Consider the following 128,451-nt stretch of genomic DNA (forward strand, 5'->3'; position numbering starts at 1 on the left):
AGTGTAAGCTAAATTGAGCAAATTGGCTATTTCAGAAGTGTGTGTCAAACTGATAGCCCTTTGCCTTAATCAGTACCCAGGAAGTAGCTCTCGGTTTAAGAAAGGTTGGTGACCCCTGACATAATGTGGGTTGCACTACAGGGGAGCACTAAGGCCACAGTGTAAGATAATTATATCACAACAATCTTTTTCCAGCATTTATAAAAATAAGGTCAGATTTTTGGCCAGAAAAATGTTTCACAACAATCCAAACTTAACAAAAACAGAAGTCAATGATGAAAAAGTTTTTTTAGGGGAGAAAAGTCATAGCTAGATTTTAACAGGAAATGTAGTTTTGGCCTGTGAAAAAAGTGATCATCTTTTAATATGCTATCAGATGCCTGCTCTAGTGCGCTGACCGGGGTGACTGACAGCAAGCAATTCACGAGCCAGAATGTGCGTCATGGCAGTCACGTGACAGCTCGGTTGAACTCAATGGGGAAAAAGAAGGCGGGGAGGGCTTTACGCCGGCTGTCTTGACTTCAACCCCGGTCGGCCGGTATCTCACACACGTTGAGTCGCGTTCACAAACGTTCTCTCTGTACATTAATCAATTTTTCTGACCGAACTCTCTGCACTATGAAGATCTGGACATCGGAACACATATTCAAGTGAGTACCAATGCAATGATTCATCGATAAGTTGCATCAGAGTCATATTACGTACGGTTTACACAATTCAGAAAGTGGAACATCCGGGTACTTGATGGAGGGTAGCTAATGAGCTAGCATGCTAGGGACTGTTTGTCACCACGTTCGTCGGCTTTAGGTCACTCATGACATCATAGCTGGTATGTGAAAATGGTAGAATGCGTCAAGAAAGTGCTAAAAGGCGCGTGTATGTTAAATCGGCGGCGTCGTTGTTGCATAAGCGGCCCGTATCGTTGAGTAACCTTTCGCCCACTTTTCCCTCGCTCCCGCATTGTGACATCATTAGCCAATCGCTGTCGAGGCGCGTGCACGCGTTTCCATGGAAACCCGACACTTCGACCTTCGACTCTCTAGCTGTAAGAATGCATCGTGTTTTCTTTGAGAGGACCTTGACACTTTGTTCTACTTTAGTTCCCTTACGTCAGGGTTAAACCCTTGTGTGTGTGTGTGTGTGTGTGTGTGTGTGTGTGTGTGTGTGTGTGTGTGTGTGTGTGTGTGTGTGTGTGTGTGTGTGTGTGTGTGTGTGTGTGTGTGTGTGTGTGTGTGTGTGTGTGTGTGTGTGTGTGTGTGTGTGTGTGTGTGTGTGTGTGTGTGTGTGTGTGTGTGTGTGTGTAAGTGCTGTAATGTGTGTGTGTGTGTGTGTGTGTGTGTGTGTGTGTGTGTGTGTAAGTGCTGTAATGTGTGTGTGTGTGTGTGTGTGTGACTGTATTCATTCATTTAAAATCTTTGAAAGTGGTCTTGACTGTTTATTTTCCTCCAACAGTCACCCTTGGGAGACGGTGACCAAGGCAGCAATGCAAAAGTACCCTAACCCGATGAATCCCAGCGTGTTCGGGGTAGACGTTTTGGACCGGACCATCGACAAGCACGGCCGCCTCCACAGCAAGAGGCTTCTCAGCACTGAATGGGGTCTTCCCTCGATAGTCAAGTCTGTGAGTACCCAAAGCAATCTATTCCCACAAAGCTATTCCTGTCTTTGGACAGAAGCGTTGGATCGGGTCGCTGACAGGAGCGTAGTAATAGTGAGTGCCAATTTTGTCATGGCTCTGCTGCAACCCGTGACGGCATGTGATGTAACTTTCCGAGTTAAAATGAGAGCTCACGAGAACGCTAAAGTGCCCGTCTGTGTCGCGGCCCCCGTGACCTTTGCAAGGACAAATAATTCAAGTGAGCTATCGCGTGGCTCTTGTGTCCTCATGGGCAGCTGACATCTCTGAGGATGTTTTAGAATGTGCTCGCCGTCTATGATCATCCTGTCTATGAATACCCTTTTTAATTCCCGCCTCGGTTAATGATGCACACAGGATGCGTAATCAGATTGTCTGTCCTGAGCGTGACTAGACGTGCTAGTGTGGGCTGTCCCTTTTGATTCAGTGTGAATCTCAGTTAGGTTCAAGGAAGAATCTAAATTATCCACAGTTGTAAATGTATGTTGAATGGTTGGTTGTCTGTATGTCAGCCTCACAAAAAATGTATGTGAAGATAGTAGTCATTATATTTTTGCAAATTCAGAAGTTTGTCTTCACATTTGTCCTCAGATCATTGGCAACACACGGACGTGCACGTACATTCAAGAGCACTCGGTCGTGGATCCGCAAGAGAAAAGTTTGGAGCTTCAGTCCACAAATGTGAGTGTGTAATAGTTTAGGCCATCTTACCTAACAATGATAATGATGGGCAATTTTAAACAAATGTTTTTACAAAGCTATTAAAACAAATATCAGCAGATTTTGATGCACGTCAACGCTTTCTTTAATGGTTATAAAGAAATGTTCTAATGAGCTTTTCTGGAATGAAGACTTGCCCGTTGTACAATTGAGTATAATTGTGCTGTACTATTTTGAGACTCGTCTGACAACTCCTTTTTGAATATTCCCCACATTGCAGATTACGTTCACCAATTTGGTGTCTGTGGATGAGAAGTTAACGTATAAACCCCACCCTGAGGATTCCAGAAAGTAAGCTCATAGAAACATAATGGTCTGCAATACAAGAATTACAAGAAATATTTTTAAATATTCTTCTCCACAGAACAATCCTGACACAAGAAGCTATCATCTCTGTAAAAGGAGTAAGTCTAAGCAGCTACTTGGAGGGCATTCTAGCCAGCACCATCTCAACCAACGCAGGAAAGGTAGGAGATCCACGAGACGTCATACATACTACGGTTTAAATATGAGACAACTTTGTATTGATTACTCGTCCAGCTTTAACTCTAATATTACCTGGCAAGTTGGAATCTTGCTGGTCGTTTCAGACTATCTCTTATGTTCCACTTTGTCTTTCTCCAGGGCCGCGAAGCAGTCGAGTGGGTGATCCGGCGACTCAACACTGAAATCGAGGAGCTAGCGGCAACAGCACGCGGGACGATGCGAACCCCGTTGGCCGCCGCCGCCGTCACTGACAAATGACCTCCGCTTCCTAATTTTCCACCAAAGCCTCCCCTGTGCCTTGGCTGCCGGGGGTAGAAACTCAGGGAACTGTGGAAAAGGGAGGAAAACAAGTGCCAAACCCTCTTAGGCTGAATTTACAGTGCATGGTTCAAGTGACATGGCAGTGTAATAAGAAAAAGAAAAAAAGTTGTCACTTGAAAACAAACCTGGAAATAGACACCCCCAAAAATTTGACTTTGGTACTATATTTTGAATTGGGCACTTGAACCTGAAGTGGAAATCCAGCCTCGGAAAAGCACCATCGCCAGTGTTGTGTTTTGACACAAATATGACATGTGTCAAACAAACGTGCTAATTGTGGCATGAAAGAGTTGAGGGCACAGAAGAATCGCATTGTTAAAAGCATCCCTATAAGGAAACGGTTCTCTTCGTTAATTTTGTTTTATATGGTAGTGCTAGAATGGTTTTGCGCATTACAGGTCAGTCAATGGCACAAATGTTAGTATTTTTTTAATTTTATTTTTTGTGTTGGGAGTTGCATCTTCAACACTCTCCTCAGACCTCAGATATATAACATTCTGTACTTAGTATTAGTAAATGAGTTTGTAAATTATTAGCTGTTATTTAATAGTTATGTATTTAAGTTATGTGAAAGGCTCAAGTTAGCTTGGGGTGGTTGTGTTTTGATGAAGTCTAGAATGGTTGGCAAACTTACTGTGCTTCCATGCGTGAGAAGGCTGCTCCTTAAATGCAGTAGTCCCCATTTGCACATCTAACTAAGCTACACGTTTTGAAGGAGCAGATGGAGCTGAACATTCGTGGTAGTTTTCATACTGTTACAATGGACAGTGTGGTTGTTGTTGTATTTTTAGTATATTTCTTTGAATGTAACATATATTCTGAAGACAGACTTTTAAATGAAGCAAGTTGGAAATTGTAACGTGCCTCTGTGAAATCTTGCCAACTTCAAGATCGTGCTAATGTAATAAAAGCATTTTGATGACTTTGTAAATGTATTTTGTCGTTTCTCAAGTGTCATTCTGACATGGACTTTCAAGTTTAAAACAGAATTTGCCTTATTGATTAAAATATTACCTGAATTAGCCTTAAAAATTACATCCATCCATTTTCTGTACCGCTTTATTCCCACACTGATCCTTAAATCCAGTGTTCTATGTGGTTAAAATTTTGATGTTATTAACTTGATGTACTTTGATTAAGTGACTGCTTTGACAACGTTTTGTACATTACACTTCCACTTGGGTCGCAACAATATTACAGCAACATTTCTTTGTGTATAAATATATCCAGCTCAGATCGTTTGTCCTAGTGTAGTTGCCGTACATTAGCGACCTTCTGCGCATGCGCCGTAATACGCGTAGAGCCCACTAATAGTGCTATTGGGCTTGCCGACGACACACGCAGGTATACACACCACTTACGATTTCGCAATACATTTAAATGCATTAAGTAGTCACCTGGGTCCTTTTGTTCTAGCAGACACGGTCTCTATTATTGTCGCTTTGTTACTTGTTCAGAAAAGAAAGTAAAAAGGGCTTCCGGAATTGGACGTTGAATACATGTATGATTGTGAGGTATGTGAGGTATGTGAAGTATGTGGTTGTGTTTAGAGTTTGCCCATAACATTCAAAACTCTTGTTAAGTAAGCACATAGGTAGTACCATTTAACATGCCTCTCATTAACCCCAAATAAAGTTCAGATATTCTCGTGGGTTTTGCCTGAAATATTTGCTTTTTAGCAGAGGCCAAAAGGTTTTGTGCTAATATTAAATACAATTTTGAACCATATAAAATATAATTTGGTTTTGTTCATTTGAATTGATCTGATAAGTAACATTAATAGTGAAAAAAGTTTAAAAGTTTTATCTTCTTGCGTCTAGTCACGCGCAGTTTGCCTTCACGGCTGCTTTTGGCTGGGACCACACAGGGTGGAGATTCTACAAACATCTTCTTTTCCATAATTTTTTGTCTTTATGTGCACTCTGCAGTTGAAGGAATGAAGAGACGTGCGCTATCGCAGGGGAGCCAGTGGTGTCGGGTCATGTAGTGAGTCCAAGTCAATCATTACATACACACAAACACACACGATACACTCTTTTAACTAGTCAGTCTGACTTTTGAAACACTAGAATTACTCGCCTGCTAAACTGGAACACACTGACTAGACTTCCATTTGAACATTCTTACAGGTAGGTGGAAACACCGGGCTTCCACTTGTACGACAGCAATCATTGCAACTTATGAAAGCAGCCAATGGAGTTTATTGACTAAGAGTATATCCACGTTGTTGTTTTTTTGGGGTGTTTCAGTTCTTGTTTGTTTCTGGGGGTTTCGCCATTCACTCTCCTCTCCGTGGAGTTAAGGTGCAGTGATTTGTTGTTGTTGGCAGAACCAGTCAGTTTCGGGATCGAACCGGTAAAATGGAAAGTGGGCATTTGAGAACAACTGAAAAGCTATGCTTTATTTTTTTCCCCTCCAATCTTAGGTAATCACTTCCATGGCACGCGTTCTCTCCCTGATCCGGACTCAACCATTCCTTGCTCTCCTGGGGAGGAGGACAATGTCGCTCGACCGTGGGGCGCGGGAGGTGTTTGCTGCGGCGGTGGAAGGCGTACAGCCGGATATCGTCATCCGGCAGAGTTTGGAAAGTCAAGGCAACTCCATGGTGGTTGTTGGCAGCTGCGGTGGCAAGTTCCCGCTGAGAAACAATGTGCACGTGGTGGGCTTTGGAAAAGCGGTGCTGGGCATGGCCACTGAAGCTGAGAAGATCCTGGGAGAACATTTGGTGGGAGGAGTTATCAGCGTGCCGCATGGCATTCAGCAGACGTTACGGCAGCATGGCAAACAGTAAGCAACAAGATGGAAAGGTTACTTCAAATATTATGTATGGATTATAACAGGAATTAGTATAATATACATTACAGGTATTTTTGTCAAAGTTAAAAGAAAATTAATGATTTTTAAAAAAATTCAGAATTATATGTAACGTACAGTAATATTGTTAGAAAATAAGTTGGGGTTTTTTCTTTCAAAAGATGAGATTCCACTGAAAAAGCCAGAAGATTATTTTAACTTCTCTTTGACATATTGACACAACTGTGGAAGCATTCCGACTTATGACATTTGTCACTGCAGCCACCTGCTGTTGAAGGAAAGAAGCCATATCCAAGTCATGGAGGGCGCTCAACACAACCTGCCCGACGCCGACTCCCTGAAGGCAGCAGATTGTATTGCGAGGCTTGCAAATGCGTTGACGGAGGACGACCTGCTTCTCGTGCTGATTTCAGGTACAGTAACAAATTTTCCGATTCATATCAGTTTTCATTACACCCTTAGTATTTCTATATTACGGATTTAACTTTTTGTGAGGGTGGTCTGGATTGTAAACCCCCCGTGATTGGGTTGGGTGAACATTATTTACCATCTTTGTGTGATCAGCACTGTTGTTGAAAAACTAGGTGGGGGCTCCGCATTGCTCCCCGCACCCGTCTCGCCAATGACGCTCCAAGAGAAACTGGACATCACCCGTAAACTGGCAGCCGCCGGCGCCACCATTCAAGAGCTGAACACCGTACGACGCGCCTTCTCCGTGTTAAAGGGAGGAGGACTTGCACAGTGTGCACACCCTGCTCAGGTATTTTCTGCTTTTAATTTAATTTTTGTTTGATTTTGCCATAAAGGATTGTCATTGGTTTACTTAGCTTTTGTAAAAAACATACAGTAAAACCTTCGCTTTATTGCTGCTCCTTGCAGCAGCCTGCTTTCAGGCTATGTGCATTTGGGTACAAAAAATATTCTCTAGTGATCCAATGAAAAGCCAAGCCAAAGAAAAAAAAAAAAACGCTGACAATATTTTGGAGGTAATATAACAATGTTTTTGTGTGTGTCTTCAATGAGGTGGTGGCATTGATACTATCAGATGTGATCGGTGACCCACTGGACCTGATAGCGAGCGGCCCCACAGTGCGGGGTCCGATATATCGTGACGAGGTGCTGGCAGTCCTTGAGTGCTACGGCTTGCTGGACTCTGCCCCTACCTCTGTGAAGGACGTGCTAGCTGGACTTGGTTCGCGCCAGGGAGTTGAAATAGACGAGGCTGGGCGCGTTCTCAACGTAGTGATCGGCTCCAACAACATTGCCCTCCAGCACGCCGGCCGCCGGGCGCTTGAGCTGGGTTACCGCCCCATCGTGCTCTCCCCGGGAGTGTGCGGTGACGTGAGGTCAGTGTCCCGTCTTTACGGCCTCCTGGCCCACTTCGCCTGCTCGCGTGGGGAAAACACGTCCGAGCTCGCTGCCGAGGTGATGAAGCTGGGACCGGAAGTGGGAGTAGAGCGCGGGGACCTTCGGCGTGTTTTGCAGAGTTTGGAGCGTGATCGCGCGCAAGGACAAGGTATTACATGCGTGCTGGCGGGGGGTGAGCCCACCGTGGAACTCATAGGTAACGGCCGCGGGGGTCGCAACCAGGAGCTGGCTATGAGAGTGGGCCTGGAGTTGAGAGACTTGCAGCCCCTGGTAGACAGTCCGGTCTTCCTGAGCGGTGGAACCGACGGTCAGGACGGGCCCACCGAGGCGGCGGGAGCTGTCACGGATGCGGGCTTGTACAAGGATGCTCAAAAACAACAGTTGGATATGCTCAGCTTTCTTAAAAACAACGATTCTTTTACTTTTTTCACTCGTCTATCTGGTGGTCGCAACTTGGTTGTCCCGGGGTTAACCTGCACCAATGTCATGGATGTGCACGTTCTGCTCATTCCATGTAGTGCCAAATAGCACGGAGAGGATAACTACACGGCATTCTTGCTATTCCTAAAGTTTGTGGGAACCACAAGGGTTTTGGTGAAGGAAAAAAAAAAAGTTAATGTGAGAAATTATCTGTGGCAGGGGCTTTCAACAAGTTTTGTCCAAGGAACTCGGGGACCACTGATTTGGCGGAATATTTTATTTTAGCATAGGTCCCCTGAAAGTTCAACAGCTGTAGTACTCAATGCACTTTTGAAAAGAAACCTATTTCGGGGCATCTTTTGCCACTATAGATAACGCACAGCCATCTGTCTCCTCCACAGCTTATACAGTAAACTATATCTTATTATTCCAATAAGATTCCATTTTTTTCCATTTGTGCAATGCAAAATTTTTAATTCTTTAATTCAAAACCAATGATACGTTATTGCTTCAACTTCAGCCAACAAGTGATTTATCATTGGAGCTGTTTTGTGTTAAGAAATGCTACTGTTTAGTTCTGTATCAATCACACATTAAAATTATAAACAAACAATGGCGTTATCTTAAAATCAATATTTGTTTAGCTTTCTTGTGCGAGTTTCAAAAAGTGGCTCCACAACACCCCCTACAAATTCTTTCAGAGCAGTATGCTAATCCGGTATGTGCAAGTACCACAAACATGCAAATACCCAATGTGGCGCTTTGTAGTTGTGTGCTGCTCTTTTAATTAGTATAATTCTGTGTAAATAGCGGTTAGCTATTTCTGTTCTAGTATTGATGGTGCGTCATTAAACACGGTACAATAGACTTTTATGGGCCCATGTATAAATAAAAAATTTATCCAAACTATTTACTCAAACTGCCATATCGACCTTGAGGGTTTAAAATACACCATCATTACTGTTTTGTTGGTAGTGACGACTGTAGTTTATTATCATGTAAAAAAAAATCTGTTTAAATATCAGTGTCAAACAGGTTTGGGCTTAGGGTTGTTTCACATTAAGCGTATCAGTTTTTATTCAAAATGGGAGATGAGGATTTTCTTTTCAAAGCAGAGAGTACTCTTAAAACTTAAAAGCTGGAGCTGAGCTTCAAATGCAGAACATCTTGACTGTGACACCGGTCAACCATGTTGACATTTGGACAAACTCCTACTTGACCCCAATATCTTGTGAGCTACCAGAGTGGGTCAAGGTACTGTGTCTTGTCAAACAATCACAGACACAATATAGGTATTTAGAATCCATTTTGTATTTACAATCGTGTTTTCCAGGAGCATGTACAGCAAATAAAATAAAAAAAAAGTCAGAATTTGAAGGTGCATTCAGGATCCCTGGGAGTTTCAGAAGTCCAACTAATCCCTATGAGACTTGGATGGTTGTCCCGCTGTGTCCCCCCTGCAACAAAAACAAAATGACACTACACAATGACAATAAAAACAGTTACTGCAATAGTTAACGGATCCATACCATCTGCCCAGGCCGGACGTCGTGTCAGGTGTCCCACCGTTCTGCCCGCTCCCTGAACAAAATAAGCAAGTCAGCCAAAGCCCTACGTTCGCAAGGGGCTGTGTAAATAATAATAATAATACCCACCTTGCCGGTAATACATGTCATTCACCGTGTTCCCGTAAATCTTCCAAGCAAAATGAATAGCTAGCAGACTGAAAATCAACCAACTGAGAAGGATTTTAAATATGGAGACTCTCAAATCGTTGGCGAGCCAGTCCTCCACGAATTCGGACAGAAACGACAAGCAGCCGTCGGTGATACGGGACAGAAACTCGAAATCCCAAGGCTCCTCCATAATGCCCGCTTACTTTCAAGCGTTTGTTCAGTAAATCAAGTGAGTACTTTAGTCGAACATCGCTCGCTCAGTAGAACAACAAGCGTAGCCAGCTCGCTGAAGCGTAGCTAGCTACGCTCGCTACGGAAGTGTGTTCAGGGATACGAAGTGACGTAGTTCCGTAGAATTCATGCCTGTCATTAATGCATTTTGAAAATGGTGAGGAAAAAAAAAAAAAAAAACTCTTAAAAACAAAAAAAATTGCTTATTCCTCCCTCACTTTGAATAAAAACGTAGGTTTTCCCCATCAAGCGTAATCTTATATTTTGTTCTGCAGAGTACAGATGTCAAGTGCTTTCGGAAATGTAACACTAATGGGGAAAACATAAAATAATAATAAAAAAGAAGAGTCACTTTCAGATTCGGTTTTCCGAAAGGAACATTTAACAAACATCAATACATTATGAAATCGTGAAAGGTAAATGTAATATTTTCATTGTAATTGATTTTGTTTGCAATGAAAAATGTTAATGTGACAGATTTTTATGATATAAAATGATTGACTTTTCAAGGGTAACCTCCCGCTCTTGCATGCGACATTACGTTGCGTACTTAGGATGGATAGAATTTGACGTAGTTTACGTAGCACAATGACAAATGAAGCGAGCCTCTGTCTAATGCACAAACGAGCATTAATAATTGCCTTTTATTATTTTAAAGTTCTCCACCCAAGGTCTTGATGAAGAAAAAACAGCGTTGTTAACATTTCGCTCTTGCCGCCGATTAAAACGTACTTTGGAGGCGGGGCCGCCCGGAGCCAACAAGCGACCTAATTGGCTAACTGAGCGTGACGTCACCGAATCCGGACGCATCTCCTGCGGTAAGAGAAGCATTTGTTTTTCTTATCCCTGACGTCTTGTATTCAACCCTGACGACCACCGAGACTTCATGTAGTAGTTTAGGGATTCATCTTCCACACACACACAAAAAACGTAAGTTCTACCTTTTGGTGTGCTTATTATTGCACCTCACTTGTTATGACGACTGTTAAGCCGGGGCTTAAATTCAACTGAGTTTGTGCCGCTTGCTAGGTGGTTAGGCTAGCAGCTGGCGTCAACATTCACCGACGGGTCAAATATGTGCTAAGGAATGAAAAATGCCACTTCACCGTTGTATGTGAGATACCATCACCCTTAAAGGTTCAACTGAAGACTAATTATTAACAAACGGGTTGCCTCTGGGCGATCACTCAGTCACGTTTGCATACTCGGTTTTATGTTTGTGGTGGGGTATTATCTAGACGTGTATAGCGAATTCCACAGTGTACTTTATGTGACAATACTCTACCAGCAGCTTTTCTCTGTCGTCATGTGAGGCCACGCTAGTATAATTGCTGCCATTCATCCATGTGGCTGTTCAACAGTCTTGGAATGTCTGTTAAAATACAACTGCAAGTTATTTTCATTACTTGGGTCATGACGCGAGGTGTCAGAGAACCTCGTGAGTTCGGGTTAACTCCACATTTGTACTGTGATTTCTGGGTGTATGGTTTGTTGTAGTGCTGCAACAAAAAGGATACAGAGGTCGAGTGTGACGATAACCATAAAACAGGAAATGGAACTTGACACATCCATTCATCTGATATTGCGCTTGACCCCATTATGGCTGATGAGTTGGAAACTCCATATAGGATGACCTAAACCGGGATTCAATCTTAGGACCTCTTGACAACCAGACAGGCTAACCTCTATTTGTCCTTTCACCCTACCCCCAAAACCTAGTTACTGGGATGGTATCATGGACATGGACAATCAAGAGGGAGAGACACAGGGAGTCAAGATATGTCCACCCTTAGAAGTTAACACAGCAGGTACAGTAGTCCTCCGTATATTTGCAGGTTACGATTCACAAATTCACCTTTTATGATAATACTAATTGTCATTTCACCATTGTGGTTTCATCTCAGCAGCGGACACCCTGGCAACCTCACTTTCACTTTTGGGGAATCACATGTTTCCCGATCTGGTGGCCAAGAAAGCTGCCCTTGAAGAGACGCGGACACAAGATGGTGCAGAGGAATCCCCTCAGGAGACAGAAGGCTCTCTTCCTCCTCCGGCAACCGAGCCGGAAAGCGAGGAGCATCAGGACGACGTGGCGAACGGCACGCAAAGTGACTCTGGAGAGTTCGTCGTCACCGTGCTGGCCAAGGCCAAGTTGGAGGAGCAAGGCCTCGGCGTGAAGGGTCGCTTGTCGCCGCTGCTGGAGGCGGGAATGCAGGAATCTCCCACCGCCGCCCACGGCCCTTCCCACCGTGACGAGGACGTGACGGCGGAAAGCTGGCGGCGGCACAGGAAGCACGTTTTTGTGCTGAGCGAAGCCGGAAAGCCTATCTATTCACGCTACGGCAGCGAAGAAGCTCTGTCATCTACGATGGGCGTCATGATGGCGCTGGTGTCCTTTGTGCAAAGTGGAGATAATATTATACGCTCCGTCTACTCAGGTGAGCATCACGAAAATAAGTCATGTGTGTGATGTAATGACATTGTCCTAGTTATTTCATCACTTTGTTTTGCTTGTCCTTTTTAAAGAAAAAAAAAACCATAGAAAACGTATTTTTTGAGTGGGAGCTAAATATGTGTTTCCCTGCGCATCTGCCAGAGGAGCACACCGTGGTTTTCCTCCAGAAAGGCCCCCTGGTGCTGGTGTGCGTGTCCAACAGCCGGCAGTCGGAGCAGCAGCTGCGTGGCGAGCTCCTCTATGTCTACTACCAGATCATCAGCATGCTCACGCAGGCCAGCATCTCGCGCATCTTCGAGCACAAGAAGAACTACGACCTACGGCGTCTGCTGGCGGGCTCCGAGAAGATCTTGGACGGCCTCCTGGACCTATTGGACTCAGACCCCAGTTTCCTTCTGGCGGCTGTGCACTGCCTGCCGCTCGCCTCCTCCCTCAGGGACTCCCTCAGCCAGATCTTACAGAAGGCCATCACGCCCAACTTGGTCTTTTCCATCCTCATCGCCAAGAACCAGCTGCTGACCATCGTGCAGGAGAGAGCCGTCATCGAGGACGCCCGTCTGGAGCCCGCCGACGTCCACCTGTTGCTCAACCTCATCGGCGCCTCCTCCGCCTTCCAGGCCGGCGAGATCTGGACGCCCATCTGTCTGCCGCTCTTCAACCCCGACTGTTACTTCTACGCGTACATCTCCTACTTGGACCCGCCCGAGTGCACCGTCTGCCTCCTGCTGCTCTCCACCGACAAGGAGGCCTTCTACGCCGTGGCTGAGTGCAAGCGGCGCATCGAGGAGGCCATGGCGGCGCAGGGCTCGCTGGGCCTCATCGCCAAGGCGCAGTCGTACAGCGTCGGTCAGGTGGGCGTCGCCGACCTCAGGCACTTCATGTACAAGCCCTTCGACGTGCCCGACAACCACCGCCAGCTCACGCAGTTCACCAGGTCTGTTTCTTCTTCGCCGGTGATTCTTGTGTATGACTCTAACGTTGACTTTGTTGACCCCACAAGCCCCGAGATGGAAGCCCCGTACCACACCGAGGAGGAGAAAATGAGGCTGTTGGACCTTTACCGTTACATGCACAGCCGCATTCACAGCAGCTCTCGACCCCTGAAGCTCATCTACCACGTGGCGGAGAGGGAAACCCTGCTCGCGTGGGTACGTCGTTTGGCATTTCTTATTAACATTAGATTTGATGTCATTTTGACTTTTGGGTTTCTGCTTCAGTTTGAATTTGTTTTTAGGGTGGGTTCTTAGTTTACTCAATTTGAGTTTTGATCACTGTTCATGAATTCTTTCTTAAATGGAGTGTGTGGTGTAAGAAAAAAAACTTAGTTATTATTGTGTCACAAAATAAATTCCCAAATAGGTCTTCATTCTTCTTGTTTGGTGATTTTTACACAAGGTGACGAGCAAGTTTGAGCTGTACACATGCTTCAGTCCACTGGTGACCAAGGCGTGCGCCATCACCGTCATTACCAAGCTCCTCCGCTGGATCAAGAAGGAGGAAGAGCGCCTCTTCATCAGGTACCCACCTAAGTACTCCACCACGCCCAACCCCGCCAAGAGCTCGCGAGGAGCCAAGGCGGAACAGACAGACTCGGCCGACAACGGCTACCTGTCCTTGCTATGAGGACGCTACACTTTGACACTCAAAAGCTGAGGTAGGTAGGGACACCTTTTAATTATCAACAGACAGAACTATTTAAGTGGTTTTAGTTTAGTTTTAGCAAACTATGAATGTATTGCACACGGGAGACGACCAGCACGATGCAAGCGGAGTTGGACAAGCGGGAACATCCTTGCAATAAAACCTCAGAGCCCCCCAAAACATTGAACCCACATCTGCTCATAAAATGGAATGATGATGATAATAATGAACTGATTATTTGTTTTTCATCAATTCAATGCAGCCCTCAGAGGACTTGAGGGAGAATTGTGGTCACGTCGAAAATTATATTACGATCATAAAAATTTGGTCTAATAATTGCAGAGTTGCCCAAGTTATATTTGAATGTCTTTGGGAAAATAAATTTAACAGAAACAGTCTGGTTGCCTCAATTCAAGATTTGTGGATTATCATGACAACGGACGAATGACAATCTACACAGACCTCAAGAAAAAAAACAAAATGTTTGGCAAGCACACTGGTGTTTTTGTTGGTGTTGTGAAATGACTTAGGCAATTTTGCAAGTTGGCTAATGATACGTTTTCCAGTTCAAAAGTTTTATTTTTTCTGAAGTCACCCTCCCCCCAAATGGCTTTGTTAAATGTTTATTTCTTTTCTGAATGAAATGTTTCTTATCTGAAAATAAACTGGTAATCTAACAATAATGAACACAAAAAAAATAATTAAATGGCAGATATTTTTCAGGATTGTTTTTGGGACAAAGAGTCGCTCATTTACAAGAATAGTCATTTTAAGGTATGAAGTCAAAAACGTATATTTTTCAAGCTAAACATTTTTATTTTCTCAAGCAGTAGGTCTATTTTTTTCTTTAAAATAGCGTTGAGTGACATAACAGGAAAGCGTTTTTGAGTGTTTAGGGTTTGCCAAAAGCCATATAATAATTCCACAGTTTTTTTCCCCTTTGGATCTCTTTCCTCCCTTCCCTAAGAGCTTTTCAGCATCCTTACTTCCTACTTTTGCTCTAAAAATTTTTTTTTTTTGCTTCTTTCATCCTCCTTTCCACTACTAAGACCTCCTTTGTGGCTTCCTGCATTCCCTACTTATCTCCTTGCTTTCACCCTGGACCTGCTTTTTTTGTTCCTTCCTTCCTAACTATCCTTTTTTCTGCCTTCCATCATTCCTCCTTCCTTCCTTCCCTCTCTTCTACCTGCTTTTCTGCCTTCCTGCCTCACTTAACTCCTTTTCACCTCATATCTATGTATTTTTTTTCTTTTCTTCTGACCTTCCTTCCCTCAAATCCTCCTTTCTTTTTTTCTTCCATCCTTCTTCCAATCAATTTTTATTAATGAGTCCTTTCTTTGTTACTTTTCTACCTTCCTAACTTCATAACCCCCCTTTTGGCCTCCCCTCTATTATGTCAAAATAATCTATGTAGTTCTTTTTTGTCCTCTGTTAGTGAGTACTGCGTTATTTAAATAACCTTCAGTGTTATGCAATTGGCCCCCATGGACGGCTGAAAGTTCTGTGCAACCTTGGAAGACCAAGAACACAGTTTAGGCTGCTGACTGCAGTGTCAACAGTATGATATTTATAGAAATACATGTCTGGTTGCAGTTCATTAGATTTTTCTATGCTAACAGAAGGACACTGCAGTGGCTATTCTGATTCTTTTACACGAAATTATTATTTTATTATCATGTAAAATGATGACTTTATTCTCATAGGTATATCTGACCATAATTTCCTAGCTTTACTCATGGAACCTAACTTTTGGGCACTCAAAATTCTACGACAAAAATTGCATTAATAATTTGTGCATGGTCACAAGCCACAACAGAATACACGAGTTTATGCAAGTTTATTTCTGTACTTATCAGATTCCACAGAGACTCAAGGCGGTAAAACGCGTAATCTCAAAGTCCCAGGCTGCTCACAGTGGGAGGAAACCAAGTGACAAAAGCACACTATCAGCATCAATGCGGTCCATCATCCAAAGTCAAGTCAATTTAATATAGTTTCAAAAAACGTTTTGTTGATTACATTAAGAAGTATAAGCGCCATGCAAGAGTAAAGACAAGAGAGAAACAAATATATTACTGTGAAATAAAACTGTGAAAGAAATATGAATTGTACAAGATGCATTACAATAATAACATTTTTATTTTACAAGAAAAATGCTAATACTATTCATAGCAATACAACTTTTTTTTTCTCATTACACCCTGACTTTATATACAAACAAAAGTAAATTTATAGTCACAGTGTTACCACATCAGGATTTTTCCTTAACTTCTGCATAACATCTTAACAAACACTTTGAACATAACTAATCACAAATTAAATGAAATACAGATGAATTAAGACAGAGACAGTGAAGCCTTAATACAAAGTCAAGTATCCCTCCCATTGTCCGTCCGTCGGGTCAACAGCAGTGCACATAACTAGATAGACAAATGACCTTTGACACCAGTGGACAATTTAAAAACTTCAATGAAACTAACATGCATGTTTTTGCATGGGGAGAACAAACACCACACAAGAATCCCTAAACTGAGATTCCAGCCCCAAAAAATTTGAATTGTGAGGCAGATGTGCTAACCACAATTTGCTGCCCGTTTGCCAAACATATTTTATTCAAATAAACCTGCAATCCAACTTAAAAACGAGTATAGCCAACGTACATTTGTGTAAATATTTCATAGCACCAATTTCTCATTGATTTTGGATTGTCAACATTTCACGCTACGTCCTCATCCGCAGTTTCCCTCGTCGTTTCTGTCACCATTTCCGTCGTAACTTCCATCCGAGACTGAATCCTCGTGGCTGTAGCCATGACGGGCGGCTCTTGCTCGTATTCGTCCTCCGGTTCGGACTCGGCCGTGGCGTCTTGGTACTGCAGGTACTCTGAAACCAGGTCGTTGAGGTTGCCCTCAGCCTCTGTGAACTCCATCTCGTCCATGCCCTCGCCGGTGTACCAGTGGAGAAAGGCTTTGCGCCTGAACATCAAGGCGAACTGATCGCCCACTCTGCGGAATATTTCCTGAATGGCCGTGTTGTTGCCAATAAACGTGGAAGCTAGTTTGAGGCCTCGGGGCGGGATGTCGCACACGGCGACCTTGACGTTGTGTGGGATCCAGTCCACAAAGTAGTTGCTGTTCTTCTGCTGGACGGCCAGCATTTGTTCATCCACTTCCTTGGTAGACATCTTGCCGCGGAAGATGCCGGCGACCGTGAGGTAGCGTCCCCGTCTGGGGTCGCAGGCCGTCATCATGTTACGGGCGTCGAACATCTGCTGGGTGAGCTCGGGTACGGTGAGGGCGCGGTACTGCTGACTGCCGCGTGGCGTCAGCGGGGCGAAACCGGGCATGAAGAAGTGGAGACGGGGGAAAGGCACCATGTTGACCGCCAGCTTCCTCAGATCGGCATTGAGCTGACCCGGGAATCTCAGGGAGGTGGTGACCCCGCTCATGGTCATGGACACCAAGTGGTTGAGGTCTCCATACGTGGGAGTGGTGAGTTTGAGCGTGCGAAAGCAGATGTCATAGAGCGCCTCGTTGTCGATGCAGAAGGTCTCGTCCGTGCTCTCCAGGAGCTGGTGGACCGACAAGGTGGCATTGTAGGGCTCCACCACAGTATCGGAGACCTTTGGTGAGGGCATGACACTGAAGCTTGTCATGATCCGGTCGGGATACTCCTCTCGGATCTTGTTGATCATCAGGGTCCCCATGCCGGAACCCGTGCCGCCACCGAGGGAGTGAACCAGCTGGAAGCCCTGTAGGCAATCACAGCTCTCGCTCTCGTTCCTCACCCGGTCCATGACCTGCTCTATCAGCTCCGCCCCCTCGGTGTAGTGGCCCTTTGCCCAGTTATTGCCAGCACCTGAATTGCCTGGATTGACAAAAGGTGGGCAAAAGTTGGAGGCACAAACATAACAGAATAGATGATGAAGAATATAGAATATGCCGGTCTACATGTTTTGCTTCACCGTTTTTATTCAAATGCACTGCAAACCAGAAGCATTAGCATTGAGTTCACATTGCCAAAAATTGGCAGAAAGACAGTTTGTGTTTGAAAAAACTCACAAGTCGAGTCACTCGTATATCAAGACACTATTTGTATTCAGGATATTTTGGATATTCAGCTCACCATGAATAAAGTTGTCCGGCCTGAAGAGAGCACCGATGTGACTCCCTCTGATGCTGTCCATGGTGCCGGGCTCCAGGTCAACCAGCAGGGAACGAGGCACATATTTACCTCCTGGAGACACATTTGTCATTAGTAAGTCCATCATGGAGTCTCGTGATAATGCCTTACCATGTGCTTCATTAAAGTAGACATTGACTCTCTCCAATTGGACTGTGCTGTCGCCCTCATAGATGCCTGTCTTGCTGATTCCATGTTCTGCGCTGATCACTTCCCAGAACTGATAAGGAAAAGGCATATATTGTAATGACTCTGTTGGCTTGAACATATGGGTGTCTTACTTTTTGGGGGCCATTTTAATCATCCCATTGTAAAGTGTCTCTTTGATAGTATTCAAATTTATATTACGTTAAATTTAGATTATGCTATTAGGCAAGCACACTTGACTGACATCTGTATGTGTGGCTTATTATCTCGTTCTTCCTCTTTCTTGTTTTGCGTTGGCCACGATAAAAACAGAATGACCCACCCTCTACCAGTCTTCGCCCTTATCTCCTCCCAGAATGCCCGGCAGAAAACACCCACGTCACACACTGTTAGTGGAACAGTGATAGCACAATTTGAGTCAGAGTGAGTGCTACAGTATCACTGAATATCGGTGGAGAACCGGGATGGTCTCAACTCCCAATGTAATGGAATTTTCTTCCAAATATTGAGAATATACCAAATAAATAGTGTCTATTTTGTTTTGAAATCAATTTCAAAATGAATTGTTACCTTAAAAAAATCAAATGAAATCAAACATTTGCAACTAATTATATTAACATCACCATCATATTGCTATTGTTGGATGTAATAGCTTCATTTTATTCTCAATTTAACTGTCTGTAATAATGCAAATTCAAAAAAAATTTGTGAATACATAAAAGACGATATATATACGTATATATAGTATTTTTCTTTTTCTCAACTGTCTATTTTGTTTAGTGCATCTATTTACATGCATATATTGTTAAATAAAATCATTCATGAGGTACTTTTAAACTTAAAATACACGTTGTGTAATCATTCTGATTGTTAAATACTAGGACATAGTAGTAATTATAGGACAACAATAAATGAATTACCTTTGAGCCGATTTGGTTGCCACATTGACCAATTTGCAGATGTACAATTTCACGCATGATGACTCGGGAATCAACTGCAGTTGGTTAAGCGGGTGGGTGCCTCTGATATGCTGGAGGTCTCCAACTGGTTATATGTAACCACTCGTGACGTCTTCACTGATGTCAAGGAGGGAGGGAGCCTCAACGGGGGACACCCCAAAAGATGCTCCAATTTCAGATGTGCACATTATGAATTTGTGATACAGACTAATAGCTAACTAATGGATTTCTAAAATATGACTTAAAACACGGCCTATACAATTACAACTCAGACCATCTGGCCCTCAAATTAATTACATTTTAGAGCAACTTGGAAGTCAACAGAGCATGGTTTTGTGTGGTTCCACTGTACAATTAAATGTGTTTATGCAGAGGCTGTTGTCGGCGCACCAGGATCCCAGGTGCTCGACTCGACCCTGTAGTCCTCATTGTTGATGATAAGGCCCACCACCATTGAGTCGTCTACAAACTTGACTTTGGAGCCATGCACCAGTCGTGGTTGAAGTGGGAGTGGAGGAGTGGGCTCAGCACACAGCCCTGTGGGACGCCGGTGTTGAGAATGAGGGTGGAGGAAGTGAGACAGGGGTCTATTGGTCAGAAAGTCCATCATCCAGTTTCAGAGGGATGGATCGATAGTTGCACAATTTGGGGATGATGGTGTTGAATGCTGAGCTAAAGTCAATGAACAGTATTCTCAGGTGTTCTCAGTGTTGTTCAAGTGGGACAAAGTGGAGTGAAGCGCTGTCGAGATGACATCTTCTGTGCATCTAAACAATCCTCATATGTTCTGTATTACCGTATACTCGAGCCTTTAGAAAACAATTATCACCTCAGTGAGTTGCGTCACAACTTCTTCAACTGGTCATTCGCCAGCTGCACTACTCATCTGCACTGACCTTTATGTGTTTTGCCCCGAGCTCCTTCCTGTTACCTCCTGATGCATTTTTGAGTGTACGTGTGTCTGTTTACTGGTGTGTCTACCTTTGTGCGGAAAGCTCATGTGTGATGCAACCATTCTGTTTATGCTCAGGTGACAGCTAGATAACAAAATTTAGGCTACTTCTGGAAAATGGGGTGGGGGAAAGGGGTGAATTATAGAACAGGAAATTGAACTTAACTGTGATCACAGAAAAGGTTTTGCTGTGAAAATGGAAAATGCGATTCATTTGCAATATATTCTATAAATTCTAGCTGTACATACTAAACGCCCCTAGGTGACAGTATTGCTCTTCAAACACCTTCCTGTTCTGTCTTCATTAGTGACTAGTCAGGCTCAAATAAATTTCGCTTTTAGTTTTGTTCGCATTTGCACTGCAAAAAAAAAAAAATAAAAATAAATAAATAAAACGACGACAGACATGTTGCATGACTTTAAGGCTGTAATAAACAATTATTTTAATAATTGATTAATCTGACGTTTAGTTTCAATGAATCAGATAAAAATATGTTAATTTCCATTCGTTTATTAAAAATTTGACTTTTTTTCAAATTATGATTCAGTTAATCATTTGATCTGTCAAGTGATAGAAAATAGGCAAATATGTTGATCTTTGTTTTCCAAAATAAAAACAAATGTTTTCAGAATTTGAAAGTTGGTGATGTTACGCGGAGTGTTATGCGTGTGTGGGGGGGGGGGGGGGGGGGGGCAGAAGATAGAAAAGTAACGCGTGAATGAAGTGATGTTATTTTGAAAGGTACAGCCGGAAATTAGTCTGCACAATTCGGTCACCTTAACCGCCGCCCGTCGTTCCCAGGGTCCCGTGAGAGCCGTTTTGCCCCACCCCACCTCTTCAACGCTATCTATCTCAACGTGCAATTCTCCGAGAAAAAAAGTGGGCACAAATAACGCGGAGCGACGCCGCCGAGGAACAATTAGATGTCTAAATATGCCAGCGGTCCCCGGCAACAGGCATACAGGCAGATAAGCAGTCCCCCCACCTCGGCTGTAAAAAAAAACAACGACAACCACCTTCCCTCCAAAAAAGCCGTCTACGATCGGATGAGGGCTTGAAAACACGGCGGTAGGTTCCATGTCTGGTGCACATGTAACCACCGTCCAGCAACGGGGGACTACGAGCCGCCGAGGGAGCTTGACAAGCGGGGGATCGCCATCCGTAAAACACCTGGACGTCGAGCTGCATTCAAGGACACACAGCTGCCTAAAGAATTGAGAGGAGAGGAGAGAGAGGGGGGGATAAAAAACACCGATGTGAGGAGAAACGCACATTAACGTGACGGGGGAGAGGAGAGCGAGGAAAAAGGACGGCGGAGAAAGGGGCCTTTTTCAGAGGGGGTCTTCTTGTATATTGACGCCGAGAGGATCTAAAAAAAAAAAACAACAACGGGAATTTATCGACGACGACACGCTCCAGTGAAGCCCCAAGAGGAAATTTGAACTTAGTGCTCGGCTATCCTCTCCAAAACAAGATGATTTGTCCGGAAAATTAAGGCAAAATTGATAGGGAAGTGGCGGTGTGTCTCTACATCCATGTCAATTTCACATCCTCTCGTAGCAGTGTTGATGACTTCATTGCGGATTCACAGTGGAAACACGGCGCTGCTGTCCTGACTCTTGTTGCCAGTAAATAGCCACATCCATCCATCCTTCCCCATAGATGCCTCCCGTTGTGAGCCGGGTCTTCCACTCTTGGGCCCGTCTCTGAATTTAGGACTCATTTTCCTGACCCTACCTTTGTCCACCCTGTCTCCCCCTTGGGATTTTTTTTCAGGTTGTTTTTTTTTCTTGGGTGCGGGAGGGAAGATGGGCTGTCTCGGCAATAGCAAGACAGAAGACCAACGCAACGAGGAGAAGGCCCAGAGGGAAGCCAACAAGAAAATTGAGAAGCAGCTCCAGAAAGACAAACAGCTATACCGGGCCACACACCGACTTCTACTACTAGGTGAGCTTTTCTCATTAAATGTGCTCCTTTTGTGTGTTCTTGTGTAGGTGTTGATACAAATGCGGTCGCTGTGACCCGGCCGGCAGTGGACAACTTCCAGGCCTATATGCTGCTTTGACATCATGGATCACCAACCTTTATTTCTGGTCACTCGCCATCACCGAGGAACGCATTCTTCATCGTATATCATGATCTTCCACTCCGAGGATGCTGTCCCACTAATCCTCTCGGACTGCAGGCAAATTAGGGTTACTTTTGGGATTAGCCGAGTCCTGTTTGTCCTAATCTGAAATTGATCCAGGATTTGGGCGTTTGACATTAACTAATAGGTGGACTACCTAACAAAGAGTCCGTAAAGCCCCAATCCCACTGAACAATTGCAAGTTTTTTCGAAATGATGTGTTCTCGTCAGGGTTCGTTCTAGGTTGCAAATGTTTCCCAAATGTTCACCTGTACTTTTCTTGTCGCAAGGAAATTTGGAACATGGTCGGAAAGGCACCTGTGTGTAACCGGGATTATTTAGCGTCTCCAAGAGAAGTAGTTGGCCTTCCATTTCCCCCCCTCTGATGCATTCCAGAACTGTAAAGAAGTGGAGGATGTAGATATAGACAGACATACCTTATTTATCCTTTGAGGGAAATTAATCAAAAAGATACAAATCATAGAAGTGTGGCGCATGCTCAACACTGAGGTCAATGCAACCTGAGAAAGGACCGAATCATTTCATTGTTATTCATTATTTTTGTACAGAAACAAGACCATGACGATTTCGAGCCACTCCCGCAAATATTGTGACATCCTTAATTATAATTTATTTTTCCCCCTTCAATGTCATCTGGGGGCTAAAATATAATTGGTGGCAGGCCAATTTTGGCCTGTGGGCTTTAGGTTGCTGACTATTGGTCTCAATCTTAAAGTTAATTTCACATTCTCCCACTATTGACTTTTATGTTCCTCTTTCTGTTTCCAGGGGCCGGAGAATCCGGGAAGAGCACCATAGTCAAGCAGATGCGAATATTGCACGTCAATGGCTTCAATGCAGAGTAAGTTGCATTCACTAATACTTTAATTTTCATTTTATCCACAGGTACCTGCATGCATCTTGCGTGACTTTTTCTTCTTCCCAAAAAAATTGCACAGAAGGCAAACATGTGATTTAAACTCTTACTTGACATTATCAGCAAAGCACATGTCTATTTTCAGTGTATAGCAGGTGAAGGTTTTTACTCCGGAAAATTCAATGTACCTTTCAAATAGGACTGGCCAATTTAGGAAAAATATTGCCATTTCATATTTAATTACTTTATTAAGGACTTCTTCTCCAGTTTGTTTTTACAAACACAAGGAATAAATGAATCTGGACAGGTTTCCTGGCTAGTCCACTGATTTGGACTGCTAAAGTAGGTGAACAGGCATGGCCGTGATAACAACAGAGATGCTATTTTGCTTTTTGCAAGCACGGGGAACATCGGCATGATTTTGAAGTTGTTATTTTAAGGTTGAATCATAACAGCTGCCTCCAGACAGGAACTTAGATAGACAACCGATTTTGCGGGACAAAAAGTTATCGCAAGCATCCTCAGAAAACACATAAGTGTGGTGTTATCTTGTGTGATGACACAAACCTTATGTAACATTTGCCTAGTAAAAAATAAGTCATTCTTGCTTGTCTTCAAGACAGCATCATAGCTAAGTCAAAATGTTTTGGAAGAAAGGGGCGTCGTTAGCGTGACCTGAGAAGAAAGGACTAGTTGTTTGCGCTTTAACACAAACACCGCTCATCCTCATCTTGTGAACTCAAACTGGAAACCGCGTCGATTCAGCGGCACCAAAAGTCACATTTTTTTTCCTATTTTTAATCGGCGTTTTCCTGGAAAGCCTTGTCATGCGCCCGTCTTCACAACGCTCCACCACCCGGTTTTTCTGCTTTGCGGCTATTTTGTGTTGAAATTAACTGCTGCTGCCATTTTTAATTTGCTGCTAAAACTCGGAAACACAGAACTCACCTTTTGATCACAAGTATCGGTCACTAGTGCAGGAAGCTAACGAAGAAGTGTTAACACAGTGCTCCACAAACCGAAAAACAAAAATGGCTGACGCCAGTCGGTCAGAAATCGAGTCGGCGGGAATAGGAAGAAAATGATTTTGTTTGATTGGAGATGTTGATTCTCTTGTTTTGTTCACAGGGAGAAAAAGCAGAAAATACACGATATTAAAAACAACATTAAAGAAGCCATAGAGGTAAGATAGGCACTCTTAAACGATGAATTTGTTTAGTAATTTCTGTCTAAAGATCACCTCTGCTGCCCCCCCCCCCAACCAGACCATCGTGTCCGCCATGAGTACACTCACGCCACCCTGCCAGCTTGCCTGCCCTGCTAACCAGCCGCGTATCGACTACGTCCTCCACCAAATGAACCAGAAGGATTTCGAGTTTTCATCGGTAAGCACAACTAAAGCAAGGCTGCACCAAAACCTAAAATTAGGACCAATTGGAACATTTTCTCCACCTTCCGATAAATATGAAATGGAATGATAGCCAATTAGCAAGCGACCAGAAAGTAAAAAAATGACACTTTCTGAAATGTGAAAATGGTTCTCAATAGCGCTGTTGACGTGCAGATAGTTGGCCAGGTGTGTGCAGGTGTGCATTCCCCCGAGTGCCGCCCAAATTAGCAGGCGCCGGAGGAGGCTGTCTATTGAATGAGTTTCTCACCTGAGAGCGCCTAATATCGCTCGTTGTCTGTAATGACCCCAAATGGGACTCAGCGAGCGTCGCTCTGACACTCTGAGTGCCAACCAATACGTGCTGTCTTGTTTATGATTTGTGCGGCGTTACTTAAAAAGGATGTACCAGATTAGTTGCTCTGTAAACCCGTGTTGGCCTGTTAATCCTGCCTCCATTCTGATGTTAATCCCGCTTTACGCCACCCGGATTGCGGCGTGTAATCTGGATATGATGGGTGGGCTTCGTTAGAAGAAAACTGAAATTTGAGATGATTTCTTGCAAAAAGTTTGATGTGACTTTTACTATGTGGATTTCCTGGATTTGGTTTCTAAAATTGTACGTGACGATTGAGATGTATGTGGTAGTGATACAATTGATAATAGAGATTTAATAGAAAAACTTCCAAAACCACAAATAAAATCAGACAGAAGAAATATGTGCTGGTCACTGTACATGAAGCAAAGGAGAACCAATATTACCCAACCTGGTTTACCTCTAAATTTATTACATAGCAGTTTAAAAAAAACAAACTAAAAGCGATTCATCTTCACCAGCTTGACGTATCCATTCCAGGTAGGAGCCACTTTATCAAGCTCCATTTCCTGCTCTATGGTTATAATTACATTTGTCCTCTTTGCTGCCAATGGTCATTTTCTGTGGTTACGTCACACTCCAAAAAAAAGAAAGAAAAATACAGTTTATGATTTGCCAATTCATGCATCATGATGGTTTTGTTATACTTTTGAGGCATGTTTTTTTCCCCCTCATAAACAGTTGATTGGACCACAGGTGGTGCTGGTAAAGTTGTTTGAACAGAAGTGCATTTAAATGAGTCATACTTGTTCTAATGAGCATAGTTTCCGTTGATGTAGCCTACTGTAAGTTTGTGTGTAAGCAAAGGGGAAGACGGTGCTGTGTGGTTTTCTGATGATGGCTTTCAACCGGAACGCTAACGATAATGCTATATGACGCTTAAATTTGTGATCAGTCAAATTTATTGTGGAGAGAGGTTGGGGAAAAAAGCATTTTTCAAATTGACTTTTTAACATTCATCTAATTGGTCCTGCGTTTCTTGCTACCACACTCTGTCTCTCGACCCCTCACCCCTCTCGCAAGGCCCGAGGGCCGCCTGGAAACCAGTTGAACTGGTTGACTCTGCTTTTAAGCGGGGGAGGAACGTTGCGATAAAATCCACAGCAGCGTTTAGACTTTTTTTTTAATAAATGGTTCTTGATAAATGAATGGACGAAAATACATTCTTTTAAAAACAACAGGACATCCCGTGATGTTCGCTTTGGGCTCCACCACCAGAGCACGAACTCAGTTAGTGAAATTATTGAGGTTGAGATCAGCAAAGAAAATGACAGCAAAACATGCTAATAATAGCGTGCCAAATACGTTTTGCCAGAAATGCCATATACAATGTGTCATGAAGTAATCTTTAACTGGAAGTTGAAGTATATTTTGGGATGTAGATTTCTAGATGTCTTCCTTAGCTGCTTCAGGCGATCCTCTGCTGTTGTTGTGCTACATGTGGCAGAGGCGGAGTGCTTGCCTGACTTTTGAGATGTTTATCCGAGAAGCCTCATCTCGACAGTACACGGAGGCGAATTCTGCCAGACTTGCAAAAAAATGCCCTCGACCACTGAAAATGGCTTAATTGTGCTCCCCCCACATTGTACGTGAGCATCTAAAGATCATAGCGAGGAGATAGGCCCTTGCGCAGTGACAGCCGAGCTTTGTGTCAGCACAAAGCTCTTGGTTTCTTCATGAACCCAATGAACTGTTCTGTTTCCTGCCGCTGCCAGAGCCCCGCTCCTCTCCCGTTCGCTGGCGACTTAGATGGACGCGGCCTCTGTCTAATAAGTCTTAATGTGGGCGGGGCCATACAATGTCAACCCCTGCTTGCAGTCATTTTCACCTCATTGATCCAGATCCTCTTTTTTTTCTTTTTTTTTTTTCTTCAGGAGTTTTATGACCACTCAAAGATCCTCTGGCAGGACGATGGCGTGCGGGCCTGCTGGGAAAGGTCCAATGAATATCAACTCATCGACTGTGCGCAGTAGTAAGTTTCGCTTCGACACAAGTTCCACTCCACCTACGCACTGCCAAGTGTTTGGCTGCCTGCTTTGCGTAAGCGTGAAGTCAAGGTTCATTAGTGCGGCCGTGAGTGCCGTGCCACCTTGACTATGATAGACTATGTGTTTGGACTCGTTTGTATGAACGGAAAGGTGAAAAGTATTTATCAACATTGGACTCGTTTCCACTAAGGAGTACAAGTTCAGTTTGCCAAGTTCGGTTCAGGTAAACCCGTACCAGGCTTGCATTTTCACCAGGGTTGGTAAAATGTGAAATGATGGTTTTTGCCTTATCAGTGCAAAATTTAGAGGTGGGCATTAATTAATTTCAGCCACCGCCGGATCTAAAACAGCTTACATCATGAAAATGATTACCTAACAGCATTATATGGCACACTCTCACAAGGTAACATCTGATGGACTCTGAAAACTCTTCATTTGCTCTTGCAAAAATATACTTTGTAATTGTAAAATTGAACTATGTTGCTAACCAAAACAGCAGTCTCTCCAGAGGCATGTAAACGGTCTTTGCGATGAATTAAAGCGCAGAGGCTTAGCCCCGGCGCTGTGAGTTGAATGTGCAGCATCGAAGCTAATCTTGTGCTATGTCATGACAGCGTCTTTGATGGTGATTTGCGTTCCAGTCGACTTAACAGGCAAGGCACGCTGAAGCGGGTTAATAGTGCCTTTGGTCTGGGGCTATTTTCAGCGCAGGTTTTGAGGAAAAGTTATTTACAGCAGCAGCAGCAGCTTGTTTGCAGCTTGACTGAGAATCATCTCCACGGCTGGTGTTAATTTTAATGCAGCTACTTGTCATCAGGAGAGGTCAGCGAATGTGTCACAGTGTGGTGCACATCCCCATGGTTACACTCCGATGCATCCCGGGAACTCTCGTGCTTAGATATTAATTTTTGGGGTGTCCTCGTGTTCCTCATATGTTGCTGCCATCCGGTGCCATTAGCTTACAGTGTCAAACTGAAGCTAACCTAATTTTCAGGGTGTTGTTGTAGCTAGCTAGCCCGCTACACGTTGCTAATGAGGATAAACACTATAGAAAATCGATGATCTTATGTAACCGCTTTCTGGAATGGTCGTAACTTAGCCACAACACTTCACTCTCATTTTTATCACTCGATGAGTTGAAGACGTATTAGACAAGCGGAGTATCGCAGTCACGGTTGTGCTTGTTATTAGCCTTTTTTGACGAGCTGCTAATGAAATGTTTCCGCTGTGTGCTGCCCATGAGAGCATGCGCGGGTCACATGAAGCACATTGAGGGCGGAGGCTCACAGTGTACACGCGCAAGGTTGCCAATTTCCGTTCCTCTTGTGTGTTTTGCGCGTCCTTGTCTGCGTTGCACAGCCACACATGTTTATCCGAAATGACTGTGTCAATGAAAAAGATTTATGTCACTTCCGAGCATGCGATTACCTCCACCAAGGAGTTGTTTTGAACACTGCTGCTAAATTGAAGCTGGAATCAAATAAAACATAGGAGAGCGGAAACATGAAGCTGTAAATTAAAAAAAAAAAGCCTTGTGAATATTAAATTAAAGTACATACTGTATTGCGGCAGTGTGTTTGTAAAACAAAAATAATTTTGAAAATTTAACATTAGCTCATATCTCAAAAGTCGAGTCACTCGTATTTCAAGGCGCCAATGTACAAATGCACTCTGATTTCAACTTCCTGCTTCCTTTAACTCTTTTAGAACTCTTTTTTTAAATTTTATTTTTTTAATGAAGATGTAATTTGTGCTTTAATGGATAAGTGAAACAAAGTGCTCAGCAAAGGCCCAATTTGTTCACTCCCCTCTGTGCTCTTCCTCCCTCTTGTGTCTTCTACCTCCTCTTCGTCATATGGATTGGATGTTGAGCTGGGTGGCCAGAGCGGAAGTGTGCTCCCCCACCCCACCCCTCCTCTGTACTTATGTAAACGGAGAAGCAGAGAGAACGAGCGAGGGGAGAGTTATTTTCAGCTCAGGCGGGCTTCGCGAGGAGAAAGACGGCGCGAGCGTGTCGGGAGAGGGACAACCTATGGGGAGAGATTTGTGTCAAAATTATCGACACAAATACATTTGTGATTTTCACACGTTTTTTCAGATCCACAAATACATTCACAATTTTCACGTGTTTATCATTTGTAAATATTAAATTCTGCGCGTAAATTATCACATGCTTTTGTGGAGCAGCGGACATGCACATTTCGCAAATTAATTTAGGCTGGATTAAAATGAAATTAAATTAAAAAAAAATGTTTTTATTTTTTTGCTCAAGTTTAACCATTGAAATACATCAAGGCAATCGAAATAGAAAAAAAAACATGGTATAGAAGATCTTCAGATCAGAATCAAGCCCCCTCCAAATGTGGATATCTGCGCACAAACACCGATCGTCATTTTCCATGAATGCAAAGTTGACGTCATTGATCGGTGACATAAAGACACCTTTGTCCACACAAACGACACAAATAAACTGCTGTGATTCAAAACTAATGATGCAAATTTGAGATGTGACCATCATTAAAGACCCTGCAGCCCCATTACATAAGAACCGAGTGCCTCCGTTTCGCTTATCCGATGCAATTGCAAATTTCTTTGTTATGATTACTTGGCCCATTTCTACCGCTACAGTAAACTCACCAGCCATGCAAAGAACTCCAAAAGTTATCTTCCATTTGCATGCCACAATTTTTAGAACACCTCGGTGTGGTTTGATAGATTATTCAAACTATTGTGATATGTTGCAACACAAACACGGCCATATTGGATGTGTCATTTTAAGCGTACATGCGAAAAAGGAAAATCTGATTTTGGCCTTAAATAAGAATTTCAGGCCCTGGCTGTAATGTGGTATGTTGGCAAGGACAGAGGATGGACTTGGCCTCCATCACCTAAACCAGGCCTTGTACTGTATGTCCAGATATTCTGTTCTATTATCTTATCATCTGGCTTCTTCTCTGTGTATTCATTCAGCCAGCGTGAGTGGCTTTTGCCGCTTGCCCCCTTTCCATTCTCCTTTTCCTCCCCGCCGTTCCTCTTCTCGTCCCGTCTCTCCCTCTCGCTGGCCTCCCTCCAGTCGCACAAGATTTGGAGCCGATTGTCTATTTATAGCGTGTGGTTCTGTCGCCATGACAACCAAGCTGGAGGCCAGGGCGCCAGGGAGCTATTTTTGGAGCCGCGCTGTAATGTCAGACACAACCACCTCTCTATTTTCTTCTCTCGCTCGCTCGCTCTCTTTTGCTCTTCTGTCTCTCCCTCTCTTATTGACACGCACCGGTGCTGTGCATGCATGCGTCACTGATATAACTAAAACTAAAATCAAAAAAGATATGCTTAACGAAATCAAATAAAAACAAAACTGTTTTCAAAAAACTAACTGAAAGTATGTTTTATGTTTACAAAACAAACTAAAAGTAACGATAATAATTGCGAAAATGGCCTTCATTGTCGTGTTTGGCTATTAATTTAATACACAAGCCTTTGGGGTGGATTTTGAATGTGGTGTTTATTTTGATATGACTACGAACACTTTTCTGGGAGTTGTCCTCTTAAGTGCGCAGTCATTTTTCATACCTACTCTTGTCCATTTCAACTTGTTAAAATATAACAATGGGTGCAATATTTTGGATTTGGTGGTGGTAATAATGGTAATGGCCCACCTTTAACGTCATAATGAAATCCAAAATATTGTGTCCGTTGCTTTTATATTTTTCCATGTTGAAATGGTAGAGTTGTGCAAATGAATTTTGGTCATGATTAGTCACCGTTTTCAGACGCCAGGTGATAACAGAACGTGACAAAGCAAGCCATGAACCAATATTAGTGTTTCCCTCCTTCCTTCGATGACGTAGTCAGGCTGATGTGTGAAAAAAGCACTCCCCCCGCTGATGTGCTAAATTTGTCATGACAAACGCATTAAATTAATCGCGACTGAATTTTGCGGTGCTTAGACATTGTGGGAGCTTAGCTTCTAATGCTAATTTGTCCATACATAAACATCTCCCACTACCGAGCCAAGCGTGCATTCTTTATTTGAACGAAAGGTTTGCAATAGATCATTTGAGTCTTAGCACATTATTCTTTCTTGATTAGACTGTTAATTCGCTTATATACAGAAAAAATATTTGAGCAATTTTTAGCAATTGAAAGAGTTTACATAAAGCCCTTCAGGATGCTGTATCGTTTGTTTATGGCTGGTGGTCAAATACTTTTTTGGAGCACTGTCGATAAACCAACCTAAATTGTTTTAGTTGTCTTCATGTTCTGTCAAGTTTCTGTTTAGCCAGTACGCCAGCCCAAAAGATAAAAGCTTAAGTACAACACTGAAAGCTAAAAATAAAAGCTACTCTATCCTGCCATGTAAGTACGGTGGTTATTTTACGCTCTGTTACCGCAGCAGCCACAATTTTAATATTGCTATTAATAGGAAGGAGAGCTAAGAAAAGAAGAATATAGAGGTGTGTTTGTCCTATGTGTGCAGGCTGAGGATAAACAAGAATGCAGATGGAGCCTGGATCGTGGTTTTTTTTGCCATGTCTTCTTTCCAGCCGCTTTTATCGTGTTTGTTCTTTGGTGGCAGCACAGTGCGCTAGGAGTTAGCATGTTTGCTTCACAGTCTGAGGTTCTGGCTTTCAATGTGAGCTTTGAACTTTATGTGTTGTTTGCAACTTGTCTTTGGATGGTTCATCACAAGTCGATTGAGAAATATCCATCGATGTGAATGTGAGTGTGAATCCAAGGTGTACCCCACTTGTCTTGCGAAATGTTAGCTAGAATAGATTCAACCCAAACCCAACTCAAAAACCAAAATTAAATCCAACAAGTACAAGCACTATAGAAAACGGATGGATGTTCCTAGGTGCAATGTCACAGTGTGGCGCAAGTACCATCAGCGGTATGCGGGCTCCCTCTAGTGGTAAACAAAAGAATCACCCAATTAAAATCCAGTTGTTGAGTACGTCTCGGTTGTACGTAACTTGAAAGTACAATATATTTGTATTTACGCCTTTAGAACGGTTTGTTTTCAAACATTTTTTTTTTAGATACAATTTTTATTGAACATCTGAAAACCACTACTCTTGTGAGGGGGGGGGCAGCTAGCCTAGTCTAACCTAGCAACACCCCCTCACTCCCCTTCTGCTTGTGTGCTACCTGCAACCCTCTTGTCACATTTCACCGTTGCCTGCCACATTCCTGCTTACCCCAGCGGGGGTTGCATACCTGCCCCCAAAAACGGCGGTCATGACCCCTTTTCTTGGCTGGAAGAACAGAAGGTACCAGACCAGTAAGAGCCACTCTGCTCGTAATAAAACAAAAGTTAGTCTGGAGTTCCAGTATAGCCAAAGCTGGGAAGTGGGCACACACAAAAGGAGACCTGCACAATTGCGTATTTCCATCGACAGCTGTCTCTTGCCCACTGATGTATGTAATAATGCAGCATTCGAGGAAAGTGGGAAGTTGGACTTTTACGACTTCCAACTATGAAAAGTGCACTAGAACACCCCTTTGAACTGGGGGGTCCGAGTTGGGAAGTCGGGGGAATAAAGTATCCAGAGTTCACCGACGGACTTCGCAGAATGGCAAAACTTAACTTACAAGATTATAAACATATATTGAGTTTTATTTATTTATTATTACATTAATTTAGTTATGCAAAATAACACAGTTATCAGATGTTGACGTATCAATGCTGCTGCTAATAATATGATATATGCCGGTATTGGCATTTTGTCCAACCCCTACTTGTGAGCTACAGTACTCCAGTTTGTTCAGTCCACTTTTACTTAGCTCCTTTTTTTTTTGTCAGCAGTATCTCTCCTGGCTAGCCCGATTCATGCATTTGCCATTGTCATCTTCTTTGAACAGCTGCCGCCTTGTCAAAGGATTTAACACACATTTGGTGGTTTGTTCCTGGGTAGGCGCCATTCTAAACTCATTGTAGGCGTGCATACCTACCCCAGGCACATAAGACACACATATACACACATATACACACACACACACACACACACACTCTCACTACAGCGGCTCCATTGACTTTCCTCCTTGGTCTGACAGTAATGCTGCTGGTGACTCACAGCGGCTGCCTCTGATCTTCTCACTGTGAATTTCAGCACACGCCCCCTGTTGGCCATCATGACATCTTGCTGTTGTCAACATGCAGCGTCGATTTTCCGTGTTATGAAAAATCCGTTCTCTTTCTTGCAGCTTCCTAGACCGAGTGGATGTGGTCCAACAACACGACTACACGCCAACCGACCAGGTGAGATGGCCATTCATATTTGCAGTTGTTAATTCAGACATGTAGCGATGGTTTTGAGGTCGTATATGTGCACTAAAATAGTTGATTGCGGCCTTTAAACAATTACTATAAGTTGTATTGAAGAGTTATTTTTCAAATAATCTTTTAACCATTTGAATGTGTCGCTATGGTTCAGGACCTGCTGAGATGCAGAGTGCTGACATCCGGCATCTTCGAGACAAGATTTCAAATCGACAAAGTCAATTTTCAGTAAGTACACGTTCGGGGGGGAAAAGAAAATCAGGACGACTAGCACAAATTTGTTGCATATGGAACAGGAAATTATTAAACGATTAAATGTAATTAGATAAATCAAGTTCAACTTCTTCCCTCCTAGTATGTTCGACGTAGGTGGTCAGCGGGATGAGCGTCGAAAATGGATCCAGTGTTTTAACGGTAAGATTGTCGCTCCCTTTCACCATGACTCCACAACCCCCTTCTCAGGGTTTGTCATCGACTGGTTTCATTTTTGTGCTTTCAGATGTAACGGCTATCATATTCGTGGTGGCGAGCAGCAGCTACAACATGGTGATCAGAGAGGACAATCAGACCAACAGACTGCAGGAGGCCCTCAATCTTTTCAAGAACATTTGGAACAACAGGTCTGTACTCAATGAATGGTCTTTGATCAGCGGCAAAGAAAATTCACCTTGTTTGCCATTTCCCTTTCTCGGCAGGTGGCTACGGACCATCTCTGTCATCCTCTTCCTGAACAAACAGGACCTCCTCGCCGAGAAGGTCTTGGCAGGGAAGTCCAAGATTGAGGACTATTTTCCTGAATTTGCACGCTACACGACACCCGACGACGGTAAGAGGCGGCGTTAGAACGCCATGAACTGTAAAATTCATGTGCATTTCTTTAATTTTAATTCAAAAATGTTTTTCTTATACAACTCAAAGCCTACACCAAGTAGATAAACAACCACAGTCGCTATTTCTGGAAACATGAATTTGTATTCCAAGTAGACTTCAGTGTTGCAGAGTAACCGTTGTTCAATTCAGAATGTTTATTTTCCCTTGATAGAGTGAACTAACTCATAAGGCTGTTAAGTAAGACTGGTGTGAAGTTGTCACCGGTGTTTAGCCAACAAGAATGATTGTCGCTTTATCGTCCAACAGCAATACCAGAGCCGGGCGAAGATCCGCGCGTCACCAAGGCAAAGTACTTCATACGGGATGAGTTTCTGGTATGTTCATACTTCAGGTTTTACCTGTTGGATGTTGCCTTGTTCCCTTTCATTCTCTTTGCCTTGCCAGCGCTTTATTTGTTTGATTTAGCTGTTTTGGGTCATAAATAATCAGGCTTTTGACAGTTTTCAATGTGTTAGTTAGTCTTATTATGAAACATGCATTTGGCCGGTGACTCAACAGTACAGCAAAACGCTGCCATCTTCTGATTCGATTTATAACAGGAATGGAAAACATTGCTTTGCTGAATCTCGAAATGAGTTCGATTCCTGAACTGTTTACGCAATTAAATGAAAACCAAAAAAAACAACTGTTTCTTTGACCTCATTTTCCTGCCCGCAGAGGATCAGCACAGCCAGCGGGGACGGCCGCCATTACTGTTACCCCCACTTCACCTGCGCCGTGGACACGGAGAACATCCGGCGCGTCTTCAGCGACTGTCGCGACATCATCCAGAGGATGCACCTACGGCAGTACGAGCTCTTGTGATGATGGCGACTCCCGCAAGACCACTCGCTCACCATCTCCTAGTTCTGATCCTCTTCCTCCCTTCTTCCTTCCCACGTACCATTAGCCCTGTCGGCATCCATAATTCAGCAGAATCTGGATGCAGGAACAAGACATAGGAACACAAAGACAGACACATACACAAATCACTACAGTTTTAATATCGCATAAAGACCTGATCTAATAGTTCTGAGTTTGCTTCTTCACTGCGTGCTGACCAACAATCAGGAGCCGGAGAAGATGAGAGAAACAGATGATTTGGGAGGAAGGGGGGCGGGTGCATAGAGGTGGACTGATAGGACTCTACAATTCTCATGGAGGAAGGACAAGAGAAAAAAAAAAAAAGAAAATCCAAGATAAATATAAACAGTATATATAGATATTTATATATGAGTGTATATAAATATGTATATATACATATGCAGAAATATTCTGTTGACATAAAAAAAAAAAAAAGATGGCCCCACCCACACCTCCTGCCTTCATACACACACATTTCCCCCTACCTTACCACCGCTCGCCTCTGGCTTCATGTGTTTATATGTTTCTGCTGGACTATTATTCTTGTACAGACTGTAAAATGTATTATTTTGTACAACTATATTGAAGAAGACGACGATGAAGAAAAATGACTTGTAGAAGATCCCTGTGCCTTGATCACGACTGTACGTGTGTAAAAAAACAAAAAACAAAAAAGAGCTAAATATGTAAGTTATGTTTTCACTGCGCTGTACAGCTGGACGGCCGTGGCGGAGGCCTTTTTGTCTGTCGCTTTGTTTCTATTTTTGTTTTTCTCTCCCCTTACATTTGTTTGTTCGTTTTTTGTTTTACACCTTTGGTTTATATAATGCTATTTGGGGGAGGCAGTCACGCCACTTTAATGCTGTGTAGTTACAAATACTGAACCTTAACAAGTTAATATATATAAAATGTCAGATTTTATATTTTATATATGTATATGTACACATTATTCTTTTTGTGAGTGCTCACCGATTTTCCATTTTCTGAAGACATGGGTGCAGGTTCTTTTTTTTTAGCTTTAATTTTTTGCAGGGGAGGGAGCTATACGATTGCAAAACATTTGCTTGTTTCTACATAAACCAAATTCTGTTTTTGCTTAAACAATAACAAGCTGTTTCCAATGTTTGATTTATTTTGACCAGGACATTCACATTCACTGCAAACTCGAGCGGGAGTCTGTCACACAAGACGGGATGAACCTAAAACATGCTTGTGTCGACTCTATCCCAACAAATTTAGTTAGTAGGTTACATCAAGGATGAGTTACTATAGTCAGCTGCAGGTCACATGACAGTTTCTCATAATTACAGCCAATATTCTCATGTGGAACACTTTTAAGCTTTAAGTATGAAAAAAAGTTAGTACTGTGGTAACTGAGCATGCCCTCTTTTCCTGAAAATTGTCCTGGAAAAAACAAGAACGGCGCTCACTGATTTGTAAAATGCAGTTCACCAACACTTCTGGCTGCTAGATGGCAGTATTGCGCTCCTAAACCTAATAGTCCACCGTCAAAACAATAGTAGTAGAAGAAAAAAAGTCCCCACCTCCGGCTTTTCCATGCATTGGCGCGCTTAGCGTTTCGTGGCTGAGGTTCGCTGCTCCTCGGACAGCTGCTGGTGGACCGACTCGCTCCATTAGTGGTAGTATTACTTGTAGTAGTTGAAGTAGCGGCCATAGAGAGGAGAATCACAAAAACAAAACTACTCGTCGCCAGCATGAGTGCTGTTCGGTCGGGTTCGGTGGCCGGCCCGGTCCAGCAGGGGCTAAAAGAGGCTCTCATGGAGACCCTGACGGCCATCCTGTCTCCGGTTCAAGAAGTGCGCGCCGCCGCCGAGGAACAGATTAAAGTGTTGGAAGTGACGGAGGGTAAGTGGCGGCCGATCGGAAGAGATACTACCGGACGGGCCCCTGGTGTTGTCGTTGGGTTTACGGCGTTGGGAGTGGGGAGGAGGGGACAGTAGGGGGACAGACACCACGCGCCATGCGGACAAGCTGTCTGCCTATTCGGCTAACTCATTAGCCGAGACTAGTCCAGTCTCCGTTGGCTAACACGGTAGCTACAAGTTAACCACGCTAACTCTGCTTATAGCTCTGATGGAAGCAACATTCTCTATTAGTTCATTGGCTTATTTAGCAACAGATCCTGAGATGTCAAAGAAAAGTGTGAAGTGAATTGGAGAAACAAGATCTTAACCAGTTTAACAGAGCATTCCTTTTAACGGCACGGTTGCCATGGAAACCACTCACTCAGTCTGACAAGTTTTCCTGCAAAAGGTTCTCTCGATTGGGTGTGGACCCATGTCTCTTCCAATAGACCTTTTCAGCATGACGTCACGCACACACACACTTCCGGGTGGCAGATTCTCAAGCAATCTTATCTGTCACTACTAGTGAACAAACCCTTACGTCTCATTTGACCAAGGTAGAGGTGCTTCTCTACCGCTCTGGTTTGAATATGATGCGTCACTCAACAAAATGTTACATGAAGTAAAGGGAAAGTGAATGCCAGCTGTAATAGAGATTACAACAGGTGATTCAGTAATAGATGCAGTGAAAGCTCAGATGTAATTGATGTGATGACTGATGGAGTAGCTTATTAAATCAGATAAGGGTTATATTCACAAGATGTATCCTCCTCGCACACGGGTTCTGCTCAATTCATTTCGATTGGCTCACCTCTGCTATGACTGCTCTGTTACGGCCGAGCCAAAACAGCAGCCTCAACAAAACAATTGTCACTTGAAAAGAGCGGTTACAGTAACGGGGGCTCACAGCATTTTGCGTGTGTCCATTGTCTGCGATTTTCATGTTAGTTGGTACAGCATTTGAAGTGGACCCTCTCAGCGGGCCCCCCACTTGTCAGCAGGAACATTGTCCACCCCAGCCTCATGTCATTTTGGGATGAAAGCCGCTGTTATGATCTTGGACTCTCGCAATAATAACCATCAAGCTGTAATTTGCCACTTTAATAAAATATATGTATGTTGCAATTACTTTTTTTTATTATTTTTCAAGTTTTTACCAAACAGATGCTTTTGTGGATACGCTTATTACTAAACACTGCGAGTGTTAGGTGACAATATCATCTACAAACAAACACGTACCTGTTCCTGCATATTTTTTCTAAATGTTTTTGGGCATCTCGTTTTTTATAGATGCATGAATATTTGGGATATTTGTCAAATATTGTGTAGTTTTTATTCTTTTTATTTCCCTCATTTAGAGTTTGGCGTCCACCTGGCAGAACTCACAGTCGACCCTCAAGGAGCGCTCGCCATCCGCCAAGTGAGTTGGCGTGAAGATGGACGCGCTTCACATCCAAATGAATCTACAGTTTTTCAGCTGCATTTTAGCTCCTGACCACGCAACCTGTCTCACCTTGTTCTCAGTTAGCTTCCGTCATCCTGAAGCAGTATGTTGAAACTCACTGGTGCTCCCACTCGGAGAAGTTCCGCCCCCCCGAAACCACCGACCAGGTACCAACTAGATCCCGTATCTGTGCCAGTATAAGTCAATAGCCCACTCATAAATCTTTCTTCCCTTGCCTCTGTAGGCCAAAGCAGCCATCAGGAGTTTGCTGCCAAGTGGTTTGCGTGAATCCATCAGCAAGGTGCGCTCCAGCGTGGCGTACGCCGTGTCCGGCATCGCCCACTGGGACTGGCCTGAGGCCTGGCCGCAGCTCTTTACCCTACTCATGGAAATGTTGGTCAGCGGCGACGTCAGTGCCGTGCACGGGGCCATGAGGGTCCTAACAGGTACGCTCACAAGAATGATCACACAGCACTTACAGAGAGGTACTGTCTATAATGTAAGAAAAAAACACAACAATTTTGTCAGGTTACATTTATTTTTGTGTTGTTGTGCGTCTCCAGAATTCACTCGGGAAGTGACGGACACACAAATGCCGTTGGTGGCTCCCGTCATCTTACCTGAGATGTACAAGATCTTCACCATGGCTGAGGTAACCACGCATTTTGCCGTTACACCACCACAAATCTAACTGGCTCCATGTGTGAATGAATTTGTCTTGGTATTTCTTTCTGACAGGTGTACAGCATTCGTACCCGTTCCAGAGCCGTGGAGATCTTCACCACCTGTGCCAACCTCATTTGCGCTATTGAGGAGCTTGAAAAGGTGAGGGCATTTTCAGAATTGAAAATAATTTGCACTACTTGAAAATCAGCCAACTATCCCTCAATGTTTTGCCTGTGCGTTCTCAGGGTGCAGCCAAAGCCTTGATCTTTCCCGTCGTGCAGCAGTTCACAGAAGCATTTGTGCAAGCCCTGCAGATGCCAGACGGACCCTCATCAGACAGCGGCCTGAAGATGGAGGTCCTCAAGGTAAAATATAATCATACACGGGGTGGTTGCAAATAGAGCCATGAACGTGTTTACGTGTTGTCAGTGATGCAAACCACGAGCTCGACATCTTCTCACAGGCAATAACGGCATTAGTTCAGAACTTCCCAAAGCCCATGGTGTCTTCCATGCAGCAGATTTTGCCCATCGTTTGGAATACACTCACTGAAAGTGCAGCTTTATATCCTTTTTGAGCAGATTTGTGGGAGAATAGTTTGCTTGGTAGATGGAAAGGAACAAAAAAATGCTTACATTCAGTTCATTAATTATCAGACCAAAAAAAAAAAACATTTGTGTATGCTGGAGTTTACGTCGCTCTTTCGTCTCGCTCCCTCACTCTCCCTCTTCTGTGGGTGAAACGGCTCACTCCTACCCAGCCGAGAAGTGGGCCGGTGACAGAGTTTTATCTGTTATTGAAACCTTGACCGTTTTTTTTTTTAACCACGGTAAACTGTCAAACTGGCCCATGCCTAGTCATGCCTACAATAGCAAAATAAAGATCCTCTTGTAGCAACAGTTGAGAACCATTGATGGAAAAAGAAATCCTATCATTTTAATTGCAACGCTATAACAAACTAGATTTGAAGTTTCTTCATCTGCTAAAGATTCCTTAACTAACATGCCCACTTATGTCAGAACGGAAGTCAACTACACAGAGGAAGTGGACAATCCTATTGACTCAGACGGTGAGACTGACCACAAAGCGCAATATCCTCCAGAACATCTTCTCATGGGCTGTTGCTGACTATTGCAGGTGAAGTGTTAGGCTTTGAGAATCTGGTCTTCAGCATCTTTGATTTTGTGCACACGCTAATGGAGAAGAACAAGTTTAAGAGCACGGTGAAGAAGGCGCTGCCCGAGCTCATCTATTACATCATTCTCTACATGCAAATGACGGAGGACCAGGTGAGACGTGACGTGTGGGTGGAGCCACGTCCTTGTCACTCGGTACTGATTGCTTTGCCTTCACCCAGATCAAAGTGTGGTCCTCCAACCCTCACCAGTTTGTGGAGGATGAGGACGACGACACCCTGTCCTACACCGTTAGGATCTCTGCTCAGGACCTGCTGCTGGTGGGATGAAATGGCGCTCTTCATAAATAATGGGAACCCGTGTGTTTCCCGCTGGTTGAATTTAAACCTTGCCCGCAGGCTGTTGCTGCCGAGTTCCAGAATGAGAGCGCTGCGGCGTTGGCGGCGGCAGCCACCAGACACCTTCAGGAGGCGGAGCAAGCCAAAAACAGCGGCAATCAGCATTGGTAAGGCTCTTATGTGTGGGATGATGTTTTTAATAGGCGTGGATGTGAAGTTTTGTTTATGTAGGATCCTGATAGTGAAAAGTTGACTATTTTTATGATTTCTGGGTGTTCTTGTTTGCCTATACAGGTGGAAGATCCACGAGGCTTGCATGCTAGCACTCGGCTCGGTCAAAAGCATCATCACAGAAAACGTGAAAAACGGCCGCATCCAATTTGACATGCATGGCTTTTTGGCCGGTGTCGTCTTGGCTGACCTCAACTTGGCAGGTGAGTCTGACTCACTTTGACCATCTTTTTTTTTTGGCTTGACGAAAACATCATCCCGTTCTCTTTCCTGTTTTCCTCTCAACCAGCGGTGTCGCCGTTCCTCCTCGGTCGTGCTCTGTGGGCGGCCAGTCGCTTCACCGCTGCCATGTCTCCTGAGCTCATCCAGCAGTTCCTGCAGGCCACAGTGAGCGGTCTCCATGACAGCCAGCCCCCATCAGTGCGCGTATCTTCAGTCAGGGCCATCTGGGGGTGAGTGCCGTTCAGTGGTTTTTACACGCAATTACACTCTGATATTCAGAGCCACATCAAAATTGGGCCACTTAATGAATAAAATGTATTACCTCTCCTCCAGGTATTGCGACCAGCTGAAGCTATCCGAGAACACGCATATCCTGCAGCCTTACCTTCCCAGCATCCTGGAAGGGCTGGTCCAGCTAGCAACGCAGTTCAACTCCGAGGTACTGGCGCTGGTCATGGAGACGCTGTGCATTGTGTGCACCTTTGACCCGGCCTTCACCACCAGCGCAGAGAACAAAATCTGCCCCCTCACCATCGCCGTATTCCTCAAGTACAGCAATGGTGAGCCTCCTCACACATGGTACCTCACATGGTTAAAGACATTAAGTGGAAAACAGAATGACTGCTACACGTGTACACAGTATTTCATTTTGCTGTTCTCAGACCCGGTGGTGGCGTCGCTGGCTCAGGGCATCTTCAAGGAACTGTCTCAGATCGAAGGCTGTCAGGGACCCATGCAGATACGCCTCATCCCCACGTTGGTCAGCATCATGCAGGCCCCTGCCGACAAAATCCCGACTGGACTCTGTGCTGTAAGTTTGCAAGACGTGCAATGATACTAATATTTTAAAGTGTTCTTTTGATTGAAACTTTAGGCAAGTCAAATGTATTTATATGGCACATTTTTTACACAAGGTAACCAAATGTGCTCTTTCACACAATCAAAAGCACAACACCTAAAATCATTTACAAACAAAACAGCTGAAAACATTCGAATCCAAAGCAAAGTGAGCAAAAGTTGCTGCTCAAAATCTCACTCATGGAAAAATGTTTTTTTCTATATGTTTCAAACGCTTCTTTGACTTATATTGTGGTGTACGTTACAGACGGCTATTGACACCTTGACCACGGTCGTGCGCAACACAAAACCGCCTCTTTCCGAGATGCTGGTGTGTCAGGCATTCCCCGTAATGGCACAGTGCACTTTACGCACCGACGACAACACTGTCATGCAGGTAAACAAAGCAAGATTTCCAGCTGCCAATTTATTGGACCTGTGCGAGCAAAATGGCTTCTTTGTTTCTGCAGAACGGAGGCGAGTGTTTGCGGGCGTACGTCTCGGTCGCCTTGGAGCAAATAGCGCAGTGGCGTGACGACCAGGGCAACAGCGGCGTGTGGTACGTCATGCAGGTGGTCAACCTGCTGCTGGACCCCAGGACTTCGGAGTTTACGGCCATATTCGTCGGAAGGCTGGTCTCCACGCTCATCTCCCGGGCCGGCACACAGCTCGGCGAGCAGCTGGACCAGATTCTGCGAGCCATCCTCAGCAAGATGCAGCAAGCGGAGACTCTGAGTGTCATGCAGGTAAGCGAAGGAACATTTTTTTGAAGTGTAATGCAGAATTTTAAGCCCCCCCTCCAAAAAAAAGAATGGCCTTGATGAACGTTTTCTCCTCGGTCTTTCTGTGGCTCTCTCTGCAGTCTCTTATTATGGTGTTTGCCCACCTGGTTCACTCCCAACTGGAGCCCCTATTGGACTTCCTCTGCAGCTTGCCCGGCCCCACGGGAAAACCCGCTCTGGAGTTTGTCATGACCGAGTGGATGAGCAGGCAGCACCTCTTCTATGGACAGTACGAGGGGAAAGTCAGGTCAGGACTACTTTCACGCTACACTGTGCAACCTTCAGAGACAGTTGGCCCAAAACCTGGCAGCTCAACTTCCAGTTTTGGAAAGATAATGCCCAATAAATCAAACCAAAACTTCAACTTCAAAGCAGAAGGATCAGCAAATCTAACTTTCTCTTTTTCTTCCGGAACAAGGACTGTGCCCGCCGCCAGCGATATTTATGTTGGTTATGTTGTGTTTTCTGCAGCACGGTGGCTCTTTGTAAACTTCTGCAGTACAGCCTCAACTCAGACGACAAACGTCTCCAGGACATCATGGTGAAGGGCGAAGAGATCTACAACCCCGCAGAAGGCATCCGCACTCGCTCCAAGACGGCTAAAAGTAAGACACCATACAATGCAAAAAGCTTGGCTTTGAAGCGAGACTTGTTCTTGATGAATTGCTTTGAATGCTCCCTGGCAGACCCGGAGCGCTGGACCAACATTCCTTTGCTGGTGAAAATCTTTAAACTGATCATCAATGAGCTGTCGACCGTCGTGGAGGCTAACGCTAGCCGTGCCAACCCAGCTGACTGGACCCAAGGTAACCAGCGAGACTCTGGATTGTTGTCGCCGATGTTGGTTCAATCCAGCCTATGTCACCATTTTGTGTTTGGTCTTAGACTCCAACAGCATGTGTGAGGAGGAGGAGGATGGAGATGAGGAGGAGGAGGAGGAGGATGAAGAAGGGCTGGCAGGGCAGCTGATATCAGACCTCATTTCCTCCAACAAATATGGTATACACAACACATACATTGTCCTGGGTATTATTTCCTTGATGACTGTGTCTTGTACATGCACCATTCTCTCTTTCAGATGATGACTATTATGACGATGAGGACGACGACGATCCCGATGCCTTAAATGATCCCTTAGATCAGATTGACCTGCAGGTACATCCAAAAGCATTAAAGCTTGTGTTTGGTCCCACTTTTGATTGCTCATTAAAGACTGGAGTTTCTGCCTATCTCCAAAAGTCAGCTGGCCTGCAACGTTTATATGTTTAAAAAAAAAAAATGTTTGAGTCACAGTGACCTTTGTTTCAAAAATGAGGTTTTGACACAATCAAAATAAGAATGATGTTATAAACACCATGTTGGTTTACAGCTGTGATTATTGTACATTACGCTACTCAGACGGACAACAATCCACCAGTTAGTGTCCAGTATTTTGCAACCATGAACACTAGCATAGCAACTGTTACTATGACATACATAATGAAATTTTTGAATACTTAATACGCTTCCTGTTTTTCCGCCTAGGCATACCTGACCGACTTCCTGACCCAGTTTGCTCATCAGCCGTGCTACAGCATGTTCTCAGGCCACCTCAACAACAATGAGAGACAAACACTGCAGTCTATAGGTCTCTAGCCCCTGCTGATTTCTTCCCTGCTACCTTTCCTGCTTTCCTCTTCCCTGTCGTCTCATCATTGACGCTCACAGCGTCAATCGCCCTGGGAAAAAGAATGACGATCATGCTGACGGCAGAGTGAAAAGATGGAAGCTCACTTCCCTCTGACGGCCTGGTTCTACACACTTGTAAAAAGGACTTTGTCTCTGACACGCAAGAGACTGAACGTGAGGCTCAAATGGGAGGTCAAAGCTTCCACGATGGGCCAGGTGAACTGTGACAGATGAACTGCTTGCCAAGTTCTGTGTATAATGCTTTCTGTTTTTATTTGTGAGAAATACAGACAGAATCACCTCCACCCAACAAAAGAGGAAACATATCTTCCTGTTCTTTATGATTGGAGGCCTTATTCTCCCAGGAAATAGTGACTTTCTTATCATGCAATGTAAAGCTCTTAGTGCACTCATGTCTCTGCATTACTGTGGCTTTTTTGTCACTGTTTCCATGGTGATTACCAGACTTTTTGTTTCCTTGTGGCCACACAAATGCGGGTATTAAAAAAATATTTCTAAATAAAAGTCTGAAAGGTTTTTTCCAGGTTTATATTTCACTTTCAAAGGCTATAAATATGCATGTTTATTTTGACACTGTTGCGTAACAGTAAGGTCAAAGGAAAGCAGCTGATGACAAACTGTTTTATTGGTTGTTTGATCTGGTTGGTAAACGTGGAACAAATATTGTAATTTTGGTCGTAAATCCCACTGTTTGAGAATGTAAATCTCTTAAATCCTCACTCAACATAATTATATGTCCCACATCTAGATTCTAGACTGCCTTGCGCTCACTGCCCATTCGCATTCGACAAACATTTGTATTTATTGACGTTTTACAGTAAAGCACCAATTAAAATGTCCACAATATTTTCAGAAAATAATAAAATACAGAAATTTTGATATCAGTGTTTTGTCACTATATTAAACCATCTCGCATTCTGGATTGAAAACCCCGTTGTATTATGAATGTCGGGAATTCCGACATTTTCTGCGGAGCACTTGAACGCACCGTCAGCATCCGAGAAGGGTCGAACGACGTCACAGTCGGCTTGTGTGTCATTTTGGACGGATAAACCACGAGTCGTGCCGACGCGTGTTGTCTTTCCTTCCAAGCTCAGGTCATATGTGACAACCGTGAAGTCAAGTCGTTTTTGTATCGCCTCGCTCCAGAAGAAGGGACGGCAATGGGGTTTCACGCGGGAACAAGCTCATCAGTGGCGACGTCGACTACAGCGACCGTGTTATTAGCGATACTAGCCGTCGTCTTCTTCTCTTCTCCGGGTAAGATTTTGAAGATAATCCCTTGTCGTTTAGGCCACGCCGCGGCCAATGATTGATAACAAAAGTTACCCGTTCCGTTATTTCGGGTGTACATATGCGCGTAGACAGTGTTATCTGAGTTGCGTGTGTGTATATGCATATATCCACGCGTGCAAACATTTTTTTCCCAAAGCAATTATCGCGTTTTTGGGCTTTAAAACAGTGTTTGGTTAAGTAACATAAAATCACAGAATTCAACATCCGGGTACTTATAGCATCACTGACGCAAATAAATGGTCGCCATATTGAGATTGGTACAAACTGATCAAATTGCAAGTTCATCCGGCGTTTTTGTATTTTGTGTACTAATGATGTAAGGTAGCACATAAGCTCTTCATTAGCATGTCGTTACATATTTGTGTCCATTTCAAAATGCATTGAGTCATGAATCAGCAAGTTTTTCTGTTTACCTTATTCCTACGCCCCATGATCATTTGAGTGAAATGTGGAAGGAACTAGGTACAGCAAAACCAGCGTTTTGTTTCTATAGAAACGGTTGCTGTGACTACACTTTCTCTGACAGTTACAGACAATGTGGGGACGCCAGTTCTTGCTGCTTTTAAGAGAAAACATTTCAATCTCAACATCCTGTTCTTAGTTTGGCATAGAGCAGTTTTGCGCCATCATAATCAACCAAATACCTCTCCTATAACATTGCATTTGCATCTTTGTCTGTAGTGGGAGCCAATGAAGACTGCCTGTGGTACGTGGACAAGAATGGCACGTGGCACAACGGCTTCGACTGCCCTCTCATTACTTTCTGCTGCGGGAACTGTCAGCGGCGCTACTGTTGCCTCGACGCCTTCAAGATGATCACAGAACGCGAACAGAAGCGCTGCATGCTCTTCCAGTTCAGGTCGGCGCGGCATTTTGTTTAATGAACTGCCAGAGTTGAACTGTGATCCTTCGTCTCCTTTTGTAAACATAAACATCGGATATTACGCACATGTACTTTTTAACGCAAGTGACAACCATATGGTAGCTACTACAAATATGCAGGGTGCTTACTGTGTTGTTCCACGTGTGTCGTTTGGCTCTTTTCAGTCCAACGACATTAGCTGGCATCGCCTCGTCCATCCTGCTCTTCGTGGTCATCATCGCCACCATGGTGTGCTGCTTCATGTGTTCCTGCTGTTATCTCTACCAGAGAAGGCAACAGCGGGGCAGGACTCCTTATGAGCGTAAGATTTTCTATTTTAAACGAATCCACCTAAAAGCAGTAGACTTCCCTCATGCCACAATGCGAACATCTTTGGCCCCCCAGCCCAGCACATCCCGATGGCCAGCTACCCCGTTGAGCCTCTCTACGACGCCTACGGGAAACCACTCGGGCCGTCTGATTATCCGCATGCGGGCTATCCCATGGCGCCTCAGTACCCAGGCATGCCTCCACAGTATCCCATGATGCAGCCCGGACAATATCCCCATCCCAATATGGATCCTGCTTACAGCCAAGGTAATCATTGACACCTCGTAGTATGGCACCTCACATAACTTCAAATGGATGCTTCTGACCTGATTGTAAATGTTTTCTTTCTTTTTCAGCCCCTCCACCGTACTCTCCTCCACAATATCCTGGTCACTGATCAGCTAAAAACACTGGCAAACTCGCACTTGCACGCACTCATTCATGAAATGTGGTCAGTAGCAGCAATGGGGGAGAAAAGACTGTTTTAAAAGAGTGACAGGCGGCAGCATTTCTCACACACCTCAACAAACAAATACTTCAGTGTGTTCATCCAGCATAAAAATTATACTTATATAATAGTTTACTTAAAATCTAACAACATTCTTTTCACTTGTGTTCTCCTCCATTTGGCAAGTGTGCGAGCATGTTAGCACAGTGTGGTCAGCCATTTAAAAGATTCGTTCTTTGGCGAAAGCCACCGTAAATCCCAATGGAAAGGATTCATTCTACAACACTATTGGGTTCAGAGGTATGTACATTTTGTCATCCCATCATGTTTTATTTTTCATTTCTCCTTTCCCCAAATACACTTGCTTCAAGTAGTCTTAATATGGCATGAGGTAACACACTGTGACTGATCCACAAGTATGATTGTTTATGTTTTTTTTTCCTATTGGTTTTTACTATGAGCAAAACTTGCAATTTCCGTGCAAGCGGTGCATGTTTGATTCTAGAATAATGGCTATGTGTATTTAGTACAAAGCAAAGTTTTAAGTGCCATGCTAAAAAAAGAACAAGTCGGAAAATATATATATTTTATATGAGAATTAAGCTAATATTACCAGATACAGGTTGTACATGAGCAAGACAACTGTTGGGGGAAGTTGTCATTTTAAGTGAAGAAAGCCAGTGAGGGATGAAGTCACAAACGTTCTGAGGTTTATTTATTTTTGTTGTAAAATTGTGGTCCTCAAAATAATCTCAAATAAGATGCATTATGAGAATTCCGTTAATATGAAAAGAAAAATCTGGTAAAGTTACTGGGGGGGAAAATGTACTTTTGTACTATGAGAAAGATTGTCATTGAACTGGAAATAGTAATATTATATATGTAATATTATATATATGTATATTGAATAGTTAATTCTATTACGGGTTTTACTATGACCAGAAACATGGTCATTCACTTGAAGGAAATATGCATTGGAATAGTACAAGGTCATTTTAGAAACGTCATATAAACAATGTTGGAATGTTATGAGAGAAGTCACAATTTCCCTTGAAATCATTTTAGGTGGCGAGCGAAAAGTGTTTTCAACACAAATTGTACAATTACACCAAAAACTCAGTTCAACAAAAAGTAGAAATATTACCGTGAACAAAATGTTAGGTTGTAAAATCTACAAGAGTAGCACAAGAACGTTTTTAATTTTACAAGGAACTACATAGAAGTTCCAGACAAGTTTTAATTTTATATGTCCACACATGATGCAAAAAGTTCATGTGTGGACTACTAGATTTAGTTCAAAACTATTCCAGAAAATGTTACGACTAATTTCAGTTTGGAGTTGTAGTTTTTTACTCAGTCATTTCCCCCAAAAAACTTTTAAGTTGTCATTTGTCGTGAACGATAATATCAGAAGTTGTGATGTCACAAGAATATCACAAGAACAAGTCTTAACATTTACGAGGAAAAACGAGAATAAATTCAGGGTTTTCCCTCTGTGGAATAAAAAGTACTGGTTTTTCAAAACCAAAGTAACAAAATGTGAAATTGTGACCTTTAAACTGCTGTAGTGTTTTCTTTCCAGTGTGGCGCTGCTATGACGATACATACGGAATACCTAATAAATTTTGAGTTCTCTCGCTAAGCTAGCATTCCTATTAGCTGCACTTTGTACCAACGTCGGCATGTTCTCCACTTTGTTGCTTTTCTCCTTTTCCAAAACGAAGTAGAACTACATTTACGTTGATGTGTTAGCGTGATGTCCATGTTGAATATTTCTTGTTCAAATTATTATTAGTTCTGGTGAAACATCAGGTCAGGGGAGTTTTTGGTCGGTAATGCTGCTTTGAAATTTTGAACTGGATACCCAACATCCCGCCTCACTCTCGCCATGAAACTAAAGCTGGATTTACGCTGCAAGGCTCAAAGTGACAAGTGTTGCAAAAGGGGGAAAAAATAGGAAGTGATATTTTCAGACTGGAAGTTTTGTAATCCCATTCCTCATCTGCCTTTTGGTCTTTTAACAAGATTATTTTTCAAAATAATATCCTGTCATTACTCTTAGCTTTCCAATATAATAAAAGTGATGTCTAGTTGGCTATTGGATCAATTATCTAAAAAGTTTGACCCCCCCCTTCGTTTGTTAGACAAACTGCTTTTTCCTCTCCTATTCATGTCTCCACTCATGCGATTGAGCTTTGTTTGTATTTAAGGCGGTGAGAGAAAACCGTGTTGTGTCGGAAGTTAATGAGCCATCGTAAAGCACACTGGAAATGTTTGAACGCTTTCCTCTTTGGAATTCCTCTGTTTTTTGTTGTTTTTTTCCTTCTTCCTCTTGATCCCGTGTGTCTAATTAAACTTAACTATGAGTTTGAAAACAACTAAAATTTAATGTTTTGTAATTGTAATGTATAATATGAGTGAAGAGATTTTATTTCTAATGACATAAAATTTAACTTTGGAATGTATGTTTTCCGTGTCTTGTTTTATTCGGATTATAAAGAACCTGTGAATTGTGTTTATTGGCACCTCTAAGTGGTCATACTTTGACCATTGTCCACCTTTTACTCGAATGAACATAAATATTGATTCTGACCATTACGTATTGTATGTTTTAAAATATATTTGCATTTATGAAGTGTTATTCACCACTATTAGGAGAAAATGTGTCAATGAGACCAAGCACTGTTCAAATGAAGCATAAAATATGGTATGAACAATTTGCCTCTTTAAATTCCATTTTATTTTTTAAAAAACACATTACACATTTTTTATTGGTCTTATTTAAGACGCTCGAATGGGTAAATATTTCAGTTCATTTCAAAGGCACAAGACAATTTGAGATATAAATGTTGTGAGATACGAGCTGGTCGTGCAACAAATTAAACTTGTGTTTATAGCTGTTGCTCATTCCCAAATGTTATTGATCACCCCTCCAAAAAAAAAAAGGAAACCAGTAATGAACAAAAATAGCAGTGGTGTAATAACAGTAATTGTGTGTACACTCTCATCTGGCACCTCAATAAACTGCAGCCCTTCCCATTCCCTTTAAAGGAGCGTGCCGTCCTCTAAACATGGACATGCACTTTCCCAGGATTCCAAGGAATGTCCCAGCCTCTCAGCAGCTTTCTGTCACTGGCCGCCCTCTCTGCAAGCATGTGAGTCAGACCGAGATCCACGCCACGCTCTTTCTGGGACCTATGGAAATATTTTGCCACAAAGTTGCTTGATATCTTGACCCAGATTTTTTTATTTTTTTATTTTAAATTTCAAACGCAATCTAAGTATGTCCAGACGGAAGGTGAGAGGCCTGACCCGGATGGGGCGACAGGTGAGCGAGGACCCGGACCTGGACACCTTGCTGTCAACGCTCTCCCCGGAAGAGATGAAGGAGCTGGAGAAGGACATGATGAAGGTGCCTGACATTAACCCGGATGACGGCGAGGTGACCCTTCAACCCGGGCCCGCCACAGGCAAGAACAACCACCAGGACGCCAAAAGTTGCCGCAACGAGTACACACTCCAGGTAAAGTCTTGCATGGGAAATGTGGCAGCACGGTGTGTTAGTGGTTGGCCTGTCTGCCTCACATTTCAGGTCATGGGTTTGAGTCTCAGCTCCAGTCTTTGAAAACCTGACTAGAGCTGACTTCCAGTTGAAGTCATACCCCACTTCTCTCTCTAGCTCATCTACAAAGTTTTTTTTCTATGTGCCCTGTGACTGGAGGTGGATTCTACTTCTCTGGTTAAAAGTCAGGCGGCATCAGTGGTTAGTTGTCAATATGTGACCTGTAGTTTTGGCTGGCAGCCAAAGCAGGGTGGATCCCACTTCACTTGCCAAAAGTCATCTGGGAGATGCTCCAGCTACCTCATGACCCTAACAGACCATATAGAAAATGGGACGATGAATGTAACATTGAGATCAAATGAGCTTGTTTGTGAGAGCGGATTGAAGCAAGAGGCCAGCTGGATCCATCAGCTCCTCATTGGGGCTGCCAAAAATATTGTTTATCCCACCGAGGCCTGATTACATTTGACATTCAACTCCTCGCAAGCAAGAACCTCCTTTTGAGAGATGATATTTCTTTAAATGTCATTTTGTTTGATTTGATTCGAAGCGATCCGCTGTCAAGGAGTTTTTATGTACTCCGTTGGGTGTACGGCTGCTTAATCCCTGGCCCTGGTGGGATTCCTCGGTTGATCGCTCCTACTCTCACTGCCTTTTAAGGATGCATCCTCTAGCCTGGCTCGCCACAGGGATCGCAAATTAAACACTTGGCAAACCTGAGCCATAAAAAAAAAAAAAGAGAGGAAGATGGCCGCTATAAACACACATGCTGTGTTACAGACGAATGGCGAGCCGGATGGTCGTAAAGGGACGCGGTGGTTTAGTTCGCTCCAAGTGAGGTATATAAATACAGATCGTCGGGACAGACATTTAAGCATCTTTTCACTTCTGCAATCAAAGACCTAATTATTGTAGACCTAATTCAAGATCTAATTATTGGATTATCCTCAGGAGAATGCAAGTTGAAAATTGCAAAGACTGCAATTTTGGGACAATCAATCAAAATCTCACCACGAAGAATATTTGGTTCTTCAAATGAGAAATAATATCCTGATTTTAATAATTTTTTGTTACACCCCAAGTTAAAAAGCTAAACATGGATCCTTGTCTACAGTAGGCTAGGCGTTACATTTTGCTGTTTGGTTCAGCTGTGGATGCTAACACTGATATTTGTCTCCTCTCACAGGCTGAACCCAAGAAGGAAAGCCGGAAGCAGGATTACCAGAGGAAGACAAGCCAGGAGGGCAACGATGCCACCGGAGTTCAACGACGAAGAGAAAACGAGGTCAAACCCGGTGACGACAAAGCTCCAGAATCATCGAAAGAGGAGCAAAGTCAGCTCTCCGGGGACCTGAAGGACAGTCGCAAGGAGAAATCGACATGTGAAGACAGCAGGATGACAGACAGAAGAGAGAGCCGAGAGAGCAAAACAAGGGACGTGATCTCCAAGCTGCAGGAGAAGAAGAAAGAAGAGACCCGTAGGGACGACTGCAGGAGGAGGGAAGACACCAAGACCAAGGACATCATCTCCAGACTACGGGAGAAAAGCGAGAAGGAAAGCGGCAGAGAGCGGGTGCGGCGATCCGACAGCTTCAGGACGCAGGGCCTGGTTTCCAAAATGCTGGAGAAGCAAAACAAATCCCAGGAGAACCCGACTCCCGAGGAGAAGAAGCACCAGGATGAGGAGAAGGACAAGAAGGCGGCTTGTCGAGTGCAACGACAAGCATCTGAGAAGGAGGAGGGAACGAGAAAAGGCGAAGAACTTCTCAACCACAGCGACTCTTTGGAGAAGAAAGCAGAAGAGGAGAAAGTGGACAACCAGGAAAAACCCGCTAATTGCGTAGCCCCGACCGCCAAAACGAAGGAGGAAGACGCCGCCGACGAAGACGCTAGCATGTTCGACGAGCTCCTGGAGCAGGTCCGGAGTGACGACCCGTCCTTGGTGGAGCTGAACGTCAACAACTCGGAGGTGATCAAGACCAAGACGCTCATCGAGCTGGCCGAGGCGCTGCGCCGCAACACCCACGTCAGGAAGGTGGCGCTGGCCAACTGCCGCGCCGACGACCACGTGGCGTACGCCGTCGCCGACACGCTACGCCACAATGCCACCGTCACCAGCATCAATCTGGACTCCAACCATCTCACCGGCAAGGGCATCCTGGCCCTCATCCAGGCGCTGCGCTACAACGCCACCCTCACCGAGCTGCGCTTCCAGAACCAGCGGCACATCTGCGGAGGCAAGACGGAGATGGAGATGATCAAGGTGCTGAAGGAGAACACCACCCTGCTTAAACTGGGCTACCACTTTGAGCTGGCGGGCCCCAGGATGACCACCACCAATATCCTGAGTCGGAACATGGACCGCCAGCGTCAGAGGCGCTTGCAAGAGCAGAAGCAGGCCCAGGCCGGTAACGGAACCGACAAGAAGGATACTCTGGAGGTACCCAAGCTGGGTGCTGGAGGCTCCCCGAGGTGCGTAACGAAATATTAGGAAAACTGTCATGTTGCTGTAATGACTGAGTTTAAGAAATGATTTCTCTCTTACAGGAATTCCACCACATTCAACTCTCCAAAGGCATCCCCCAAACCATCACCGATGCCCTCACCGATCCCTTCACCCAAGCTGACCCCCAAGAGGGGAGCCGGGGTTGCTCCGCCCCCACCGCCCCCACCTATGGGAGGGCCCCCGCCTCCTCCCCCTCTCATGCTAGAAGTGGACTCTTTAAGGAACTCTTTGACGCCGGTATCGCGGAGGAGCGTGGACGGGAAGGGTCGTGCCGGGGCAAAGAACTCCAGGGACCAGCTGCTTGCCTCCATCAGGGGGAGCAACATCGAACAACTCAAGAAGGTACGACCGCTATTAAGTCATGCAAATTAAGGTTGAAAAAGCATTTCTTGGATTTTTTATGTGTGGGGTAGTTTGGGAATTTGTTTGCGTCTGTCAATTTCTGTATTTGAATAACAACAACGTGCCGAGGCCATTCATCGATTTTTGGTTCCTCACCCGACAGGTGCCCATACCCAAGTGGCTGCAGTGAGTTTTCCCATCTGGAATTTAAGAATACGGTTGAACAGACATCTCGCCGCAAGGTGACAAACCCTCCCTCGGGCGGAGGGGAGGGTCCATCTTGCGAGTATGACAGTCTTGACTACGAGGCCGCCGTATTCCGTCAGACGGAATACTGGACCAAAAGGACCCTTGTGGAGAACAGGGCCCACGACGGTGTCTGCAAGTCGTCCATTTTGCCGTCATATCGCTCTTTGCTGGTTGTTTGTTATTTGCACTAATGAAGGATTTAAAACAACATAGAAACAACAAAGAATGTTTAGCATTTACAATTGATGGCCTGATGGTTTTCAAGGAAAGATAAAATACACCACAGAAAAAGAACATCTTGGATTATGCGTCTCATGTCAATAAATCTCAGGCAAAGTTGATTTGGAAAAGTGCCACGATGGAGTTTTAGTTTGGCAATCATTACATGGCAGTGATTAGAAAGTACAAATTTAGAAGTGTTGTACAGAATGGTTCCAGCTAACGTGATTGATAATCGTATGTAACGTTAATGCAATACAGCTACAATATGTGTTTTTAAGGATGATATCGTAAATTGATAACTTTTGAGTGAATGTCTTTTCTTCAAGGATTGCGTGGCACTTCCTCTTCGTGTAATTTTTTTTTCATTTTGCAATGACACGCGCCATTCTTACAAAGCCTGTACATCTTCAATAAAATGCTTTGCTAAGTTTCTGTTGACTCACAAAAGCAATTCATTATAAAATATGAACATGTTTCAGAATGTCAATAAAACATTTTTTATTGCATCGGGAAAATGGAGATATGTGCTTTCCATTGCAACAAATTAATTCTATTAGCATTTTGGCTCAGTGACTGAATCTCTGACTTTGTCTGCACTTTTTGAGGAAATTGCACAAAATATGCATACCTTTGCTATACATCATTCATCTTTACTTCACCGCCACCAAGCCAGAAGGGCTCTGAGGTTTCACATCTAGTATTATTACGTCCATGTGTTTGCAAAGTTTGTTTGTTGAAGGGAACAGGGTGGAAGCTGTCTAGTGGGGAGACAAGAAGAACAGCAGCAGAAGGCCAGTTTACATCTCAGCAAATGTCTATATTTGGTCATTTCTTCTATGGAGGCTGACGCTGTAATTCATTCCTTTGTGGTTTCTAATAGCAGGCTGCTGTCCAGCTCTCTTTCGACTTCTCTGTCGTGTGTGTTCTGTGTGCTGCTGCACTGACCGGCAGCAATGATAGATTGCAAAGGAATGAAAACATGAGGGTTTTATTTTAACATGGAGTCTGTGTGCTGTGACTTAGTATGCAGTCAAAATATGCGCACACAAAAATGTGTGTTGTTAATTCTTGTTATTTTATATCAAATACTTGAGTTGAGGTTGGAAAATACATTATTACACTTTTTTTAAAAATCATATTGGCTGAATAGTAAAAATAAAAAGTAACATACTATATTAAAAAAATGACATCCAACTACGGTGGTAATAATAATAATAATAATAATAATAATAATTTTGTCATTGGATCCGTTTTCCATCGTGACTTTATGGCGATTGTTTTTTCCCCCACCATTGTTTGTGCACCTGAATGCGCCTGTGAACGCCTCGCGTTGCGTCATTACGTCACTCTGTCGTCACCCTCGGGCTACGGCACGGTACGGCAGAACAAAATGGAGGAGTATGCTAGAGAGCCGTGGTAAGTCTTTTGGGTGAAAATAATTAATTGAATGGTTTTTTTTCCCCCAGCGCCCGATAACACATCATGTCACTCGAACGAGGATGTGGGATATCTATATAGTTTTATTGTGTCTTATTGGAAACCGGCTCGTTTACCGCCGTTTAGCACGGATGCTAAAATGACGTTATATTGCTCTAGCCACATGACATCGTGCCAAAAAGCACGTTGTAGTGACCTTGCGGATTTGCCCACCCTTCCAATATGTCATCTCGTTTTTTTCCTCTAACTTGGCTCACTGTCTTGTCTCAAACGGATTACGGGATTATAACGACTGTGGCACATTGAGTTATTAAATTGACGAGTACTTGAGTACGTGTTAGCTGTAGCTATTTGATAAGCAAACTACCATAGGCGCGAGGGAGGGGGGAGCTGATTGCGCAACGTTGAATAGATGTCAGTAATGCTTTAATACCTTTAATAGAGGTGGGGGCAAGTCACTTTTGTGCAGGTTTAAGTCATAAATTGAGACTTTCATGCACGTCCTTAGCAAGTCAAGTCGAGTCCTTACTTGTCATACAGTTTTGCTCACATTATATATTGCACATTAGCCACTTTGCTTTGCATACATACGTATTCCTTGGATATAAATGTTAATACTCTTTTCCGTGCTACTCCCTATCATAGTGTATGAGTGAATGGTCAAGTTTAAACTGTAACCAAAAAAAAAAAAAATCCCCTTTAAATTATAAATGTACCCCAAAACTAAGAACCCAAACCTCGTGGATAACATTTCAAACTCATCTTGCATCTAAAAAATTGGAGATGAAATTCTTTCTGTTTTCAGTCCCTGGAGGATTGTGGACGACTGTGGGGGTGCGTTCACCATGGGGGCCATTGGCGGTGGAATATTCCAAGCAGTAAAAGGCTTCAGGAACGCGCCTTCGGTAGGATCACACAACACTGTACACAATCTCATGACAACTTTCACAATTCATAGTTGTTGCATTCACCCCAATATTTTGAATTTTATAACTGTTGAGCATCTTCCTCATCAACATTGAGTAAAGAGGCATTAAACAAATGAACTAACGATACTCTGATAGTCAGCCGATTAATTGGTTATCAGAATTAGATACTGACAGATTTTGAATCAGCCCAAAAAAAATCTATATCAGTTGGGGCCCTACCAGTGACTCAATTGTCGACCTTGTGCTCTGCAGGGAATGAATCACAGAATGAGAGGTAGCATGACTGCCATCAAGACCAGAGCGCCACAGCTTGGAGGTAGTTTTTTTTATTTTTTTTATTATTATTATTATGCCCTTTCCATCTATAACTCCATCTCTTTGGCGTTTCAAGGTAGCTTCGCAGTGTGGGGCGGCCTCTTCTCTATGATCGACTGCGGCCTGGTGAAGGTGCGCGGGAAGGAGGACCCCTGGAACTCCATCACGAGTGGCGCCATGACGGGAGCCATTCTTGCTGCTAGAAGTCAGCACATTTTTTAAACAATTCAGCCTATGTTGGTCTCCAAACACGTGTGATCAGGCCATTAACTGAACTTCTTTGCAGACGGACCAGTGGCCATGGTGGGCTCGGCAGCTATGGGGGGCATCCTGCTAGCCTTAATAGAGGGCGCTGGGATTATGCTGTCAAGGTTTGCCTCGTCACAATTTCCCACCGGTGAGTTGACCACCATTTATTATATTTGTTTTTAACATTCATGATTCCCAAGGGTGTGTTTTCTAAACTTACTATATAACTAACATCCCTGTAATTACAACATAGACAACAAACAGGTATCTTGATTTTATCGTGCGTGTGCCCGTGTGTGTGTTTTTCAGGTCCACAATTTGCAGAGGAGCCAGCCCCCTCACCCATGCCCACTGCCCCCTTTGGAGACTACCGACAATATCAGTGAAAGTGAAAGGACTGATTGCCTCAAGCTTTTCTTAGTTTTTTTTTTTTTTTTTTTATAAATTCCTTGCTGGGGTCACAAAGTGGAAATGGAGATGACACACCTGCACACCCGTAACTATAGAGACAATTACAACCCCACCTCCACCACATGGTGAACTGAGACTGCACAGTGACATCTTCATTTCCGTACAAAATACACGTTTTGGCTTTTTCTTTCCTAGGTGCGGCGGAAACTAAAATTGGATGGATGGCATTTGATTAAAAGGGAAAAACATTTTTGCCAATTGGTTCCTTGGCCATCGAGCATAAAAGTCAGCCCACGCTCTTACTGCTTGTCATAAGACACTTTATTTACATTCGCAACTCTATTGCTCATTGCACTGAGCAGTCGGACTCGTTGCGATCCATTGTGTTGATGAATGGAAACGGGAGAAAAATTGCTTGATTTAAAAAATATGCCATTATGCTAGGCATTGACCAAAAACCATGATTGGAATGAAACATATAACATCAATAACTAATTTGTATATGTAATGTCGGACTGGTGAGCAGACAGGCCATCCAGAACTGCGTCATGAAAGTTCCATTTCCACTTCTATGGTTATCATCACTTATAGCCTTTGTGATGCTTAAGCAAAAAGTTCTTTTTGAATTTTGAGATCCATTTTCCAGGGAATGTTGGTCAAAATCACATTCATTTTTGAAGGTTCCGCTGTATTGTGATTTTTTTGTTATTTTGAAATGAATTCCTGTAGCCCAGCTAATGCAGATGAAGGCCAGGTGACCTGGTTGAGTGTGGGACGTGAAGAAAAAAATAAGAACCGTGATAATTTATAATACCTTAGTGTTCTGTGTATATATTTAAAGGCTCCCCTTGTATTTGCCTTAAATAGAACACATGCTCGAACTAGCGGGGGCCTCTTGTTGCATACAATACGACTTCTCCAGTTGGCTTCACGACCATGTATTTATTTTTACAATGTAAAGAGTCAACTGGATGTTTTATGCAGAAGTTCTTTTTGCATTCAAAATTTAGGAGATAGGAGGCATAATCACTACAACTCAATGGTTCCACTCATGCAAAGGGTTGTTACATCCTGTATTCAATCTATATGAGTGATTGTACCAAACGACAATAAACTCAAATGTGTTTTAATGTGTCTTTGTTTAGTATGGCAGGGGTGAAAGGTTTCCCGTTCCTGGCATGATGATGTGACCGAATTGACCACTAGAGGACGCTGGTACCTAAAACTTGCATGGGGTATGTTTCACGGCGAAATTGGATCCGTAAATCGGAACGATTTTCTGTTTTATCAATAACCTATAAAGCAGCAGTAAAGGAGTATCTACTCTTGCAGGATACATCCAAAACAATTAAGTAAAACCAGTGTGCACGGTGTAAATGGTAATTGAGAATGTTTCATTATTTCAAACACTGCAGTGCACTAGCAAGTAAGCAACGTGACAGGTTCCTAAAGTGACGTTCTATCTAAATGCTAATTCGGGCTAAATTAATCAGAGTAAATATTTGCATGGAAACTACAGCTGCGCAAACAGTTTGTAACTTCAAATTCGTGATTTGGTAACCGAGAGGATTGTCTCTAGTTTTCTTTGTAAAAAAGTAGAAAAGCATTCAACTTTCCCCTCGCATTGTAATGATTTGAGGTCCTTTGGCTTTCCATTAACCTCTGTAGACCTCTGTTGATATAATGACACTTTTGTCAGTATTAAAAAAAAAAAAAGATTGTCTTGTTCCTTGACCCACTTCCTTATTTTGTTCCACTTTGAGGACTGCTGACTGATTTCTCAATCAGAAAAAGACTTAAATGTGTCACAGTGACTTGAGAGCAACTCATGGATGTGTCATAAAGACTCATTGCTTACAATTTTCCCTCATCGCATCTGACTTGCAAAACAAAGGTATGTTTTTTTTTTATAATAAGCAGTGGAAACAGTCAAACACCGAAATAAGTAACATATTTGCATAAACTGACTCTGATATAACAAGCCGGACATTGATTCCGTTTGAGTTTTTATCTGAAAGAAACATCTAAAAATTATGATGCAAAGAAAAAAAGTAAATGTAAGGATATTAGAAGAAACAAATACATGTAAACACGTAAATCTATGTAAATTACAGTAAATTAGATCAAGTGAAAACACATTGAAAAAGTAATTGTAATACAATAAGCATAGGCTTAGGATGGGACTCTAAAAGATAATAAATTAACGAACTAGTAGCAGTAGTAGAATTGTAGAATAAATTGTGTGCATTAGTTACTCTTTAAAGAAGAAGAATACTTAAAAAAAAAAAAAAAAGGCCGAAGTGTGGGTCGGAGCTGAGTAGGAGTGACGTGTGGGCTGCGCGCGCAACCGAGCTGACACTTTGCGGAGCGCCCACAGAGACAGCGAAGCGACAAACGGTGAGCGCAAACTTTACTTGACACCAAAAATAAGATAGCGGGCTGGAAAGCATTTACCGCCGCTGGGACTTTCTCCTTCTCGACACTCGCGACGCGCCCCGCGGGTGGCGTGCTTTTCTTGGATCTTAGCCTGTTTTGCTCGGATAAAACGACATTAAAGCTCCGCGAGTGGCTCCCGAAACACTCCCATTCTAGTCAAGGCCAGGCGGAAGGGCAGGTAACGCTAACCCCGCAAGCACCGATAGCTCGTTCCACCCCACCCCGCAGGTCATAAATCTCAACTCGGCTTGGCACTTGACGTAAAGCGTCAAAGTCGTCTTGGCGCAAGAGACCATTTGCGGGCGATATTTACTTGTTTGGAGCCGTTTTGGAGCGAGGGACGTGTGTGCTGCGAGCTAACAGGCTAGCATGCTAACTAGCCTCCGCTAGCGGCCCGTTAAAGCTAGCTAGTTAGCCTCATTATTGCTAACGAGCTTTGTAACGGGATTTAGCAGTGTTGCTCACACCGTCCACACAGTGACATGTTTATCTCATTGAGCGGGATTATAGATTAATGCCACCTCATCTCATCTGTCAAAGTTTTTTTCACTGGAGGAATTGCATTCATGTTACTGAAAGGAAGTGTTGGTAATTGCTTTTGGTTCAAGCCCACATTGCATTCCGTATCGCAGGGGTGTTGAAATACGACGTGCTAAAATAAATTTATTGTCCATATTGTGGGGAAATTAGCCGACTTCACACCTTGATGCGACTAAAACAGCTGTAACAACCTAGCTTGTATAGAAATGCAAAACGACAAAGAAAGATTAAGTTGAAAAATTGCCTTTAAGAACATACTTAGTGCTTTTCAGAACAACGTGACAAGATTTCCCCAAATTGACAGTCAAATTGCTGAGGCTACTTGGAATTGTCACTTCCAAGTTTTGAGAATCAGCTGATGGTTTCTAGGGAAGCTAAATTTTGCATGTCAGATTTTTGTAGTGTTAAAGATTGTATAGAAAATCTGTTTAAAAACACCTTCAAATTTGATTAAAACACCACAAGGTGTGAAAATGAGGACACCATGTACTTTTTGACTAGCTGTTAAGAATCACAAAAGTGAAAGACTTGAAATTGGTGTTATCAAAATGGTTTGTTTGGAGATATGTTTCAGGCTTAAAAGAGAGAAGCCATCATACTTCTCCAACAACTTGTGCAATTACGGCTTCTACGCTTATCGTCTCCATCCTGTGGGGCCTAACATGGTTACAACGATGAGATGCTGACTTGAAACAACCACTTCCCTCCCCACACACACGCTTCTAAGTCAGTCTGCTGTCTGGTACAGGAACAGAGAGTGGAAGAGGCTATTTTGGGCGGCCAGCGTGAAGCCTTCTTGTGTCTCTGGAAAGAGGATGTGGTTACAGGTCACGGCACCACTGACAGGATGGTTGGATGCATTCCGCTGATGTCGTTGTCCGTCACAAAAATAATCATTCTTTAGTCATTGCTGCTCATTTTTGCTTTAGCTTTTGCCAAATGCTGTTTACTAGCTCACTGTTAGCCTGTTAGGTGTGAATAGTGGGGTAAACTCTGGTCTGGTCAGCACTGTTGACTAACTTTGACCTTAGCCCCGGGTTAATGTGGGTGAGTGATGGACGAAAGTGACTTGAACCAATTTGGTTTTGGTCATTGCGGTTGGAAGAACTTTGCCACAGACTGGGGTAGATGCTTTTGGAGTTTAGGTGCTGTACCTTGTTGAGAAGTTGTTAAAATAGCTTTAAATCGTTGGCTCCTCATAATTTGTTTCTGTATTACTAGAATATTGATTAAGAGTAACTAAGTAAATGTGTTCCACATAAACCTCACTTGTGTCCTGCACATTGAAACTCTAATAGTTGTACATCTCTCGTATTCCGCTGGGATGCAATAAATCACTCAAACATTGTTTTTAGGACTTTTGGAAAATGAAATTGAGCAATTTGCCGTTCCCACTTCAAAGACAGAATAACAGTCTTGACCATGATTGCACAGGCTCGCTTTCCCGCTATGATTGCGAATTCTCGTCTTATTAAACGTCATTACGTTTGCGCTTGACTCGAGCTCGCTTTGCCATGTTAGCGTCGCGTTATTTTGCGTCGCTTTGTGTGCGGTTATCGCGGTGGCCGATCTTATCAACGTTTGGCCAGAAGGACAACATAACCACCCTCAAACCTCAAGTGGATGTGAGAATAAGAAGACTCTCTCCGGTGCCGCTCGGCTTAACAGATGCGCGCCCTTCTCGAAGAGGGCTGGCCGTCAATCAACGTCCCACCCTGCTGAGTCAGCAGCTGTGACAGCCTCGCTTATGTCAGATTAGCCCGTGCCAGGAAATCCTGAATGTACTTTGGCGTAGCGCGTCGCCCCGCCGCTGCTCGCACATGCCGTTCGCACATGCCGTTCGCAGCCCTACATGGACACACATACCTTTTGGCCCCGGAGGGTGAGTGATGTCACCGCAAAGCGTGTGCTCGCTGGCACGCCGCCTTCCCTCGCTCCTTATTTGCCGGGCCCGACGAGCCGAGCGTTTGTTTTACTCCCAATGACACTGTTGTTAAGAGCCGAGTGGAAACAGGGCGAGGTTTGCTTCAAGACACATGTCCTTAAATGGCCTTTTGTGTGATTGCTTTGTCAAAGTACAATGTTGCTTTTCAGAAAAAAGTCTTGGCCTGCGTTAACACAAATTCTGTGACTGTAAAACATTGTCATGTTGTCAATTGGACCATCCGGTACAACTCTAGCCTTACTATTTTTGGATTCTGCTTGTCTGTATGAGCCTTTTGTTTCCTGTGCTACTTGACAAGGAATTGACAAAACAGAGTAGTCATGGTCCCGTCCCCACTTTCAAGGTATACTGCCATTTTAAAAAAAATCTTTCTTTCCAAACTGTAATAACTCTCCATGAGCTGAATGAGTTTTTGTATTTTTATTGCATTTGAGTCGAAAGTGCAGGCCAAAGTATTTGTGTCTTAGTTGAGCTTTGCCACCTTGACAACAATAAACAGTGGAGAAGCCTTTGTCGCACTTGGCACGTAACTATCAGTGCTCTGTACTTGGAATGCCACACATTCGCGTCACCGTGTTTAGTGGACGAGGCAGATGTGTGTGTTGTGTGTGGGTGTGCATGGTACAAGGACAACTTTCCTGGCAATAGCAGATTAACGATTGTGAATTGCCCACACCATTTTATTGCATGGCCACCGGCAGCGCTTTGGTTGGTCATCTGCTCCGCAGTTGCTTTTGACGCTATGCAAAATGCTTGATTATCATACGGCCCTTCTGTTTCCATTGCGGATCAAAATATATTAGCCGCTTTGTGATTTTCATCATTAATCTCTGGGATAGGATCCTGTCTAGAGAATAACAAAAAAAATCAGATAAAATGGGAAGTATGCAGGTCAAGATATAAAGTCCTCAAAAAGAAACTGACTTTGCCCAGTTCCTTGTCAACCTCACTGCGACGGTGACCCACTTGGCTAACCTAGCTGACTTAGCGCCATAATGCGCGCCAGCGATTGGAAGCCCTCAAAGCCATATTCCAGAGATTGCACAATTTCTTCCTCATTATGACCCGCACTTCCCCTACTGGCAGCTGCTTTCTATCACTGGCTGGAAAAAGACAACACGTTGAAGCTTCGCAGTACCTTTCGAGGAGGTAATTGAGCACAAAAAAAAGGACTCTAGGGTGCTCCGCAGTGCATGAAAGCAAGCCGATTGTGCCATTGTGAGGAATAGAAGCGGGATCCATGAATCACGGCGCACTCCTGCGCTGCACAGCTGGCTCGTGTTAAGCCGAGGTCACGTATTCTTCACCTCCTCCTCCCCGAAGGAGCTCCACTTATGGGTGTTGCCCCCCATTGTTGCGTTGTGCCTCTTGGCCCTAACATCCAGGAATGACTACAATCTGCAATGGAAAAAAAGTGGGGAAATTCCAACTTTTTGGATTGTTTGTCTTGATTGAAATATTCACTTCTTTTTGTGCTTCTCTCCAGATTGTTTGGCTGTCTGCTGAAGTGATCCCGCCATGCGTGAATACAAGCTAGTGGTGTTAGGCTCCGGAGGTGTGGGCAAGTCCGCTCTGGTAAGTTGTCCCTCTCAAATATCTCCACTCCCCTCGACGACACCTCTGCAGGACATTTCCACTTTTTAAAGAAAGTAGCATCGACTTATCAGCTGGTTGTGGTTTTGACATTCAGCGGAGCGAGCGGGGACAACTGCATTATTTATCATCACTTGGAGTTTATTTTTTTCAGCTTTCATATTTGGCGAGTGTAACACTTTTGTCCGTGACGTGGCGTGAAATTCGAAAAACATCTCATTTCACTTTATTGGGAATTATATCATTTAAATGCAGCGACGTATTCTCCATGCCTGTTGGAAGTGGGCGCTGCCATTTTCAGTGGTTGTGCAAGACAGAAAAAAAAAAAAAGTATACTCCTGCCGACCGTCCGAGAAACAAAGACGCACGCAGTGTCATCTGGAAATATTTTGCTGACAGCCAGTGCTAAGCGACAGACACGGCAAAGCCTGTCTGCAAGGCATTAAATAAAGCTTCTCAGGCCAGAGGAGGGAACACATCCAACACGGCTAAATAGTTCATAAATTAAAGGAGCGACGAGTTACTTTTGTAGGTTTCTTTACCATCATTCATTTTGGTTAATTTGTCCACCAAAGTCCATAGTTCTGTTAAGACAACACCACACTACAGTAATTTGGATTAACTTTAATCTCCTGATATTACAATGTACCTTCATTTTTTTTGTTACGACATCCGCACCAGTATTATTTCCAAAAGCAAAATATAGACGGGGAAATCCCATCTTTGGCAGACAACCCGTGACTGATCGCACATTGTCTTCTCTTTTACAGACAGTTCAGTTCGTGCAGGGAATCTTTGTGGAAAAATATGACCCGACAATAGAAGACTCGTACAGAAAGGTGAGTGTGTCCCAAAGGGCGGGAGCGGCGGCGGCTGATGGCGAGCAGCTGCTCCGTTTCTACTCATGCCGTTGTTTTGCTCTCCAGTGTGCTGTCACGCCCTTCGTCCTTGCCTGCTCTTTTTCTTTTCCTTCCTCATTCCTGAAACGTTTGACCCGTTACCGAACGCTGATTGCAACGTGACAGCAATTGTTGCCTATTGTCATGCATTTTTGATCAACCATCTGTCCTTTTTCCCCTTTACAGCAAGTGGAGGTAGACGGACAGCAATGTATGCTTGAAATTCTCGACACAGCCGGCACAGTAAGTCAAGATTTGATGTCAGCTAGAATTCTAACGAAAGCAGAGGAAAATTCCATGATGATCAGGATCATTGTCCTCATGCGTGGACATGCTATTTTTCCAAATATTGATTCTAACCAGCCATGCGCTCTTCGCATAACTCATTGTCGGAGCTTGGCTTCGATTCGCTTCAGATAAAAACAATTCTTCCGTGGTGCTCCGAGGGATCCCATCTGCAGTTGTAAAAATGCCACGAGTTAATTCCATGCAATTCTCACTTGATCCCAGATGAGAAATAATCACGGCTTTGGCCTCCCTTCATTTAATTCCCGCCATCCTCAGCTGTTGGTGTGCTAGCTGGTTAGCATTTATCTCCAAAACGCCACTTTGCTTAAGTGACGTCTGCCAGCCTGCCCTGGCCTAATCCGAGCCGCTGGACTGTTTGCGTTTGCGTTTTTTTTTTTTTTTTTTTAATACTTTGTTTAATACAGCAATACAGTGAGAGTTCAGGTATGCTGATCAAGACTCATCACGCTTGTTCTTCCTGCCGCTTTTAGGAACAGTTCACGGCAATGAGGGACTTGTACATGAAGAACGGCCAAGGTTTTGCCCTGGTTTACTCCATCACAGCGCAGTCCACCTTTAACGACCTCCAGGACCTGAGGGAACAGATTCTACGAGTAAAAGACACCGAGGATGTGAGTGTTTGTGTGTTCTGTCAGCTCCTCGCGGCGAGTTCGTTTGTGTTTTGATTTGTGCTTGAAAGCCTCGTGGAGCATAGAGCTGATAGGTTATAGCCGCCCCCCACACACACACACCACACCCGTGCTTCCTTGTTCTCAGCCGCCTACATTGTTCAGTTTCTATGGAGACCATTCAACGTTGAAAATCAAGCATCTTATGCAGGGCAATTACAAATTCGTATTAGCTGAAAACAATGGAGGCTGTGGTGTCCCAGTCCTACTTGTGTGTTGAAAGCAATGCGAGGGCACACAGTGCAATTTGTCCACTGTGCATATCATTTGCGCAGTGCACGTCTCTGGGTTGGGACTGTTTCTCATTTGTGGACACCCCCCATCCCCCTTGTAGCCCATTGGTTTGATCCCAGTAAAAACAATGGATTTCTTTCCCTCTGCTCTAGTGATTAATTGTTAGCATCAGAATTTGATTAGCATCTCATTAGCTGGGTAAAGTAAATTGCCGTATCAACTAATGAGCTGCTATTTTTCCAGCTATGCCCTTTTATACAGAAGCTCGTGTTGTTCGGATGTGACCTCAGATTTCGCGAGTAATTGTTAACATAAGAATAAAATTAGCATCCGCAAAAAGCGGTCCAACAAAATTGCCACAGCTATCCCGCCTTAGACTTTCACACAATACTCAGCCAATGAAGGATATTGCCGCAACTTTTGTACTGCTGTCAGATAACACTTTTGGACGTTTTCCACATGTCGCCGCTTTTTCATTTATTTTGAGAGGCCTTTTTACTGTAAAGCTCCATCGCCTTGCTGGTGTTGTGCTGCGGCAGGGATCACATCACGCCAGTGCCTCAAGGGTGTCCTTTTTTGGAGTTCTTCAGAGAATAAATCCTACCCCTCTTTTCCCTTCTTCTAACTTCACGTAATCACATTTTGCGGTACAAAACTTCCTGTCTGTCTTTTCTTACCCCCCCAACCCAACTTTTATTCAGTGTCTGCTCCCCATCATTTTTTCCTTCCCCTTTCTATGGCCAGAGGGCCTTGTGGCCTCACTGTGGTCTGGCACAGTTAATGATTGGACTGATGTGCAAGAAAAGCCGAGTTCATTAAAGTTACACTCAGCTGTGAGGTTGCGGTGTGTTTTTATTAGGGCAACTGTGGTTTGGGAGCCAAGGTTCGCCTCAAGCTAGCTTGGATTGCACGATTCATGGTGGGGAAATTGACTGCCTCTCACTGGCCACCTGGAAAAATGCATCTCTAAAAATCAGAGCCTTGGGTGTAGCCTATAAAAGTCACACAGCAAGGAATACATAGTCCAAAAACGCATTGCTTTACTCGTACTTGTTTATACACGGTGACTCACTACAGCAAAAATGATGAGGCAGATATTTTTTCCTTTTCATCCTAGCACAAATTTGTCAAATGCTTTCAAGGCCTCGCTAGCTGGGGGAGCCGACGTTGCTCGATCGCGACTGCAGATGTTTTTGTTCTCCACGCGCCATTTAGGACCGAGCTGGCAAAATGCGCAGACATTCTTAATATCGCTAAGCTCAATTACAAGTCTTCAATGGGCTTCATTGCAAAAGCACTTGCATGTTTGTAGTATATTGTCCCGCTCCAGAAGCTCACCAGATTCCTACAGTGCTCAATTACCAGATTTTTTAATGAGTCCACTTTGAGCACAGCGGGGCCAAAAACACTAATAAAGTGAGCGAGCAGTCGGCGGCGCGTCGGCTTCACGAGCTTCCTTCCAACTCTAACGCCAAAACGGGTCTTATGACTTCTCAGGAGCATCTCTGCCAGTATGTCTAGGACGGTATTAATCCCCCGACCCGGTTCCCGTGACTCACTGCTCTTGTTTGTTTGCAAGTGCTGGCTGTGTTCATTGTAACTGCAATCCAATCTCCAAAGAATGCCACAGTAGGCGGGATAGGACCTGTCTGCAGCATGTTAGCGGCATCTGAGCAAGTCCCGGTTGGCCCGTGTGGACTCTTTCAGCGGGCTAATACTTCCTCGTGCTGACACTGAACATTTTTCTGTCCTACCAGCCCGCTTGCTTTCTCGCTCTCTCGCTCTCTCTCTCGCTCTCTCTCTCTCTCTCTCCCCATCCTTCTTTTTATCACAGCTTGGCTCGACGTTTGTGTTAGCAGCGCATTCCTCGGCTCTCCCAGGACCCCTTGGTAGAAATGTCGTTGGGCAGTCCAGTACCCAAGCGGCTTGTTTGGATATCAAACATCAAGTCGCGACCTTCACGGACTTAATACAAATATCCCAGCTTCCTGTCGTCCGCCTCAGGCCCACTGGGAAGAGGAATAATGGACCCTGCCATATTTCTCCTGCGCCACTTTAGTGTTTCGAACCGAAGAAAACGGCCAGAGCATAGGACTGCAAGCTAGCACAAGTCGGGATGCTTCCACATTTCCGCTAATATCCAGTTTTTCCACATCTCCCAGGCATTGAGTGAAAAAGCAGGAATCCCCGCGCAATGATTTAGTAGTTACAGGCCCACCACAAGTCAATTTCTCCTGCAGATGTCTTGTTTGGAGTCTTTCAAACATTTCCACACATTTTAGGATCATGTGGTCACTTGAGGCTTTATCTTACATGCTTTACAATGGAAGATAAAAACACACACACACACTGTCATCATATATGGGAGAGGACGGCCCGTATCATGGAATCCAGCTGAAATGTTTGGAAATGTTCAGGAAGGAAAGCGATGCTATCCCGGTTGGGCGGGGCCGCTGCGGCTTCCTCCGAGCCCAGCAAGCGACCCCAGATAGCCGCTCAGGAAACAGCAGGCAGGATGAGACGCATCCCGACACTACCACACAGTTGCCGCCAGGCTCGCATTATACGCCTTTTCTGTTAAGGTCCCCCCTCCCCTCGTTTCTCTCCTGTTACTGGAAAATTACAGCAGTTCGGAAAGTAGTAGCAGCGTGTTAGCATTTTCTTACTATGTTGCACCTTTTCTCAGAGGGTGCTTTGGCCTGTCGGAAAACAAAACAAGTCGCACTCTTAAAATAGACGGTCATCGGTTATGTAACGGGAATGATTCTTTTGCTGTCCCAGGGGGACTGATTGATTTCTTTGGATCGTCCTTGTAGCTGTCCCACAATGTGACGGGTATCGCACAGGATATTAGGACTGGTTGTGACACGGTTCTGGTCCACAATTTATTATTTTTTTTTTAATATTTTTGCCATGTGAACAGGATACAAAAATGGTCAATAAGGTGGTCCTCCATTCCAGTAGTCCACTGTATGAATTTTGAATGCTGTTAATAATCTTTTTATTTATTTATTTATTTATTTTTAAATCTTGTTTGGGTCCCCCACCCCACCCCCCAGTTTGCACTCCGTTATATTTTTCTTTTCTTTTTTTAATAATTTGTGTTGTCTCTTCAGGTGCCGATGATCCTGGTGGGCAACAAGTGCGACTTGGAGGATGAGCGTGTGGTGGGAAAGGAGCAGGGCCAGAACCTGGCCAGACAGTGGAACCACTGTGCCTTTTTAGAGTCCTCTGCTAAGTCAAAGATCAATGTCCTCGATGTAAGCCAACGGCACACACACTTTTCATTTTTCGTATCCCATCTTTCTTTTTAGCCATCGCCGTAACAAAGCGCCTTACCGGACACATCACATAAAACATTGGCATTTAGGTGAACGTGCCATTGATTATCATGAGGAAATGCGATGTTTGTTTTGATTTTGTTGGTGCGTTCTCTCCCAGATCTTCTATGACCTGGTCAGGCAGATAAATAGGAAAACGCCAGTGGAAAAGAAGAAGGCAAAAAAGAAATCCAACTGTGTGCTGCTTTAAAGACCCTCCCATCCTAAAGCCCCTGCAGCAGCTCTGAGCCAGGTATGTTTGGAGACATGCTTTTTTTTTTAAACAAATGTCTCAGAGATGGGATCGTCATACAAAGATTGACTCATTTTTTAAAATTCCCACAACTTGTTTCCTCCTTGTGGAAAAGACTTTGAGAGGAAGGGCTCCACCCTCAGTCAGAAAGGGGTACAACACACTCAGTCAAAACTGATTGAATGCCTTTTTAATTTTACCTCTGACTTGCAGAGGTAAAATAAGGTCTTGTGGGGGTCTTTTTAGCCGTGGAGGGGAAATATCTTGCTTTCAACCACTCACATTTTGTCAGCGTAGAGAGTAAAACTTCCTCTCCAAAGTTCTGCCACGAAGCGTGGATTAGCACAACAGACAGGGCTATTGTGCCCAGCTCAGACATGGCGGCCATAACCACCCACTCCGGTCGCCATGTGAGAGTTCACACGCCGGCCGGCCCGCTGACCCATCACTAACGGGATTACATCCCAACTGTGCCACTGTTCACTCCCCATGTACACACTGGCACCCTCACCCCAGAGGACTTATTTCTCCAATGCAATTTTTGTCTCGAACTGAGTCGGATAAATGGCCATAAAGAAGCAAGTGCTCATTGGCAATGAGTAAAGCAGGCTGTATGTACATGAAATAATTGAGGATTTTCACCAACTTTCAAAAAGTGAGACCTCATCAGGCAACACGACAGGGCAGGTCATCCAATCATGTTTCTTTTTTGGGCATATGTCCTCATTCCCAGGCCACTGTGACCTCTCTCTCTTTGGGCATTAAAAAAATAAATAAAAATAAATACACACACAAATTTAATGCAATGAGACACTACAGTGGAACCACCCCAAGAGGCAGCCAGGAGTTTTGTTTAAAAAAAAAAAAAAGTTTGAAGTTATGTAATTCTACTAGGTATAGCACCAGGAGAGCTTAGCAAATGTCAATTTCAAGGAGATCATTTTTTTTTCTCTTTTTGTAACACTGTGAATAAGCACTATCTTCACTTGTATGACAATTAGGAATTTTAAAACAAGGTGTGGGGGTAGTGTTTTTGTAAATGGGCCAAATTATGACGTCACTATACAGCAAAAGTCGGACAGCAAAAGCTGTACTCTTTGTAAGCAAACAAAAAGTCACTCCATGGTTTTAATACAAGCAGCTGTAATAACACTCACCGGCCAAAAGAGAGCGCTAACAACTTTTGGCAGATCTATGTTGCTTTTCACACATGACCTTTGGAGGAAGCAATTCAGGACTTAATCTCTGTGTCGCCTTGCAGAAATGCTGTAATGAAGAACTGTTGCCCTGATTGGAACGTGCCAGCATTCCAACAGCCCCGCCCACCCTGATCCCCCCCCCCCCCTCTTCTCCTCTCAACTCCATCAGCCCCAAACGGTGAATCAGCTGAGCGCTCACACCGCTCTATCCTACACGAGATGAGGATGACGATGTACGGCGCGGAGAGAAAAAAAAAACCATCAAAGAGAAAGACAGTCGGCGAGAGACAACTCTGTTCTCTGGCCTCGAGGACCTTCTTCCCGTGTGTGTCTGCTGAAAGGACACATTTGCTTCATTTTTGCTCCAAAAACCAAAAGGCCACAAAACTGATGACAACAGCGCAGGAAATCTGTTAAAAGAAACTAAATGTCCGTGAGCCGCTTAGACACGGCTAAAACAGCAGTCCCCCCGCCCCCCGCCTGGCCTCCCCTCTTCTTTTTTGACACTTTTAACACAAACAAAAAAAAAAAAACGATTAAGAAGTGAAACATTAGAAATGGGATTCAGTATTTTTCCATCTTTTTCAGTATATCGTATTTGAAAAACATACATTTAGTTGTGTGAATATTAATGTTCTTCAAAAACGAGCATGAAAAAAAAAGTTGCTTCAGTTCATAATTGTAGATGTGTGAAACCAAGTGGAAAAGTGAGAATCATTATTTTTATCTTGGATGGCCATAAACATTTTCTCCATGCCTGTCATGTCAGTGATAGATCAAGGTCTATAATCTGTATTTTTTTTTTTTATGTTTCTTTTCACACCTCATCATTCATGGACTTCTCATCTACCGATTTCTCTCTATCTCTCTCTGATGTGACTTAATTTTATACTTAGTCACTGGGAATTTCATAGCTCCCATAATATATTCTAATGCCATTTTTTTTTCTTTTTGCATAATGCTTCGGACAAAAATGGGTCTTTTATAGAAGAAATAAAAGGGGGGGGGAATAAGGAATGATTTCTATGTCTCTTGAAGTTGAAATATATTATACTAAACCAACTCGAATAATGCTTCTTGTGTTTTTCTGTCTACAATGTTCCAGCGTTTATGGATTATTAAAGTACATTTTAGTACATTTTCATGATATTGGTCAATGTATTTTTGTGAATTAAACTTTTAACCAAAGTGCCTTGGTTACCAGTTGGTCTTTTTATATCACGAATACTCATATTTCAGAAAAAAGTCAGTCTGCTTTATTGTCAATTTCTGCACGTCAAGACACAAAGAGATCGAAATTATGTTTCCCACTATCCCACGGTGACAAGACATAGTACACAATATACAATCTATTTATTAAAAAAAAAAAAAACTTATTCTCCCCACTCATCCTCCCTCATTGGAGGTGTCTCTCCGTAAAGCTACTTTTGGAAAATATGTTATTTGTGTGTGGCAAACTGCAGGTGTGCACTTGTGGGAGTGATGCTGGGAAGTGTCGGAGACTCCCCTCACATTCCCATGACTGCTTGAGATTGGGAAAAAAGAAATCTCACACAGCCTTGCTTATCGGCCAGTCCAGGTTTTGAGTGACCATGTTTCTACGACGCTGGTCCCTTTTTCTGCTGGCGCTGGGTGAGTCGCCTTTAATTTTTTAATAAAACCATATACTTTTCATATTTTCATGTAAAGGCCATAATAGCTGTTTATTGTCATCATACTAGTAGGATGAGCTATGGATACAATACACACAATAATTACCTATGAGGACATTGATCATTTACTGAATGATTTTTTTTTCCCCTTGTCATTTTTTTTAATGAATTTCAAGTAGCAGAAAAGATCATTTTAACTTTTGAAGGTTATTTTACTTTTGAAAAAGAAATGCTTGGTGTTTATTTTGTATGAATGGCAGCAAGTGGAAACACAAAATTGTATTCTACATTCTGCCATCTCATAAACGACTTGTCAGTAAGTCGCAGACTTAGACCATTGCTTTTAAATTATTTTCTGTTACAGGAAGATGAAAGTGACACTCCCACAACTCCCCGCCATGACCATAAATAATATTGTCTTTTTGACTATGAAGTTGTTATCAGTACTTTATACAATGTTGCGAAACATTGTAGCCTCATCTACAGTAAATACAACAGGAAAAGAAAAATAGATCGGCTTAAAGCAAAGTATCTTTATCAACATTGGGTTTTGGTCTATACTTTTATTTTCAGTGTTAAATATTATTCCATATTGTCTCTTAAAGGCTTGTCACTCCATGTTATTTGTGTGCATGCTGGTGCAAAAACAAACACACCTTGAAGCTCATTCTGACAATGACAGCAGCATTGCTACCTACTGGAGTGGATGCGCAATTACACTTCGTAGAAGGCGAAAACCCCCAGCAATTTCCTTGGGGTGATTTTGACACCCCGAAGTCATATTACACCTAAATTCAGCATTGTCACTCTTCTCAGAACGCATCTTTCCTTGTGTGTGCGGCCCTTCGTCGAATGAGAGGAGGCAGTGCGCCTTCAAGGTCAAAGCGCACAACAAGGAGAAACTGAAGGCGGGCAACGTGAATGGCTCCGTTCAGGTCTGCGAGAACACGCACTGCTGTGTGGGCTACTTCCTCGTTGTCAATGGTCAGCTGGAGGTTGACACTCTTGGTAAGAAGACAAGACATTTTCTTGGAGAGACACATACAAATGACCTACTTTCATTGAAGCCATAAAAATACTTCTCAGTCTCAAATATATGCCTTTTGTCAATTGTATAAGCTTGCTATTATGACATGGACATTCCGCTGAACTAAAACTTTTATCTCGCCAATGATGTGACTCCTTCAGGCAGTATCTAATTCATCCCCATGTTCCGTTAAAGCTTGCGATATCTTTGAAAAGTCGTGCCCCGATGCCACCTGCAAGGCGCAGCACCGCTTCAACAACAAGCTGGTCAAGTGTGTGTGCAACACGGACCTGTGTAACCTCAACGTCACCTGGGGTGTGTCACCGCAAGAGCCGAGGCCCTCCAGCTCCATGGGTTTGTTGTATCTTCATCAGCAACCCCAGAACTTGGCTTTTGCATGACATACTAGATTCCACTGACGTTGTATACCATTGTCCAAATAAATCCCAGAAAATATTTGGAACATCCTCCGTGAAACTAATGCTTGTCTTTATAGGCAAAACCCGGCTCATGGTAGTTTTCTCTATGCTGGTCGTGTGCCTGCTGGTGATGGCGGCGGTGCAGCGGAGATGTCTCTCGCAACAAAAAGGTACCGGATTCCTTATATTTCATGTGATTCTAAGGGAGAGTGTTCTAACTCGATTTAGATTTTTTATTTAAGGTGTGAAGAATTTTTGCCACATTGCAGATGAATGAAAACACTGGGTTTTGGAAATAATTGTTTCGTTTTTTTCTGTGGTGAACTTTTGCGAATCAGTGACTTCATTTAAGGAGCAATTTTCCAATTTTGAGGAGTGGTTTTTTTTTCAGGTTAATCTCAGGTACCTAAAGCATGGATTTGCCTAAACAATAACAAATTGGCAATATAACATATATAAATGCCTAGCGATGTTTTCCAGGGCTTGTTAGTGTTTTGACGAGGCGGAGACTTAGCCTTTTTACTAAAATACGACAAAACGGGTTATTTTGAGCCTTGTAAGGTATTTCACCCCCACACACTGCTTTTGTTTGACCTTGCGACTGTCGACCTTGGTGCTTATCTCAGCTGTAACACTCCCTTCGTGCACCTGAGCTTCTTCTATTTCCTCAAATAGCAATAGCAACACAGTGGTGTCATTTTAACGTCGATATTGACTTTGTTTATTTTAGAGGAGACTGCCCAGGCGAGCCTTTCAATCGCGCCAGTGAGTCCCTCCCAAACGTCCCAGATTGACGTCACTGATGTTCAACTGCAACAAGTAAACAGTTTGAAAAGGTTAACTGATTAAAAGCGCGGGTCCAATCTTAAAATACTTGTGTCTCGCTTAGATTGTGGCCCGTGGGCGTTTTGCCACGGTTTGGCGAGGAACATACCAAGGCTCTATGGTGGCCGTGAAAGTCTTCCCCGCCGGCGCTCAGGATGCGTTCACTTCCGAGAAGGAAGTCTATGGGCTCCCACTGATGAGGCACGCCGGGATCATTCGCTTTCTTGGTACCGGGAGAAGGTCGCAAGATAACAGCTGGCTTCTTTTCCTGCAATTTGCAGAACATGTGAGCATCAAGATTGAATCCAAAAATATTGGGCAATGCAGGTTGTAAGTGTGGAAAATGACTCGTTTGTTTGTTTGTCTGTACTTTTCAGGGCTCTTTGCACTCCTTTCTGGGCCTGAACACCTGCAGCTGGCCGTTGTCACTCAAGTTGTGCCTGTCTTTAGCACAGGGACTCTCCTATCTCCACACCAATCTGTACACGCAAGGTGGGCATGATTTTTTACTTTTCCTCTCCATTTGTGTAATGGTCTTTTCACTGACATTTATTTCAGAGGGCCACAAACCGCCTGTGGCCCACAGAGACCTCAGCAGCTTCAACGTGCTTGTCCGGGCAGATGGCACTTGTGCATTGTGTGATTTTGGAAGCTCCATCATCACGTGTTCATGCCCAGGCCATCGCCAAATGGGAAAGCTAACGGTGACAACTCTATGAATCTGCTATGGCAAGATGTAACCCGGTCATTGTGCCACATTTGTGTTCATCCACAGCGTCACAGTCAGGCAGCATGCACCCTGTGCTATGTGGCCCCTGAGATCCTGGATGGTTGTGTCAGCCTCTTCAGCAGCTGCTTTCTGCACGGGGACGTCTACGCTTTGAGTTTGCTGCTGTGGGAGATCTGCATGCGCTGCGCTGACTTGTTTGAAGGTCAAATTCATAATGCACACCGACAGGCCATAACATTTATGCACAATCCAGCATAGAGGAGAGCTTGGTTTGGGGTGAGGGTTCTTCCAGTCTCACCACGCAGTGAGTGAATGTCTCCCTCTGCAGACGGCACCGTGCCACAACACCACCTCCCGTATGAGCGTGAACTGGGAAGCCACATGAGTCAGGAGAGACTCATTGTCTATGTTTCTCACATGGGAAAAAGACCCTCCATCCCTGAGCATTGGCATCAGCTGAGACAGGTATGCTTTCCCACTAGCCTCACTGAATTCCCACTGAATTACTCTTGGGCCCATCTCAGGGACCGCTGCTGCAGGATCTGCTGACCGAATGCTGGGACATGGACCCGGATGCCCGTCTGACTGCTCATTGTGTCGTGGACAGATTAGTCTTTCTGCAGTCCAATTCTTTAGTATGACACTTGTTTCACAGCTTGTCTAGAAGAGTCTTCAAAACTTTTACGTGTGTTTCAGCAGTTCTGTGGTGTCTTAAATATCAGTTACTAAATATTATTCATTAAGAAATGTTTTTGGCATCGCTGTGCAACACAGCTCCACATTAATTATCTTATCCTCACTTTCACTGTATCCGCACCATTCAGTGATGACCTTTTTAAAGTGTGTGGATATTCTATTCTTTTTCCAAAGTCAATCAGGTAAAAAGATGTGAACGGAGGAAAATCTCCCCATTTTGTTTGTTGACATAGATACAAAATAAAAAAAATTAGCCAAGTGGAGTGTCTTCGGTTTACGATATTACCGATACAACACGACATGCACATTATTGTTTTTGATTTGATTATTTTATGTTTGTGGCCTGTAAGTGTTTTTCGTTCAACGACTAACTGTTGTGACTTAAATATTAGGTTTAGTAATAGTAATACGCATTCCGGTGGGACGGAATTCCGTCGTAAACCGAGGAACTACTGTATTCAGTGCAAGTGTACCTCAGGTGTATAGTGAGTCAGTGTATACGTCGTCAGACTCGTCACTACATTCTCCTCCATTCGTCGCAACAAACGGTAGTTGTTTGCGTATGGAAACACTTAAGCAACACTCTTTAGTGTTTCTGCATGTAAATGTAGAGGCAGGTGCTTGTGATTTTAAGTTTGGGTGCGGCTTCCTCGTCCTGCGCATGTTTCTTTCTCTCCAGTTGCGTCAGAGACTGCGCGTCAATCAATACGGAAGACAACGATTAAATAAAGCAAAGGTGAGCTTGGGATCACTTCATATATATTTAAATACTTACTTTCTGTATTTGCGTTACAATCTGCGTTTATCTAAAAAGTCGAAGTTCGAACTGTTGAGTGACCGTCGTAGTTGACGCTTAACATGGACTCAGCGACACCTAGTTATGTCACGAAAATGTTCCATTCTGTTGTCTCAACCAACAGACCGAGTTTACTGACCAAAAAAGGCGACACATCATTATTCGTTAAGTTTACACCTGTCAACAGCAATTCTTTTTTTAAATTTTTTATCAGCGATGGCTCTGTGCCCCCCCCCCACACACACACATTAATCACGATTAATCGCGTTATACGCAAAATCTAAAAATAATCAAAAGTAGCGTACAGCACATTTTTTTATAGTAATGTATTTCCTTATAGATGAAAGTGCATAACATTTGCTGACATTTGCTGTTTTGACAATTTTCGTACACCAGTTAAATAAAATATTCACTATAAATCTCAAATTTAAAACATGTACAGTAATCAACGCAAACTAAAGATTATTGCCACTGCCAATGCATTAATGTTGCCCTGTTTGTTCCATTAAAAAACAGAAAGTCAAATAATAATAATCATCTGGTTTCCAATGAATTATTAATCTGTTATTTTTTTCTTCATGTCTTTCCAGAACTTTCATAACACCTGAAGTGTGACCGACCATGTGGCCAAATCAAGGTATACAGTTTTTGCGGGGTACAAAAAAGTGGCAGCATTGAATGTTTGAATAATTGTGTGTTTACATTAGGTCCATCCAACCCAGCCTTCCCCCCTGGCTACAACCCCGCGTACCCCTCCATCCCTCCTGCAGGAGCCTACCCACAGCCTCCATCTCAACAGTACCTGCCTGTTCAGTATCCAGGAGGCGTCAACCCCGCCATGATACCCAACGCATCCCGGGGTGTGACGCCATACGCTGGCGTTGCGGGACCTCACTCCTATCCTGTGGGGCCTGGCGGGTATCCTGTCGCCCCTGTCGGAGGCGTCCAGGCCGGAGTGTACCCGCGCTCCCCAAAAGGCCACCACCAGAAAAAAAAGGGCCACCACCACAACAAAGGCTACCATGGGGGGGTCAATCCCCTCCATGGAGGCGGGGGCATGGCTGGAATGGCTGGGATGGCTGGCATGGCTGGCATGGCTGGTATGGCTGGCATGGCTATGGGGATGCATGGACATAAAGGCCACAAGAAGTTGAAGAAGGGGAAGAAGCTAAAGAAAGGGCACGGGATGCACGGCCACCACAAACATGGGGGCAAGGTGAGACTGGCACCACTCACAATCACAAGCTTGGTGATGGTATTAGGGTTGCAGTGGACCCCCTGTTATTTGAGAATAGGTACCGTCCCAGTCCTCGAATAGCAAAAATGCATATAATTGATGCCCATTATAATTGCATTGAGAAAAATGTGATAAAATGTTGTAATAAAAAACACAAGTATGTGGACACCCACTATAATTCATTTCCAGTGGATCCGGCCATCAATAGCAAAACATTTTGAATGTGACACTCATAATTGTTGTTACAAAAAATGAATCATTAAGTATTGTTTATTTTCCCCCTCTTAACATGCATTAACGTATTTAATTGTCTGTCCCCACAGTCCTCCAGTGGCAGTAGTAGTAGCAGCAGCAGCAGCAGCAGCAGTAGCAGCGACTAAGGCTATGATCCAATGTATAAATTGTACTGTATGCCACCACACAATTAAAATGTGGATAACTGCTGAAAGGCATTATCAAAAAAAGCAAAAAAACTATGGGATTTCTCTGGATACAGTATACTGTAACTCCATCTAAATATAAAGGGGCTTACTGCTAAAAGCTATTTAATGACTACTTTGACAAGATTATGCAATGATGTAGGTTACGATTTTATAGGCTGTATTTTGTATCTTTCAGGAAATCTTTCTCTCAGCCACTAACATGTTACACTTGTTGATTCTTATATCACTGTGTTTTGGAAGGAATGCATTACTTTTTTAAAATGGTGATTGATTACAATAAATGTACAAAAAAAGCTATCTGTGTCTCATTTGTGCTGTTAATGGCTACGTGTACAGTACAGCTCATTAGATTGTTATAATAAATTATATTACGCCTCTTAAACGAGACGTTTTTATTTGAATTTATTCATGTAGTCGTTTCTGTTAATCATCTCAACATACATGTGTTATAATAATTTTCAAATTTTGTTCGAGAGGAGTTTAGGCATAACTTTTATGAATGCACGTGAACGTCTCAAAGCAACAACGCAAAACTTTTTACTCACATTAAAAAAAAAAAAAATTATCTGTGTGTTTTCCATTTTCCAAAGTACGTATAACGCTTTTCTATTATAATGTATTTTTTCCAAATTGGGCGGATCGCACACAGGATGTCGGTTCGGCTTGGGTGAAAGGGGAAAGTTCGGAGGTCGCCATGTTGTTGTCTTTGTGAATAAGAGTGAAGCTCGAGCTCACATCACTCTTCCCTCTTCCCCCGAGTCCTCTCTAAACTCTTCCCCCCCTGGGTTTCTACCCTCCCGAACCTCTCCCCTTCTACCCTCACAACCCCAACCCATCCCCCGGTCACCTTCCAGCGCTCGAACCGGGTAAGTTCGGCCTCCGAGCTTAATTGTTTATGTTTCGCGTGTTGTTGTGGTCCGAAGAAGCGGAAAGAAATTGCGCTTCGCTTAGTTTAGCTTAGCATCGTGCTAGTAGGCCGCGGCGACCACGGTGAGTGCGCCGTTTAAAATTAGCTTTGTTAGCTCAGCCTTGCACCGGAAACGTCAAGTTTAACGGTTATTTCAAGCCCCTATATCCCATTGTTTTACTCAAATGTTTTATGATCAGCGTGTAGTCTATCATAAAGATCGTACAAAATGAAGTAAATTGTCGCTATTGGTATTAAAATACAAGATGGTAGTTAGCAATGCTAACTAGCGTGCGCATGCTCCATTCATTCCCCCCCTCCCAACCCCCCGATTGAAAAGCCTCTAAAATGCTAATTTCTACAAATCTAAGTACTTTATCCTAAAGTAAACGGCAAAACCCTAATTTAGGGGACATTTGAGTTGCGTAGTTATTATGTTCGAAGTCTTTAGAAGAAATCAAAAGTGTTTTGTAATGGATTTGAGGGGGCAGACGCCGACTTGGCACGCTGCTAGTGATGACGAAACTGTTAGCCGGCAAGCGGTGCTGGCCGTTTTATCGTAATTTATTTCGGCTTAACTCCCTAAACTTCAAATTATATTCTCAAACTTGATTTTGATATTCATATTAGAACTATAAAGTTAAACGATAATAATATGGAGTTGTGCTTGTGAGTCCTTTGAGGTTGCTTATCTAGATAGCTTATGCCCTAACTTTGGAAAGCCGCTAGAGCCTTTTTTGATAGCCTTGAATTTCATCTTCGTCACTATGTACTAGTTCACTCTTTGTCCCCGCTAGTAAGACAGCTCGGTGCACTAGTAGAATGTCTGTCTTTTACTAGCATGCTAAAAGGACAATTTTGGCATAAAAGTAGGCTAACAACGTATTACCAGCTAAGCAAAACTCTGCAACTTGTACCACTGGTGTAGAGCTGTTTTTTTTTTTTTTTTTTTTTTTTTGCTTTGCTTCAAAGCCATATAAGAAATGTTTGATCTCCATCCTAGGTACTGATGGGCCAATACCATCTATTGCTAAGAATAGCGGCCTTATTTCAAGGCATTGGGTACTTATGCTGCTGTCCTCCCTCCAGATTTTTTCTGTGACCAAAGACCAACCCGGTCCCCCTAAGTTCGGCACGGAAGGCCCACACACGGCAGCTGCAGCTATGGACTCCGGTGTGATTGAAGGAGGGCTCAATGTCACTCTTACCATTAGGCTGCTCATGCACGGCAAGGTGAGGTATCAGGAGGCAATGGCATCGTTCACCTGAATGACCTGCCTCTGGGGACTTGATGTGATGAGTCATGGTATTGACTTGGTACAGCTGAGAGATCGTGTAGCTTTGCAGTCCTAACAGTGGAACCTGTAAGAATTGTTTCGTGCAAACTAGTGTATTTACATGCTCTTAAATATTAAATGGGCCTGATATAGTTTTCATGGTAAAAAAAGAACCGTTAAGACTACAAATGTATTTCTCCAATATGTGATGAAACCTAATGAACAGTGTTTTGTCATTTCAGGAAGTTGGCAGCATCATTGGAAAGGTGAGACTTGACAGAGCACAATTCAGTTGGAAGGGGGTTTTCTGATACTGAACTTTATTTTTATGTCGTGCATTTTAGAAAGGCGAATCTGTGAAGAAGATGCGTGAAGAGGTGACTTTCCTGCGTGTCCTTCTCTCCAAATAAGCACAATGTGACAGTTATTGCCAAGTGGTTGTTCTTCACGCCCTCACTTGTTTTTTTCCGTGCAGAGCGGGGCGCGCATCAACATCTCCGAGGGCAACTGTCCCGAGAGAATCATCACTTTGGCGGGGCCGACCACCGCCATCTTCAAGGCCTTCTCTATGATCATTGATAAACTGGAAGAGGTGGGGCTCTTGCTAAAGAAATTGCAGATGGACAGCCATACTGTTTCCTCAACCTATTAGAGTCAAGGCACATCATCCAAGAAAAATGTCAGAATATATATGCAGTGATATCTTAGGGGCTGCTACAGTAAAGCTAAGTAAAGCTACCACCTCATATTGAAATAATTGTAAAAAAAAAAAAACAATAAAGTGGTGCCAACGTTGATTATTTTTAATAAATACAACATTTTCCAGACAAAGTAAAATTGGATGGTTTGCACCACAACACAATTGGCGAGGATTAACTTTTCTAAATGGACCGCACTGTGCCCTCAGGACATCAGCAGCTCGATGACAAACAGCACAGCCGCCAGCAGGCCCCCGGTGACCCTGCGCATCGTGGTGCCCGCCAGTCAGTGCGGCTCCCTCATTGGCAAAGGTGGCTGCAAGATCAAGGAAATCCGAGAGGTAGCCAAACAAGAGTCTGCTACTGCTGCTTCTTCCTCCCCCCCTGCTCTTCTTCCCTGCCTCATTCCCCTTCGATTTGTTGTGCTGTCAGTCAACCAGTGCTCAGGTCCAAGTGGCAGGTGACATGCTGCCCAACTCCACGGAGCGTGCCATCAGCATAGCTGGAACGCCCCAGTCGATCATCGAGTGCGTCAAGCAGATTTGTGTGGTCATGCTCGAGGTAAGGAGGAACCTCTACCAGGGAAGACTAAGTTGGTGTGCGTTAAAGTAAAGTTCATTAACACCATATATTTTTTAATTAGATATGGGCTTGGCCTTCATTTGTTCAAACACATTGATTTGCTGAGGATGTGCTCATACATCTGTCTTGCGTGTCCCCCTGCACAGTCCCCCCCGAAGGGCGTCACGATTCCCTACAGACCCAAACCTTCGGGATCCCCCGTCATCTTCGCAGGCGGACAGGTACACGCCCACGTTCATTTGCTAGTTGTCAGACATCGTGCGTCGATGTGTTTGGGCGTATTTCTTGAAAAGAAGCTATGCCTTCCTCTGGCTTCCTCCATTTCTCTTTCATGTCCCCAAAGAGGTTTCCTTTTCAAGAAATGTGGAGACTTTGGACAGGACTTGTTGTTGTTGTTGTTGATCCTTTTATTAGCTTGAGCCGGCGACCGATGCAAGGCCTGTGAAAGTTGTTCTCATTTGTTTCAGGCCTATGCGGTACAAGGACAGCACGCCATTCCACAGCCAGATGTAAGTGAAGTTTCTGCTTGTTGCAGAGAGAAATAAGCCATGCAGACACCACCCATTCCCTCTTCACGTCACGCCGGCCACCTAGTTTTGCGTTTGTCAGATGGAAACGGGAAAGTTCCTTTTTCGTGAAGGGCCACGAGCGACAGCTCATGAAGCAGATGAATTGTGCTTTAACTTCAAAGAGCAATCGTTTTATAAGTCGCATTTTAAGAGCTCTTGATCACTGTGTTCTCCGCTATATCATTATTGACGCCCCCATTATTGTGTTCTCCGCTATATCATTATTGACGCCCCCACTATTGTGTTCTCTGCTATATCATTATTGACGCCCCCACTATTGTGTTCTCCGCTCTATCATTATTGACGCCCCCACTATCTTTTTGCCTTGTGCTTGCTTTAATGACAGATGTGCATGTGTCACCCAATGAACTTGTGCGGAACCTTTTGCTCTCTCGAGCAGGGTAGTTGATTCTCATTTACATAGGTCGAGTTGACGGTCTAATATGGTCCAGTCAGTGTGTCCGTCCAGCTTTATTTTGTCCAGACTCTCCACGGCTCCATCATTGGCCATCTGCTGCTCACTCTCTGTTGTTCCTTAAAAAAATCCCTTGTTTGTTTCCCTTGATTTTCTTTTGCTACCTGACTTTATTATCCTTCCCCTTTTTGTCTTCAGAAATTCCTATTTTAATAGTGGTGCTACAATGAAAGAATGTTTGGCGTACACTTTAAGTGCACCAACATATAGCCACCACGAGAGCTGTATCAAATTTTCTGCATTCTCAAAAGACTGCGTTTACACAGCAGAACTCCCATTTAATGGCACTGAATGTCAATTTGAATGAAAGTGCATAGATTGTTTATTTTGATCATACTGCAATGATGCATGTCCCAGTTGTGACACGAAAAAATTGAATTTTGTCACTTGACCTGACCCATGCAGTGAAAAGCAACTCTTGGATGGTCATGCTAGGTCTTGATTGACACGGTCAGAAGGATCTTTTCAACCCCCCCTTAGCCTGCTGTGTTGTATGTACTTCCCTTCAGATGTCATTCGAATGTTTCGAGCTGACTTTGATTTGTGTCGTGTTTTTCACCCCCTCCCCTTTTCACTCTCCTTGTTTTCCCCTATCCTCCTTTTCCCTCTCCTCTCTCTTCCTCTCACAGTCTTCCTCTGCTGCTATCTCTCCACAGCTCACCAAGCTTCACCAGCTGGCTATGCAGCAGAGCCCCTTCCCCATTGCGCACAGCAACCAGGGATTCACCGGTACGTGCTTTCTACTTGGACACCCAGGTTGCCGACGTGCGACAAGTTCTCATGTTGTTAAAATATTTTTTGTTAGGAATCGATGCTTCCGCTCAGACCAGTTCTAATGAGATGAAAATTCCAAACGAGGTAAGCATACTTCTATACATTTTCAGGTTTACGTTTAACTATTTGTGGCTTAAGCTATTCTTCCTCTTCAGCTCATCGGATGCATCATTGGCCGCCAAGGCGCCAAGATCAATGAGATCAGACAAATGTCGGGCGCCCAGATCAAGATAGCGAACCCGGTGGACGGCTCCACCGACCGACAGGTGACCATCACGGGTTCACCTGCCAGCATCAGCTTGGCGGAGTACCTCATCAACGCCAGGTCAGTACACACCGCCACTTGACGGTCATTTCCACCAAGTAGTCAAATTCAATTTTGAACGGTAACATTGGGGTCAAATTTCCACAATCAGCTTTGGAGAAAATCCGCGAGTGAATGACACGCGCCTTAAATAAAATTAGAATTGCCTAGAGAAGCTGCAAGATGGCAAAGCTAGTAAATAGGGCTGTGGTCTAACTGAAGCACCTTCCCTTGCTTCAACATAGTTCCCTTGCACCCCATTTTTGTTTGACTTTTTTTTTTTTCTCTTTTCTCAACGAATACGTGAAGATAGAAGAAGAAAAAAAAAAAAGCACAATAGATGAATTTGTAGGAAATGTTGTAAAGCAAAAAAAAAAAGACTAATGCAAGGGGGCAGTTTTCTTCACTTTTCGTCACATATTAGTCACATTAATAAACGTAATATAAGAATTTGTATAATGAATACAAAATAATTTGAGTAGCTAATGCCCCGAGTTTAGATTGGCATGCATTTTGTTGGACAACCATGCATTAGCATGCAGCAGAGCTTACCTAGCTCTTTATTTGGTCAACATGACACGCTCACGTTTCGCGGCCCCCCCCCACACTCCCCCCAACAACATCAACCACAAAAAGCCTACCCTTCTTCCGCCATTTGCCCACTGACCAACCTGCCCTGTGACCCATCCCGACTGTGTTGTCCCTCTTTCTCTCTCCTTGTCTCCTTTTCTACAGTGTAGAGTCCTCTAAACCTCCTCCTCCTCCCTCCTCCTCCTCTTCCTCCTCCTCCTCCTTGAACCCCGAACCGAGCAGCCCGTGCCCTTCCTCCACCTCTACTACCACCTCTACTACCACTGCTGCTACTACTACTAGCACCTCCTCTGCTTCCTCCTCCTGTGTGGTGCCCCCCTCAGCCTCCATCCCTCTGTCCTTGTTACCTCCTGGGCCTCCTCCTCCTTCTTCCTCCACCACATCCTCCTCTGACCCCTCTCCCGCCTGTGTGTCCAGTCTCCTCACACTCAAGCCCCTGCCTCTGCTGGCCCTCCATGTTGTCAGCGGGGCCGCCAACCCTGAGCCCAAAATGGCCCCCGAGCTGGGCTCCAAGTCCAAGCGGCGACGGCTTTCCCCTTACTAACACGTCCGCTGCCTACACCTGCTTTGGCCACGTCTACTAAACACACGCACACACACACACACTCGCATACGTCACAACACCTTGCAAGATTTCTGGTAAGTTCACAGTAAATTTCAAAGTCCGTGTCCACATTTATTGTAAAGGCAGATTAAGCGTTAGTACGAAAGACCGTTTATTTACTGCAGTACAGTACTTTGAATCTGTAATAAGTCACACAAACAACTGTACTTCTTTCTTTCAGGATTATCCTAAAATATATTTTCCCCCAACTAAATTTGAATTGCCAATTTGTTTCATTGGTGAAAAGTTTGCAACTTTGAAAATTACCAGAATTTTGCAACCTTACACACACGCGCGCACACAATTTGCTGCCTAATTTACTTCCTTGCCTGTCAAGTGTGATTATTGTTATGATTACTATTCGAACTAAGTGACTTTTGCATGCAGAGCGGATATGTCCGCTGAAGCCTTTTTTTCCTCTGTGTGTGTTTAAGATGTGCTCAGGTAGCAGCTCTTTCTCCCAAGATGATGTCATGCTTGTGCTAGTAATTTGTTTAGGCATCACCTCGGTAACAGCGAGTGTTTTTTTGTTTTTTTTCCCCGCCCTATGTACATAAAGGAGCTTTAGTCCACGCTCAGGTATACACACTATGAATTCCAATTGAGCTTTGTGGGTTTTTGTTTTTTTGCCGAGGGTTGTTTCTATGAACCTAATTTCTATAATTTAAATTAAAGTCTGTATTCCTCACCATCAGTCCACTGGCCACTCTTGGCCATTTTCTCTATTCAAGGCTCTATGCACCCAAGACATTGTGTAGGTAGATGTACGCATGTGTAAAAGTCATTGATTGGCAGCATGTTTTGTTGATGTCTGGCTCGCGGTGTGGGACTTCCAATGTGGAGCTGAATTCCACAAAAACAAATTTCCCCTCTCCCTCATCAGAAATATAAAATGTAAATTGCCATTCATGCTCAATCTGTCACCAGCATTAAAGTGCATGTTTTTTTTTTTTTATAGCTATCAGACAGGTTCAATTGAGCAAGTTTTATGTTTGAGGTAAACTCTGGAATTGATATCTTTGTGATTTGTATGGCAGTGATTACTGGATACCAGATTTAATTTTAATTTAAGAATTCAAATCATACCAATCAAATGATTGTCATGAAAGTATTATCAAAGTAAAAAAACAAAAGGGTCGTAATCCCCCTCCAATACTTGATTACTTCTCTCAAATTGTGTACCGCCCATACTTTGAGGTTTCTGTCGATGTCCGAAGCTCACTTTTTGAGGTGTTTTTGCGCAAGTTGAATAATCAGGCTACGTGCAAGAAAGGACTGCCCCATTTTTGTTGAACTTGCAACTCAACCGTGATTTAGATCAGTAAAAGTCCCACTTTGGAAGTCCCACTACAGAGTCCCACAGTGAGCCAGAGATCACCGATTCATTTATGCACTCAACCTAAAAATAAAATATAGTTAGCCCACTCTTGTTCTTAGCATCTTAAATATACTAAAGCATTTGTAACAAGCCACTCCGTAAAACTTAAAACTATTTCATCTTTGAAGATGCCACTTGTTTTTTTTCTCTTAGGAAACATTTGATCTGTTCCAGGACTTGGCATGATTGTTTAGGGTAACCTTTTAAATGTTGCCCTGCATAAAATGTAAAGGAAGTAAGCCACTGTCTTTTGAAACTACAATAAAGTCAAACTGCACACCCTATGAAGACATCTGGCGCATAATGAACAGGAACATGTTGTCTTAGTCTGTTTAGCCCATGAGGCAGTTTAATACATATAGATAATATTATACATAGATTTTATGATTTAAAAAATAAAAAAAGCATTTTTTATGTCATGCACCCTATTATCCTGACATCTTTGGCGCAGCCCATCTTCAAATGTAGATTTTCGTTTCCCTTCCATGGGGGTTTTTGTGTGAGGGGGGAAAGAAAACTAAAAAAAACTAAAATGACACCGTATTGCCTTTTCACACCCTTCATCCCAACAGTTCGACGCAGCCACTCTGCAACATGGCAACGTAAATGCACAAGTTGTACTTAACCTCGCGTAATGTCCGCCCGTGCTCTAATTGTTCACGACTATAACTTGTGCAAAAAATCCTGGTGGGCTATAAATGGTGTTGGTCTCCAACCAAGCATTGTATGTGTGTATTTGTCCCGCTCCAGGCTTTCCTCTGAGGCCACCGGATTGGCAGCCAACTGATTGAGACTCCCAGTCTGCACTAAATCTCACCACCACCAACATCATCAACAAAAATCTATATTACACCTATATAACACCACTTCCTTCCTTTATTGTTAGCATCACTTCATCCACAGCCTTTATGATTATTTATTTTTTTTTAAATTTGTTTTAGTCCACCCCTGAACTAGGAATATAGGACCCCGATTTTGGGGAGATGAGATCTTAAATCAAAAATGTTTTTTTTTTTTTAAATTTATATCTTTGTCTTGATGCCCTTTTCCAGCTTCCATGTTTCAGTGCAGCCACAAAAGAAGATTTAGATTTAGTTGTGTACAGCATAGCTTTCTTTGGAAAAAATACAGAATAGAGTTACTCTTTTATCCCCCTAAAAATGTATTTTGTTACACATCAGAGTAGTAGATGCACATTCGATCGCTGATACGTCATAGGCACGCTCCCTATTGATGTCATTCCCCTCCATGGATCATGTTTTGTTTTTGCCGGGCTGGGAAATTCTTTTGTCGGGGTTTTTTGAGGGGGGAAGTTTTTTTTGTTGTAAAGACTGCTAAATACTTATAAAAAGACATAAAAAGTTGGAATATTTGTTTTAAATGGAAGAAGTATTTTTTTTAACTACCAAAGGACAGGAGGAAGAGTGGGGCGGGAGGGGGGACACATGCAGCAGGTATGAGGCTATTACGAAGAAAACAAAATGAAGGCAAAGAAGGGGTCGTAAGCTAACACTAGTTTCCTGCTCTTTCCTTTGCTCAGTTCTTTGTTTTAATGATTATTATTTGCAGGAAAAAAGGACATTTGTGCACGTTTTTCTTTTTCTGAGACTGTAGATCTTGGGTGCCACAAATTTGTTAAAAAAAAATAAAAATGTGAAATGCTCTAAACACACTCCCTCGGCTGTTTGTCCTTTGTAATTAGCATTAAATATTACTTTTAGATGTCATAGGTGGATTGTAATGCAGTATTAAAAAAAGGCAAGCAAATGTGAATAGTCTTCCTTGGTCATGCATCTTGCAGTAACTGCACCGTGATGCACTAGAGGGCGCTGTAGCGTTTTTACTCTGTTAGACATGCCAACTGACAGCTTTGTAATTTGCATATTTTCTTATCATAGGACAAATAGAGGTTGTCTCTGCTACTGAGAGCACCAGCCATTTAATAGGTGCGTGTGTGTGCTCGGAATAAAAGATGAGGAATAAAAATGGATCTCATTTTGCTAAAAATCTGCCATGTTTATTGTATCGCATTCAGTGGTTCCTCTTTACAAAACTCCTGCCGTCTAAACCATAAATATCCAATATTTATATACCAGAATCATGCTTGGTTTTTTTAATCTAAAAAAAAGTATATACATCCAGAGAAATTGTCAAGTAAACGCTGCTATAGACTTTCATGAACATATTGCTTCTTCTTTGTTCACATAACTCTTTTGTTCACTTGCGTTGGGATGCGCAAGCAAGGATACATTCAACTAACAAAAACAAAAAAAGCTTCATGTGATCCACAAGTAGAAATGTCAGCACCTTTTTTCAAACGATACAATCTCGCGTATTAGAAATTTGTTCATTTTACACTGGCGGCTTTTCTTTATGTACATGTAGAAAATGGCAACGTAATCCACAACAACACAATGTAAACATTCTTAAACACAAGTAAAGAATAAATTAAGAGACAAACAAGTGCATAAGTAGGCCAACTAAAACCTGATAGTATTCTGTAACGTGACATAGTGAGAAACCACACACACTTTGTTCAGTCTGATCATAATCTTCATGACCAGCCTTGTGTGTCTGTGTGTGTGTTTGTGTGTGTGCGTGCGCGTGCGTGTGTGTGTGCGCGTGCGTGTGTGTGTGTGTGTGTTTGATAAAACGAGGCATTCAATGACCTCGTGTACGGGGTTGGGCTGGTGGTGGCTGTCACCAGTTCTGGCTGGGCTCCACGCCCGGGTGGTCCAGCTCAGCGCTGTCGCAGTCTGAGTCGTCAAAGAGAACCTTTGAGAAGAACCAAGAAAAATGGCCTTTAGTTCTGGTTTACACAGATAAACAAAATTGCTCGGTTATTCACATAGCTGCAACGAGTCTCAAGTATTTATAGGGGGTATTTTATTTTTTTTGTACATTAATGAGAACAAAAGGAGCATTGATTTCTACTGAATGTGCACCTTTGAACCTTAAGGCCGAAGGAGCACTGCCCTCAAACTCACCTCATCGTAGTTAAGCTCGTGAGTGGCCAGCTGCGTCCTGACGTGGCGGACGGCAGCTTCCTTCTCAGACAGACCGTCAGAGGCGGCGGGGTCGGCAGGGATCTCGGAGCCCTGCGAGAGGAGGTCGTCGCTTTTGTCGTCCAGACGCTCATCCGTGTTGGTGCTGACAACGTCGGGTGTGCCGCTGTGGGAGTGGTCTGTTGTATTGCCCTCCTCGCCGTCCGACACCGACAGGTTCTCTGAGCTGAACGTGGACAGCGACTGGCATTTGCTCATGCTCGCCGGCCTCCTGAGAACAAACGCAAAGGAAGCCGTATTAGTAAATTGATGGATGGATATTCATGATAACAAGTGAAGTGAAGCGTGCTAGCAGTTTCAACATTACATACTTATACTATAACATACCGTATTTTCCGGACTATAAGGCGCACCGGACTATAAGGCGCACCTTCAATGAATGGCCCATTTTAAAACTTTGTCCTTATATAAGGCGCACCGGACTATAAGGCGCACCATTAATGCATCATGTCAGATTTTTAATCCAAATCAAATCATTCTCCATTTTATCTTTTTTATTTCAACTTCAGACGCAACAAATCACAAAATAATGATCCATAGTCTTTTTGATTCATGATTCATTTACTTATGATTGATTTCATGACATAATGCTTCAGGCCAGTTTAAATTTAGGAATTTGGTCCATATATAAGGCGCACCGGACTATAAGGCGCACTGTCGGCTTTTGAGAATATTTTAGGTTTTTAGGTGCGCCTTATAGTCCGGAAAATACGGTACTTGAAAATGTGTTACTTTAGTTTGATTGAGCACACACACGAAATGTCCATCATGAGGTAGTTGAACACTTACCATCTTCTGGGTAGCTCCACCTCACTGTCCACCTCGCCTTCCTCTTCCTCGGATGACACACCGCGTCTCTGTTGAAAACATTCATTCAAGAAGTCATCCAACTGTGATGAGACGTAAACGGAAGTGCTAAATGTAGTTTACTGCTGAGCTCCATCTCTACTCATCTCACCTGACTGCGTGTGACTGCTGCCCTATAGAGCAGTGCCGATGGCGTGAGGCGTTGACTCCTGGGCGAGCGTGTGATCACCGCACCCTCCTCCTTCTCCTCGCCATCCTGAGGGAGGCGAGGGCTCCCGGTGGACGACGGCCGCCTCGCCGCCGCTCCCCTGCCGCACGGCGAGTCGGGACTACTGGCAATTGGGACGGAGGCGGCGTCTTCGCTGGGCGTGTCGCTGCGCGGCGGCGTTTCCGCCTGTTCTTCCGCCTCGACGCTCACGTCCGGGCCGGCGTCCGGGCCGCCGTCCTCTAGCCCGGCCGAGGCGCTCTGGCTGCCCGCGCGGTCCAGGCCGGGGGCGGCCTGGCCCTTCCTGCGTCCCTCCGCCTCCAGCGTAGTGGAGATGAGGTCGGGGCTAGAGGACGACATCTTCTTGAGCAGCAGGTCGTGCTGCAGGCCCCTGAGCGCGGCGCTGGGGTCCAGACGCTGCTTGCTGCTGGGGACCGACGTGGTGGCGCTGATCATGGCCAACGACGAAGACAGCGTGGCCTTCAGCTGAGCCAGCTCGCTGCTGCTGCCTTTGCCCGCCTTCCTGTAGCGAGGCTTCCCACGGCGGGAGCGGCCGGGCGACGTGGAGCCCTTGGTTGGGATGGTCACCTGGGTCATGGAGGAGTCCAGTTTGGGAAGGATGACTTCTGACTTGAGTAAGTCTGGCCTGAAGGACACAAAGGATGCACTTCATTCAAAAAATCTGTTAGGCTTTATCTTTGTTTTATAAACGCGTTCCTTCCAGCAATGTCCACAAGGGGTCAGTATTACCCTGCAAACAGCTTCTGGTTGTCTTCAACGTTTGGACTAGTTTTTCCTTTATTATTAGCCTCTTTTCATTTTTGTTTCTCAGAAATATTCGAAATGTTACCTAAAACGTTGCCTGGGAAAGTTCATAATCGGTTTTATGAAGATGACATTTTGATAAAGTCTTTGCTGCTAACTGACCTTTTGCTGTGAGAAGGCAGCTTTTGAGGCACGTTGCGTTTCTTCATGAGTTTCTCCATAGAGTTGGAGGAGGCCGATTGTCTGGAACTGTGGTGCTTGAAGCAGCCCGGGTACTTTTTGTCCAGCGATTGCTCCCTCCTGAGGTAACACAGTAAATATTCACTTGATAGCCACGTCGGACAGCGCAGGTCGTCTGGAGGTGAGCTGAGCTGAGGTGAGCGTTCGTACTTGAGCAACTCCTTCTCCTTGAGCTCAAGCTGCAGCATGATGGCGTTGAGCTCCATGTAGAGATTGTTGGCTCGCTCCAGTTTCCTCTCGTAGTGCTCCCGAATGTCTAGTGCATGTCTGTGGGGTTGGAGGGAAACAATATTGACTTGAGACTAAACTTACTGCATACATCTTTATTGTACTAATTGATTACAATGATTACGATTACGGCACCCAGATTTAATCAATGATGATAATTTTGTTCGTATTTTCTGCCTTTTGCAAGATAAGGCATTCTTAGATTTTTATGACATTTTTATTTATTTACTTTCTCATTCATTTATTTATTTTGTTATTTATTTTTTTATCAATTTAATGCATTAATGCAAGCATGAAAAACAGCACTTGTTTTTTTTTTCACATTATTTTTTCCCTTAAAGGGCCCTGACATGAATTAAATTTTTTTGTTTTTTAGGTTTTGTGGTTTGTGACATCACTAACGTTGCCTTTTTTGGTTTGATCCCACTAACTCCGCCCTCACAATTTTTAACCCATCTCGCTGAACAGGTAGAGCAGGCCTTTTGCTTTTCTCTACATCTAAGCCACAGAAAGGCTTGTGGTTGGACTTTATGCAGCAAATATGCCAAAACCTCTCACGAGCTGTGTGTTAATTTGTGGCAAACACGAGACGAGTGTTAGTTTGTGGCAAACATTTTACTGATGACTGCCTGAGCAATTTGCGACAAATGTGGATCACATCTTTCACTTTCCCTGGGATCGATGCCAACTCTCGATGGAACAGCACCTGTTCACGTAAGTTATTTCCTTCAGTACGTGATATATTGTCACCTTCCTTTGAATTTTACCACCGTGAAGGTTGAATTCTGGCGTGTATTTGCATTTTGCGGTCAGGGCTACACTGCAGGGGATCTGACCTCAGTTCCTCCCTGCGCCGTTTGATGAGCTCCTCATCCAAGCGGTGAAGACACGTTCCCTCAGACTTGATCTTCTCAAAGTGGTGCCTGACCTCATCCCTCCACTCGGCCTAAAAACAAACCACAAAAAAACCCTAGTGAAAACACTAAACCTCTGTGACAAGGACCTTTTTCCAAAAAGAACAACACTTAAATTGCTTGACGATAACACAAATGCATTAAAATAACATTCAGCTCTTCAGAAACATTACAGACAAAATCCATTTGGGCGAGTAATGACAATCAATACTCGGGGAGCAAAAATGAACATGAACTGACATGGCACGAACACACCATAACACACGCTTGGTGAATCGTGACAACCGTTATTTGATACCTGTCGTAGCGTGGAGGTCAAATATGTGTGTGCGTGGGTGTGTTTCTTTCTATGCGTGAGTGATGCTCTTCTTATTAAGCTAATGGACTGAATGTGCACTCTTCAATATCGCCAGGCCCCCTTCTTTGCGCTCTCTCTGCTCCACACCATTAGAGGAATCAATACACTCCAGCAGCGGCAAATTCTTCTTCTTGACGTCACGAGAAAAACCCATTATGGCGAAACCGTGGAGGATCGAGATGGGGGCTGGGGGGTACGGGGAGAAATAAAGGATAAGTGGAGAGTGCCTGATGGAGGTTTTGCACCGTGACCTTTAAAGGAAATAGGCCGCTATCCAGTGAATGCGTGTTTTCTCGGCTACCCGACACACACACACACACACACACACACACACACACACACACACACACACACACACACACACACACACCCTCCTTTTGCTATGACACACTCGAGTGGCTTAAAATGAGGGAGGCTGGGCGGGAATTAGCGAGTGTAACGTGACAAACACAAAGAAATAACAGCAGCGGTGTGTTGGAAGGCTCAAAGGAAGCTCAATCATTAGCAGGCTCCCAGGAGGCCAGAAGGGGGCCCCGCTGTAGCCGCACCAGACTGGAAACAAATGTCACGCCTTTGACAGCCAATTATTAATGGAAGCTCTTCACGGGTTTTCCAGTGGATAAACATTTGGGAAGTCACTTTTAATTGACCCGTTTCTCGTTGGTGGGATTTTGTGTAAACTGGCATGCGTTGGAATCAGCTTAAAAGCTTTTTTGTGCAAAATGGGGAAAACTGAAAAGCACATGGCATTGAAAGCATCGCTGGGAAGGAGACTAAGCAATAATGGAGGGTGTATAGAACAGGGTGAGCTGTAAAAATCTATTTTTGGGATTAAAAATGCAATTCCATACCACGCCACATTGAACTCATTTATCAGAATGAGAAATGCCATGAGGGAAATCAAATAAGAGGCTTCAAATATATTTAAAATTAAACATACAATTCTTGACAAAAACTACAGAAAATGTCACTATAATTTTAGTTTTAGTTACTCATCATTTATTTTTAAAGCTGATTTTATTTCATTAACAAAAACCTTTATTTTAAATTTTTAGTTATTATATTATATCCATCTAGAACTGGTTTTAAATGTGGCCTTTTCCAGGTGAAGAATTTTACCTGTGATTGGAAGTAGGTTTCTTGCGGGGTAGACAAGATGTCCGCTGAAGCGATGTCCAGATGCAGGAGAATCTGTCGGAACGAAGGTCTATTTCTTGGTTTGCAATTCCTGTTTGGAAACACAAATCAGTCAGCAGTGCGGCAACAGAAATTGTGCGTTTATCTCCAAAGCACAATTTGGGTTATCTGGCTGTCTGCTCACCAGCTTTGCCTCAAGAGCAGTTTGAAGCTGTCGGGACAGCTGTCAGGTACGGGCAGCTGCAGGCTGTTGTTGCCCACTCCCCAGATGATAGCCGAGGAGTCCACGTCTTTATAGGGCACTTCTCCCGTCAGCATCTCCCAAAGCACAACGCCGAAAGACCTACGCACACACACACACACAATACATATTTATTTCCAATAAGATTTGACAGGAACAGGTGAAAGGTGGCGTTACCTAAATGTCACGCTTGAAACTTTATGGAAATGTGTCTCGCTTTCCTTGCGACTCTTATCTATGATGGACAGTTTATCTCGCTTGAGCTGCTCAAGCCTTTGGATGTGGAAATGATACATTTTTAGCAATTTGATAAGAAGTGATGAAATATTTCTTTGGTATCGCCCAAGTCATTGTTGTTATTGATGAGTCCCCATGGGAAGGTTGGCAATCTACAGAGCGTCAGTTGTTGGCACCTTCCTTCTGTTGCTATGGTGACAATGTATCCAAGGAGCCGAGACTATCACTCATTTCCAGCATCCAGATGGCATGTTTACATTTGTAACGTCGACATCTCGTAGCTCGCTTGAATAATCAAACGTCTTGTCCAATAAACTGGGTTGCTTGTTGGAGTTAAAGAACTTAAACTTAAGTGTAATCTAAGTGTGTGTTCTTATGTTCAAGTGACCAGTGATCTAGTGATTTACATACATTAAGAGGCACTCTATGAAATGCATAGATGATGTGCTGCCATTCTGCATGGAAAAGCTTTTTAATCCTGTTTTCACCTCTCGGCTAATGCACTGCTGGCCCCGGGCCAAAGCAGCCGCAGGATTGGAAGGTTATTCCAGCCTCTCCCGAGCACTGCAGCATCTGGCAAATCAATTATTAAATTAGCCAGTGCTCCTTTTTTACGAGGCAGGCAAGAGCAAAGCGGGGATGAAGAGGGAGGGAGCGAAGGATGAGTAGTGAGAGAGTTGAGGGTTGATCACAGGGCACACCATCAAACATGGCGGGGAGCCTATAGAATTTCTTGTAATGAGATCTCATGATAGATTTTCTCGAAACAAGATCCTTCGCTCTGTACAGTAGTAGCTTCTCGACCAGGGGTTTTGAAATTGGGGTTTGTCAGCATTGTCAGCCAAAATAATTTGATCATTTTAATATCAGCAATTAGGGAAATGGACGTCATACAAATAGGTTAACAACGTCCTTACTTTAGCCATCCTGAAATTATTTTCTTATTTAGAACAAAAGACGTTTAATTAGAAATAAATCTCAATTTTGTTTAAAAAAACAGGGTTATTATTTGATGATATAGTCTTATTTAAAAAATAATTTTCAGAAGAAAAAGTGTTATTTCAGAATAAAATTGCATTTTTAAATTCGCTTGTTCTTCCTTGTATTTTGTGATAACGTTGGTCTCATCATTTATTTAGATTTGTTTTGTTTTTTCTCAAACATAGCCAGCTTCTTAATTCCTATGACATTTAGGGGTACATGCAGTATGTGATGAAAATGTTCTCCACTGTATGGGAAACGTTTAAGAACCCCTAATATAACATATAAGACACTATTGAGTGGCACACAATGAATTTAGGTAAGAAAAAAGGCTACATACCAAATATCCACCTTCTCTGAGACGGGCTCGTTCCGTATGACCTCGGGGGCCATCCAGGCCACCGTACCAGCAAAGGACATCTTGGTGCTCTTGTCACTCAGCTCCTTCGACGTGCCGAAATCGGAAATCTTCACCCCATCATCATACGTGATAAGAATACTGAAAGCGAAATCATCATCAACACGTTTTGTCAGCAGTGTCCCGGGTTGTTATTTTCCAGATGGTCCATGGAGCTCACTTTGGCGATTTGAGGTCTCTGTGGATGATCTTGTGCAAGTGAAGGTAGTTCATGCCACCGGCAACACCCATGGCCCAGTCCATAAGGAGCGATGGTGTGATCTTCCTGCCCGCTCTTAGCACCTCGTACAGCTGGCCCTGGGCACAGTACTCCATGAGGATGCAGTAGCATGGAGCCTGGGTGCAGATTCCTCTGTTGGACAGAACAAATATAATCTATAAACCTTTATTTTGAAGACTGAAAATAATTCAAAATATGATATAAAACTGTTTTGGAATCACAGTTTATGGTTTATCATTGGGACTATTAATATAGGCAATAACATTTGGGGTGGGGGTGAGCGTCAAGCCAACCCATGATAACCCAAATCATCAACAATGGTCGACTTACTTGAAAGTGATGATATTTGGATGTTTGAGCTTGCGGAGGTGCTTAATGTCCGTCTCCTTGATATTGCGCACTTTCTTCACCGCCACCTCCTGTCCGTGAAGCTTGCCCAGAAAAACGGCACCCTGGGCTCCGCTGCCCACCCACTGCAGGTCTGATATCTCCTCAAAGGGGACTTCCCACGCCTCTGAAAAAATGGACGAACCTGTGAGCCTCACAGTATTAAATCGTTCTACACATTATTCTTTAATGAGTATTCATTTTGCTGATTAATTTGGACTAAATAGTACGTCAAGTAACTCAAGTCAATGAATTGAAATACAAGTGTGATGCTAAAGTTTGAGAGACGTCAAGCTCAGCACGGCATTTTTCATGACATTGTTTTATAGCGCTACAGAAAATAAATGGCTGGAAGTATGTATGTTGCACGTTTAAGTACCCAATCAATCCCACCCAAAAAGTCATTTAGTAGCCCGTAATACTACATTACAGTAAGCTAGCAAAACATTTAAGGCGCTATCGTGTTCTTTTGCGGATCCAATTGAACGTAATGAGTGTGAAGTTAGTGCGGGAGCTCCTAATCTCCTGCATGTAATTCTGCCTCAGCCTCCCAAATCCTCCTTAGCACCTTTGTGAGGCTGATGCGAAACAAGGGTGCAGCACTCGGGAAGGGGGAGGGGGAAGATTGGAGCGCTTTCATGTTGGATATACAGATGATGGGTAAAAGAGAAGTGAGGGGGACCCCCTTAAGGGTCGGCCGGCGACAGGCTGTTAATGCGGAAAAGATATACAACAAGATTCAGACACATTTGTCATATTAATAAGAACGCTATGAATGATTAATGCTCTCCGTGGCTAATGAGACGTTTAATTAAATGTCTTTAGGTTGAAATGGTGTGGTAGGGTTCCGCTGGTCTGCTTTGTGTGTTAAATGGAAAAAAAAATCCAGGCCCAGTGGCTTCAAATCAATAAAGGGCAATTTTCCTGCTTTTTCGCTTTGCTTCAGAGGAGTGCTTTGTCGCCATGGAGGCACTTTTCGATTTATTGCTCTTTTTTTTTTTTTTACACCTCTGCCAAGGAGGCTATTACTTAAAATCACTTAGCTGATTTCCATAGCTATATGCAGACTTTACCACGTTTATTAGATCGGCTGTCATAAAGAGAGCATCCAGAATTACGGAGCTTTAATGTGGACTTTTAGCATTTAGTTACGTGAGCTCCTGACATTGAACCTTTTTGGAGCAGGAAGGAGAGAGAAGTTTCAATAAAGAAGGAAGTTTTACAATGTAATTCGGTTCAAAAAGTGCATTTCATCTAAAGAAATATGAACAATCTTGATTATGTGCTAACGAGGCTCAGTAAATAATCAAGCATAACCTTGAATCAATTCAACTTTTTGTTGTTGTTATTCATGAATTTAAATAAATAAATATTTGGCCCAAAAAAAGCTGAGCTTAGTTTTCTTGCACATATTTTGAAAATTCATTGATTAATAATTCAATTTTGACATTAGAAATATAATTTGCGTTACGGGTGAATTGATTATTAGAGATGTATAGAAAAAAAAATATGGCATTAATTTAGGGCAAAGCTAACACTAAAATGAGTTAAGAACTTTACTTATTCAGCTTTAAAATATGATTTGGGTAAAAGAACTTCTACACACTATTTTGATGATTCTATTTCACAGCAGATGAAAATTTGGCTAATTTGACCTTGGCTGAGTGTCACGCTACTTGTATATTTCTTTGCGAGCGAGGGCTGTAAGGTGCAGATGGATTGGGAGCGATAACGGCCAGGGGATAAAGAGGTGAAAAAATGAGACAATGGAGGAAGTGGAGGAGGAGGAGGAGGAGCAATGGATGGTGGTGGGAATCAAATATAAAAGAGGGGAGAGATAAAATATCAGCGAGCAATGAAGACAAGGCTAGATATAAATCTGCCACCCGTGTGAGTTATGTGTAACATGTTAGACTTGGTATTCTGCCACTTTATTGGCTTGCGCCAGGCGCTGCTTATTAAACTGTTTCTATTGGCGCTCGGGTACGCGTGTGCGTGAACGCGCCGCGTGTGCCAGGTTAATAGAGATGAGAGGCAGAAGGGTCAGAGCGTGGCCATGCATAATACATGAGGCAGATTTGGCAGAGGAGTCCCACGGGAGCGCTGCGCGATTGTAGTGGCTGCAGACATAAACAACAGTGCGTCAGAGGGGGCCGGCTTCATTAGAGGGCTGCAGTGGGATGGATGGATGGATGGAAGGAAGGACGGAGGTGGGGGTGGGCACGAGCACGAGCAGGCCGACGTGGGTATGGGGGCGGGTGGAAATAAGCCCGGTGGAGCTTTTGATGGTGGATCACAACCTCTGACTGGAGAAAAAATGTTTGTTTACAACAGGGAAAGCTAAAACCACTGTGTCACGGTATTGTATTTATCCAGTTTCACTTCATTGCTCTGAAGAGTATTATTTATTTATGAAAAATAATGTATCTTCTATCGATGCTGACGACCAGAGGTGGGCGCATCAATAAATTTTGGTGGTCCGTTGTTCATCAGAGGCACCTGTTCGTCATCGTTATTTCGTCATTATTTCGTCATCGCTCCCTTCTTTTTTTTCCCTCAACAATTTAATGGCCATTGTATTCTGCTCTCTAACCCGTTCTAATATATAATCGAAGATGGCGTGTCTGGTTCCTTTAGAAGCCAACTTAGTATTACACAGAGTCGTATGTGAGTCTAGTCTGTTTGGCGAAATGATCCCTGCAAAGCTTCGACAGAGATTTAGCCTTGACTTTTTTTTTTGTAATCAAAGGAGTCGATTATTTGTTGTAGCCCTACACAGAACAATAAAATGTTATTTCACCAGACGGCAGAAGATACATAATTAACCTCATCATCATTATTTCGGCCTCCTTTATATTCTTACTTATACTTGTTTTTGGAATTATAGTTCAACAATCAAGCCTCAATTTTGTAAAAGTGTGTCTTTGAGCTTCACAATTTGTTTTAATAAATTTGATATTTCTCTTGAAGGACTTAATTTAATATAGTGATAAGAAAAGTACTCCTCACCCCTGGTTTACAACTGTTTAATGAAATTAATCTTGGGGGTATTATCATTTAATTAGCTGAGCAAAGCGTCAGTGTGGAATTAAAAAGGTATCTCATGTTGGCTTTTATCGGAGTACTTAATGATGTGCTTGGAGGGGAAGCAGGCGGTGAGTAAACATACCGTCCAGGTCGTGTTTGTGCTCGGTGGAGTACGCTTTCCCGATCATAGTCCAAACAGGTCGCAGACAGCCAAACAAGCCCTCCAGAAAGCCACCGCCCCCTCCGTTGGACTGGCACTGCAGCCTGGCGTTGGCCGCCTCGCGCCGCACGGCGCTGCCGTCCGCCTCCGTCCCCTCTCCCTCCGTCCTGGCGGAACCGCCGTCATGCTCGTGCAGCTTGAGGACGCTGTTGGCAAAGTGCTCCTGTTGCTCATCGCCTGGCGTCTGGTGGGGCCCTGGAGTCGGCCCGTCCCCTCCTCCCCCTCCTCCTCCAGGCTCGACCGTGCCCCCCATGTCTATAGAGAGGACGTTCCGAAGGACGCATTGGGTCGGCGTCAGGTCCATTTCAGGGGTGCAGGGTGTTTCGGCATCGAGCCGGCGAAAGGACGGGGGGTCGGAGAGAGGGGTGTTGAAGCCGGAGAGGGACGGAGACGGGGCGCGGGGCTCGTGAATGAGGGCCATGGGGGAACAACTGGAGAACGGGCAGCCTTGAAAGAGAGTAGGACGTGTTACAAATCAATTCAGCGTGAAATAATTGCCTCTCAGCATGGCAGATTTAGTCCTAACGATGCAAATTTGGTTGCATCAAAGCATATAAGTGTCTCTGAAAGCAAACATAATATAAAAGACATCGCCACCAACTTTGGGTTTCTTGTCGAGCAAAACAGGTAGGAACAAAATGACATTAATTTAATTAATGTCACATTTGTTTTCCCTAGATCAAGTCTTATTTGGGTCAGCTAAAAAAAAAAAAACTATACTGCTTTAGAAAAGCACAATCCCACATACCAATGAAGCAAGTGTTTCTTAAGGCAGAATCTTTGATGCATCAAAGTGATTTGAGGCTTATCGTCTTTGTTTTTCTTCTTCCATTAGACAAACACAAGATTTACAAAACCAAAACGTAACATTTAATTCCTCCCTAACTAAAGATATTGCCAGAATGACTCATAGCATAAGACCTGCAATCATCCTTTTAAGATGTAATATAATTACTCATTTAAAAAAGAACCATATCGATGCAGTTATGAGAGGAGCTCACACTGTTGCCATGGCATCCGTGTATAGCTATATTTACATCCATATCCGAGCCACCAGTAAAGTCATACGTGCTCGCAGCACACATGAATTATTTGACAAATGAAGGAATACGTTCGTCCGTGACAATCTGAGCTATTACGCTGTTTATTCTATTATGGAGACACATCTGGGGCCTCCAACCTGCCTTAATTGCACATCCAACACACTGGGCTTGGTAATAGCTCAATCATTTTATTACTGAAGAAAAAAATATGATCAGATCAGGCAGCATGTACTAAACTGTTCACAGATTAAAAAAACTCATTCATCCCTCAATTAAGTTAAACAACATGAACAAGCAAAAGGATATGTATGTGGTGTTAATGTGTGATGTTGATGTATGATTGTATTGGATTGGATTATGCAGCTGTCCAGTGGAAAGACAAATTTCTCCATAAGGGGATAAATAAAGAGAAAGCTTGAACTATATTAGATCAAGTTCATGTGAATCTTGCGTATCACCTTTGCATCACAAATTCTGGAAATTCCATTCAAGATGCTGTATACAAAATATTGTTTTTAATTTTGAAAAATGCTGTTTTGTTACGTGTCTGTGTATTTACTATGTACTATGTATTTACAATGTACTAATACTGTCAAATGCAGGGTAAAACCAATCCATATATATTCTAAACCAATTGTCCTCGGTAGGGTCACGGGTGAGCTTGATCCTGTCAATCGCGGGGACACATTAGAGTCTTTGAATAAATTAACATGCATGTTTTAAGAATATGGATGGTTTGAACATAGAACCTCTAAGGTGCTAACTCTGTTGTAGTGCCCAACACAAAACCAAGTATTGTCATAATTACTGTTGCCATGAATAAGGCGCTAATAACATTTTACTGCAATAGAGGAGCCAATAAAAATGGGCCCAGGACCTATTTTAGGTTCCCAACCTTCATTTTAAGAACCCGTGGTTATGATATGCTAACATGACTGCCGCATCTTAAATGCCGGGGTAAACTGGCTCTTACCTCAGTGTTGAGAGCGCACGTCCATCCTCGTGGTCTTAAATCCTCTTCCACTTAACAGAAAATGATGAAAAATACAAGTGAATGCTGTTTCTTCCCACCCCCCCCACACACGTATCACGCTAGTCGCATCCTCATCCCCAGCATCCAACCTTCACTGACGGTGACGTCGCTCAAAATCCACGCTTCAATCCGTTCCCTCCCTTTCTTTTTTTTTTTTTTCAAATGCTTGTTTTGTTTCCTTACACCTTCTTTTCCATCTCGTCTCCTCTCTGAGGATGCTACACGGCCTCACTCGGGATTATATACGACGACCGCGGCTCACGTTGTAGTCTGTAAACAGGGGCAGGGAAGGGAGGAGAGGAGAGGGAGCGCAACGGAGGAAGAAGCTGGGGATAAGGGGCGGGGTTTAATGGAGGCTGCCGTCCAATCAAAGAAAAGATGCACGCTGACGTAGACGGTGAAGGTGCAGGTAGACGCCTTGCTGCGCGTGTGGCTACTCTTAGGCAAGGTGGGGGGAATGTAAATGGCGGGTCAGCTGGTATGTGAGGTGATCCAAATGATGTCATCCACAAAGCGCGCAGCATTTGACTGGACAGGGTCGTGTAAATCCTTTTCAAGCCTTATTAACGCCCTCTGGATGGAGTTTAATTGGTGCATAATCTGGGAGCCAACTACACCCCCACCCTCTTCCCCGTCTGCCACACTGGGAACGAAGGATTTGTTATGGCAATTGCAACACTCCTCTCATTATTATTTAGATCACTGGTTCTGCCAATTTAAAAAAAAAAATACTTGACTCAAAGGAACACAGTAGCCTAGCAGGTCAAATACAAGACAGAAGTAAAATGTATGTAGTCACAGACTTTTCAGATCTCTAAAGTTACTTGAAAGTTAGTTGGAAAGATAATTAAAAGAGATCATTCTACCATTCCCAATCACTCATAGAATTACTGTAAAAAAGGGACCGGAAATAAAACAATATCCTTGTTTGTGTAACAGTCTAAATAGTTTAGGGTTTGTGTGGGAGTCTGATCGTTGTAGCTTCATGACCCTTTTTGAGTGCTAAATCCAAATCCAGCCTTTATCTCCTGGATTATGCTGGGTTTAAACCCCAACAATGACCTCATCGCGCCGCCTGGAGACAGTGGGGGAAACCCTAACTAGCACGGGCGCACACACTGACACACACATACACACAACATACAGGAGACGCATGAGAAATAGGTACTGACCTAAATCCTCTTTCATTGCTATTGTGCTAAGAAAACATAATAATAATAGTAAAACATTTTGTTCTTAGTTTTGCAGGTTACAAACCTTCATATAGTTTTAAAAAATAAAAAAAAATAAAAAACAATCATGAGAAAAATGTAAAAACTTTGGAAAGGAGCCACACTACAGTATGCTATGTTGTGCTATACTATGCTAGGCCAGATTGTTATTGTCTGGTGTACGATAATGCAAATCTAATGCACTATGTTGTGCTATGCTATTAGAAAAATAACTATTATAAATTATAATGTGCACTGCAGGGTGTCCATAAAGTTTCGTTACTACTTTTAAGAATTTATTACAAAGGTGGTAGATAAGATAATATTCACCACTGTTTTATATGTGAATGTTGTGTGCGGTTACAATACAAGTCAACTCATAAAAAGATAACACTCATCTGCAATGCACACAATAATCCAAGGTTTATGAATTAATATCCTAATTGCATGTGTCATGGGCTAGCTTGTGATAAGTGTCACCCTGCCTGACAATGACGACAATCATTCTGGTAAAACCAAACAAGGGGATGACGGGGAAGGAATTCTAATTTTGTTTTGATATTTTACACCAGGAGGAAGTATCACGTCTATTGATATTTTGTTCCAATTCAATTCTGCTAAGAGACAAGCATTGATACAAACCTTGAAAAATTGGTTTCATAATACGTAGGTTTAATCGTGATTTGAATGTTTTTATTTATTTGACTAAATAATTGTATCTTTGTCTTTGGAACACATTATGGATGTGTACAAATGGTGCTATACAAACTAACATGCGTTGCCTTAATTATAATTAGCTACAAAATGAACCAAAAAAGAGTTCCCTTTCTTTTTCTCAGTCATGAATATTTCAACATCCTTCACCAAAATAGGATATTTGTTGTTGAAATCTCAGTTGAAGTAGTGTCAAAAAAAGCAAAATAGACACTTTAATTATTCCTGTTGCGCTTTCAAGGACCCACTTCACTACTGTGTCTTACGGCAACGGAGTTGTGCACTCTTTTGTATTATTTTTCTCCCCAAACTTTCCTCATGATTTATTTATTGGCGCTTGGAGATCAGTGCGGCTTTTCTGGTTATCCCACATGGACCAAACACAACATGCCCTACATTGTTCATTTTGGAGGAATACTCCAAATTTGCATTATAGGAACCATATTGGAAGCAGCCTGCTTGCATCCCCCTCCAAGTGGCTCAGAGAACATTGCTGCATTGCTTGGCACGCTGCCTTCCATTCTGTAGGAGCAGATTAACATAAAGCCTCCAGTGAAGGACGCTGTGATGTCTAAACGTGAATTGTGCACAACAAGCCTCTGCATAAAAGTGTACAGTGCCAGGTCTTGTGCCAAATCAACTCAGTTGTCTTTCATAGTGGAGGTGGTGGGTGGAGGTTATGAGGGTCCAGAGTGGTGACTGGAGAAAGCTATTTATGGATCCTCACCGAGGGCTCTCGTGTTCGTCAGCAATTGTCACTTTTCCTCGCCACTGAATAGACGACCAATCACCCACTCGGCTCTGTTCCTATAGGAACGTGGCAACGATAATTAGCGCACAGCTTCGGAAAATCGACAGTAAAAGATTTTTTCTGATAAAAGAGATGTAGGGTAGTGTGAAAAGTTTTTTTTTGTATTCATTCTATGGAGCCCCTGGAACTTGAGATCTATTACGTTTTGATGCTTCAGGGACAAATAGCATTTTATTAATTCTTTCTTCAGGTCTAATGTCTGAAAATTATGATTGATTAGGCCAAAATATGTCTTCAGAATAGTCACCCGCCCAAACTGAAAGATGTGGTCTCTCTAAGTAAGAAGGTAAATGCATGCTGATGTCAGAAGAAGCTGACCTTTGGGCGACATCAGTCAGTAAAGCAATGTCTCATCCATATTGTCTAGGAGAGGATTCATGAAGAGTGGCGCCATCCAATACGGTTTGGCGTGAAGCGGATATACACTATGTTGTGGGGAAATGTGTGTGTGTGTGTGTGTGTGGGGGGGGGGGGGGGTTCTCCATTGATACAAAATGATCTCATCTCCTGTCTGCCACCCAGGAAGAAGAGTTTTCATTCACAAACTTGATGTGCTACATGCTGTACGAGCACTCCCGACAGGAAGTCAAGGATGCAGTCATAAAATAAATAAAGTGAGATCATTGCCGAAGTCTATAATGCGGCGGGAAAACTTTTGTTCTCAGTGGTTACGTTTGATTTTTAAAACAGACCGATGGGCTTAGTCGTTAGTAAATTAAGAGTACAATACAATATGCAAATGCTCAGTCGGCCAGATTAAAGAACAGAGCAGGTAGTATGTGGCCCGGGATCCACAGTTTGCCCACCCTGGCTCTTAAAGCTTCCCCTCAATGAGGATGCTTTTGACCTTGACAACAAAACTGCATCACACAACCAATTGTGATTTTTTCCGATACAAGTGCATCTCTTGGTATATGATTCACTCTGGTGTGATTTCAAAATATGCAAATGCAACATTTAGATCAAGTGCCGCTTTGATCTGACAGTGGGGGGAGATTCGAGCAGCTTCCCTTTGGAAGGCGGCGGGGAGAGGGTTAATCACCATAGAGGGGGAGCTGGGAGAGAAGCCTTCCTGACAGTCACGTGGTCGGTGCCAGGAAAAGGAGGGAGAGGGGCGGGGCGGGGTTTGGGTGCATGTTGCCGTAGAAACAGAATCCTCAGTCGGCCGGTGTGAAGTCAGCGACGCAATGTGAGGTGGTGGTGACTGCAGTTGGATGGAGGTGGGCGATGGTGTGTATATGTGTGTGTGTGTGTGTGTGTGGCACATAGCGGCGGACGCATTTGAAATTCTAATGGGGCCACATGCGCACATGCACACAAATAATTGGTAGCATCATCCACAGCACGGGTGAGAAAACCTTTTGTAGGTTTACTGTTATGAGCCTTTGTACAACATCCTGCAGCACAGTGTCCTAGTGGTTGGCATATCTGCCTCACAGTTGTAAGGTTCTGTATTTGAATCTCGGCTCAGGTTTTCCTTTGTGGAGTTTGCATCTCTCACATTCCAAAAACTTGCATGTTGGATTCATTAAAGTCTCAAAATAAAATAAAATAAAATAAAATAAAATAAAATAAAATAAAATAAAATAAAATAAAATAAAATAAAATAAAATAAAATAAAATAAAATAAAATAAAATAAAATAAAATGGTAATTTGGCATAAAACACCAAACTCTAATCAGCAAAAATTCACAAGGTCAGATTGCTACCAAATTTCAATAACACACTGGGATAGCAATAAATTGAAATCTGAGTGCTCGTCTTTACGAATGGCCGCTATAGTTTGACGACTTGTCATAAAACAGTAAACTCTACTAAATCTTTTCCATTACATATAGGATCCCTATAATGAAGCTCTTAATGAATTCATCATATTAAATGGTAAATGCATTAGTGAGGGCACATTTTCGGGAGAGGCAATCTCTTAAAAGGGACGTAAACTACGGCAGAGTAATTGGTGACAGTATAATTGCACAGGCCTGTCTATTCCAATTAAAGATGTAGCATGCATAAATCACGCTCAAGATTAACAGTGGATTAACTACACTTCCCAAATACCCCGGAGTGGGGCAGCTCACCAGCTGCACTGAGGGGGCGGGGAAGCCTTAATAATTATGCGGACCATTATTATAATTATAAGGATCTTGTTTTGGGTGGAAAAGGCGTGTTTGTAACTAAACAGACATGTGAGTACAAACACACAAACAAGCACACACATCTGGAGTTAGCAAACATGCCGGGTGTGGAAATAAACATTGGCACACCAAGTAGACATAAATGAATGTGACTGCACTGCATATTGTCTCCATACTGCTTATCAGACCGAAACCTTAGATTAAATCCCAATGGCAGCAATGTTATTACTCTGGCCAAAATAAATATTCAACCTTATGAATTATGCATACTATTTATAATATCAACTTGTGTGTGCTTCCCTGAGATGCATCAGCTTTATATGTTATTCTTAACTTGTTTCTATTTTACACCTACAGTTAAATGCAATCCCCATCCACAACATAGTTGAGCAAAACATTGGTGGCATTGTGTGTGTTTATTATCATATGAGCCGTCGAGAGACATGTTTCCTATGCCAAATTCTTATTTTTCTGACCACTTGGATGTTGACATAATGAAAGATGTGCTATATGATAATACAAAGTAAAAACAGTACAATAGATGGATGGAAGGAAGGACAGACACTTAGGTAGGTAGGTAGTTAGGGTACATATGAAGGTAGGTAAGTAGGTAGATGAGTGTAATGTAATGTGACTTGATAGCATAAAGGAAACACGACAAAAATGCCTTGCTCCCGAAGCTCCTAATTGACGTTTTGATTGAGCGTCAGAGGGCTGTGCTCTTCCTTTTAAGGCAAGCGGAGACCAAGTCATTTCCTGTCATCACTGCGTGTAAAACTGGAAGTGGTGTGCAGGAAGAGGAGGAGGAGGAGGGGGTGTAATTCTCAGACAGCATGTGACGATTCTGCACCTCAAGGTTTTGGGGTTGTGAGAAAGGATGGGGGTGGGGACCAATAGAGAGTGTGCATAGCAGGAGGCGGGCCGTTAAACATTATTTCCCGGGCTTGTTTATTTATGTTTATCTTTGAGCATGACTCATACTATTTTTTGTGCATCCAGTGAAGTAAAACCCTCAGTTCAATTAGCTCTCGATCAAAGCCAATCAAAAAGAGACGTCAGTTCAAGTTCAAGCAAAGGTCAGTAAACATAACCAGCTAAAAGAAGATAATCCTTTCAATTAGCCTAATATTTTCAGCATAAATCAGAGGCAGCCGCATTGTCTCCCCTAAATTTGTATTCTTGTCACTAATCGTGATATGCTAATGAGACACTTGACAGCGTGAGGCATTACCGACATGAAGGGTCATTTATTCGGCTGAAGAGGATTTATTCGAGACAAATAAAAAAACGTGTCAGAACAAAGCGACATGTTGTTTTGTTGCATTCAAAGCGATTAGGCAGTGTAATCCCATCAGGAGGAGGAGGAGGAATGTTTATTTGGAGACTATGAAGGGTGCTGTCCATGGTGCTGATTCAAGGCCAACGTCTGATGGCAAATAGTGCTGATTAAACAAGGCTGCTTTTACTCCGCATCCCTTAAATGTGGAATTTGCAATTGAAACAGATACTTTTAGTCACGTTTGTTAAAACTGTCAGTATATCGGGTTCAAGACTGTTGGCTTTGGATAAGGTGCCCGAGAGCACAAGTCAACAGGATGAAACGTACAAGGGCCACTGGGACTAAACACCACCAAAACTTTTTTTTTTACTTGCAGTCTGAATTACTTTAGTAATTTTGGTAGGGTGCTGATGATTCATTCATCTTCAAAACCGTTTACGGCGAAAAAAACAAGTCCAATGGGCTTGTCGCAATTGAACAACAGCGTCCTCTGCTGGTTGTATCATTTTCTGTGAAATGCCCTGTATTTACAAGTGGAACCAATGACGTGCATCTGTTTCTGCCGGTCTGAAAACAATGTAAGACATTTGGTCCCCACATTGAACGCGTCCCCCGCCGGCTTGTTGCATTGATGAGGCTCGCGCGTGTGCTAGTGACAAATCTAATTCAAACAAAATATTTTGCGGATACAATCAACACAACTAACATTGTCACTTTGCAAAAATCGCGTCTTAAGCAGTTCCGTGCTCAGCGATTTGTCGTCAACGCCGCGGGGAGACGTCACATGTCGAGTGAAGCCAAGAGGTTGTGCGTTGACAGAATGGCCGCTAAAAAGATCGGAACCCACAACGGAACCTTTCACTGTGACGAGGTTTTGGCCTGCTTCTTCCTCCGGCAGCTTCCCGAATACAAGGTGGGCAAACTGTTATATGTATGTGTGTGTGTGTGTGTGTGCGCACTACAACATGCCACATTGGGGCGCTGTTGTAAAGACACGGAAGCATCATCACGGTGCATATTGCATAGGAAACGCTTATGTTTACATTTTATCTATCAAGCTATATATCTTACTAATACACCAACGACTCCCTCAAAAGAATAGATATGTGCTTTTTCACTAGCTTTCCATGACTAACCTAAAATGGTTCCCGACCCAATAGTTGAGAATCACTGTTAAAAGGTCAAACTTGCTTCCTCCCTGGAGTCCAGTTAGGCCGTTTCGCTAAGCGGGATCCATTTAATTTCCCATTCACTTACATCCTGTCCATGTAGGGCACCAAAACAAGACATGTGGATGAATCAAATTGTCGTTTTTCCGAAGACTTCCTGTCCCACTTGACCGCTGCTCGTTGGATAATTGCACATCCGTTCCATTCCGTGCACAGGATGCGGAGATCGTACGGACCAGGGACCCCACACTACTTGCCGGTTGTGACATCGTTGTGGATGTGGGAGGAGAATTTGATTCTCAGAGGCACCGCTACGATCATCATCAAAGGTAGGGTAGGCTGAAAGTTATTAGTCCAGTGGGAGAAGACATGCCAGTAAACTTGATATACAACTTCTAAATGGTTTGATTCCACGCATTGGGGATTAAATGAGGCTGTTGTGAAACATTTTCCATTGACATTCATTAGATTGGTGGCCAGTGATCAGACTGGGCTCAACCAGTCTAGCCCATGTTATGGGCGGGGAAACTCAGTGTAAAGTGGCTTATGATGTAAATTAGCTCGGGTAACGTAATACTTTAAAATGGTTTGCTCGCTGACATTTTCAGAAATAGGCAGATGACTAAATTTTGCTGTTTAATTTCACACTGGATGGTTGAACAGGCAGGCACTCCAGAGCTCCAACTATTTGTATAGCCATCAAAGAGTCAATTTTTCAAAATATATCCCATTTCCTGGCTGTGCATGTTCAAGGAACGAATAGAAAAACTGCTGCATTCACATCACGTAGACCCCCGTCAGGCCTCAGCGTATTGAACGCCCTCATTGTGCCACACATCATTTCGGGGGAAATATTTCACACAATGATGAGTGCAAGTCGTTTAATTCCAGATGACATTCATTTGCTTATAGAGACCGGTCAACTCGGTGCCTGGTTGTTGACAGCCATGGATTATCCCCCCCCCCCCCACACACCATATGATAAAGACATAGCAGGTCCCTTTTCCCAGCAGGCGTCTGTTGATAATTAGTGCTCTTCTATAGATCGCCCTCCCTGCTGGGCGTTCACGAGGCACACCGGCTGTCACCACACTGCCAGGGGCCCGCTGGAGAATGTGGGAGCCTCGCACAGATGCGCAAAGCAAAAGATGCAAGTAATGGCTCCAAGTGGGCTGCGCTGTCAGTAATAAAAGGAATAGTCACTAACAGTTGGACATGATAGCAACCCTATTAATAGCCCCGTTTGAAAAAAAAAAAAATCCCCACAAACAGTAGAAAGTAAAAAATAAATAAATATGAAACAAATGAACAATATAAGAAGAATTCAAAAACTATGAAACGACACATTGTAGAGAAATACACATATATTGAGGAAAAACATACTAAATACTGTACAGTAGAAAATATGACATTCAACAAAAAAAATACAGAAATTTTAGGTATATATTGTATTAAGATAACACAGGAGACAAACATTAGTAGAACAAAAAAAAAAGAAAAATACATATCTAGATAAAAAACACAATTAGGAAAGCATACAAAAATTCCTTCCTATATAGTTGATAAGATTAAAAAAAAAAGTCAATTAAGTGCGAGTAGAGCGTGACAGCCAAAATGAACGTCGCTATCTGCATTCTACTAACGTTTCTGGGAACTGGCACTAATCAATGAAACAAATTGATGATGAGAACATAATTTACTTATAGTTAAAAAAACTGCAATTGTACTGAATGTGACAGACGAGTCTCGGACCGTTAAATCAAATACCAGAATAAAAGAGGAACAAAGGACTTTGTCACTACAATCTTTATTAGCAGGGTGGCACCTTGGCCACGCCAACATCCATCCTTCTTATTCGCCACTTCTCCCCTCACTTGTTAATGAGCTCGGGGATGCTCCAGCTTGGCCAATTAGGATCTTTAATGGCGCCGATGATTACCCCCCGCCTCACTCACATGTCACTCATTCACTTGACAGTCTCCTGTCTGCTGCAGCTCGCGTGTTGCCTTCCAATTAGGCGTCAATCAAATGACCAGCAGTGCCTCGATGCCGCTGTACATGACCCCACCCCCATTCCCTCCATCTGTGCACGTGGCCTTTTATTTATGTGCGCTCATGCTCGCAGACACGCCGCGCAGTCTGCGAGCTCTCCATCTCCCCTCCATGCAAACTGGAAATGAAGCCTAATGGACTATTTATGGTGTTCCGAATCCTCGCTATTGACATCTGGTACACATCTAGTAGAATTTAAAACAACTTGATAGTTGAAGTTTGTATCGCAGTCACAAATATTAATGTCATTATGACCTTGTGGCACAGCTCACCTTGATGTCACCGGCTTTTATGTTCAGAACCTTTACAGAGACCTTCAACAGCCTGCTTCCCAACAAGCCCTGGGTGACCAAGCTCAGCTCTGCCGGCCTGGTCTATCTCCACTTTGGCCGTCAGCTGTTGGCCCATCTGACGCAGCTGAAAGAGGACGACAAGCAGCTGGAGATCCTCTTCGACAAAGTGAGAATGACAGGATGACCATATTTGACGCTTTCCGGGGATTAGCCAGCATTGTGTTCTGTTTGCTGCTATTTGCTATTGGACCAAATGTCCACTGCAGGGAGCTCGGAGGACAAAATGTCATCAGGCTGATACTGGGAGGGTTAGTGACACGATGCTGTGTATGTAAGTTGTTTTGTGGTCTTAACTGAGTGTTCTTTTTCTCCCCTTCACATTCTGCACAAGTAGAAACTGCTTGCCTCTTGCAAGCCCCTCGAGTTCTGCCCGCAGTTGTCATAGTAACTGTGTTGGCCCCAGAGAAGAGCGGGTCGGATGAGGAGTGGCTCCTTTGCGTTTAGGGGGCTAAAAAAAAGGCAAATGTGTTTTCATTGTCGATCCATGCGCTAAGAAATGAAAAACTGATCTCCGGTGTTCTGCCTCCATCAAATAGTTGGCAGCAGAGAAAGACCAGAAATAAAAGCAGCAAGTCGGAAATGTGACAATTCCACTGTGCCGGGCTCCCAGCCGAGTATACTGCCGTTCTATTTATTGGAATTTGCAGCCATCAGCAGGAGGCCTGCATGGCACACGCGTCTTTGCATGGAACATTAGGCTCGCCAAATCTTTGCTCGCTATAAATGTAACCACTATTAACTTGCAGCATCTGCAGCTCGTCAAACATACTGTTTTAGGTATGCTTAGCAGCCAATTTGGAATTTGAGCCCCCACCCCCAAATCTAATGTTAACTGATCAATGTGTTACCTTGGATGTCCCGAGCGGGAAAGACATTTAGTCCAAAATACATTTTTGTCTTTGGTGCTCTTCTATTGCTTCCAGTTTAACCTTTTCCAGTCGACTGTAAAATAGTAGCGGTCGTCTCTGGTTTAATGATCTTGCAGTGCACTTTAGCCCTCACTTACTAGCAATACATTTTGACCTAATGGGCCCCAATGTCCAGCCTTGGGGGGAAAAAAAGGAGGCTTCACGTCCATTCATTAATATAAAACTGCCCATTTCCATGTCATTACGCATTCATTAAGCTCTCCTTTGGCATCCTCTGTTCACTTTCTGGCAGCTGTATGAGAACTTTGTGGAGGAGGTGGACGCCATAGACAACGGCATTTCGCAGTGTGACGGCGAGACGCGCTACGCCATCTCCTCCACGCTGAGCGCACGTGTCGGTCATCTGAATCCGCGCTGGAACAGTAAGAGTCAGGACACCGAGGTGAGCATGCGCGTGCGCGCTTTGTAGTGGAAATCAGCACGTCTCATGACAGAAAAGGCGACGTGAAGCTCAGCATGAAAAGCAGTCACACCTCAAACGCTGCCATTGTTACTGAAGCTCACTGTATTCCGTACTGTATAGTTCGTAAAAACAGCACATACAGAAATCCGTACATAAAATGCACAAAGCTTTATTTCCTTCTCTGTGATGACATCACAGTCAATGTTTACGTAATAAAACACCCCAGGGCCGTGAATATGAAACCAAATGACGGCTGCAGCTATAAAGTATTTTTAGAATCGATTATTCAAAAGATTCTCCAATTTTTAAAGCCCAACTTTGTTCCTCGTTTGTGCAGGAGGAGAATTCCATGGAGGGACATGGCACATGTTATTCCGCTAACTCTCCTTCAAGCTAGCGGTGCAAACACCTCATCTGTATTTTTCCATCATCCAGGCTGTGTCGGTGTCCCAGCTTGGCCCATTTATTTTCTGTCATTTTCCTCCGGTGAATCCAAGCAATCGCTTTCAATTGCCTCGCTTTTTTACTCATCTCACGTAGCGATGGAGTGAACACAGAGGCACTTGCGTATAATTAAAAAACTTGCTTGCCAAAAATCCGTAACGGAACAGAAATGTTTTGGGATGCAAAGATATTCTCATCTCTTGCTTCCATGTCTGTTAAATTGGGAATTGTCACAGTCCAAACTGGGTTTTCATTTATTTATTTTTGTGGGAGCTATTTTGGCCGCCATGTTGACTAAAAATAGTTGACTTCACCCAAGGATATTTATTTTTGGAATTGTCATCTACTCCAGTACATCTTTCCATCTGCAGGAGGGGTTCAAAAAGGCTTTGGCTTTAGTTGGGGATGAGTTTCTGGACCGATTGGATTTCTACATCACCTCCTGGTTACCAGCCCGCCAGGTTGTGGAAAAAGCCGTTAACGAGCGCTACAAGGTAATTTCTAAATGTTGATACTGTCACATCTGTTGTGCCATTTGAAAAAGTTCAGACCGACTCTTGTTGTTTCCAGGTAGATCCCAGCGGACAGGTGATGGAGTTCTCCCAAGGCGGCTGTCCCTGGAAGGAGCATCTGTTCGCTCTGGAGAAAGAGCTCCAGGTAGAGACGCCCATCAAGTACGTGCTGTACTCTGACCAGAATGGACATTGGAGGGTCCAATGTGTCCCCGCGGGCCTCAACACCTTCCAGAGCAGGTAAAAACAATTGGCGACACCATTTGTTTGAAATAATGACAAGGTCAACCTGCCAAAGGAGCCTGAGTGGATACAGAGTAGTGACAGGCTTGGGCTTCACAGCCTCCCCGATGTGTTTAGTTGACTCACTTGCTCAATGGAGCGTTTGACAACAACTCACGGAAGTCGAGAAATCCTTGTTTGGTGAACGAGAAGGATCCTTTAGTCGCAGCAGAGGTCATTGTTAAAAGGATGTAAACACATCCCACGTCTCAACAGAGCCACCTGAGCCCCGGACATCGTGTGTCGCTCGACATGGCCTACTTGACGGATGCTTTCATTTGCGGCCAATTATCCGCATGAACTCCACTTCTTTTGTAAAGGTGGCTTTTAATGAATGTGAGCTCCTCGAGTGTACGCTCGCTAGCAGCGTCCGCTATCGAACGGCGCACTCTTTAATTACCCCGTCGTCACCATAGGCGACCTGCCTCCACCCAGGGGAATGCAGTGGAGCAAGGTCAGTCCAAATTTGCATAAGAGTCCACACCATCAATCACGACGTCGAAAATACATGCAGTTGTCCTCAGTCAGGGTCTTGTGCTTTCATAGATGGACAAGGTAAAAAAAAAAGTTACAGCTTGGGATAGAAAAGTGTGTAAGGCTTTCAAAATATTTGTCTTTAAATACACCGTAGGGATTTGAAAAGCAAACTTTTCTCCAATATTGTGATTGTAGAAGTAGGTGAAGTTTTTTTTTTTTGCAGAATACACACATTTTTAGGGATGGGTAACAATGCGACTTATCGACCCGATCCTTTAACAGTATTCTTACTGTTTTGTTTAGAAAAACACCAAACAAGTATTAGCGTTAACGCTCCTCTATTTTTGTAGTTGTTGTTATTTTACTTCACTAAAACAACACAATATAAAAAAAGGAAAAAGAATTCAACATAATTCACCGATCTAAAGCAACAAATGCAGTTGGGCTACAAAACGCTGTGAGTTGAAATGCACATTTTCTAAACATTCAGCCTTGCTTGTGTTTTCCCTCTGACATTTTAGTGATTGACGTATGAACGTGCATTGTCACCATCAACCTTTGAGAAATGGAACTACACGTTTGACCGTTACAACCTCTCAAAAACAAAAGCAATTTGTGCATGGGTTTCCAAATAGTCCTGAATTTGAGATGTACCATTTTGCATCCTGTTAGCCTTCTAAATGCAATAATATTCACCATGGTGCCAAAAAAAGCACAAGAATGTGCTGCTCATTAGCGTCTGAAGCTTGTCAGTACAAGTCCATCTCAATTCTTTTTTCGGTCTTGCTGATTAATGGCATTGATGATGGGAGGAAGGACGTACGTGTGAATGTGTTAGATGATTAGCACCTATCAAGAATGGCTCCCGTTTTCCCCAGAGGGACAGGAAATGTTTACCCATTGAGCCCGTCCACAAAGCTGCTCGATTAACGTCATCATCGGCCCCACCGGAGCGTCGCAGTTGCTGTTATTGACTCGCTGCGTCAATTCCCAGCATGCCACACACACACGTATTTTGTGTGAGCTACAAAAAAAAAAAAAAAAACACTTTTGTTTCCCATTTTTACAGCCTGACAGGCGAGCTGTGGTCACTGTGCTGTCGTTTGTGGCGGCGCGTGACGTTGGCGGTCGATCGCAGCTTGTGATCCAGTACGCGTGTTTGGCATGTATTTACTTCAACATAAGTGGCTGTCAGATGGGCGCACAGCGGAGCGCCCCGAAGCCGGCTGTCTTCCTTCGTCTTTTTTTTTCTTCCTCGCTGGCCTGAATGTGTCTTGAAAAGTGGCGGTAATAGCTTTTTTCTGCAGCCAGCTGTTCTCCGGAGACAACCTTGAAGCAGGTGTAAGGGCCGGATTTGTATTTTACCGAGGTGTGCCGATGAATGACAGTGTGGGGAACGGCAATTATTCTGCACAAACAAACGCACATGGTGCCTTAAGGACCAAGCTAGAGGAACAATTAATGTGTTGTCTACTCTCAACTACTTGGCTTCATAATTAGAATCAGTCATTAAAAATAATGAAGGAAGCAAGATATTTTTACTATTAAAGTTTAATTCCATTCAATTAGTTAATATTAGCTTTAAATAATCCAATTTCATGTGATAGACACCAAACAGAAAAAAATAATTGTATTCCTATTTTGTACGGCTTATGCAAGGAGTCAGGCATGCATGCGCCAGGGTGGAAGTGATCGAATGACTCCAATACATTTGACGCATAGCTTGATTTTTATGTCTTGTCACTCCACTTATTCATCACACGACGATGAAAGAGCATTCTTGTGCACATAGCGTAATGTTCAACAACGGCGTTTATTAAATCGTATCCCAACTTACCGGCCTTAGTCTCCGTGCCCCCCGCCTCGAGCTCAAATCATCCACCATGCAATCGCTTATTTTGCGGTGGTGTTATTGTTATTGTGACCTCTATTTTCCACATACACCTCGTCTCGTAGTATACACTCACCCCTTTCATTGTCTCGTGGCTCATTTAAATTCAAGCCGTGACATGATCTATACCACAAACAAGCACGTTCCTATTATAAGATATGACTGCAGTTTGTCTTTATTGTAACCAAAGGGCATGCATAATTGAGACATTAAGTTGTTGATCATTTTATTAACCTGAGCAATTTTTGTCTTCAGTTAACGTCATCTCTGTTGATGGATGAATGTAATTTTGTCTTCGTCATATTTGAGGACGCTTGTCAATATGGTTTAGTTGAGTATTCAATGTCCGCCTGCACCAGGGCCAACAACAGCCACTGCTGGATTGTTTTGCCTCTGGGCAAGTTTACACTTGCTCTGTGTTTCATCTTTATAATGGCAGACTTTTTTTAATTTTTTTTTTATTACCTGTGCACTTCCTATATTGCTTCTCATTAGATGGTGTGCTGCTGCTGTGTCCATCCATGCATTGCTCATCTCCTGCTGCTTCACTTACTATTTACTATCCAGTCCATTCTCCTTCTCTCTTTGTGAAGCTCAACACTGATGATTCTTCCGTGATGTGGAAAAATACCAAATCATCTAGATTCATACTCAAGTGTGATGATGGGCATTGTATACCGTAATTTTCCATGTATAATACGCCCCCATGTATAATACGCACCCTAAAAATGGCATGTCGATGCTGGAAAAAAGCCTGTACCCATGTATAATACGCACCCAAATTTTGACTCCTACTTAAGTCCGTAAACGTAAAATTATTTCAGAAAAAAGATCATCTTTGGGAACAACCGGATGTTATTCTGCCGGTCAGTATCACTTCGCATGCGCTAGCAAACTCGATAGCGAAGAAATGTTTCGGATTTGTGTAGGGTACATTGTGACAGCAAACGAGCAGGTGATCGAGCAAGCGTCTGATACGAGAGCATTGTGTTCGTATGGAGCGTGTTTGAAGTGAACAGCAGAGACGAAAGGAACAAGGCAAAGTGTTGTGAAATAAAATATTACCTGTAATACGCATTTAGGTTTAGAACTGAACTCTCGCTCTTTAGTATATAGCTGACGTGTCTTGCGCATCCGTTCTGCGCATCTGTAATGGCGGCCTCCGTATGATATCCGGTTTGCGATGGAGATTAAAAAACAAACAATATTTGACAATGACACACCATCAAGGATTGCACCATCGCATCAAACGATGTGTCGTCAATTATGAATTTTACTGACTAAGTGTGTTGGGCAGGATGGCTGAATGCGATGCGCGATTGACAACAAACAAGAAGAAAGGTGATTTCAAGTTTTATTTCGAGGGAGATTTTCTTAAAAAAAAAAATACAAATAAAATGTACCCATGTATAATGCGCACCCCAGATTTTAGGGCATTAAATTAGTTAAATTTTGCGCATTATACATGGAAAAAGACGGTAATTGTCACCTGTGAATCACCTGACTGTCTGCCTCTTATTACTGATACAGGAATAGAAAGAGGCATGGATGATGTGACCATGGCTGTTACTAATTTTACCTCAGTCTACAACCTACATCCACTCGCTCCTCCTATCAGCAGCCAAGCACGTCTCTGCTCTCTTCATCAGCTTCTTCCACAGTCGATCCATTCCGCCGTCTTCCCATCTCGTCGCCTCACCTTTCACACGTAACCCCATCCGTGCTCCTTACCACTCCACTGCGAAATCTCATTAGTAGGTGGCGTCTGTTCAAGTCATCTTCAAAGCTCTCCAAAGCTTTAATATAATGCAAACAGGAGTGGCGATGATTGGGAAAGAACAATGGCTTAAGGTGGAGGGAAAAAAAAAAAAATCCAGATGGCTTTCCTTTTTGAGCGGCGCACGTTCTCCCAGTAGACACGTGTGTTATCGGGGTGTTGTTAGCACCTGTGTCCCTGCCACTGCACCTGTGGTGGAGAGATTTATTTTTATCGGAAATGTGTGTCAGGACAGGGAGCAGAACGGTGGAAGCAGTCCTTCCTGGGAAAGGTAATATAAAGGACAGGTGAAGCAGAAAACATGCAGGTCTCCTGTTTATTACCCAGGGAATCTGCTCGACATCCTAAAATAGGAACTATAATTGGTTTCCTGTTTTGATGTTGTCATTGTTATTAGCACTTGGGTCCAAGAGGTTACACTATGTTTTTATTGTGGATTGTTGGCATTTTTCTTAGCACCAAAATAAGTTACCGTATTTTTCGGACTAAAAGTCGCTCTGGAATATAGGTCGCATTAGCCATAAAATGCACAATAACATGAAAAAAAACATATAGAAGTCTCTCCGGAGTATAAGTTGCATTTTGGGGGAAATGTATTCGACAAAATCCAACACCAAGAACAGACATGAACGAGCATCAACAGGCTAAACGATAGGTATAGGTAAATCCTTCAAACTCTTCGTCCTCCGTGTCACTTAGAAACAAAGCCGCTAATGATGCCAGTAGTACGTGGGGCCCTTCGTCGTCTTCGTCATCCCGGGATCTAATCTTTGTCCTTTATGTAAACAACCGCCGCGCCGCTACGCTGACGTCACTTGAAATTCAAATGACAGTAATCCCTTGCTACATCGTGGTTCGTTTATCGCGGTTTAATTTTTTTTTTTTTAAATATTGAAAATTTGTGAAAAAATTCACATATAAGTCGCTCCTCAGTATAAGTCTAGCCCCCACCCAAACTATGAAAAAGAATGCGACTTATAGTCTGAAAAATACGGTAATATGAAATTTCACTCTGACAATTTCAAAAAATATTCAGTTGCAGTAAAGCCGTTCTTGAGTATCATATTTTTTAGTACTGAAGCACTAGCCCTGCGGCTAATTTCCTAATTGTGTACTTTATATTTTGAGCGGTCATCTGGAGAATCCCAGCTTCCTGACCTGTCATAATAGCTGCTGCGAACCCTCCCACTCCTTCCCTGATTACCAAGCCTGTTGACCTTTTCGGCGCACGCAGCTATACAATAGCACTATCGACCGCTTGATTCATTTAACAGGGATTATGGTTGTGTTTCGCTCACCTCCCCGGGTTCTCTTTATGGGGATGAGCATGTGTTGACCTGAATTTGTGGCACCGGGGCTGCAACGTGATTGCGTGGAACGTATGTTTTTCCCACGGACACTAAATCCGTACCAGGTGGACGATGATGCCAAATCGTGGGATTTTAGTGGGATAGCCCCACTGTGATGTCACAGTACAGCCAAAATCTGAACGGCGTGCTTAAAGGCACATTTTGAGCCAGATGCAGCTGATAAAAAAAATGAGGGGTTCCACATCTTGTGGCATAAGACTCCACTTTTAATATAGAAACAATTAGGCACATATACATCAATTGTTATTGTCCAACCCTGAGAGAAATTTTCCTAACTGTGGCTTCCTCCTGTGCACTTTCCTAAGAAAACACTGGCAGTCAGCACCTACTAAAGAGTCAATCTTTCCACGATTGACTGCGGACTCCAGTGTCCTTGTATGACTGTGATTTTCCACATAATTAGAGGAGAAGAATAAGGGCTGATTGCTCCTGGTGGCCTATTTGTAGAATCTGATTGAGGCCATGCTACGGTTAACGCCCTTTCGCTACAGATGAGGAGACACATAGACATAACATTTTTTGTACAATGTGATAACAAGAGGTGACGCAGCAGCAGAACTGATCAACACCTTTTGTCTCCAGACTACCTCTGCTCGAGGAGTGGCGCGGTATCCGTGACGATGAGCTGTCCAAGCTCAGCGGTATCGAGGGATGCATCTTCGTCCACGCCTCCGGTTTTATTGGCGGAAACAAAACGCGGGAAGGGGCCCTGGAGATGACCCGCAGGACCCTGCAGGCCGCTGTCAAGTCGTCTGCCAACGGTGACTGCTGACCAGTCAGAAGTTTCTGTGGTCGGGATGTTACTTTCAACAATGTTCATCTTGTGTTGCGATGGTTTGATACTGACCACAATATTAGGTACACCTGCACAATCAAATAGCGCAGGAGGCTTTAAATGTGATAATATGTAGTTTTGGTTAATACCATCCAAAGTTTTTTTAGTATTAGGTCTTAGTTGTCTAGGCAAGTTGCAAGTGTTCCATTTTTGGAAACAGCTCTTACTGATTTCTATTTGATGGTGTAGTTGAACCTAATGAACTCTTTTGCCATCCATTTCCAATAAAATTCACTCGTTACTTTGGTGTCTGTTATTTTTGTCCAGTGGGGAAGCTGTTGCTTTACCACATCAAATCATTTTATCGCTGTCGGCCATCTGCCAAGGTGAGCCATCAAAGCTGCCTGCGAATAGCCACAAATTCCCCTTTCAATCAAGTCCATGCAGATGCAGACAGCCACACAGAGAGGATGGTGGCTCCTTTCAGCGCTTGAACACTACAAAGAGGCGCGCAGGCTATTTCTGCCAGGCTTTGCCATCAAAGCATGTGTAACGCAGGTCTTCATTAATTCAGAGAAATTAAATTTTCAAAGGCTGTGAAAAAGTGACTGTAATGACAGTGCAGTGAGCTACGCGCTCCATTTCGTATTTTCTCACCAATTCCTTGCCTTGTAATTCAACCTGTCATTCCTCATCAGTTTGCATTGGTGTCCATACTAGTCCGGGGGGCATTTACTGCCTTTTATAAATTTTAATAAATTAAAGGTAAAGAAATTGAGGCATTCATGGAGAAAAAAGTAGTCACCTGTGTTTAGCCAGGTTTTGTTCTATCGATACAAAAAAGAATACATTTTTCTTATTCGTTGCTCTCATTGTTATTCACTGGTGCAGACTGTTTTTTTCTTGATCTGGTCGTTTTGTATCGTGTTTTTTTTCTTTTGATACACGGATCCATCGTGCTGTCATATTGTAATTCACAGCAATTATGGTGTCGTTGTTGCATGGAGAGTAATGGAAGATAATCACCGACTAGGAGGTTGAAGCAGAGTTAAGGTCTGGTTTGCTGCAGGCTCCTATTAAATGAATCAAAGGAACATATTTTACATGTTTAATTTATAATATATATTAAAATAATATATAATAATGATAATATATAATATTTTAAAATAATAGCAATTAGGAATTTTTTTTTTTCTATTTATAGCACATTATTCACGGATTGGAAAGAATTTGGGCCTTTGGGTGTTATTATATAACATGTTGTGATTGTTTGTATTGTGTTTAGTTTGTGTGTGTGTGTGTGTGTGTGTGTGTGTGTGTGTGTGTGTGTGTGTGTGTGTGTGTGTGTGTGTGTGTGTGAATATTTATTTGAAGGAATATCACTCCTAGAGGTTGATGCTAATTTTCCGTTAACATGTCAGAGGGATTTTGCATTGACTTTAGCATTAGCACTGGTGATGTTTTTAAAACGAAGCATGTCTTTTGTTTTGATATACAATGTGTGAAATTCTTTATTGTTTTGTGTTTCGACACATTAATTATTTTTCTTCTTTAATAACGTTTTTAAGATCATGAGAAGTCAAAATCAAAATCACGATTACATTTTGAATAATTGCACACCGCTAATTAATGGCATCTCCATTCATTGCAACGTAGAAATATTTTCTTTCCGTGTGCCTCAGCACAACAAGACTTTGTCTTGTTTGTCACGTGTATTAGTATACAACTCCAACGGGGGTCAAGGGTCCCACGAGGCAGCGCATTGGAAAAAATGGCTACCGAACGACTGGCTGAGCAGAACACCTGCCCCCCGCTGACCTGCTGCGAGTGCATTTAGTCAGTCCCAGGAGAAAAAGGAGAAATGCTCCAGTGCTTTTCTTGCATCAGTCCACACCGCATGGTGCGTGTGTTGATGTTGTCTTTGTCTTCCTGCATTTGTTGCTGATGAATCTTTTCCGCTATCAGTGTCTGTTTACAAATGAGCGCGAGCTTCATTGCATTTGCTGACAAACAAATGAGGCCGCTCGCTTGGCTGAGTCCACATTGTCAACAAAAGTCACCCTCCTCTTTTCAGACAGACTTAGTATTCCTGCATCACATCTTTGCTGAGTATTTCTTGTTTCTGTGCCTTCTCATCATTCTGAGGTGAAAAAAAGTGCAAAACAAGTTTCTGTCTTGTCAGTGGAGGAAACTGTCAGGACAAATGCATTCCCTAACTAACAGCAAGTCTACCCATACAAATGAGCAGCTTTTCACTTGCAGCATTTTGCATGACTTTAGCCAAGCCTGGAAACGGAACTTTTGGAATAAGTTGGAAGCACTCCAGAGGAGGCAACCACCAAACCCTTGAGGGTCTTTTGGGAGCCTAACACAGCTTACAAAATACGTACTGTTTTCGGTCGAAACTCCTTCCATTTCTCTGCAGCTTATGATTGGAATACTATGCAAAATACCCTTAAATTCACTGTCATCGCATAATTTACAGTTTTCAAACAAAAATTGCAACACGTTTTAACCGACTCTTACAGCTGTTAGTTTAAATATTTTGTTATAATGTATCGTTTTATTGTTCTTAGTTGTTGTTCTTTATTTTTGATTGTGTATTTATATAACCTTGTTTTATGTGTTTATTTATTTTGTAGCACTCCATCCCCCACCCCCCTCAAAGAGCCATTGTTCTTTGGGTCAGACTGCAGTTGTAAATAAGAACTTGTTCTTAATTGTTTGCCTGTGTAAATAAAGGTTAAATAAAATAAAAATCTGGATTTTTGGGGGTAGAATTATTTGACAATGATACAAAGACTGAAAAAAACCCAACATCTATATGTAATGTGTATTATAACAGTTTTTAATATTGTGGTTTGTAAAACTAGAGCATTAACACAACTGAATAGAATAAAACGCATTAAACACGATTTAATGCTGTATCCAATTCAGTATACTGCTCCTTGTGCTGTGCACACCTTCACCACCAGGCAGCAGTCATTTATAATACAGTACAGCAAACACAAAAATACAAAAATCTTCTACAACCTTAAGCCTTAGTAATTTGTTTGCAATGTTTGCAAATATTGACATCCATTTAATTGAATCCTTTTCTCAACAGTGCCATCTCATATTTCTTGCTCCGTCATGTGTCATTACTTCCTCCCTTCACGTGCACGCGCACGCGCACGCACGTTCTTTTTAAATATTCATGCCTTCGTTCGCCTTCTGACGTCTCCGCAGAAGAGACCACATGCACTATAAGAAAATAATACATGTGGCGCGTAAGCGACGATGATGACACGTGAGATGCTCCTCGGGAGATAAAAAGAGAAGAGAAAGAGAAACTGGGACACGCCCACTCGTCTTTATTACCAACTGACGTCCCTCGCTTGCACTCCAGTCTCTGGTGCGCGCCTCATGCAGACGCAGCGGAGTAGATGTTAACATTTGTTTTTTTATCTGTACTACCCGAAGACGACGTCCAGTCAGCTTTGGTTGAAACGGCACTGGAAATCCTTTCAAAGGATTCCAGAAAATTGGACGACAAACTTCAGAGGAACCCATTCACGCGTAAGTTGATCCATGTCTGGAGTTTGTCCAATATTTAATTAGATGCTTTATGTTGTTGAAATGCGAATCTAGTACGTCGTGTGCATGGACTGAATGTTGTTTTTCTAAGTGTGTTTGCCATGTAGTGTATTAAAAACTAATTGGAGGGGAATGTGTAATTGTGTCAAGTCTCCTTCCTCTCTGTGTATCACAACACATTTGATGATGATGACGATGATTTGTTGTTGATTTGCATGCTGTCTGTCCAATATGTAAATAGCTGACACTTAATTCATCTGTAATTCTGGTATTTGCCTTGGCCACCAGGGGGCGGTAGAATACAGATACTCCACATGGGTTTGACTATAAAACGTCTTCACAAAGGATAAAGAATATGTTCGATGTTGTATTTTTTTCATGTGGTGCTATTGTGTATAATTTCTGTAGAAATTTATAATCAGCGCAATATTTCTGCTGCTTTTGTTAGCCAGTGAACAGCATTTTGCAGTGTGTGTCAGCATTAAGATAGCAGATTTTTGCAAGACCTTTAATGTGCTTTTTTAAACATACATGATGATTTTGTCTGTTAAGTCTTTCTGTTATATTGGTATTGTCAGAGATGCGAAATCCAGATCCAGAAAGTAAAAACCCTCCAATTGTTTGGCTTTAAACCCTTGGCCTTCAATTAGTGAATAGAAAATGTGATCTTAAAAAAAAAAACTTTTAAAGTTTTTATTCCCCTTCACACTATTTTTTTAAATACACAGTCCTGCTTAGTGTGATTCACAACCTTGGTGCGTCTTGTGTAACGTTTTAAATGCATTGGAGCAGCCGCTCCCCCTTGACCAAGGCTGCCCTGGTTGTCCGTGCTGTGTCTCTTATTGACGCCGTGAGACTCCAGCTGGATTGATGTTCTCACTGGTAATAGCCTTACTTACGAATCATTCCCACCCGTTTTTTCTAACCTCCATCCTCACAATGCATGCGTAATTTGCAGCGGCACCGCCATGAAATATGATGAAGGGGCTGAGACATCATAGGAAGATAAACAGAGCTATAGAAGAGTGTCATGTGATTCTTTTATTCTGTGTGAAAAGCCAGACAGAGAGCAGCTTGGATTAATCATGCACAAATTAAACATTTGCTGTTTGCACAACAGTTCCCCATTGTGTTCAATTCAATTCAGGAAAATTGTTAGGTCATGTTCTTCATGCTGTTCAGTCTTGATATATTGAAAGTTGGAAATGACATAACGTTGATGTTTGAGCAAAAATGACCGGCAGAGAGCCCAGAGTGTTCAGTAATACACAGAGTGATAAGATTGAACTGGAAAATAAGGTCACTTGCTTCTAAAGTGGACCCAGTGACGACCCTTTTATTTCTGTCTGCCTCAATAATAGCGTCTCCTTCAAAAGGTCCTTGTGCCGGAAAATGCGCCTTTTCCTAAATTTCCTTTTCCCCTTCCTGCCAGACGGCGGCAGTGACGTCTGAGTGAAGGTGCTTGTCGGAGGGCTACGCCGAGGCCATGTGCCCAGTTCTGCCACAGCGGCCATGGAGCAGACCTCGAAAACAAGAAGACCAGGTGAGCCTGTCCATCTGTCTGCCCTACCCGACTTCCACAGAAAATGCACACCCCAACAAAGCAAGTCATGTTATCATAATAATGAGCGACTAATTTATGAAACTATGTAATGATTTTTTTTTTTTAGACTGTGACAATATTTTTAATATTAATAGTCATGTTCTAACTCTTTCTTCCCTCGCTTGCTTCCTGTATGTCTCGCTTGCTCTCTCATCATGTCCCCCCCACCCCCATTGTCTGTGTTAGGAGGCGATCTGGTGCCGTGGCTATGCAGAGTTTTGTTTTTCATCTCCTTGTGGAGCCCGGCCCGGCTGCAGTGTCCCGACGGCTGCCACTGCGTCTGGGACACGGCCACCGTGCTGTGCTCGGACGCCGGCCTTCAGGAAGTGCCCAAAGGGATTCCGCTGGACACGGTGTCCCTGCACCTGGAGCACAACAACATCCAGAATCTCCCCGAGAGTGCTTTTGTGGAGCTGGTCCACCTGCAGGACCTCCACCTGGCGCACAATCGCATCGACTCACTGTCCTCTGGGGCGCTGCGCCATTTGGGCCCCGAACTGCGCCTCCTGGACCTGTCCCACAACCAGCTGAGGCAAGCCAGCCGAGACGAGTTTGGGGGCACGCGGGCCAAGATGCGCCTGTACCACAACCCCTGGCACTGCGACTGTATGCTCCAGGAACTCGTTGAGACGCTCAACCTGGAAGCCGAGACGGTCAACGGAATTGTCTGCGAGAGCTCCGTGCGTGGGCTGGGCGAGACCAGCCGCTGGGAGGACCCGGGCGTTCTGGGAGAGCACGCCGGGCAGCCTCTAGTTCGACTCCTGCACTCTGGTGTGAATTTCTGCAGCCTGCAGCGCAAGACCACCGACGTGGCCATGCTGGTCACCATGTTTGTGTGGTTCTTCATGGTCATCGTGTACGTGGTCTACTACGTCAGGCAGAACCAGGCCGAGGCCCGCCGGCATCTGGAGTACCTGAAGAGCCTACCGAGTCCCCGTAAGACCCCCACGGAGACAGACACCCTTAGCACCGGTTTCTGAATGGAATCAATTTTGCCTTGAGAGAAGCTGTGACTGCGCTTCAGCCCCCACCGCTAGATGGCGACAGCACACCTGACGATATCAAGCCACCAGGGGACAGACTAGTAGGTCAGTGAAAACTAATCAAGACATGGTTGGGCCACGAAAGATGAACCTCAATGTAGCGGGGGTTCACTGTAGAGAAAAATGAACTAATCAACACAACTGCAAGATTTTTGCTGACTCTTTTTGCTGCAGTGATCTTTCCCTTTATTTGATTCCACTGTGCCCTCTACTGTCCTCTTCATTGTTTCATCAAGGTCAAATGGTGACTCAGTGAGTCTTCAGAAATGAGCTTGTCATCATCATCATCATTGTAATCATCATCATCTGGCATTGGCGTGTGTATAGCACTTAACTGATGCTAATACGTACATGTGGAGCACAGTTTGTTTTAATTGATTGAACAGGTGATTATTTTTATTTTATTGATCAAGAAGGTGCTTTATTTTTACACCATTGTTTTATTGAGGTGGTGATTTAATGTCTTTTATTATTTGGTATTTGTTTTCTTATTTATTATTATTTGGATTTTTAGCACTGGACCAAAACAACTGTTGATTTCTCCTCAGGAATGTATTATTTCCAAAATACAGGCCAGAGTCTTGGTAGCTGTCTTGTATTTATAAAAGAATAAAAGATGTAAAACAAAATTTCAAAATGTAATACATGTTGATTGTCTTGGCTTCCAGGTTGAGTGTCTCCATATTGTACTATGGTTTTAAAAGTCATTTAAAACAAATAATGTAATATTACAAAAAAAAAGCTTGAAAGTCTGTGTGGAAAAGTTGACATTCCAAAAATTCTCAGAAGTTTAATACAATTTTATTCTGATAGGTTTATCACTTTATTCTTTGAGTAGAATATATGGCATCTATTTGAGAGGTTTCAAAGTGTGCCGTATCCACTTTATTCATTTTTTGATGATGTGAGACAAATGTAACGCTGGTCCCAAATCAAAATTTCTCTCAAGTGCCTACTTGCCTTTTTTCCAAACACTATCACCTCTCATCTAAGTTGTGTGTGTCTGCGTGTGTGTGTGTATGTGCGTGTGCGTTTGTGAGTAAAAACCAACTCATAATAAAAAAATATTTTTCCCCATGCTTGTCTTTTGTGTGACATAATGTTTGCACTTTGTATCGTCAAAACCAACTCTAAATGTAGCGTAATGTGTTTTGTGTGACAATCTGTTGTATCATGAGTACAATATTTGTGTTGTTTGTATTATCATTAGGTCAGAAAAATCAGTTTGTTATTGTCATGTGAGCGTCACAATAAATCTGTACATGGACACTTGTGTGTTGGCGTGACATGTTAGTAGCACATGGACTTTTATACATGACATAATATTTTATTCGAGCGCCTTAAAAGCTGTGTTGGTATTGCAGGGACAGCGCTACGCTGGTTCTATTCCTATCTATCAATCAGACAGGACTCACCGAGTGGTCCATGGTAATGCGACTTCTGAACTCTATAACGTTACGTGTGGTGTACCGCAGGTATCGGTACTCGGACCAATTCTATTGAATATTTATATGATCTCGCAGTGGCCTGTTATTAGGAACACCTGAGGATGGCGGTGTACCTAATGGAGTGTCCGAGTGACGTCACAGATC

The 128,451-nt window shown here is 43.3% G+C and overlaps 17 protein-coding genes across 32 annotated transcripts; 14 read left to right on the plus strand and 3 right to left on the minus strand.

Annotated features, from left to right (window-relative positions):
* The first annotated feature begins 472 nt into the window (after nt 1-472).
* On the plus strand, nt 473-4,094 carry LOC119122767 (PRELI domain containing protein 3B-like). The gene is made up of 6 exons (XM_037251315.1): nt 473-650; nt 1,453-1,621; nt 2,228-2,317; nt 2,577-2,647; nt 2,721-2,823; nt 2,981-4,094. Exons 1-6 carry the CDS (start codon nt 619-621, stop codon nt 3,098-3,100), a joined length of 585 nt encoding a protein of 194 aa, XP_037107210.1. The 5' UTR covers nt 473-618; the 3' UTR covers nt 3,101-4,094.
* Nucleotides 4,095-4,456: 362 nt separating this feature from the next.
* On the plus strand, nt 4,457-8,380 carry glyctk (glycerate kinase). Of its 6 annotated transcripts, XR_005097946.1 has the most exons (7): nt 4,457-4,507; nt 5,092-5,149; nt 5,589-5,950; nt 6,239-6,390; nt 6,562-6,737; nt 7,001-7,972; nt 8,053-8,380. XR_005097946.1 is itself a non-coding variant. In XM_037251304.1 (6 exons), the coding sequence occupies exons 3-6, from the start codon at nt 5,601-5,603 to the stop codon at nt 7,871-7,873; spliced, it is 1,551 nt and encodes a 516-aa protein (XP_037107199.1). In that variant the 5' UTR covers nt 4,457-4,507; nt 5,092-5,149; nt 5,589-5,600; the 3' UTR covers nt 7,874-8,380. The 6 variants fall into 6 exon arrangements, 5 of the variants coding, with proteins under 5 accessions (XP_037107199.1, XP_037107204.1, XP_037107200.1 ...); XM_037251304.1 differs by having other exon boundaries at nt 7,001-8,380; XM_037251305.1 differs by lacking the exon at nt 4,457-4,507 and adding an exon at nt 4,549-4,686 and having other exon boundaries at nt 7,001-8,380.
* Nucleotides 8,381-9,054: 674 nt separating this feature from the next.
* On the minus strand, nt 9,055-9,773 carry tcta (T cell leukemia translocation altered). The gene is made up of 3 exons (XM_037251321.1): nt 9,421-9,773; nt 9,295-9,346; nt 9,055-9,222 (listed from the first exon to the last, which is right to left on the minus strand). The coding sequence occupies exons 1-3, from the start codon at nt 9,629-9,631 to the stop codon at nt 9,180-9,182; spliced, it is 306 nt and encodes a 101-aa protein (XP_037107216.1). The 5' UTR covers nt 9,632-9,773; the 3' UTR covers nt 9,055-9,179.
* A 683-nt stretch (nt 9,774-10,456) lies between these two features.
* LOC119122761 (vacuolar fusion protein MON1 homolog B-like) lies at nt 10,457-15,389 on the plus strand. Of its 2 annotated transcripts, none has more exons than XM_037251302.1 (6): nt 10,457-10,602; nt 11,392-11,480; nt 11,577-12,110; nt 12,269-13,061; nt 13,128-13,275; nt 13,523-15,389. In XM_037251302.1, the coding sequence occupies exons 2-6, from the start codon at nt 11,408-11,410 to the stop codon at nt 13,748-13,750; spliced, it is 1,776 nt and encodes a 591-aa protein (XP_037107197.1). In that variant the 5' UTR covers nt 10,457-10,602; nt 11,392-11,407; the 3' UTR covers nt 13,751-15,389. The 2 variants fall into 2 exon arrangements, with proteins under 2 accessions (XP_037107197.1, XP_037107198.1); XM_037251303.1 differs by having other exon boundaries at nt 10,458-10,602; nt 11,580-12,110.
* A 197-nt stretch (nt 15,390-15,586) lies between these two features.
* LOC119122764 (tubulin beta-6 chain) lies at nt 15,587-19,251 on the minus strand. 2 transcript variants are annotated; one of them, XM_037251311.1, is made up of 4 exons: nt 19,018-19,139; nt 18,062-18,170; nt 17,894-18,004; nt 15,587-17,635 (listed from the first exon to the last, which is right to left on the minus strand). In XM_037251311.1, exons 1-4 carry the CDS (start codon nt 19,072-19,074, stop codon nt 16,485-16,487), a joined length of 1,428 nt encoding a protein of 475 aa, XP_037107206.1. In that variant the 5' UTR covers nt 19,075-19,139; the 3' UTR covers nt 15,587-16,484. The 2 variants fall into 2 exon arrangements, with proteins under 2 accessions (XP_037107206.1, XP_037107205.1); XM_037251310.1 differs by having other exon boundaries at nt 17,894-18,170; nt 19,018-19,251.
* Nucleotides 19,252-20,798: 1,547 nt separating this feature from the next.
* Nucleotides 20,799-35,886, plus strand: LOC119122765 (guanine nucleotide-binding protein G(s) subunit alpha). Of its 2 annotated transcripts, XM_037251312.1 has the most exons (12): nt 20,799-21,956; nt 22,927-22,999; nt 24,143-24,197; nt 24,280-24,399; nt 26,652-26,749; nt 32,970-33,024; nt 33,200-33,273; nt 33,401-33,459; nt 33,545-33,665; nt 33,741-33,871; nt 34,183-34,250; nt 34,594-35,886. In XM_037251312.1, the coding sequence occupies exons 1-12, from the start codon at nt 21,818-21,820 to the stop codon at nt 34,738-34,740; spliced, it is 1,140 nt and encodes a 379-aa protein (XP_037107207.1). In that variant the 5' UTR covers nt 20,799-21,817; the 3' UTR covers nt 34,741-35,886. The 2 variants fall into 2 exon arrangements, with proteins under 2 accessions (XP_037107207.1, XP_037107208.1); XM_037251313.1 differs by lacking the exons at nt 20,799-21,956; nt 22,927-22,999; nt 24,143-24,197; nt 24,280-24,399; nt 26,652-26,749 and adding an exon at nt 26,909-26,988.
* Nucleotides 30,468-54,238, plus strand: lmod1b (leiomodin 1b (smooth muscle)). Its single transcript, XM_037251301.1, has 6 exons — nt 30,468-30,478; nt 48,556-50,080; nt 50,208-50,448; nt 51,674-52,959; nt 53,035-53,335; nt 53,499-54,238. The coding sequence occupies exons 2-6, from the start codon at nt 50,028-50,030 to the stop codon at nt 53,523-53,525; spliced, it is 1,908 nt and encodes a 635-aa protein (XP_037107196.1). The 5' UTR covers nt 30,468-30,478; nt 48,556-50,027; the 3' UTR covers nt 53,526-54,238.
* On the plus strand, nt 36,305-44,502 carry ipo9 (importin 9). Of its 2 annotated transcripts, none has more exons than XM_037251300.1 (24): nt 36,305-36,645; nt 38,003-38,064; nt 38,169-38,255; nt 38,333-38,534; nt 38,652-38,740; nt 38,827-38,913; nt 39,000-39,119; nt 39,218-39,318; nt 39,765-39,823; nt 39,892-40,043; nt 40,112-40,210; nt 40,289-40,395; nt 40,523-40,662; nt 40,752-40,911; nt 41,015-41,241; nt 41,344-41,492; nt 41,787-41,915; nt 41,989-42,264; nt 42,381-42,547; nt 42,772-42,905; nt 42,987-43,106; nt 43,186-43,299; nt 43,379-43,455; nt 43,825-44,502. In XM_037251300.1, exons 1-24 carry the CDS (start codon nt 36,495-36,497, stop codon nt 43,933-43,935), a joined length of 3,120 nt encoding a protein of 1,039 aa, XP_037107195.1. In that variant the 5' UTR covers nt 36,305-36,494; the 3' UTR covers nt 43,936-44,502. The 2 variants fall into 2 exon arrangements, with proteins under 2 accessions (XP_037107195.1, XP_037107194.1); XM_037251299.1 differs by having other exon boundaries at nt 36,306-36,645; nt 40,749-40,911.
* Nucleotides 44,964-49,390, plus strand: shisa4 (shisa family member 4). The gene is made up of 5 exons (XM_037251314.1): nt 44,964-45,249; nt 45,967-46,144; nt 46,333-46,469; nt 46,553-46,744; nt 46,834-49,390. The coding sequence occupies exons 1-5, from the start codon at nt 45,153-45,155 to the stop codon at nt 46,872-46,874; spliced, it is 645 nt and encodes a 214-aa protein (XP_037107209.1). The 5' UTR covers nt 44,964-45,152; the 3' UTR covers nt 46,875-49,390.
* Nucleotides 54,239-55,132: 894 nt separating the features above from the next.
* Nucleotides 55,133-58,277, plus strand: timm17a (translocase of inner mitochondrial membrane 17 homolog A (yeast)). Its single transcript, XM_037251320.1, has 6 exons — nt 55,133-55,222; nt 56,049-56,148; nt 56,425-56,488; nt 56,564-56,692; nt 56,774-56,884; nt 57,046-58,277. The coding sequence occupies exons 1-6, from the start codon at nt 55,197-55,199 to the stop codon at nt 57,120-57,122; spliced, it is 507 nt and encodes a 168-aa protein (XP_037107215.1). The 5' UTR covers nt 55,133-55,196; the 3' UTR covers nt 57,123-58,277.
* A 1,174-nt stretch (nt 58,278-59,451) lies between these two features.
* On the plus strand, nt 59,452-71,611 carry LOC119122768 (ras-related protein Rap-1A-like). 4 transcript variants are annotated; one of them, XM_037251316.1, is made up of 8 exons: nt 59,452-59,544; nt 63,555-63,643; nt 64,432-64,500; nt 64,747-64,803; nt 65,340-65,480; nt 68,888-69,031; nt 69,213-69,344; nt 70,606-71,611. In XM_037251316.1, the coding sequence occupies exons 2-7, from the start codon at nt 63,587-63,589 to the stop codon at nt 69,300-69,302; spliced, it is 558 nt and encodes a 185-aa protein (XP_037107211.1). In that variant the 5' UTR covers nt 59,452-59,544; nt 63,555-63,586; the 3' UTR covers nt 69,303-69,344; nt 70,606-71,611. The 4 variants fall into 4 exon arrangements, with proteins under 4 accessions (XP_037107211.1, XP_037107212.1, XP_037107213.1 ...); XM_037251317.1 differs by lacking the exon at nt 59,452-59,544 and adding an exon at nt 59,558-59,761; XM_037251318.1 differs by lacking the exon at nt 59,452-59,544 and adding an exon at nt 61,879-62,005.
* A 297-nt stretch (nt 71,612-71,908) lies between these two features.
* Nucleotides 71,909-76,581, plus strand: LOC119123247 (anti-Muellerian hormone type-2 receptor-like). Of its 2 annotated transcripts, XM_037252179.1 has the most exons (12): nt 71,909-72,175; nt 73,012-73,203; nt 73,418-73,576; nt 73,719-73,811; nt 74,372-74,460; nt 74,531-74,752; nt 74,844-74,958; nt 75,025-75,170; nt 75,242-75,398; nt 75,525-75,661; nt 75,721-75,855; nt 75,933-76,581. In XM_037252179.1, exons 1-11 carry the CDS (start codon nt 72,136-72,138, stop codon nt 75,835-75,837), a joined length of 1,467 nt encoding a protein of 488 aa, XP_037108074.1. In that variant the 5' UTR covers nt 71,909-72,135; the 3' UTR covers nt 75,838-75,855; nt 75,933-76,581. The 2 variants fall into 2 exon arrangements, with proteins under 2 accessions (XP_037108074.1, XP_037108073.1); XM_037252178.1 differs by having other exon boundaries at nt 75,721-76,581.
* Nucleotides 76,482-78,665, plus strand: prr13 (proline rich 13). 2 transcript variants are annotated; one of them, XM_037252181.1, is made up of 5 exons: nt 76,538-76,628; nt 76,813-76,853; nt 77,279-77,325; nt 77,396-77,904; nt 78,249-78,665. In XM_037252181.1, the coding sequence occupies exons 3-5, from the start codon at nt 77,310-77,312 to the stop codon at nt 78,303-78,305; spliced, it is 582 nt and encodes a 193-aa protein (XP_037108076.1). In that variant the 5' UTR covers nt 76,538-76,628; nt 76,813-76,853; nt 77,279-77,309; the 3' UTR covers nt 78,306-78,665. The 2 variants fall into 2 exon arrangements, with proteins under 2 accessions (XP_037108075.1, XP_037108076.1); XM_037252180.1 differs by lacking the exon at nt 76,813-76,853 and having other exon boundaries at nt 76,482-76,628.
* A 389-nt stretch (nt 78,666-79,054) lies between these two features.
* On the plus strand, nt 79,055-88,199 carry LOC119122680 (poly(rC)-binding protein 2). 2 transcript variants are annotated; one of them, XM_037251144.1, is made up of 13 exons: nt 79,055-79,234; nt 80,365-80,508; nt 80,795-80,818; nt 80,897-80,929; nt 81,028-81,144; nt 81,460-81,591; nt 81,683-81,811; nt 81,979-82,053; nt 82,300-82,341; nt 83,533-83,605; nt 83,682-83,734; nt 83,806-83,975; nt 87,278-88,199. In XM_037251144.1, exons 2-13 carry the CDS (start codon nt 80,440-80,442, stop codon nt 87,312-87,314), a joined length of 954 nt encoding a protein of 317 aa, XP_037107039.1. In that variant the 5' UTR covers nt 79,055-79,234; nt 80,365-80,439; the 3' UTR covers nt 87,315-88,199. The 2 variants fall into 2 exon arrangements, with proteins under 2 accessions (XP_037107039.1, XP_037107038.1); XM_037251143.1 differs by having other exon boundaries at nt 79,056-79,234; nt 83,506-83,605.
* A 320-nt stretch (nt 88,200-88,519) lies between these two features.
* Nucleotides 88,520-102,521, minus strand: LOC119122679 (mitogen-activated protein kinase kinase kinase 12-like). The gene is made up of 14 exons (XM_037251142.1): nt 101,994-102,521; nt 99,900-100,424; nt 96,674-96,857; nt 96,284-96,475; nt 96,046-96,204; nt 94,431-94,589; nt 94,229-94,337; nt 92,674-92,783; nt 91,760-91,876; nt 91,532-91,669; nt 90,551-91,250; nt 90,382-90,449; nt 89,515-89,803; nt 88,520-89,302 (listed from the first exon to the last, which is right to left on the minus strand). The coding sequence occupies exons 2-14, from the start codon at nt 100,396-100,398 to the stop codon at nt 89,228-89,230; spliced, it is 2,799 nt and encodes a 932-aa protein (XP_037107037.1). The 5' UTR covers nt 100,399-100,424; nt 101,994-102,521; the 3' UTR covers nt 88,520-89,227.
* A 6,257-nt stretch (nt 102,522-108,778) lies between these two features.
* On the plus strand, nt 108,779-120,938 carry myg1 (myg1 exonuclease). The gene is made up of 7 exons (XM_037252071.1): nt 108,779-109,116; nt 109,589-109,701; nt 111,724-111,883; nt 112,939-113,088; nt 113,925-114,047; nt 114,124-114,305; nt 120,445-120,938. Exons 1-7 carry the CDS (start codon nt 108,835-108,837, stop codon nt 120,632-120,634), a joined length of 1,200 nt encoding a protein of 399 aa, XP_037107966.1. The 5' UTR covers nt 108,779-108,834; the 3' UTR covers nt 120,635-120,938.
* A 2,889-nt stretch (nt 120,939-123,827) lies between these two features.
* LOC119123381 (leucine-rich repeat-containing protein 3-like) lies at nt 123,828-128,126 on the plus strand. Its single transcript, XM_037252423.1, has 3 exons — nt 123,828-124,195; nt 125,646-125,756; nt 126,003-128,126. Exons 2-3 carry the CDS (start codon nt 125,726-125,728, stop codon nt 126,794-126,796), a joined length of 825 nt encoding a protein of 274 aa, XP_037108318.1. The 5' UTR covers nt 123,828-124,195; nt 125,646-125,725; the 3' UTR covers nt 126,797-128,126.
* The last annotated feature ends 325 nt before the right edge of the window (nt 128,127-128,451 follow it).

Source organism: Syngnathus acus, chromosome 5, assembly GCF_901709675.1.
Source record: "Syngnathus acus chromosome 5, fSynAcu1.2, whole genome shotgun sequence".
Classification (NCBI taxonomy): Eukaryota; Metazoa; Chordata; class Actinopteri; order Syngnathiformes; family Syngnathidae; genus Syngnathus; species Syngnathus acus.

Coding starts and splice junctions, on each gene's coding strand:
- LOC119122767 (XM_037251315.1), top strand. CDS start 619: ATGAAGATCTGGACATCGGAACACATATTCAA. Junction 651..1,452: donor ACATCGGAACACATATTCAA/GTGAGTACCAAT, acceptor TTCCTCCAACAG/TCACCCTTGGGAGACGGTGA. Junction 2,648..2,720: donor CACCCTGAGGATTCCAGAAA/GTAAGCTCATAG, acceptor TCTTCTCCACAG/AACAATCCTGACACAAGAAG.
- glyctk (XM_037251304.1), top strand. CDS start 5,601: ATGGCACGCGTTCTCTCCCTGATCCGGACTCAACCATTCCTTGCTCTC. Junction 6,391..6,561: donor GCTTCTCGTGCTGATTTCAG/GTACAGTAACAA, acceptor TTGAAAAACTAG/GTGGGGGCTCCGCATTGCTC. Junction 6,738..7,000: donor AGTGTGCACACCCTGCTCAG/GTATTTTCTGCT, acceptor GTCTTCAATGAG/GTGGTGGCATTGATACTATC.
- tcta (XM_037251321.1), bottom strand. CDS start 9,631: ATGGAGGAGCCTTGGGATTTCGAGTTTCTGTCCCGTATCACCGACGGC. Junction 9,347..9,420: donor TGACATGTATTACCGGCAAG/GTGGGTATTATT, acceptor TATTTTGTTCAG/GGAGCGGGCAGAACGGTGGG. Junction 9,223..9,294: donor ACGTCCGGCCTGGGCAGATG/GTATGGATCCGT, acceptor TTTTTGTTGCAG/GGGGGACACAGCGGGACAAC.
- LOC119122761 (XM_037251302.1), top strand. CDS start 11,408: ATGGACATGGACAATCAAGAGGGAGAGACACAGGGAGTCAAGATATGT. Junction 12,111..12,268: donor TATACGCTCCGTCTACTCAG/GTGAGCATCACG, acceptor CGCATCTGCCAG/AGGAGCACACCGTGGTTTTC. Junction 13,062..13,127: donor CAGCTCACGCAGTTCACCAG/GTCTGTTTCTTC, acceptor TGACCCCACAAG/CCCCGAGATGGAAGCCCCGT.
- LOC119122764 (XM_037251310.1), bottom strand. CDS start 19,074: ATGCGTGAAATTGTACATCTGCAAATTGGTCAATGTGGCAACCAAATC. Junction 18,171..19,017: donor GCAACCAAATCGGCTCAAAG/GTAATTCATTTA, acceptor TTTCCTTATCAG/TTCTGGGAAGTGATCAGCGC. Junction 17,636..17,893: donor GCCGGACAACTTTATTCATG/GTGAGCTGAATA, acceptor TTGTCAATCCAG/GCAATTCAGGTGCTGGCAAT.
- LOC119122765 (XM_037251312.1), top strand. CDS start 21,818: ATGGGCTGTCTCGGCAATAGCAAGACAGAAGACCAACGCAACGAGGAG. Junction 33,025..33,199: donor ACTACACGCCAACCGACCAG/GTGAGATGGCCA, acceptor GCTATGGTTCAG/GACCTGCTGAGATGCAGAGT. Junction 33,274..33,400: donor ATCGACAAAGTCAATTTTCA/GTAAGTACACGT, acceptor CTTCCCTCCTAG/TATGTTCGACGTAGGTGGTC.
- ipo9 (XM_037251299.1), top strand. CDS start 36,495: ATGAGTGCTGTTCGGTCGGGTTCGGTGGCCGGCCCGGTCCAGCAGGGG. Junction 38,914..38,999: donor CTATTGAGGAGCTTGAAAAG/GTGAGGGCATTT, acceptor GTGCGTTCTCAG/GGTGCAGCCAAAGCCTTGAT. Junction 43,456..43,824: donor TAGATCAGATTGACCTGCAG/GTACATCCAAAA, acceptor TTTTCCGCCTAG/GCATACCTGACCGACTTCCT.
- shisa4 (XM_037251314.1), top strand. CDS start 45,153: ATGGGGTTTCACGCGGGAACAAGCTCATCAGTGGCGACGTCGACTACA. Junction 45,250..45,966: donor CGTCTTCTTCTCTTCTCCGG/GTAAGATTTTGA, acceptor CTTTGTCTGTAG/TGGGAGCCAATGAAGACTGC. Junction 46,470..46,552: donor GGGCAGGACTCCTTATGAGC/GTAAGATTTTCT, acceptor TTGGCCCCCCAG/CCCAGCACATCCCGATGGCC.
- lmod1b (XM_037251301.1), top strand. CDS start 50,028: ATGTCCCAGCCTCTCAGCAGCTTTCTGTCACTGGCCGCCCTCTCTGCA. Junction 52,960..53,034: donor GGTGCTGGAGGCTCCCCGAG/GTGCGTAACGAA, acceptor TCTCTCTTACAG/GAATTCCACCACATTCAACT. Junction 53,336..53,498: donor ACATCGAACAACTCAAGAAG/GTACGACCGCTA, acceptor CTCACCCGACAG/GTGCCCATACCCAAGTGGCT.
- timm17a (XM_037251320.1), top strand. CDS start 55,197: ATGGAGGAGTATGCTAGAGAGCCGTG. Junction 56,149..56,424: donor GCTTCAGGAACGCGCCTTCG/GTAGGATCACAC, acceptor TGTGCTCTGCAG/GGAATGAATCACAGAATGAG. Junction 56,489..56,563: donor CAGAGCGCCACAGCTTGGAG/GTAGTTTTTTTT, acceptor TGGCGTTTCAAG/GTAGCTTCGCAGTGTGGGGC.
- LOC119122768 (XM_037251316.1), top strand. CDS start 63,587: ATGCGTGAATACAAGCTAGTGGTGTTAGGCTCCGGAGGTGTGGGCAAG. Junction 64,501..64,746: donor TAGAAGACTCGTACAGAAAG/GTGAGTGTGTCC, acceptor TCCCCTTTACAG/CAAGTGGAGGTAGACGGACA. Junction 65,481..68,887: donor GAGTAAAAGACACCGAGGAT/GTGAGTGTTTGT, acceptor TTGTCTCTTCAG/GTGCCGATGATCCTGGTGGG.
- LOC119123247 (XM_037252178.1), top strand. CDS start 72,136: ATGTTTCTACGACGCTGGTCCCTTTTTCTGCTGGCGCTGG. Junction 73,812..74,371: donor ATGTCTCTCGCAACAAAAAG/GTACCGGATTCC, acceptor TGTTTATTTTAG/AGGAGACTGCCCAGGCGAGC. Junction 74,959..75,024: donor CACCAATCTGTACACGCAAG/GTGGGCATGATT, acceptor CATTTATTTCAG/AGGGCCACAAACCGCCTGTG.
- prr13 (XM_037252180.1), top strand. Junction 77,905..78,248: donor ACCACAAACATGGGGGCAAG/GTGAGACTGGCA, acceptor CTGTCCCCACAG/TCCTCCAGTGGCAGTAGTAG.
- LOC119122680 (XM_037251143.1), top strand. CDS start 80,440: ATGGACTCCGGTGTGATTGAAGGAGGGCTCAATGTCACTCTTACCATT. Junction 81,592..81,682: donor AGATCAAGGAAATCCGAGAG/GTAGCCAAACAA, acceptor TTGTGCTGTCAG/TCAACCAGTGCTCAGGTCCA. Junction 83,976..87,277: donor GAGTACCTCATCAACGCCAG/GTCAGTACACAC, acceptor GTCCCGCTCCAG/GCTTTCCTCTGAGGCCACCG.
- LOC119122679 (XM_037251142.1), bottom strand. CDS start 100,398: ATGGCCCTCATTCACGAGCCCCGCGCCCCGTCTCCGTCCCTCTCCGGC. Junction 94,338..94,430: donor CTGCTCTTGAGGCAAAGCTG/GTGAGCAGACAG, acceptor GTTTCCAAACAG/GAATTGCAAACCAAGAAATA. Junction 89,303..89,514: donor ACGAGCTTAACTACGATGAG/GTGAGTTTGAGG, acceptor TTCTTCTCAAAG/GTTCTCTTTGACGACTCAGA.
- myg1 (XM_037252071.1), top strand. CDS start 108,835: ATGAGGCTCGCGCGTGTGCTAGTGACAAATCTAATTCAAACAAAATAT. Junction 114,048..114,123: donor CCGTTAACGAGCGCTACAAG/GTAATTTCTAAA, acceptor TGTTGTTTCCAG/GTAGATCCCAGCGGACAGGT. Junction 114,306..120,444: donor CTCAACACCTTCCAGAGCAG/GTAAAAACAATT, acceptor TTTTGTCTCCAG/ACTACCTCTGCTCGAGGAGT.
- LOC119123381 (XM_037252423.1), top strand. CDS start 125,726: ATGGAGCAGACCTCGAAAACAAGAAGACCAG. Junction 125,757..126,002: donor CTCGAAAACAAGAAGACCAG/GTGAGCCTGTCC, acceptor TGTCTGTGTTAG/GAGGCGATCTGGTGCCGTGG.